The sequence below is a fragment of the Rhipicephalus sanguineus genome, chromosome 2, assembly GCF_013339695.2.
Source record: "Rhipicephalus sanguineus isolate Rsan-2018 chromosome 2, BIME_Rsan_1.4, whole genome shotgun sequence".
In the NCBI taxonomy this organism is placed as follows: domain Eukaryota; kingdom Metazoa; phylum Arthropoda; class Arachnida; order Ixodida; family Ixodidae; genus Rhipicephalus; species Rhipicephalus sanguineus.
The window spans coordinates 15,824,987-15,969,165 of NC_051177.1; the positions used below are offsets into that span (position 1 = coordinate 15,824,987).

The 144,179-nt window shown below is 47.0% G+C and overlaps 1 protein-coding gene across 2 annotated transcripts; it reads right to left on the reverse strand.

Annotated features, from left to right (window-relative positions):
• Nucleotides 1-6,970: 6,970 nt before the first annotated feature.
• On the reverse strand, nt 6,971-87,589 carry LOC119382452 (chitin deacetylase 1). Of its 2 annotated transcripts, none has more exons than XM_037650159.2 (4): nt 87,352-87,589; nt 17,002-17,217; nt 13,012-13,348; nt 6,971-9,886 (listed from the first exon to the last, which is right to left on the reverse strand). In XM_037650159.2, exons 1-4 carry the CDS (start codon nt 87,440-87,442, stop codon nt 8,986-8,988), a joined length of 1,545 nt encoding a protein of 514 aa, XP_037506087.1. In that variant the 5' UTR covers nt 87,443-87,589; the 3' UTR covers nt 6,971-8,985. The 2 variants fall into 2 exon arrangements, with proteins under 2 accessions (XP_037506087.1, XP_037506089.1); XM_037650161.2 differs by having other exon boundaries at nt 17,002-17,214; nt 87,355-87,565.
• Nucleotides 87,590-144,179: the final 56,590 nt, after the last annotated feature.

Below are 144,179 nucleotides of genomic sequence, written 5' to 3' on the forward strand. Positions count from 1 at the left end.
GCATGCTGACGCCGACGCCCTCTCGCGCTCTCCCTTGCCTGACGACAATGCCCCCTGCTCAGTATCTCACATAACTGTTGCTTCAATCAGCGTTCACACCATCGCTACCGAACAGCGCAAGGATAAATGGATCGCCTCGCTGATCGACTTGCTCACTGATCCGACGGCAACACCATCCACTCGCGCGTTGCGTCGTCAAGCCCACCATTTCGCCGTTCGTGACGACCTCCTGCACCGACGCAATTACAACGCCGACGGCCGCCAGTGGCTACTAGTGATACCCCGCAGTCTGCGTTCTGATATATGCGAGGCCTTCCACTCTGACCCGCAATGCGCGCACTCTGGGGTATCCAAAACTTACCACCGCATCCGACAACGATACTTCTGGCGTGGGATGTACCGCTACGTGCAGAAGTTCGTTCGCTCCTGCCTCGATTGCCAACGCCGAAAACCTGCAACGCACGTGTCGCCAGCAGGTCTACAACCATTACCTTGCCCTAACCGTCCGTTCGGGCGCGTGGGCATCGATTTGTATGGACCACTTCCTCTGACTTCGGCTGGTAACCGCTGGGCCATCGTCGCTGTTGACCATCTAACGCGCTACGCCGAAACCGCCGCCCTCCCAGCGGCTACAGCGCGCGATGTTGCCTCCTTCCTACTACACCGATTCATACTGCGTCACGGTCCACCCCAAGAGCTTCTCAGCGATCGAGGCCGTGTCTTCTTATCGGAAGTCGTGGAAGCCATTCTGAAAGAGTGTCATGCTGTTCACCGCAAAACTGCTGCTTACCACCCGCAGACGAATGGCCTAACCGAACGCTTTAACCGCACGCTCGGCGACATGCTGTCAATGTACGTCGCCGCCGATCACACCAATTGGGATGCCATTCTGCCCTTCGTCACCTACGCCTATAACACCGCCCCTCAGAGCACTACTGGTTTTTCACCGTTCTTCTTACTGTACGGAAGGCACCCGTCGCACACCATCGACACGATACTTCCATACAAGCCGGATTCATCTGAGTGTGCGCCTATTTCTGACACAGCCAGGCTCGCTGAAGAGTGTCGCGAGCTTGCAAAGACATTTACGACGCAGGAACAAGAGCTGCAGAAGAGCATTCGCGATGGCACCACCACTTCTGAACCCACGTTCCTCCCTGAAGCGCTCGTATGGCTCTCGGTCCCTACCACTGCAAGTGGCCTTTCTTCAAAACTGCTGCCGAAATACGAAGGCCCATACCGGATCGTCGAGCGCACATCCCCGGTCAACTATTTGATCGAACCCACCGAACCAGCTTCGGACATGCGCCGTCGAGGGCGCGACATTGTCAACGTGGAGCGCCTCAAGGCCTACTATGACCCACTCATAGTGACGAGCTGTTAGGTCGCCGGACGGCTCCCTTTTCGTACCCGGGGTAATTGTAGAGAAGCCTTGGGACATGGTAATGGGTTACCCTCTCCAGCGCCTTCTAGTGGGTCGTCCTCTTTGGTTGCTTGAAAAAGAACGCCGCTCGCGCAGGGAATTCGTGCCTTGCCGTGACTGTCGCCATTACTCATTGTCGTTGAGTACTGTCTATTAAACACCTTAACAAAGGCAATATTCAATAGGGGAGCATGCTGCGTCAATTACAAGAAGAGAAGGAGCGAACTTGCCCGCTCATTGCAGTCCATGCTTGGGATGCGAGCCAGTATTAAAAAATGTAAAAATTCTAGGCAGGAGCAAGGACAGAGTAGGGCGTGAGATGTTAGAAGCTTTTTATATAAAGAAATGGGCGATGACTGGGTGGCAGGCCTGTTGCTCTGTATAGCGCCGAAAGCAATTTTCTGCGCAGCTTTCGTTGATGTGAGGTAGGCTTGACGTGTATATCCTCCTTCTTTCTATTTCTCTGGGACGTATGTATGAACATATCCCTTACAAAAATATTTGGTAACATTAAGTTGACGGTCTAAAGACAATTGTTACTAGAACCTACCAACAATCAAAAGAGTGTCTACCAACTGTCTTTAGACGTCTGTACCAACAATCAATCAAGGCTCTGGCTGCAATTGGCCACCAACTTTAAACAGACTCATGTTCATAGGTTGTCTGGTGACCTCGTAGTAACGCCCTATCAACAATGTTCAACAGACACCCTACCACTGTGAGCAAAAAAAAGCCGAGATGGGAGTAAATGGACTCGTCCTCTAGCGCACGCCCCTATGGGGGTTTTATATACTCCGTCAAGGGGAGTAAAAAATTTACCCCCTTTAAGGACGGAGGTTTTGGATGGACTGAGGGGAGTATTTCTTTGCATCCATAGGGGAGCTTTTCGCTGTCGCACCATGCGCCAGAGAATCTTTAATTAAATTAGCATCGAAACACGCAAACTCGATCACACGTACACAAACATGCACACAACATTCGCAAAGTAATACAATACTCACACTGACAACCGCTCGCCACCCGCTCTTCACAAACAAACTTTGGTCACCGAGTATATATAGGCACCACATCTTGACCTCCAATGTAGCTCAGATGGGACACTTCTTTTCCGTGTAATTAAGCAACAAACATTCATGGCGTACGTGTAAATTTGCGGTGGGCTTATAGATACCACTCAGGCACACCTATCTTTTACTAAAAATCCACCTAACATTCAACGACTTTTTTTAATTAGCGAATTTTGCGGGAGCCTTTCTCATATAAAGCCGCTGCATGCGTACATGCAGGTCCTCGTCGGCACGTGCACAATTATATGTGAAGACATACGCGTTTTGGGGATGGGAAAGTGCGGAGAGGTTTAATGTTCGATGACTTTGCATCCCTAGCTAAAGCTAAACCATCTTTTGAAGGTACATATAAAATAGTACTTATAAATGAGGCCTTCAGGGGGTGTATTTAGAATTGTCTTTATACGTCAGTGAGAAGGAGGCGTTCAGACGGTCTACATAAAATAGTCTTTATACAAAAGTAAGAAGGAGGTCTTTAGACGGTCTACATAAAATGGTCTTTACACAAAAGTAAGAAGCAGGCCTTCAGACGGTCTACATAAAATAGTCTTTATACAAAAGTAAGAAGGAGGTCTTTAGACGGTCTACATAAAATAGTCTTTATACAAAAGTAAGAAGCAGGCCTTCAGACGGTCTACATAAAATAGTCTTTATACAAAAGTAAGAAGGAGGTCTTTAGACGGTCTACATAAAATAGTCTTTATACAAAAGTAAGAAGCAGGTCTTTAGACGGTCTACATAAAATAGTCTTTATACAAAAGTAAGAAGGAGGTCTTTAGACGGTCGATTGACAAATGTTACTAGATCGCAAATGTTACTAGACGGTCACCAATGTCAATAGATGGTTACTAGGCGGTCTACTCAATGTTACTAGCCATTTTTGTAAGGGATGCACGAACTCGCCCAGCAAGAAGTTCTTCTAAAATACTTTCTCACCATAGACAATGTTCAATAATCAATCATAGGTATCAATACAAACAAGTGAGAAGAAAAAGAGGCTGGCTTTCGCCTTCGGAGAATCTATAAAAAGGGCCGCGTGAATTTTTATCATTGAGGCATGGGCGTCAGCAAGGGGTTGCGAAAAGGCACTTGCCCTCCTCACCCCTAGCAACAGCAGCTCCTGCATCTCAAGCCCCACCACCAGGGGCGTAGCCACGTTAGGGCACACCGGGCCCGTGCCCCCCCCCCCCCGAAATTTTTTTTTTTTTTGCCATAGTATACAGAGCAGAAAACGACACTCGACCACATCTGCCTGCTCGTCCCCACTACAGATCAAGGAGGTGCCCCCCCCCCCCCGAAAAAATTTCTGCCTACGCCCCTGCCCACCCCCCCCTCCCCCATCCGAATACAATGTACTGCCGACGCCGATGTGTAATAATATCTAGGGTTTAACGTCGTAGTGGAGGGCTCCGGAAATTGCGGCCACCTGTTGTTCTTTAACGTGCACCTAAATCTAAGTACACGGGCCTCAAACATTTTCGCCTCCATCGAAAATGCAGCCACCGCGGCCGGGATTCGATCCCGCGACCTTCGGGTCAGCAATCGAACGCCATAACCACTAGACCACCGTGGCGGGGCGCCGACGCCCATGCATTGAGTCACTGTTGTATGCCGCGGCTTTTGTGTGTCACTTCTGCTGATTTAAATTGCAGCATCTTATTAGCACAAAGACTATAAATATGTGGCAGGAGCCCTGCACTTTAACACTTTCGGGACCGCGGAAAAATCGGTTGTTTTTGGCTAGTCAAGGAAATATTTTTTTCCTGCCACAGAATACAGTTGATGCTCAAGTGTAGGGCATCGAATGATAGGGGTAGAATTGGTCTTTCCAACAGTATTAATTCCAAACAACGGATTTATTTCGAATATAATAAAAAATTAACAAAGAAAGAAAAATGCATCAAAAAGAAAGAAAGATTCACAAAAACACGAATGCTAATCTGCAAAGGTTAAACATTAAAAAAAAATCGAAATATACGTTTTGAACGCAAAGCCCTCGTAGAATATTAGTGGAAATATAGGCTCTGTAAGTACAAAGATTACTTACATAAATACAAGAATATAGGCACTAGTGCCTATCATGCCACCGCACGTTGCAGGATCTCGACGCGGTGCAACAAAGGCTGGCTGCGCATGTATCGGGAAAAAAAAAGTTTTTTTCTGTTCACCTTTCCTAGCATAGTTTGCAGTTCTGGTATTTATCAATTTTCCTGTGTATTTGTTGAAATGAACAGTGTAGCCTGTTCCAAATCTGCAAAAATCCGTAATTGTACCCTCATTTGACCTCTTTCTCGCTCATATACTGCCGAATACCATACCGACCTTCACATTTCACCACTTTCTCATCGACTGAAAGGTTCCGACGGGGTTAAAAGATAGCGTAGAAAAATCGTTCATGTGTTGCAATAGAGAAGACACGTGGTGAAGATTCTCATGGGATGTGACGGTCGTCTTCTTCAGATCAGAGACACTCAAGAAGCGTTCAACCTTTTCCGTGGCATCACTACGGTGGACGAAGGCCTGGAAATATGTGTCGTCGACAACAACACCAATGCAAGCGCGGGACATCAGCGATTACCATGTGCACATGGAGTGAGATGAACTTTCTCATCTTCTCTTCAGTAAACTCCCTCCATGGATCCGTCCCTCTCATTGTATGTCGGCGTTTCGAAAGTATGCATCCACGCATACTTATCTGTGTGGTTGCATATCTCTCTGACGACTTCTGCGGTAAAAAACAACACGAAGACGCCGCCGCGCAGCACACCGGAACGTTGGGTCAAAGTCCGCTCCGCGCCGTCTTCGCGAAGAGAACTGCGCTCTTTCTGAAGCCGGCGCCAAATACTCCCGCCCGAATGAAGTTAACACCTTGCAGATAAGAGCTGTTATTTTTAGAACACACCGGATACGTTTACATCGACGCGCGGCAGCGATAAAACGACCCGAGGAGAAGACGAAACTTACCGGCGGATGTTCCGGAGAGGTTTGACGCACTTTCGCCGTCCGTACTGAAACCTGGCGAATCGAAGTCGTCTTCCGTGTCTGTGGTGCTACCATCATCCAGAGATTCCCGCTCACATTAATCGGAATCCGTCGAAATTCGCCGTTTCTGTGGAGCACCCGCGAGCGGCGTCGACGCGAAGTCTGAAACAACGAGCGCTCACCTACCCGACTGCGAACGAGCTTTAAAAATCTCCCCGCGGTGGAAAAAACAAACTCGCAAGCAAAACTGATAAAAAAACATGTTATTTTATGCTTTCTATTGCGTTAGCTGTCCAGAACCGCTCAGAGAGTGCCAAAACTTGATCTTGAAGTCATCGATAACATACTATCGATGGGTATAGGTGCGGTCACGAAAGTGTTAATGACTACATAGTTGAGTTGAGCGTTATTTCATAATATACAACCAGTACTCTGTGTTTCTGCACAAGCAGTACTCTGCTTGTGTAGAAAAATATAGCTGAGGAGGTTATTCCGCACCATCCAATTACACGACGACCTTATTTCCGCATAATGGAGTGAAATGAGGAGTGCTCCTGAGAGCATTTCCTCCATGAGATTTGCAAAGAATCGAGATATTTATGTAGCTCACCACAAGAGTTCATTCATAAGGATTGTTCAGTTGTCTGAATGTATTATAAGTGCAACTTGCTTCTGCAATGTACTCCAGAATACGAAATTACCGGCTACAGGGTGCTTCCAGGTGCAAAATCACTTGCTCCAAAGTTCTGTGAAATGGAAATTGTCGCTGCTCCAGAAAATCGCTAAATCATAAGTGCTCGGTAGCAGCTCTGAGCTATTTCACAGGGGTTTGTTTATTTCCGCTTCTTTCACTTTTCGGTCACTTTTCGCGTTTGATTAATAATATCTGGGGTTTTACGTACCGAAACCACGATATGATTATGAGGCACGCCGTAGTGGAGGTCTCCGGAAATTTCGACCATCTGGTGTTCTTTAACGAGCACTGACATCGCGCAGTACACGGGCCTCTAGCATTTCAGCTCCAAACAAATGCCCTTGGCTTGAAGACACATCAACACCCCAGCACATCACATATACGAATGCCAGAGGCGCGCAGCGAACGCCTTCTCGCTGCTAATCACGGACTCACTCGCAAACTGGTCGTGAGAGGCGCGATTCCCTGAACTGGACTTGGGAAGCCAGCTGGCAACCCTCGATCAGGACCGGCGAGCCGCCGGGCCTGGTCGGAATAGGGGCTCCACCCGTATGCACGACTCGCCATGTATTCATTATTAAACTTGTTGTTCGCCTCCATCGCAATGCGACTGCCGACGCGACCGGGGTCGAACCCTCGGCCTTCGGGTAAGCAGCCGAGCACCGCGACTACTGTACCACCGCGGTGTCCCCCCCCCCCCCCGCCCTTTTTTTTTCTCTGTGCGCTACACTTCTTTTAGACGACTGAAATAGTTCACATGCCGCAGTTTGCAGTGGAGATTCAGAGACAGTAATGTTCCAAACGTAAATACAAAAAAATTTATTCGTATGACAAGAGCGATGTATACAAATGAAGCTCGTTGCGCCATAAGAAGTTATGGCGATGTTTCATGTATTTAGGAATAACCCTGCTATTCGTTTATGAAAAAGTATATCTATATATATGTAAGGGATGCAGTAATCCAGAAACCTGAGAAAAAAATCTCATTGAACAAGATTGAACAAGTGCGAACTATAAGAAAACAGCATTTCTCGCGAATAAACGAACACTGGCTGTAAGAAGACAGTATTGCGTAAACCGGGAAGGCATCAAAAGTTTTATGAATGAAATCGTTATCAGGGAGTTGCACGCAGCTAGCGCGTAAACCAATGCGAAGTCGTTTTGTAGTTTCGCGCTGCTCTCGAGTGGACATTATTATTATTACAAATTATGTGTTGTATTGGGACCTTTAGAAATGTTTGCATGGCGGTCGCTATGGATGGGGCGCTGTTAAGCGATGTGTATAGCCCAGCGGCGACTTGATACGCACAAGGAATGGGTCAGTTTCATTGAAACTTTGTGGACAGCTCGTTTCAAACGGTATAACATGTGAGCAGAAGGTTTTACACAGCACTGACGCACGCATAAAAGTAATGCTTCAATGGATAGTGAGCGTAATGAAAAAACGAAAACTATGCGCGTGGACATGAGCGAAGTGTGCACACATTCTCAAACATGATAAGTTATGATTATGGTTCTGCAAAACAGAATACACAAACAACAACGAAATGTATACGCAGTGAGGGAAAGAGGGCACGGCGCATTCCTTGGTCTCGGATCTCGAAGTTCTAGCAAAGTCGTCACGGTCATTGTCTAACTTGTACCGCTGCCAATGAAAATTCTGATGCGGTTGCAGGACCGAGACTTGAAACTACACATTGAACGCGTGATACGGCTGCTTGTCGGCACTCGAATGTGGCATTTGTGTGCTAAACTTCTGGCTTCTTCACTTTCAAATGCAAATTCCGCATTTGAAAAAAAAAAACTTTATTTTTGTGACGCCAAGGTATGCATGCCCTCGGAGATTCTACAACGAATTGTTAGTAGTGAACGTAACTCTCGCTGTTTGAAAAGGCACGAGTAGCTCGAGTGAGTATTGTGCCGTGCGGAGTAACAAAAATGGGGCCTGTCACTTAATGAAGGAGTTCACACGTTGCGCTCCTTCAAGTAATGCTAAGTTCTGCGCGAGCGGTTGTTACTTCAACGGCTGGCATTCTTCTTGCCATGTTTTCCCCCACTTAAGCTCCAGTGCTGGGAAATGAAGAGAAAAGCTGCGGTTGATTCTTTCTGGCATCGTTACAAATAATGGGCTTACCTTTTCTTCATTTGCGCGTGTTTATGGTATGCGGTGGAGAGCATTTGCTGGGAGTCGCAATTTTATGTGTTTTTGTTGCACCGCGGACACGCTTCCACTCTCATCTCAAGATGAGATGATAGTGGAAGCGTGTTCGGGTCTGAGTTAATTTTGATCGTAGCCCTAACACACTGCGTATTTCACGATGCTTAGTTTCTCACGTGCTCACAACAGATCAGCTACTTGTCCTTTTCAGTGCGACTGTTATTAGCAAAACATTAGTCATCACTTCGCGCGCAGCGATATGATGTTAACTGTTTTTCTGATAAATTACTCCCAGCTGTCCATTTATGTACAACCCGACATCAAACATCCGTCCATTACCGCACGTGTCCGGTCGAGGCGCACTTTGGCTTTCTGTCGGGGGCACAAGCTGGTCAGGCTGTAATGATGTTTTGAATAGATCTGACAAAATGCAATGCCCGATTTTTCTCAAGTTTAAGATGTAGTGAAGCTCCTATCAGCAACCCACAGCTGTCACAATTTGTGAGGTCACTAACTGTCGGAATTTTCGCTAGCCTTTGTCTACTCTGGCATTTTACAGCACTGCTCTTGGTGAGAGAAAAACTAGCCTGCCTCGAGTTCAATGTCCCTTCGATCAGTTGTCACACACGTCCTCGGAGGTGGCGCGCATGAGACGAGACCACTAGACAGCAGCGCTGGTGACATTGTAGTCTTCATCGCTGCCGGAGCCTTCGGCAGCCGACTGTTGGTTCTGCTCGGCCACTTGATCCATGATCATCTTGCCGACCTGCTGGCCACCGTAGTTGCCGATCCACGGGTAGCGCGCTGGGCACGCCGAGCACGTTTCCATGTAACGCAGGTCACCGTACGAGTGTTCGTCCGCGAAGGGCAGCGCGCACGTGGTTGGCAGGTTACAGGCAGGCTCACGCTTGGGGCAAGCCCACGCCTCGAAGTCGCGCAGCTCGGCGACGCGTCGTGGCGAGCGCATCCACAGCAGCGCCTGTTGCATGGTGACGAACCAGGCGTTGTCATAGTTGTTCAGTATGTGGTCCACGAACCGGTGCAGCGCCTTGGTCTTAACCTTGTCGGTGAACCAGTTGACGTGGAAGTACAGTCCCAACGGCGCCCGGTTGGTGCGGTAGTGGCGCAGGAAGTTCTCGAGCAGGAACTCGAACACGGTGTCTTCGTCGTCAGGGAAGACGCACTGGTCGGCGAGCACGCACTGACCGCCACTGCCGTCCTCACTGTACAGCGTGTTCAGCGGTATCTCCCACACGCCCGGGTAAGAGTGTGTAGGACAACCCTTGTTTACGCAATGGTGCGGGATGCGGTAGTCGAGCGTATACGGCCACAGTGGGGTCTTGCTGGGCGGCGCGGCGAACGACGAGTCGTAGGCGAAGGCGAAGTCGTAGATCATGTTGAGCATGGCGTTGCCGCCTGGTTTCAAGTAGGGAGCGCGCATGCCGAGAACGTTCTCCTTGGAGATGTTCCCGAAGCGGGACAGGATCTCGCGCATGCCCACCATCTCTTCGGTCCAGTTCTCGTACTTGGCCTTAGACCACCAGCTCTCAGGACCACGGTGCCTGCACAGTGATTAATGCACGCCTGTTTACCACCCAAAAACAGCACAGTGCACCTCGTCTTAACGATCAAGGTTGCTGTAAATTACTGGAAACAGGGACCAGATGGATGGCACTCCATGGGTGCGCTTACGTGCAAGAGTTGTGTGTACCTCCTCTACATAACCCTCACCTTTCTCGAGTGCGCAGCATACAGTACGTAGTACACAGGGCTGACCAGGGCTGGGCAGATATACCTTGAAACTGTATCGCCATACGATTCAACATGTTCGGGCGACAAGTATTTGAGATAACTCGTTAATGCATTTAGCATGACTTGACGAATCCATAATTTCCATCTAGCGGTCGTGCCATAATACTAGCGAACACATGCTACACAGACTGACACTATGCGACAGTACGCCTGAGTTCAGTGCTTTGCGGCGTATTTCGCTTTGTTTTTGACAGCGGGCGTCATGTAATTGCTCTCGAAACGCCCACTGTTACGCTTGTATTGTCTTGCAAATGCAGCGGGGGAAAAAATGGCACCGGATTTCCCTCAAGGGAACGCCTGAGTTAAGGGGTGAAGGGCAGGGAAATGAGGTCAATATTGGCGAATAGTTAACTGCCACTAGCCAACATTTCTAGTGATGGGGAGTAATATACGGTAGGCTGCAGGCAGCATACATATAGTGTACATCGTGTTGTGCAATGGTCGTCGCTCTTGTTGGTTCGCTATTTCGACAAGATGCGGCTCTTGCGCGAAGCAGTGATTGTTGTCCCACCATTTCAAGAGAGAATGCTATCCCCTTCGTAATGAATATATTCGATTTAAAACGACAGAAAGTTCAGCTAGTTCGTCAGGATTTATCGTAAAAGACGGCGCCGACTACCAGTTATTCACTTGATAGCTGGCAATTGTGTAGTCTTGTTCTCTTGTGTCTGTGTTTGCACACCTCATTTTCTTTTATGGTGTATATATTCGTTTATTCATGCAACAAGCTACTCACGTTCGCTATTGCTGACAGTATACTTCTTACGCTCGGTTCGCGTGCATATGCGTCGAATACTTAAGTCCTCTTCGGTGCTATACATGTTGCTAGAAATCTTATATTAAAGTTCGTGTTAATTTCAAGGGCTCGTTTTCTTTTGTTATACACAATATTAATGAGCACTAACAGACAATAATCCCAAGGAAAGTATAGGGGATGTTTTTACTAGTAAATGTAAGGTAAATGTGAAGAAAGAAAAGTGGACGAAAAGATAGCTCGCCGCGGGCAGGGACCGAACCTGCGACCTTCGAATAACGCGTCCGATGCTCTACCAACTGAGCTACCGCGGCTTTTTTTTTTTATTTATTGACTGAGCTACCGCGGCGGCCATCCCCCCGTCCACTTTATAGGGTATATATGTACATTTAAACGTGGGAGCGTCAGTCAGCGCCGCCAGTAGCCATGACGGCGAGTGTGGAACACTCTTTTTTTTGCCTGTTGGCGTCACGTAGCACGTGAACTTATTACGAGCTGGCAGCTGACCAATAATCCCTCGCATACTACCTGAAAGCATCAAGTCTGCCAGAACGAGACCCTCGCTATGAATGAAGGAAAGACGTGTTAATTTCAAGGGCTCGTTTTCTTTTGTTATACATTCATTGTTATACCACTTTTCTTTCTTCACATTTAGCTTACATTTACTAGTAAAAACATCCCCTATACTTTCCTTGGCATTATTGTCTGTTAGTGCTCATTAATATTGTGTATAACAAAAGAAAACGAGCCCTTGAAATTAACACTTCTTTCCTTCAATCATAGCGATGGTCTCGTTCCGGCAGACTTGATGCTTTCAGGTAGTATGCGAGGGATTATTGGTCAGCTGCCAGCTCGCAATAAGTTCACGTGCTACGTGACGCCAACAGGCAAAAAAAAAGAGTGTTCCACACTCGCCGTCATGGCTACTGGCGGCGCTGACTGACGCTCCCACGTTTAAATGTACATATATACCCTATAAAGTTGACGGGGGGATGGCCGCCGCGGTAGCTCAGTTGGTAGAGCATCGGACGCGTTATGCGAAGGTCGCAGGTTCGGTCCCTGCCCGCGGCGAGCTATCTTTTCGTCCACTTTTCTTTCTTCACATTTACCTTACATTTACTAGTAAAAACATCCCCTATACTTTCCTTGGCATTATTGTCTGTTAGTGCTCATTAATATTGTATATTAAAGTTCGCAACAATAACTTGGGATTCGGCGGCTTGGAACTGTCGCTACTTGGAATACGTCGTTTGCAATTTCTTTCTCTAAATTCCAGGTTGGAATTCTTTTCCACAAATCTTGGCCTGCCAAGTTGGGGTGTGGCCCTTACACGAGTCGCATCGACTATACTTTCGTTCGACAGGTTTTATGTCCTACTTTACATCACTATAATTTATTTTCTAGCTGGGAAAATTGTGTTTTTGACGATGACCGAAAAATTGGGTCTGAAGAAATTTCGGTATGAAATGCTTCGCAATAACAACTTCGCGGCAATGACAAACCGCAAGATACAAGCTGGGCGCAGACGCAGTGGTGCCATTTTTCACAGCTCACTGAACGCAGCGGGCGCCGGTTCGGGTTCCGGTCGCACCTTGCCGCGATTTCGCTGGACTCGGCACCTATTGAGCGGATAACTCGTGTGTGAGCGGGGCACAACGCGCGGTGCACGGCTTTTCTCAAACGCAGGCCGCCGAGCTCGGCATTTTCTCACTTCGCGACGATTGCGACCGCCTCGCGCTGCTATGGTTTTCGTGAACCCGTTGCAGCTCTTCTCGCTTCCCTAGTGAGACTGACGAACGCAAAAGTGGACTTGATTTACCCTGATTCCTCGAAATAACATTCCCAGCTGTGGATATAATTTCGTGGTTCTATTTTTCGACAGTGATAAGAGGTGCAGAACGAGCAGTGGACTACGATAAATTAAGGGATATTTCATTGTCACATATCTACTTGCGCAGCGAACTTCTGAGTTAAAGAAATATCTGCAGATGCTCTCAAAAAACGTCGCAGTGTAGTCCGATAGGTCAAGCATCTTGTTATTGATAAATGTAAGGAAACGTTAATAGCATTTGTAACCATTCTGTTACATCATCAGGCCAAACAGGCAACCCTGGGACTCACGTGACGCTCAGCGATCCCAACTCGTGTCCGTCGGCGAACATCCTCTGCGCGTAGAAGTAGCTGGTGTATTCGTGCGAGATAAAGAAGGTGGCTCGTATGGGGCATCCGTTCGGGTTCTTGCGGTGCTCCTTGTTCAGCAGGGACCGGTGGTGCGGGAAGTTCATGTTGTTCAGGGCGCCGTCGAAGGACATGAGCACCATCTGGGGCACGTCCTTGGGCTCCAGGCCTCCCGGGATCAGCGTCCCGTCGGCGCTGCAGTAGCACTCCGGCAGCTGGCACAGGGTCGGGTCGCACTTGGGAGCCGTGTCCGGATCGGGCTTCGGCCGCTCCGTCGTCGCTATTGGGAGAGAAATCCATCGGTCAGGTCACTGAAAACCCGGCCACGCAATCGAAACGTTCGGCGGCATTGCGTAAGAAAAAAGAAATAAATAATTACGCGCTATCCTCAGCGTGCTTGAGTAGCGTTGTACCAGGGTTCAAACTTTTGTAATAATTCGTTTCGTTGTCCCATCTCATTGTCCTGCACGTCGTTGGCACGAACTCCGCCTTTATCATCGTGATCGGCGAAACAGGTTACAAGAGAGAGATAGAAAAGAGGCATGTAGGTCAAGCAGAACATTCGGTTTGCTATTCTACACTAGGGGGACGGGGAAAGCTGAAGAAAGAAGGAAAGAAGAGCGGATGTAAGAACAGGTGCGCGAAAACAAAGAAGCAAAAACTTGGAGGACGCTTCATGCTTGAACTTCGCCTTCAAGAGTAGAACGCGATAGCGTAATCGGGCCCCGTGCGCATCGCCTTCTCAATTGCTAGCCTAGCTTTGGTTCTCGGTGCATGCCTCAACCGTGCCGTAATGAAACGAACGACTGTGCGCGTAACATTGGCAGTTTCAAACTATCCTAGAATGCCTACTGCAAGTACAGTTGTTAAGTGCCCACTACGCCATAATTCTCCCTTTTGCGAATCAGCGAAGGGCCCACTACGCGTCCGTAAGGCAACACACGAAACTACGCAGCTGCTCACTTTGTTGATGCTTTTGCAGCTTGATGATTAAATATGTCTGAGCGCTTTGTAATGGCTGGGCTTTTAAAACACCCACTCGTTGAGCAATTCACATGTTTTGACGCCATGCGCGATTCTACGCTTCTGCCACGCAATTTTACATGCGTTAAGCAGACTCCTTTCACTACATGACATTCATATGGTGTTTTTTTAACGCAGTTTCAAGAAATAGCGTGGATCTGTGGTAGAACACCTGCTTGCCACTTTTCACTCGAACCTAAGATCTTTATTATTTATTTTATTTACATCTTTGTCGTTTTTTCGGTCACGGACAAGATGATTTTTCGCTCACAACCAACGACGCCGACACCGACGCCGACGCCGGAATTTCTGCGAAACGAGCTCTTGAACGCTAAAGCTATCGCGCTAAGAAAGAAGGTGTGGAGCGAGAGTACTATAGCCCCGTGCGCATAGGCCACTGCCACGCAAAAACTTCAGTAAGGCCCTAATAGACTTCGGTGCGACGACAGTTCGGGTCGACATTCTAGTACTGACTGTTCCGACAGGGGCCTGTCGTCAAGGCGGGCCAAAACAGCCACAAGCGGCAGACTGTGCGCGCTGTCTCGAGGTTACAAGGAGAATAATAATAGTTACTGGGGTTTTATACGTTACAAAATTACGCTATGATTACGAGAGACGCCGTCGTGGGGGGACCCCAGATTAATTCCGACCGCCTGGGTTTCTTTAACGTGCTCCTAAATCTAAGCTCACGGGTGTTCTTTTCATTTCGACTCCATCAAAATGCGACCGCCGTGGTCGGGGGCCGAACTCGCGCCCTCGAGCTAGCCGCGCGACCCCGGCGGGTGACAAAAAAAGGAGAATGAAAAATGAAATCACTTGTTGCGAAGTACTCGAGGTCGCGCACATTGCCGCTTGGACATGGTCGCGAGTACGTGAATAATTTTCTAAGGCATTTTTTTTTAACGCATGAATAACTTTTTTTAAAGCACAGTGTTAAAGGGCGTATTACGAAGCGAACGTACAAATAAACATCTTAAAGGGGCCCTGCAGCACTTTTCCAAGTAGCCGTGGAACGTCTTCACTAAAAGAGCTTATTGCCTCGCGAATAGGCCGCCGCAAAAATTTTTAGAATCCGTCCAGTACGAGCGGAGTTACAAAGGTTTGTCGCACAAGGTAATTGCTTTCTCTCTTCTCTCGTCCCGCCGAAAGCGCTGGAACCTGAGCAGGGAGGCGTGGCACAGGGGAGGAGCGTACGTCACGTGCGCCTCGTTACTTTGAGCACATTTTTTTTCTTCGAACGCACGACTTACAGTGCGATCGCGCGCGGGCACGTGGCGGCCTCCCGCGGCGGCCACAGTAACTACCGAGCCCGTCATGCTCAAATCAGCCAGTGGCGTGGAAATGGGTCAACGGTTATGGTGCTCGACTGCTGACCCGAAGATCGCCGCGGGATCGAATCCCAGCCGCGGCGGCCCCCGTGTACTTTGATTTAGGTGCAAGGAACACCAGATGGTCAAAGCTTCAGGAGCCCTCTACGGCGTCCCTCATAATCACATCGTGGTTTTGGGACGTAAAACTACAACAGTTATTACGACTCGCGCGTCTCCTATACTGCGCTGCTGCTCACGCGAACTGCGCAAATACGAAGTGGATGAAGTACACTCGCGGCTGGCACGCTCACATCCTTTTTTTTTTTTTGGAGCATATTTCTCGGACCACGACCTTGACACATAGACATATTCGCCTTGAAAAAATCAACACGGAAGCGCTTACGTAATTTTCAGGGAGCTGCCATAAGTGCCTTCTGGTTCGACGTCATGGGTGACCTTCCACGATACAACGAGGAGCAACCATTTCGGTGCAGGAAACCATTGCAGATACAGTTAAAACTCCATCTAATGAAACTCGATTTTACAAATTTCCCGATCTAACGATGGCATTTCCATTGCCCGGCAAATACCCATAGGCTTTTGTTGTCGTGAACTGGAATTATCGAAGCTATCGTAGCACTAAACCCGATTTAACCAAGTTTTTCAGGAAATAAATGAGTAAGAAATGCAGTGATTTCTTTCTAATTTTGACACAGATGGGTTTTTCCTCGGGCGTGCGCTGTAACGCTGTCGCGTTAAAACACCTGGCCGCCCTAGTCACGACGTTAGCTTTATTTTAACGAGGTCTGCACGCCGCCCCCATGCACAGAACAACGACCTTAGTCGGTAGCACTTTTGTGTACCAAATGGTGCTAGGGGCGGTGGTTGTTTGTGGTCCCTGTAAATGCTCCCACAGGAACACGGTAGTTGTTTTCGTTATTTAATGGTTTATTATGCAACTGATGGTGCAGGTCTCCTTGCAACTTTCTTGCTCTGCCTGCTCGCACAATCACTGTATTCGTTCTCCCAGTCTCTGCATATCGGCAACTTGTCACAGCTTCACGTGACAGCCTATCTCACACGTATCACCCGAACATAGCAAGCTCCATGTCTGGGCTGCCTTTGCGAACTTTTCATATGCGCAGGCTTGTGTTAGTGGCAAATAAAATGCCGCGGTAACTTTCGGGTGTCGCTACGTCACAATTTTAAATTTGGAAGGACCGAAAAATACCTTACTCAATTTTTAAGGACTTCCGGTTTTAACGAAGCAATTCCAGCGTGTTCATCACTTCGTTAAATCGAGTTTCAACTGTATAGCCCTGTCAGTCGTCTTATTAAGAGTTGTGGCGTTTTATGAGACAACGCCAAGCAAAAAGCGTGGAGGTCAGGGGAATTGCCAGGCATAGATCAGGGGCATGGGTGACGTAGAGAAGGTAACCTCTTGAGAGAGAACGATAACTAATAAAGGCCAAAATGTTATTATAGCCACAATAACATCATCATGAGAAAAGTGGTGTGAATAGGCTGACAACGGACTCTGCAACGGCAATCTTCAGTATGTAGATAGAAGACGTAAATAGGATGTATATCGGGCACTCACTGCTCTCAACGGGTCCGCAGGTGAGCTCCTTGTTCTTGAAGGTGCAGAATTTCTTGACGTCGTCGAAGTAGAGCGAGGGCGGACATGTCTGGCTGAAGGGTGTGCCGCCCGAGCAGATGTAGAAGCGGCGGCAGGTCTCCGGGTCGGCGAACAGCCCATCGGGGAACGGGCACTCGAAGTCCTCGGACTGCGAGGCACGTCGCTCGCGTCCAGCTCCTGCAAAGAAGATGAGACACCGTCAGAAAGCTTGTTTCAATCACCCCGTTCCTCTTGTCGTCCGAGGAACCAGCAGGCCACGTGCATCCGGTTTTATATTTCGTACAAATTGACTGCAGTAGAGGATCTAAACCTGAGCTGGATTCACAAATTTCGCAACTACAGACAGCAGAAAATGTTGCCATGTTTCGGAATATGACAGTTGGCCACTGCTGTAATTGGTGAAGTCATCAGGAAAATGCAGGTAACTAGGATGAGCCCAATTTGCTACCCTGCATTGGGGAAGGGGAAATGAAAGATCAGAAGGAGGTCACACTTTGCCCCTACACACGCGCACAAACAAGCGTTCATCGTCCAGTTCTTCAAAAGCAGTCATAGGCTGGTGCGCTTCAAGAATCACGCTGCTCCAACACAAAGGAGGACGCACGAAACGAACAAACAAGTATACACAGGATGAGTGCGAACTAACTGTCAGAGTTGTGACTTATTTATGTGTTAGCAACGCGCTCCTTTCGCAATAGCGGCCGCTGCAGTGAGCGAAGTTACCTTCGTGCTCTCTTAGACGCAATATTAATGAGAACTAACAGACAATAACGTCAAGGAGAGTATAAGGGGTGTTATCTGTCATATAAATGTGAAGAAAGTAAAGTGGATGAAAAGATAACTTGCCGCCGGCAGGGACTGTGACGTCAACAGGCGGAAAAAAGAGTGTCCCACACTCGCCGCCATGGCAGCGATTGGCGCCGCCATAACACTCCTATAGGTTTAAATGCACACACACATATATATATATACATATATATATATATATATATATATATATATATATATATATATATATATATATATATATATATATATATATATATATATATATATATATATATATATATATATATATATATCTTCACATTTATATTCTAGTTACTACAGATAACACCCCCTATACTTTTCTTGGCGTTTTTGCCTGTTAGCTCTCATTAATATTGTGTCTAACAAAGCAAAACGAGCCCTTAAGAAACATCTCTTTTCCTTCGTGCTCTCTGTAACTTCAACGCAAACTTGCAGTGAGAACACAAGCCGTATAGAAACCACCACCCATCACAAGATAAGCGCGCGCGCACGAGCGACCACTCCCTGTGGACGCGCGCGCCCGACGCAACGCTCAGGGCGACGACCTTTAAAGCGTGCCCATAGACTTAATATACCGACTCTAGAGGAAAAGCTCCCCGTAGGGCCCATGCGTTGAAATCTATAACCGCATGGGTTCCACCGTGATGGAACAAAACGAACGTTGCCAGACGCTGAGACGCTTGCTATATTTGACGGTAGTAATCGGTTTTAATCTACCAACCTAAGCCAGCTACACGCTGTTGGCGGTATGTCAGGGAACATGAGCTGTGTTTTGAACTTTTGATGCGTGAAGCCGTGTGTTAATGTAGCGTTGTCTGTGCACTGGCCCGATTGATAACAGTTAAAATTTCCACTTGTTTGTGCATGGTTTTTACAGGCACGCCCTCAATAATGCATAACGAATAAAGTTTCTCCGTTCGCTGGCTCAAGGGTCACTCGAAAGATTCGCAGCTCGAAGCAAAGTGCGTAGGCCGTGGTCGCGCGGTGCTTCGACTTGCAATTACGAGACACCTGTATCCACGTTATTTTTCAGCTCATCGCTGCAGTACTTTAGAACAAAGAGCCATAAAGCAGAGAAATGTCAATTGCAGCATGCAGCGGCGAATGTGAGTGAGACGTCACCAGAAAGCTTCAATCAAAGCTAATGATACACGGCACACGAATTTTATCGCCGTTAAAAAGACTAAAAAAAAAAAACTTCGGTTGCGCCTAGTTGGTACATAACTTTCAGCGCTAGTCTCATCTCTTTGCCGTCCGTCCTGGTTTGCACTGAAGTTTTCATCTTGAAAGATTCACATGAAGTCGAGTGGCACGGGGCGACAGAAAACGCACACAACGGGACACTATTATAACTACGAGATACACGACGTAAACTACGTTTCAGGGGCTTTAACATGGCGCGCAAACCGGTGCAATCGGCCGCGAGCGCACTCTCGAGCGTTGATGTTGATATGGTGGTGCCATCTAGTAAACTGGCCTGCAAACGCTCCTTTCCGCGCACAGTAAATTGCATAAATAGCCGTTGTATTCTTTCGTAAAAGTATTCAAAATAAACATAGAACAATATCCGCGCGTTTTTAATTGTGCAAATGCTTCTTAAGGATTGATATGGCGAGTATTGCAGCTTGTTCTTTTTGTTGTTGTTGTTTTGTGCATTTAGCTCGTTATTTAGCTCGCTTTCGTTATTTTGTATACTCTCGTCTTGCAATGTATAAACGTACTTAGCTTTGATGCATGTGTCTGTTCCCCTATGTAATACTCCTTCGGGGGCCTTTAGGGGTATTATATAATAAATAAAATAAAAAAAATATTGTGAGCGTTCTATAACGCTAATTTTAGCTCATCTTTATAAACTAATGTTATGGCAAGAATGACATCGTTCCAAAGATGTCAGCGTTCTTGTGGTTATCGGTCTCGCGGCCCAGCTTTTCCTCTAGAGTCAGTATATTAACTCTATGAGCGCGCCTTTATTACGCCCTTCGCGCCATCTCGCTAGTGATAACAAAAACGCGCTGAAGTGCCACCGATCTCTGAGTACTGCCAACGGTAAATGGTGCATAGCTCGCCGTTAGTATCCTGAAGAACGTGATGTCTGTGGCCGAGTCTATTATTGTATTAAGTGTCTGCTGTTGATCCCTGTGCCGTGTTATGAAACCGGTAATAAAGAAAAAAGAAAGATATCTGTGGCCGAGTCGGTTCGCGCTGCGGAGCTAAGGGTCGTAGGTTCGATTCCCGGCGACAGAACTTTGTCTTCTAGTTTTTTTACCACGTGTTAGCGTATATTTTTCAACGTGGTGGACCCCTGCATACAACACCTGCGTGTTAAAAAAGAAAACTAAATTCTGCAAGCTCCGTCTCATCGCTCCGTTGCTTTTGGAAAGTGAGCTTCCAATGTGAGGTCTTCTATAGGACCAGCTATTTGCAACTCTGCAGTATTTTACGCAAGAAGCAGAAAAGGATGAATGTGTAGTTTTGGTGGTTTTCTAGACAAATTTTGTGATCAGAGCCACTAGCCTTTGCCGCCTGCCCTCTGAACATTCTGTTAATGCGTCGAATTTAGTTTAACGGTGCCAAATAAACAGAAAGCCCACTTGAACCTCTATATTGTAATATTGTTGTGGCAGCGAAGGACAGGGCAGTGGAAGGGGTAGATGTTAACAGCTGTCGTGGTCTAACGTCCCAAAACAACGACATGATTATTAGAGACGCCGTTATGGAGGGTTCTGAAGATTAAGACCACCTGGGGTTCATTAACGCGCACCTTAACTAAGCACACTGGCTTCATAGCCTTTTGACTTCATGGAAATGCGGCCACAGCGGCCGGCTTTGCTCCCGCGAGCTTCGGGTCAGCAGTCATGCACCATAACCAGTTGGCACCGCAGCGGGTAAAGAGGCAGATAAAGAATAAAACTTTTTTGGGCAAAGAGACGTCTCGAAAAGAACGAGCGATGAACACCAGTGTCGAAATCTGGTATTGGGTAAAACGCGTGAGCTTTTTCTTCATGACCATAGCAGGGGGCATGACTCTTCATTATTTGTAGCGTAGTCGCTCATAGGTTCTACACCACACACCGCTGCCAGCGTTGCGGCTGCAATCTGAATAAAAGAAAATATTAACCGCTAGGGAATCGGCGAAATTGCAAAACGTTCCGATGCACGAAGGCGCGTCTTTCACCTATCCAAATACACATCCAACTCCTTGACCGTCAGTCTGAAACATCGCCCCATCATCGCGTGATTCATGTGCTAGTACAGTCAAAGTACCACTTCAGAAGAGGCGGAATGGCGTTCCGCTGTCGCCGCGAAGAAACAAATCGGACAGAGCGAGAGTGCTCGTATCCCGGTTTTCCGCCCGCCGCGACAAAGCGTGCGGATTTCTGGTAAATTTTGCCGCTTTCGGTCCATTCAAGACCGAATGTGAATGCGCCTTTAGAGATTTGTTTCTGGTCGATCAGAGCCAAATCTGAAGCAATAATCATAACGTCACAACTTATATATCAAACAAAGCGAAGTCGCAGATTTTCAGTAGGCCAAATATAGCCACATAGCCAACTCGCCCAAGTCGACGCCAAACATTTCTTTCGGTAGCCCAATTCGGCTATATATGGCCAAATCTGGCAACACTGCGTCCATTTCGGCAGTTACTCGAAAAAGCGGTGAGCCGTGATGTCACCACGCTCTTGACCACGTCGACGCACCGAAACCGCTGCACATTCCCAGCGTAAGAAGAAAGCGGACGAAATGTACAGGAAAAGGAACTTGTGAAGTCTGAACTTGCATATGAATGTATCCCAGATGTTTGAGAACAATGCAGGGAATGCGTGCCGACCTTCACAGGTGCGTTAGACCGGCGGCCGCATTAAACCTAAATGGAGGGCTAATGCGATGAGAGTTCATGCACATCCTCCGAGATGTGCGCCCAAAAGCCGATCTCTGGGGGCTGCGTTTGTTGCGTAGAAGCGCATTCCGTCCCTCTGACTTGAATTGTGAGCGCTTTGTGACGTCAAAATGACGTTGCGGAACAAGAACCGGAAACAGGGGAAGCACTGCTCGCCGAGCTCCCGCCAATCGACGGCGGTTGAAACGGACAGTCCATTACATGGATACATCGAGAAGAGCTCACCCAGTGAAGTGATGTATTTATGTCCAGATTCCCTCTTCGGGTTAAGAGGCAAAACTAACACTTATTGCGCGGCGGCGCAATAAGTGCACAGGGAACGGTTTGTGCTGACGCCACATGATGACGTCATCACATGGCATCGTCACTAGGTCAAAGATGGTATGCGGTGAAACACCGCGTGGGTTGGGGTAGGAAGAATGAAATCAACTGAGGACGCCAGGATAATTGAATGCATGTCTGCTGTTCGTTATGTATGACGCTGAGCCGTGCCTAGGCCTACTGCAGAAATAGCGTCCTTTCCTCTCCTCCTCCTCGTTATGTCTTGCAAGAAGCGTGTTCCCTAAGTCACGATTGCATAACTTAAATAATTTACCAAGTGTGCAGTAGTCTTTCGCCTGCAAATGTTACAGAGAGTGTAACATGCTGCCGAATATTTTATAATTATGTACCCAGGGTTTGCGTTCCTCGGTTACGCACGCTATTTTCGAAAAGTAGCGCGTGTAACCAAGATGTTAGCGTATGATGCATGCGTAGTGGCAACAAACGCAAGCGACTGCGCATGCAAAGCTTCGGGTACCCTGTTTTAAAACTGCCTAGGGAGACCAACGACCTAATGTTCTTACAGTCGTTTGCGAAGGGCATCAGCCGTCAGCGAATTTAACTATTGTGACGAGCTCTGTCCACAGAGCTTAATCGAATCTCATCGTTTTCTAAATTTGTGCTAATTTCTCGCGTCTCACGGACATCCCCTGTAGAAGACAGCCGACGTTCAGATGCACACGGACGTCAACGCATGTCTGAGTATTGTCGCTCCCATATTTAGCCCGTGTCGTTGTGGCGGTCGTCAGCGCGCTCGTCGTTGCCACCGGAGACGATGGCGCGTGTATTGTGCGTCCTCATTCGGAGCACAGCTGCCCTCCCCTTTCAGCTGCCGGAATGGGGCTAATCACTCGCGCGCATTCATCGTCCGCGCCCATCACGCGCAGCAGCGTTCATGTCGCCTCGACAGACGAGAAAAAAAAAAAAAACTTTAGCTGCTCTGGCTGGGTTTACTTCCTATGATGGCAACTCTTTGTGGAAGGTACAAAAGGCGCGTTTATATCGAATTTGGAAATTTGGTGTGGTCGAATAATTTGATTCGGCCTTTGACAGCGACCGGCTAGCGTAAGCGATGACCCTTTGTCGACCTTCCGTCCGTTGTATCAGTACGGCGCCAAGTCCTACACAACTTGCGTCGGCATGCATTTCTGTATCCGCGGTTTCGTCCAAGTGTGCCAGGATCGGTGGCGACATGCGAGCGTCATGTCAGTTCTCGGAGTGTCTCTTCCTGCGGCGTTTCCCACTTAAATTCGACGTCGGTCTTGGTCATCTTAGTAAGTGGCTCAGCGATACGGGCGATGTTTTTGACAAACCGCCTGTAATAGGTACACAGGTCGAAAAATCGACGCACGGCTTTCTTGTCGGTGGGTGGCGGGACTGTATAGATGGCAGCTGTCCTCTGCGGGTCGGGGTGGACTTGGAGTTGCTGATGACGTGTCCGAGGAAGAGGAGCTCCTCGTACGCGAATCGGCACTTTTACGGTTTGAGTGTTAGGCCGGATGCCCTGATTACAAGGCGTTGGAGGTGTTCGTCAAAGCTGGGAGCCAAGACGACGACGTTATCCAGGTAGGCAAGACAAGTCTGCCACTTTAATCCAGCCAGCACTGCGTCCATAACACGCTAGAACGACGCAGGCGCCGAGCAAAGACCAAATGGCATGACCTTGAACTCAAACGGGCCGTCCGGTGTTATAAAGGCCGGCCTTTATACCGCGAGAAGACGGCCGTCTTCTCGCGGTCTCTCTCGTCGACTTCAATTTGCGAATAGCCCGTCTTGAGGTACATCGAAGAAAAGTACTTTGCGTTACAGAGTCGATCAAAGGCGCCTTCTATCCGTGGGAGTGGATATACGTCCTTCTTCGTGATCTTGTTCAGGTGACGGTAGTCGACACAGAAACGCAGAGTGCCATCCTTCTTCTCCACCAATACTACTGGTGAGGCCTACGGACTCTTCGAAGGCTGTAGTATTATGTCATCCGGCAGCATTTCGTCTACTTGTCGCTTTACAGCTTCTCGTTCTCGCGTCGAAACCCGGTAGGGGCTCTGACGGAGTGGTCGAGCATTTTCTTTCGCTATGATGCAGCGCTTAGCAAGTGGCGTTTGTCGAACCCTCGATGTCGACGAGAAACAATCCTTGTATTGCTGCAGAAGGCATCGAAGCTCTTGCTGTTGGCGAGCGGGAGGACTTTGACGTCGAAGGATAGTTAAGGTATTTGGGTCATCGTTGCAGTTTCGTCAGAATCCGAAAAGGCAAACTCACCGCGGACGGCCACGATTTCTTCGATGTATGCAATCGTCGTACCCCTCCTGCTCAGGTGTCTGCATTCTTGGCTAAAGTTCGTTAGCACTACGCTTCCTTTTCCTTCATGCAACCGAGCAATGCCTCTTGCGACGCAAATGCCACGGTCTAGTATCAAACGCTGATCGCTCTCGATGAAGCCTTCGATCTTCAGATTTTTCAGTGACGACGGGAAGTATGACGCTGGAGCGATCGAGGCAGAATGGTGACTTGATCCTCCATCACATTAAATGTATGGTGGCTGATTTTCCAATCCGGCGGTATGGCACTGTCCGGGGAAAGCGCTATCTACTGGGATAGCGTTTTTTTTTTTTAGTCTGTCAAGAATGATGTCCCTCGTGTGTGCCAAGAATGACGTCCCTCGAACAATGCTCTATGACTTAATGTCTGGCCCTAAATCGTGATACTCGCCCTGCAGAGTCCAATCGGCGCTCAGCTGTCCGGACTTCAGGCCCTTCCCAGGTGGTCTTGACTAGGAAGCCTTCATGTGCGCGCCTCCGTGCCAGGCAAAGGCACGGAGGCGCGCACATGAGGGCTCCCTAGTCTTGACTTTCTTCAACTTCGTGGTGAATGGCCCACTGATGGCAGAGTATAGTCGGCTCCAGTGACAACCAGAGCGACGACGTTGAGGCCATCAATAAGCACGTCGAGGTCGATAGTTGGTCGTCTGGCGTTTCGGTTAGGTCGCGGCGTCGGATCAGTCTTCTTTCGTCGGCGAAGAATTGGCCTGAATTGGCCTGAATTGGCCTCTGTTCGGCCGGCGGTGTGTTGATTCGTCGCAGCGTCAGCGGCGGCGGCGGAGGATACTCGGTGTTGCGACGAACAGCAACCACACCTACATCGGTTGCTGCTTTTAGTTTTCCGGGTGCGGGCTAAGTAATCAGACCCGGTTTGGGCCTGTGTATGATCGACGCCCGGGAGAAAGGTAGCGTCCTGGCGATGGTGAGCGCAACGCAGGACGAGGTCCCTACTGAGATGCTGCGGGGTAGTCGGCGATGTCGTGTGGCCTCTCACCGCGCTGTGGACCAGGCGCGTTGACGGCAAAACCACGTAGTCCCATCTCGCTGTATACTGGCAGCGGCGGTAGGTGTGGCCTGCTTCCCGCAGTGGTAGCAGAGCGGGTGGTGGTCAGGGGCGCGCCAAACGTCTATCTCCCTCGGAGCTTAGCGCTGGCCGACAGGAGGGCGGTGGTGGGGGTTTCTGGCGGCGAAACTGCGGTGGTGGGGCGTCTTGACGTGATCGAGTAGGGGTAGGGTGATGGTGAACTGCACACAGCTTGCGGCCCGAGGAACCCCCAGTGACTGCTTGATTTCTTCACGAACCATGTCGGCTATTGAATACACCTGAGGTTGCGATCCGGGGAACATCTACCGCAGCTCCTCACGCACGACCGCTCTGATCGTCCCATGCAAGTCGTTGGTTCCCAGCGCTTAAACATCCCCGTAGCTCGTCGTGGGCATGCGGCGGTTCTGTTGCCTGGTCCTGATGTCTAGCGCCTTTTTCGATTGTTGTCGCCTCCGAAACGAATTCCGAGACCGTCTTCGGCGGGTTGCGCACAAGTCCGGCGAAAAGTTCTTCCTTCCGCAGTTCTTGCTCTAGCAGTTCTCTCTCACCCGCCACGGTGGTCTAGTGGTTATGGTGCTCGACTGTTGACCCGAAGGTCGCGGGACCGAATCTCGGCCGCGTTTCCGATGGAGACGAAAATGCTTGAGGCCCGTGTGCTTAGATTTAGACGCATGTTAAAGAACCCCAGGTAGTCGAAATTTCTGGAGCCCTCCACTACGGCGTCTCTCACAATCATATCGTAGTTTTGGGGCGTTAAACCCCAACAATTATTATTATCTAGCAGTTCTTGCGCTCTGCGCCTTCTGTAGTGCCTGAGCGACTGCAGCGCCGCCGCTATACGGTTGACGCGGAAGCAAAGTTGGATGTAACCAATTAAGATAGGCGGATCTGCCCAGTCAGTATGGCCGGCTTCACCGAGGCCTCACAGAGTGTGACGTCGGGGCCTCTACTAGAGTGTGCTATCGAGTGGCGCGACCGCGCCTCGCCGCCTGATGCCTTCCGAATCTAAAAACGTTGGTTACATTTGAACAGTCAGCGCCCTCTAATTTCTAGGTGGCGTTAGAACAATGAAGTAGAAGGCACGTGTCTCCCTCTGGCTCGAAAATCACGCCGCGGTGATCCGAAACCAACGGAACGGAACTCGTCACGCTGGGCCACCGCGAAGTCATTTCGTCCGAGTATTCTGCTCTTCTGTTGAAGGTTATGATGAACATTGTAAGTTATGCAGTAAGATGTTGCTTTTATTAGTTTGTGTGGAAATAGAGATGCTTTATCGGACCAGCCGAATTACTGTTCCGACAACCAAGTGCCTATACGGTTTGTATAGCTCATTTAAAATGCTTTTGTTCGATGCTGCTACTTTGTTGCCATCTCTTTGGGCTTTCAGTCAGACTGCGAGCTTGACGCGACGATGCGAAGAAATCCGCGCATTTCACTGCAATAAAGAATGCTCGGCACACGTACTTGGCACAGCAGTTTACGAGCAAAACCACGTATTGGGGCTTGAGGAATCATTGTAACTTGCTGAATAATTCTTGGCGGCCACGCACCGTGGAAGTGTGGCAGCGCGCCGATGAGGAGGCCCGCAGAAAAGAACGCAGGTCTATTGATGATAGGCTGACCTGTGGTGTCATGGTGTTATACGGCTTTTATTCACGTAGCTGTACATAAAACACGATCGGCCGTGCGCCGGCTTCCATGGTCGGAATGCGTCTCTCTCGCGCGGCGCCCGGTCACCGTGCCTGTGTTCTGCGCAAAAACGCACCGAAGTAAGCCAAAACAAGCTCTTATTTCTACGGTCTTCCTTATTCAAGCTAGATTATTTCTTGTTCAATAATAAAAACGACACTCATAGTACCGCTTCTGTTCTATTCGGCTACAAGGTTGGCGATGAAATTAAATGACGCAGCTAATTTGGCACTTTTAGCTTGAGTTCTGGCTTCTTTTCAAATCCGCCCAACGGCAACCCTACTTCTAGCCGCAAAGTTGTTCGGCCGGGAATTATACGCATGACGTGCCACCGCTGATGGCAAGGAGTAGTAACAGAACGATACGTTCACAATACGGCATACATAAACGGAGCAGAACATCACGATGGCATGGCGTTACAACCACACATAGCTGCGTCAGCGCGTGGTCATTTACGTATAAACACGAGAATGCTTTAACAGCGCGCAATATGTACCGAGCTGCAACAGGTGACCTCCCCTCGTGATGGCTCATGCTCGGAGTGCACCGCTTGCCACGCCTCCTCGCCGCCATTAGCGTGGGAGGCACGCGGCGTGATTCAGCGCTCCTGAAGGCACGCGATGCGGAGGCCTCGCCAGCGGTGCTGTCTGCCTAATTGCCGCACGATCATAGCGGGCCGAGCACGCCACGGCTCTGACGGGGCTCTGCGGAGATGGGGCGCTTATATACGACCCGTGCCTCGGGCTGGCGCGTGCTCCCTTGTTTCGAGAAGGCTCCGTTGACTCGTCAACCTGTCTGTACTCATCCTCTCTCTGACGAGCAGCTTTCTTCGGGAAGTGAGGACACAAACGCGTACACTTGTCCTTTGATTACGCACCCGGTTGACTCCAAAGCCTACACAGGAGACAAAGAGTGCATTATGTGCATTTAAATTTCGCTTCTCATCTTAGAGGAGTTAAAAAGAAAAATCGCCTAGAAGCATCTTTCTGAAGTGTGGTAGTGAAATGCTGACTTGACTGCGTCGACACACGCGTATAGGCTACGCGTGCACACCGACTGCTCCGTCCTGCAACAGCTGTTATCATCCCAACAATGCTCACCACCGTGAGGTACTACAGTATATATCTCACTCGAAAACATCGACCACATCGGAAAGTGTAGCCCTTCTTGCACGGCGCTTTATCGTTGACGAAAAGTTACGCAAATCGTCGATCGTATGCGTCTCGCGAAGGCGGCACCGCTTGCTGCAAGCCGCAGTCCGCATGAACAGCTGCAGCGTTTCACATAAAAAGACGGCGACCGAGAATGGGCACCTATATAGTTTTCCAGTGAACGTGCAGAGGAAACTTGGCCTTTAGAGAACACCACCATCTATCACTCCCGCTTTCCATCGTACGGCGTCCACCTAGTCGATAATCAGTGCACCCTATCTGAGTGTAATGGACTGGACTTGAGATGTGCCCGACTATGTTTTCTGCATCTTACCTTAAGCTTTAGATTTCTATTAAAACTGATCCTAAGTGAAGCGACGTCGTGGTGTTGGCCGTGAATTAGCGGGGCGTCATCCAGTGTCTACTCATACCGCGTGAGAACGGCTTGTGGGGACAATAAAACCATAAACCATATTCCCAACGTGGGAGCGGCCCGCTTCGGGCTAGGAAACTAGCACGACCTATTGGACCTCAATAAAGTTCTTTCATCCATCCATCCATATTCTGCGGCCGCAATACGGTGTCATGACACCCTCACATTTCTTTGCGCTCGACGAGTTGAACGGCTCCGTCAGAAAGAATTTTACAGCACCGACGAAACTCATGATCACATATCGATGACTGCCTGCAGTGGTGATGCCACGCCTCGTTTCCTGCTTTATATATGTATATTTTTTTATTTCTTCATCTTCGATCCTTTTCCCAATCTCAGCGCAGAGTAGGAAGCCGGTCAATCTCCTTACATGTTTAGTGAGCTTATTGTTAAGACGCAACAACGAGGTAGACACAATATAAGCGTGAAATCTTTTAACCGTCTAAAGTGCATGCATGCTAAACCTGCTGGTATGAACCAGCTAGCTCAGCATTATGTCCACGCAGGTTAACATCCAAGCTTTTTCTTTCTTCACATTGAGTGAGCATCAGTGAACATCTCGGGCTTCGTATAAGCGCACACACGGAGCGGTGATCAGATCAGTGGCTATGGCAGATAGGACAAGATGGCATCGTTTGTGTTCACTGAATACTTTATCGTTTTTCTACACCAAGACAAGAAAATAGGCGGTCACCGATTTTCATGGAAGGCACCTTTGGTGAGCATCTCGTCTGTGAAACCAATCATCATTCACTGGTCACATCGAATGCTAGTATTCCGATGTTTATACATAAAATTACAGAGACTATGTAACTATTTGTTTTTGCGCAGTAACTAGCTAATTTTGTGACGCTAACGTAGGGCTATTGGTTTGCGTACGTGATGTACAGATACAGACGGCCTTTCGCGCTGCCGTTTGAGATGACGTGAAGTCACTGAACTGCGACGCCAACTTCCGGACGACCAGAGACGGGTGTGCCGAGACAGCGCGCATCTCGCCTCGCCGTTTACGCTGTCTCGCACAATGGGCCGCTTTCGAGTTGCCCGGGAAACGGAGTCGTATTTACGAGCAAAGCTGGCCGCCGCGGTCGGGGTTAACCCGCTCGGCCCTTTGTCGTCGCATCGACCCGCCGCGTGAGAGCTGCGCAGCCGTGGGCACGCTTCCTCCTCCGCTCTTTGCGAGAAGTTCCGCAACACATTCAACTCGAGGCACACGCCCTTGGAAAAAAAAGGGAGTCCACCGCCTCTTCTGACTCCATTAAGGCGAGTCCGCGATGAATCTCGGACGATTTCTCCTCTCTCTCTTTCTCTGTCGTGTCCCGGGAACCGCACGCTGCGCAATCTCATGCCGGCTGAAACTTGTCGTGGAGCTCTTGGCGTTTCTCCCACATTGCCGGTTGCAAGGCGCAGCCTAAAATAGGCGCCGGCTTGCTGCGTGAAGTTCAAGAATCACGGGAAGAACTGTCGACGTGCTAAAAAAATCACAGCATATCCACGGGGTGAATGATGATGAGTTGGGCGAAGCTCCGGAAGAAATCATCGGTAAACCGTGAAACTCTTCCGTGAAATTCGCCCATGTACATCATATAAAGAGTGTGAAACACCATGTATATATTAAACATCAAACTTTTATTGTACTGTTGGTTTACGTGGTCCCTTCATTATCACCGCTTTGTGATCGGTGAAATGCAGGGAAAGTGTCCGCTCCCGAGCGAAAGAGAAAGCGCGAAGAGCGACCGCGTTCCCCGCTCGCCCTGTGAGAATTAACGGCAAGGCTAGAGGGAAGACACGACGCGCGTAGCGTTCCTCTTCGCGTTCCACGACGCGAGGTCGGTAGCATGCCCAACGAAAGCCAACGGAACGCGATCGTGCAAGTGCTCCGGCTTCGCGAACAATGCACGGCGTTTACTGCACATAAAGCGTCCCAAAACCAAACATCTTGCTCAAGGCCTGCTTTGCGTTTTTCGTAGAAATAATTTCTTTATCATGTACAGTGCCGTCCACTGTTAGGGTGAACGCGGCTCAGCATGGCTGCACTCCGCAGAGCGCCAGTGCAGCTGACGCGGCCGCGCATCGAAACGAAGCGGCGCACTCTTGCTGTACTACAGCCAAGCAAGACCGGCGCCTGGCTACTACAGAGCGGCGCGCTCGAGTGATAAAGCAGACGATGCAAGGTATCTCCCGTGCGTCCGTGTGCGCATGCGCCGCTGCGCTTCGATGCGCGGCCGCGTCGACGGCACTGGCGCTCTGCGAAGCGCAGCCGCACGCTGAGCCGCGTTCACCACGGCACTGTACATTAAGACGAAAAGTTGAAAGCTCACTAGAGTATATCGCCCGCAAAGTATGTCTTTTAGTGGGATTAAATCAAGGAACACTACGAGATTGTCTTGTAAATTATGATATCTAGTGAATCGCTCATCTAGTGAGCAATTCATTAAACTAGAGCTGGCTACATACTACTAGAGAGGAGGGAACGACCCACACCCTAAGGAGCTTCGCCCCTAAAAAAAGTCACGTAGATGCACACACAACTGTTCAAAGGCTTGATCGGCTTGTAGAGGTGAAAATAAAGTTTTATGCGATTCCATCAAGTTGATCTCGATTTTGGTAGCGTCGATGTCTTGAAGCAGCATATTCGAGAGTTTACAGCTACTACGTGATGTATGTAGGTTAATGGACGTTCGGCGTCCACTGCAATGGAGCCATCATGATTGATGCTGATGGATGGAACTTTATTGAAACTATTATATTTAAATGCTGACTCCAGGGTGAGGTCAAGAGAACGCGTGTACGTACGTAGTGAGTGGAAATTAGTGCATGCCATATATCGCTGTATCTCGGTTGGCCGCACGGCCATTTTCCCCCTCCTCCAGTGTAGGGAAGCGAACCAGGTGCAAACCTGTTAACCATTTCCTTTTGCTTTCTCTCTACCTTGGCTCCCACCCGGTGCAAGTTGCCTTTCACACTTCTTTTTAATTTGGCGTTTCTGTGCCAAAATAAAGTATGGCCAACTGAATTATACAGTTGCCATCTACATAATGCGATCATTTCATAACGTGAATCTGAGCAGTACCAGATGCCGACGCGATTCGAGCTGGTGGGGCTCATACGTGCGAAAGTGCCAAGCGTCTCAGCGTTCCCTGGCCACCTTAGTTTGGCGCCATTATGTGATACTGCCTCCGGGGTGGGCCCACTTTGCTATCACACTGTCTGCAGGATCGGCGCGTCGAGGGAGCTGATCGTGGAGAAGCCCCGGTGAAGGGGATATATTATTTGTTAAAGTAACTGTGGTGTTAATGACGTATATTTTGCACACTGAGGATGTAAAGGCACTACTTGTTTAACTGTGTAGTTGTGCCGAGAACACAGTCAGCAAACAGCGTCTTTGTGGATATAGCTCAGATTGGAATATACATACAAACAATGGTAGTACGCCGCTTAATGAACGTAGGTTTTCGTGTGCTGTTCTTTATTTATTTTTTTTTTGTCGGCCAGCAGTTATACACATGACTACCGAAAACCTTGCGAAGTAGCCCAATAAGTGTTTCGCGTTTAATGCTATTACTTTATTCCCATTTGAAGGTTACGTCACCATCAGACCTGTGCCGCTCCACCTGATTCCAAGGTGTTATTCTTGTTCATTATTATTAAACGGCGCCAAGATCACCGAGGAACATACGCGTGTTCCTCCTCTGTGATTTTGTCGTACTTCGCGGTGCCGTTTCGTAATTATGAATTCGTACCAACTCGCCCAGTTGTCAGTCCTGCTCATTGTTATTCTTGCAAACATTTCGATTCCACCAGACCACCTAGCTCCCTCAACTGCGTTTCCGTTCTCTCGACACCCAATCCGTTACTCTCAGTAAACTACCAGCTATCTGCCCTACGCATTACATGACCTGCCCAACGGCTTAGACTGTCTAGGATGAGGCAATCTATGGAGGCTTCTTCTCCTTTATTTCTTCTTGGCCAGAGTGTAGCACTTAAGCAACCACTTAGTTGTCTTCAGACACAAAACTGAGGGTTGCACGAAGATATGCCCTCGCGCTGTACTGTCCTGCTTTCTTTTTGCACCAGGTGCATTGTGTATTTACTTCTTGCGCTAATTGCACTGTTCATAAATTTCCTATGCAAGTAAACCTATAGAAAACTTACGAAATAAAGGAAATGACTACGCAATTTACTCGAATAACGACACTACGGTGTAATCATCTGCTAGATGGACATCATTTGCAGTAAAAACCAACGCCATCTATTCACTTATTTGGCTAAACACATTAATTTTTTTTTACTTACTAACGTCACAGCTCATGTTTGTAATGAAAACTTGAAAGTGAATTGTCATAGAAGTGTACTTCTGTGCTTTTGAATTTCCAAAATGGCCGTGTAGACCAACTTACCGTTCACGCACGTACGCACGCCGTTTCAGGTCATGTAGAGTGTAGAAAATGCGAATTTATCTCGACCAATGACGCCAACAATGCGGAGGCTGAACCTACAGATGTGCTTTATATAAATGCTTCCGTCGTCGCCTTCATCAGATTGTACCGTACAGTATGTATACTGCTGACGCACTAATCGGCCAAAACCGAGTTCTTACAGGTTGTGACGCGTGTTTTCTCTTACAAGCGTCTCATTCGATCTTCTTTTTTTCTTTTTTTTTCTCCCTTGTGATCATCGTCCTCTATTATGTCCACTGCAGAACACTGCGAATGTGCTGTGCGAGCTGACTCCATTTAGTGGCTGCAATTCTCTTAATTTCATCACCTAACCCTTTTGTCACGCGCGCACCGAAGGACCTCAATAAAGTTATCCATCCATCCATCACCTAACCCTTTGTCGTCTTGGCTACGAGTGCCATTCCGTCGTTCTCACTGACCGTCGATACGTGACACTTGCCCATTTCGGCTGCCCTGTTTGTTCTGTGATACACTGTTCCGATCTTTTTATGTGGCGCCCACCGTTTCTCATTCCATCGCACACTGTGTGGTTCTTCTCGAGTTTCGTTGTCATACTGCCGCATGTGTTAGTACCGGCAAAATGCCGTGGTCGTGCTCTTTCCGCTTTAGTCATGAGCTGAGAATGCTTACCGAATACGCAGCAGGCCATGCTTATTGTTTGGAGAACTTGAGTAGGCTCCTGTGTTAGTAATTGACCTAGATATGCACACTGATGACGCAAAACGTGGCTATGACAAAGAATGGTGTTTTCCACCAAGCTATTCGCGACGTCGAAATGGATGGTCCTGTGCTTCTTTGGAGCAAGGACGTCGTATCGACTCGACGTTTCACCAGGCCGGGTGCGTCGGAATGTGAGCCTCTCACTGGCCAGCCTCTGTGTACCGAGGTCATTTAAGCTCTTAATGCAGTCAATGACATTATTTCAATACGCGCGATGTGTCTAGAAGCGCGAACGTAAGTTTAGATGCTCGCGACGATAACATCTACTTCAGTTCCCGGAAGTGGGACGCATGGGCGTTTTGCACCGCCGGTTGGCAGTGACCTATCATCAAAGGAAAAAGTAGTCTCGCACTAGACGGTGTATGCACGAGACCGGCGGCAAACCGTTAACGTTGTCGCCAGCAAAGCGCTTGCTTGAACGCGGGACACTCATCTATACTGCCTGGTGAGGCACGTGCGAAGGAGCTTAACACCGTAATGCCATTGTCAAAAATTGTGATGTGAATATGAACGCCAATAAAGAGTTATTTCTGCAAATCTGTTAGCGCAATGATCCAGGTGCACAAAACCCAAAAACCAACGCCAGGATAGGATAGAAAGGCCGATGCACGTGCTTGATTTTTTATTGCTTCTCAGCGTATGTTTCGCTAATATGCCTGTGTACTATATGTTTGAATGGGATAGAGGCAACAAAGAAAAAAAAGCGCCTATGGCGTACTGGTTAGAGCCTTCGGTATTAGAAGCCCGCATCTCAAATACACGCGTCAGAACGTATAGTTATTAATTAATTAATTTTCAATAACCGATTGACTGCAGCCGCCTTTTTCGTCCAGCCCCATTCGCAGTTGTGCACAAGCCACCGGCTTCAGATCGACTTGGCGCACAATTTTTTCTGAGCTCATGGACGGTCCTAATGCTAACGCAATAATACCACAAAATTTTAATTATTACAATTATCTCGAAAGACGTACTTCTCGCAGTGTTTGAAATGGCAGTGGCATTATGCAGAAAAGAATATCAGAAGCTGCAGTTTTGATGACTGCTCTGGAGGCTGGAATGCGAGTGTTCTTTTGTCTTTTCTTTTTTTCGCCGACGCTGCCGCACCAGCCGTCGCATCAATGGCGTAAGCAGGTAAGCCTTCTGTCCTCCCCCAATGCGCCGCTTGGCTGCAGCCGAGTCTTTCCTTCGAGCAGCGCTTTGTCATCGGTGTTGCGCAACTAGCCACCAGTCCAATGCTTCTCGTGGTATTGTGCGCCCGTCGCATTAGCCACTTACGTTCATTTGGCGTGTCCATTTACCTAAAGAGATTTCGTTACGAAACAACTCGGCGCGGTTGTGTGGAGCTTCGCGGCGAGCTTTCTAGTATATTTCTTTTCTCTCTTTTTGCAATTGGCCGCGCTCTATGAGAATTGCACAGAAAATCGCGGGAATACTGCGAAGAACATGAAGTTTCTAACTGGCCCTGCAGCGCTATGCCAGCAGAGTACCTAGTCACACAGAATGCTAGAAAGCATTGTGACAAAAAATAAAGAAAGTTATTTTTAAGTTATGTGACAAAAGCGCCGTCGCTGATTGCACTGCGTGGCGCTGCCACCAATAACCAATAGAAAATTTGCATAATGAATAATTAATGGTGGCAGGAGTACTGTTCGCTTTTGTTGTAGGAAAAGCACATTGGTGAAGCTGATGAACGCTCATTGGTCGATTCACGGACGCGGTCACGAAGACGAAGTGTCCCAAAGAGTATAATTTGGGGATAAATTACCGACGTTAACCGTTTCCAAACGTCCGATAGTGTTCCAAGACAAGCAAAAACACTAAATTGTTAAATGGTGACTCAAAAAAAAAAGAAAAGAAAAGCAGCAAATACTCCGATAGGAGTTTGAACGATATGCGAAGCATCGTGATGTTACCACTATTTGTTAAATCAAGCGAAGTTATACGAGTGGCTTACACTCACTACATGCCCAGAAGGTAGAAAGTTTGGATCCGTGTGTAAGAAAGTCGAGGATTCGAGTGAATGCACATGCTCTCAAGATCGGGGGTTCGATACCGTGCATGTTTAGATGGTCACAGGTTCGCGTCCACACACACTCCGAAGGTCGAAGGTTCGAGTTTAATCATGACGCTGATGTTCGCAGTTCGCTGCCCTACACGATTATCTAGTCTATGCTCCGATACGCGATCCGCTCAATAGGACGAAATGTGGGCAAGCGAGACTTGGCGCGTGCGTGCCTGACCGACTATTTTTTAGAGCGAAGCTGTTTAGCAAATCGTTCCTTGCGAGTCGATCGCAGAAACCTATCATCGTCTTAACGGCTATACGTGCCACTGTGCGGCTGCATGAGAACGAGTACAGAGAGAGAAACAGAGAGACCGAAATCGAGATATAAAGAAAGAGAAAAATTCTTGCCGAAAAAAAAAATTTTTGACGAGGCGGAATTTGAACCCACATACCCTCGATCTGAAGGCGAACGTCCTATCCACTCGGATATACAGGTTTTTTTTTTCTTTCATGGTATTTATTCAACATAGACATGACACTTGAAAGGAAGGAAGGAAGGAAGAAACAAGCGGAAAGACAGGGAGGTTAGAAAGCAATTCAATACAGACAAAGAACTAATATGTTGATTCTGCTCTGATCGCGACACAGTGACGAACAGACGGCACTATAGAATTCGCAATAATCTCTATAGCGAATAGATCAAGTAACGGCCTTTTCCTATTATACGCTAGAACGGCGGTAAGGATAAGCACCTCACCAGTACGCTAGAAGAGCATAGCATAGCCTTCTATAGTGTAGGGTAGCAAGGGATGGGAAAGGGAAGTGAGCATGAGGAGGAGAGATTTGATGGTTGGGAGGAGGGAAACGAAGAGGGGAGAGAGTAAAGCGTAGCACCGAAAGAATGAGAAAGATAGAAAGAAATGCAGAAAAAAAAGGTGGGACAGAGAGAACATCAACGAAAGAGAGAGAAAGACTTAGAGAGAGAAAAAAAAAAGATATAAAGAAAGAGGAAGCAAGCATTGCGTCGTCTAGCGACCAGATACCGCAAAACTTGGCCAAGCCGCGCATGCGCAGAAGCTAAGCCACTCCCACCGACGGAAACATCGCGCGCAGCCTCCGCTGAGGAGGAAGCCGCACATCTCGAAGCTAGACGCGTCGGTCGACGGGGAGTACGAGCGGCGACGGGTCCGTGCTTTGCTGTGCCAAGCTTTGCGCGACTTAGTGCAAACTGCCCGCATTTTTTCTTTCTTTCTTTCTTTCTTTCTTTCTTTCTTTCTTTCTTTCTTTCTTTCTTTCTTTCTTTCTTTCTTTCTTTCTTTCTTTCTTTCTTTCTTTCTTTCTTTCTTTCTTTCTTTCTTTCTTTCGATTGCGCTGCGCAATGCTCCCTCTTAACTTTTCCCTTCCTCCATGCCGGGAATTGCACCTTGTCTCACGTGCTTAGCAGCGCTACACTACTGTTGCTGCAGGCAACAATGACGGACATGAGTGAAACAATGAGATGCAACAATGAAATGTGGCAACGTGAAATGACCTCGATAAAAGATCAGATTGCCATACCAGAAATGGCTGATCGCCGGCAAGCCCATAATTGAGAGAGCATCGATTATTGGAAAACAATGCACACAAATGCGCATGTGACGGGCACTAGTACAAGGGCCTCACTTGTACACACCCGCACTTCCGTACTCTCGCCGGCGCCGGGACTTTCGCGAACTATGCCGTCTACGAACTATGCTGGTCTCCGCGGACGGAGTCTACGGATATTACAGCTGAGGGTTTGCCGTGTGTCGTATATAAAAAATTATCATCATCAACCGGCACGCGCGCCCTTCGTCCTCTTCTTCCTCTTCTGCTTCGCTCCCAGAACAGGTCCGCCGATTTGTCCGGCGTGGAATGCAATTACTCTGACGTGCGAGAGAACGAGTACAGAGCGAGAGAAAGAAAGAGTGAGAGATAGATATATAGAAAGAGAGAGAAAGAGAAATCATTGGCGAAAAAATTCTTGGCAAGTCGATATTCGAACCCCCGTAACCACGATCCGAAGGCGAGTGTGGTAAACGCTCGGCTATCCAGGTACGCTAGCAGAGCATCATATAGCCTTGTATAGTATATTGTGGCACGGGGGTGGGAAAGGGAATTGAAGGTGAGAAGGAGAGATGTGGGGAGGGGAGAACGAGTACAGAGTGGAAGAAAGAGAGCAAAAGATACAAAGACAGGAAAAGAAATAGACAGAGAGAGAAAGCAACAAACACAAACAACATTTAAAAACTACCAGTTCTGTGTACGAATACAACCGATGAGCGAAGCTCCTTAGAAATGGGACGCAACCGACTACGCGCCTGATCTCGCTGCTGGCTTTCATGAAGGCGGTAGGGTGGATAGCGGGTGGGGAGAGCGTCTGCTGCGCTCGGAGACAGGAACGACTGAGCGAGTGAGTGTGCAGCGCGCGCAGCGCAGAGAGAGGGAGACAGGTGGGAGAGGGTTGCGAGCGGTGATGCGGCGGGGACCTTCGACGGCGGCGACGAAACGCCGCGTGCGGCGTTTGGCGCGCGCAGCGTTTCGTTGTATTTTTGTGAGTGCTGGCGCCCGGTGGGGAGACCGTCTGCTACTGCCTTCGACAAAGCGCCCGTAGTGCGCTAGAATGATGGATGTCATTTCACAATCCACGATAAAGGTGGTGAAAGGGAAGACGACCATTATAACCAGTTGTGCACAGAGCTTATTTCTTTTAACCTCGAATTTCTGGTGCGCTAGAACCAAACCACTCAAGGCCTAAACATTTCCTCTCAAATCACCGGCCACTGCAGCCTAAAGCGATGCTTAAGCGAAGGGAGCTTCGATGGCGCGGAGGAGTGCGGGCCTAAGGAGCTTAGCTCCGAGAAAATCAGCAGTTGTTCAGTGTACGAATACAACCGATGAGCGAAGCTCCTTGGAAATGGGACGCAAAAGACTATGTGTGTTTTGAAACTGTTTGTTGCGGCGCGCGCCTTGTTTTTCTTTTTTTGTGGGGCGGGGGGGGGGGGACGTGTTTTTTTTGCGCCGGCGCCGCATCTATGTTTCAGGGAGCTTCGACGGCGACGGCAGGGTGTAGGCCTAAGGAGCTTCGCTCCTAAAAAACCATTCCGGACCGTTGGCGCTATAATGGAACAGCTCCACTAACGTGCAATCTGTGGCGGGGCGAAGCATGCAGTGTCCGCCGGTGTTTCCCACAGCAAAATCTCTGCTAATGGGCAACGAGAGACAGAAGAAAGATTAGACACAGAGACCCACAGTCCGCTTTTAGTTAACGTGCATGCTGCGAATCTTTATTGTTCAACTACGCACAAGAGAAATTTGCCACCGGCATTACATTGCAGGTCAAGATCCAGTGCCTATAATACGCGGTGGCAAGTGAACGGTTGTGCAGCGCGAGCAGTCGGTTTTTTTTAATCAAGAAACTCGCTAGCAGACGCTGCCTGCGTCGGCGTTGTCTCTCGCGGGCGAGGGCATCGTTCCTTGCGAGCTGGTAGTTCAGCGTTCATCGCAGACAGAGCGTTTTCATAGTCAACGTGCGCCGTTCGCTCTCTCTCGCCACACGGCGAGCGCTGAGGCGGTGGTGCCCTCTCTTGCGCTCAAGCAAATGGACAGGACACGACGATGCCCGCCGACACGCCGAAACCCTAAGGACCTTCGCCCCTATAAGAGCAAGCATAGCCATGTGTAGTACAGGATAGTATAGTATAGCAAGGGATGGGAAAGAGAGAGGTGAGAGTGTATTGTAGAGAGGGGTGACTGTATTTCTCAGGCTATCAGGGCGGGGCGATAGTCCAAGTGCTTCTCTCAGTCGCGAGAGGTCGTCTGTCGGGTACGTTCAGCCGACTGCGCAGTTGAAAACGCCGTTATGTTCTCTGTATAGTTAATATTGTCGTCCTATCCACAGTTCTTACCCCCCAAGCTCCTCCCTCTACCAGCGCTTCGCGCGCTACGCTAGTTCATTTAGGTATAGGCGCGGCTCTTGTTCCAACGGTGACATTGTCGTATAGTCTATTCGACGTCCATATAGGAAGTGCTATTGAGGTATAAGCTTGAGCCATACATATTACAGGGATTTCGAGTCATCGTGGCGTCACTTGCGACGACTTCGCTGTCATACGAAGACACTGAGATGGCGAGCGTATTGATATTCGAACTTGTATGTGGAAAAAACTGTAATGACGCAAGGAAGACGGGGACGAAGCGAAGACACGAACAGACAGACACGGGCGCCCGTGTCCGTCTATTCGTGTCTTCACTTCGTCCCCGTCTTCTTTGCGTCATTACAGTTTTTTCCTCAAGTTATGAACCAACTAGCTCAGCAACAAGCCCTATGAATTTGTATGACATCTTGTGAGACGTGCACGATGAGCGTCGTGGCACACACGCGCGCGCGCGCGCGCGCACACGCACACACACACACACACACACACACACACACACACACACACACACACACACACACACACACACACACACACACACACACACACACACACACACACACACACACACACACACACACACCGACATGCTCGTTGTAAAACATTCAGTGTGTTCGCAATGCTGTACCGCTGTATTCGGTGCGCCCGCGTGTTCTGTGCTAACCGAGCGCAAAGGGCCGTGACGGCGCGTAAAAGCGCTGGGTGACCAGCGCCACGTATTTCTTCTTAAGTGCCTTTCTGTTTTGCTCTCTTTCCGTTTGGGTTCGTGTTGACCGAAGGCGTCGAGGAGGAGTCGACCCGACGCTCAATGAGGCGTCGTGCTCAGCGCCATAGACTCGTAAAAATGGCAGATGCGTGCCTCTTTTCGAACGATGGTTGCGCGGCTCGAGGGCGCCATGTGCGAGTCTCGTACAAACGCACCGTACATGGAATCGAGTCGCAACATTTCGTCCAGTCGGCGTGCGATCGATCGTTTATGACGTCCGACAGTGATGTACTGTTAACACTGCGTGGTTCTCGGCAGACTGTTTGCTTTGACAAATATTGGGGCTGGTTTTTTCAATGAGGGCCGGTAGACCAGCGCACTCGAAGCCGTATTTCGATTGCATTGCTCTAATTAGTGAGGAGCTGAGGTCTGAGCTACTCTTTTCGAAGGATAACGTTTCCTGAAGGAGGACCGCTCAAAGCCGGCGAAAGGACCGAGTCTGGCAGTGAGACTTACGAGCCCTTATCGAGATTTCGTGGCCCAGGTTACTCCCCTTAAATATTGCCTTCCTCGTGTAAAGCAGAAAACGAGTGCGTCTGTTTCATTCAACGAAACATGACAGAATTCTCAATGTACCCTACACGTCATCATGGAGTTTTCAAGATTTTTCAACGGGTTTTTAGATCCTTTTGTATCAGTCATTAATTTTTTCGGACTCATTTCTACGAAAAAGATCTTCCGCCATTCTGATATAACATTGTGCTACCGAGCAGAAGAGCGAGGTCTCCGTTGACGGCTGCAGCAGCAGTGTTTTTATTGTTAAAGATTGTAATGTACGCTTGTATGCCGTGCCTGAGGTAATGCAGAGCTAAAAACTAAGGGGACCATTACGGCAAACCTTTGGGGCGTGAAATCCTACTAGAAGACATAACATGCGCTTACCCAATTTCTTCGTAGCAGTTTTGTATGAGCAGATGTCAAAAGTCTCTTAATAGGACCTCTCTGCAGGGATGTCCTTGTTGCAGCACAAATTCCAAATGTCGCGCACTGTTTGACTGCATCTTCTGTCACAATTGATGCTCAGGAGAAGATTGGTCCCGGACACGTTAGAAATCGTTCATTAATTGATTGATTGTTAATAACCAAGTATCAATGCAACGGGCTCGTTACATTGTTTCTCTTGAGTGCGAGCGAGTATAGGGGTGAAGGTCATCTTGATATGTTTCAAGAGCTGGAATCCGTCGCAATCGCAAATTATTCGATCCCATTTCTGTTCCCCAGCACTGAGTAAAATAAATTGTCAGCAGAAGCCACATGGGTACCCATGGTGATCGATCAACGTGTGTCTGCTTTGAAGTCGCTTCGCACAAACAAGGGCGTTTGTCTAATTGACACAGACACTGGCGCCACCACAACGAAGAGATCCTTCGTTTTATGAAATCTGCTACGTGGTGTCGATTGCAGCCTAGTAGCTGCGAAGCATAATTTGTTTCGTTTTTCTTTACGAAACAAGCTCGACCCTTGCCCTCTCCTCGCCTAATGCTTAAGACATTTCAGTGGCACGTGCAATTAGCGGGGGTCTTAATTAGCAGAGATAGCGATATTGTTCCCGACGCCCATCCTTTGTCTCCGTGCGCTGGCAACGAGGGATCTCGCTGTTACGAGTGAACCAGGAGCAGGAAAAGATACGTGTCCGTCATTACCGAGACTGCAGCTCGGCTGTCTTTTACTTTTTGCCTGGTCATTCTGTTTAATTGAAGGAGACGTCGCGTCTAGTTCACAGAAGGAAGATAGAACGCTGTCTTAGTAACATCTCGGTCATATTTTCACCTGGCCTCTTTAGGAAGGGAGATTTCTTTAATCTCGTTACCAAGAAGCCGTGCTTCAATGGACATAAGAACCGCACTTTTTTGCCTTGATTAGAAATATGAATGGCGGTACACATTGAGGCCACATGTGAAAGAACTTGAGCGAGATACGACACTGACAACGATGCTGAAGTTACAGTGCATTTCTTGCTCCGATTATTACGCGTGTTCACTCGTGCCAAACAACGTTTGAATGGCGCTCCGACATATTGGTCAAAACACGGACGCGCAGAAGGTTCGTATTCACATCGGTCGGCTGCGTCCATGAGCCAGCGTAATGATTCCGACGGATGCGTTTCGAGACGTGTAGAAATAATTGATGGCGCCGAGTTCAGTTTTTGTGCTAACGCGGAGGAATCTGTATGATTTGAAATGGCCTCGTTGAAGGCCCGGGCGCGGTATCATGGGCCATCCGTAAAATTTCCTTGCTTAAAAGAGCAAGGCAGGCGAAGTAAGTGTAGTTTCTCTATCGGCTTTTGAAACATGCGTTCGCTGCACCCTGCTATGAATACATCCATTCCCATGCTGTCATATAACGTTAAAACCTAAGAACTGAGCGGAAGCGACTGTGTCCAGTATGTAAATGAATAAATAAAGAAAAGTAAGAAACTTGGTGGAACGAAGCGACGACGCAAACGTCAGGTTTTACGTCCCTCATGCACCTAACCAACTTGTGCAAGTGATTTCTGCGGAATATCGCAAGGTAGCGAAAGAGTTAAGAAAGGGAAATGGACAACCACCCGTTACAAGGAAACCCATACGTCCTGGTATAGGGATCGAACCCAGGTTCGATCTCTGGACCAGGACGAGTTTTTCGGCAACTAAGAAGCTTTCCTTCTGAGCAGTCCGTATGGGTTTCCTCGTGCTACGAATGGGTGGTTGTCACTTTCCCTTTCTTAACCAACCTTTCTATTATTCTGTGAGCTGAACGCACGCTCAGTGCTGTTTTACGGGCACCGTACAGGAAGTAGGGCACACATATCGGCTACCTTACGCGGCGGGTCGGAATCATAGGCCAATTATAGGGAGTGATGACAAATTATGTACGCGCACGAGCGCGTTCATGTTTCCTACTGCATTTTATTCGCACAGTGCAAGGGAACATTTCTGAAGAGCCCGTCTTTTTCGAAATATTGTTGTAGATCTGTCGACATCGCAAATCTCGCGGACTTGATTGAAGAGCGAGCATAACTGATGGCTAGCATGTCGGGTCGCGCGAGCGCTGTACGGAAAAAAAAAAGATGAATATTTCGAGCGATTGGACCTGGTCGAATAAAACTATGTAATATTGTGACAGTAGGTTAGCCACATGCCTACTTAAAAATATTTCCACGAAAGTAATGTATTCGTTTAACAGTATACATTCAAGATAACGAATATAAACGGCGATCGTAAAGTATATATTTATGATGATTGCTTGCACAGATAAGTGCAGTTACAAGCATGCCCAAAGGTTCTGCTAGGAAAGGTTTTCTGTTTTTTTACTTTTTTTTTGGTCGTCGCCTCGATGTTCTAAAGCCTTTCTTTGAAATTGTTGCACGGTCTGAATGTCAGACTTCGCTGTTCAAGTTCATTCACCGCAACGTTCACCCTCATAACGAGCTCCATTTACGTACCATTTCTCTTTCCCTTTAAGAGCTTTGGTTCAGGCCATCTTCTCCATCATAACAAATTTATTTCTCTCCGTTTACGAGACTTCTCGCGGATTTTGAAGCTTCGTGTGGGCTCGTCTCAACAACAAGTGCAAACGTTGGGCTCGTGCTCGACAACGCATCGGCGTTTCAACCAGCCGACGCTTCCCTACAAGAATTGTGAGCCAGGAACACTGTATCACAGGTGCCTGCTGCAAGTCAGCAGTGAAGCGTCGGACTGATCACGTGACTTCGTGCGCGCTACTTGCGCTGCAGCTGAAGAAATGGGGCCCTCGTGGTCCGGCACAAAGCTTACCAAAGGGAAGGGCCTCAATTGCAAATAGGCAGTCCCCCGGTGCGCGCCGTGGAGATCGTGACGCGGAGGCCCCGATCAGAGGTCAGTCCGTCCTCCTGGTTCGAACGCCTCTCGTTGAGCTGCTATCCCTTGTGCGAGATTGGCATGCTTAAACGAGGATGCGCACGATCTACTCCTAAAGCGCTCAAAATACAAATCAGCACGGAGCATATCGAGAGCTAATTTGTTGCTTTTATAGATAGGAGACCATCTACTATAAAAAATTAAAATACTTGGTCTGTAGCAAACTGCGGGCCTTCAGCAAAAAGAAAAGAAAAGGAAAACGTTTGTCGCTTTTAGAAAATAATGTAGGAAATGCGAACATCTTACGGAAATGCTCAATTTGAGTGTTTCCTGAAAGCTACCGTATTTACTCGAATCTAGGCCGGTCCCGACTCTAAGCCGACCCCCGAAATTCGCAAGGCCAGGAAAAAAAAAAAAAGCTTAATCACTATCGCACATCGATTTTTTTTTTCGAAAAAAAAACATCGGCTTAAATTCAAATAAATACGGTATTTGATCGCTGTAAACTTATGCTTTCAATAAATTGTTTTATGTCATGGTGGCATGCTTTAAGTTCAGTGTTCTGTGTTTCTTGTGCATTGTGGGTGATTCTAGATATTCGTTTTGATATATGCACGTACTGGTGTACTGGTTTATCTTGTCGGAGATTCATGTACAAAAATTCTTGTTTCATGTTTACAGTCTTTATGTATTGTGTTGACAACTGGGGTCAGACTGTGTGTCATATCATGTGTCATTTTTTTCTTTCTTGTTTCGTTTGCCAAGTGACTAGGAGTAGGTGGCGCAGCCCCTCACGTTTCTCGTTTCAGTTTCGAAAAATGGCTAGCGAATCTGACCCAGGACGTGCATAGTTAATATATACGCACGAAGGTATGGGCGCTATTCCCTTTTTGTGCATTGTGCGTAGAATGTTTAGGAAATGCTTTGATTGCCCCTAAGCGTGGCGCTTATTCGGCCTATAGCACGTTCGCCGGGATTCTCCTGGGAGTGCCTCTTTGCCGGTCTCGTTCATCCCGTGCTCGGCGAAGATTTCGGAGTCGCGCTTCACGCGTGCAGCCGCTTGCGTTGCTGCTCTGTCCTCCTCGCTCAGTTTCTCGATCGCGAGACGAAGCCGGCACATCCAAGGCGCAAGTGCCAGAGGGGGCCAACCCAGTGCCGCGCTAAAATAGATGGAGGGGCGCGCAAGCCCTTTCCTCGCCGCCTCGGACATAATCTCACCGATGTCACAGACGCTTGCGCGCAAGAAAGTTGACACGGTCGTATAAATGCACACTCTAGAGTGCAATTGTGCCTGTCTTGCAAAAAAAAAAGGGAAGAAAACTAAAGTAAGGAAACCATCTTTCTGTGTATTACCAGGTCAATTTATTAGCTATGTGTTCATACTGCAGCCTGTTATACAAGGAACAGATGAAAAGATGTGGGCAGCTTGGGGTGCAAGACTGGACCAACAGTGGCCGACCTAGACTATTAGCAAGGTCTTAATTAGCAACGTCCTCTTTCTTTCTCCCCTTCTGTGCTTCTCGTTTGTTCTCTTCAAAAAACACATGCATCGAAGAAACGCCTATGTACATTGCACATCCATCGTGTCAAACTCAATGGGTGTGCTGGCCACAGGCCTTATTATCCGCCAAGTTACTAGGCGATACAAAAAAAGTGTGCTATCCTCATTTCTCGAATGTACGTCGCCAAGAGCAAACTGTCCTTATTTATATCCTAAGATAGGACGAAGAGAGCACGCGGCGGCCTTGCGTTGCACTGGCCAGGCGCAGCAGAGTTTTCTGTTCACGCGAAGCTTAAACAGGTCCTCTGTTAAAGATGTTTCGTGCATGGCTGGTTTGTTTTCGCTCAAATTACGCTACACCACGTGTGCAGTACAACTTGGTGCGCACGTTATATATAGGCGTTTGGTTTGTTTAAAATTATGGGAAAGATTACGTACACATGGATAACTGTTGTTCTTTGAACGTTGTCTCCGTCACGTACACGCGGGCGCATATGCACATACGCATATTCACACACGCAGCACGCACATTCACACTGTTCTGGTGTGTTCTTTTATACGCGGGTTGCTTCATGTGGGGTAGCTAGCAACTAGGCTACTCCAATTATTTTCGTCTTATACAAAGCCAAGAAGAACAAAAAATAATGCTAATAATTATATGACAAACGGTACGAATGAACAAATAGAATAAATAACTGGCAATAAAGCTGATAAGATATAACAGCGCCGCAACAGGTTTCAGTAACGTTTGTCCATGCCGCTAACGGAATAATATATACACTTTTTCTTCCTCACCTATTTGCGCAGAATCCTCCATGTGCTGAGTGGATGGAAGCCAGATCACACATAACTGCACCGGCCTATTTAACAAAAACGCTGAGTGTATGCACTAACTATTTTAAGAATATCTTTTGCTGCAGATCACCGCGGCCCAAACACGGCAAAAGGGAGCCGCTTAAACGTGCTAGATTTTCGTTCCATCGACGGCATGTTCGGGCAACTTGAGAATATTATGGCAGAATAGTTGTGTTCTTGAACGGGAGAATATGCGAGGGCTTAGCGCCTTGTGGCGGTAACGTACTTAGCAGCGACGTTTATGTAAGGCAAGTAGTCAATACGCTCACAAACTGAAACACAAAACAACGAATAAACAGACAGAAAATCTATGCGCTACCGCTATCACGCGCAGTTGCGTTACACCGCACTGAGTACCCGCAAGCCTCCTTCGGACCTTGTTACAGGATGAAACCCCGCACTTTAATTAAAAAAAAAATGCCCTCAGTGCTGTATTGGTTGCACAAGCGTCGCTTGTGTAATCTTGCTGCGAAACCACTGGAAATCGCCGCGGTTGTGCAACACCATGGCATGTAAGGCTGTACCCGAACAGCGCGCACGTCTCGATTCAGAAACGTGGCAACAGCTTTTTGTTTGCGATGTATCTCATAAAAGAAGAGAAGCGGTCAGAGGCTGAGTAATAGAAATCGGCGTATCGACGTTGTACAGTTTGCGACGGCCAATGACGAAAGTGTCGTAATGCCCTATAAATTTCACGCAGTCCCCTATTGTGTGTAACATGGAGCCTTTAATCATGACCATCTCTCGTGTGCTGCCCGTCGTGTGTTCCGAAACCATGTTCGGGAGACACTGAGAGTTGGGTCTATAGGGCCTCCAGGACTTCGCCGAGGTGACGCTACCCTTTTGTGTAGGTTATGGCTGGGTGTCGCCTTTACGCACGCGTACGCGTGCCTAAACGCGACACCGACGCCGACTCCGCAGCCTGTGACCACTGCGGCAGTGATGAAACGATTCAACATATTCTGTGCGACTGCCCACAGTACTGTTCACAAAGGCAGTCGCTTTGCGACACGCTCGATAAGCTGGACGACCGAACTGTTTCGGACGAAAGAATCCTGCGCCATCGACAGGACCTAACGCCGCAAAAGAAGGCTGTGCTTCTGCGTTCAACCGGTCTCTCAGAACGGCTCTAATTGGAACGTACTGCCTGTGTGTTTTTCTTTCACTTTTATTTTATTTCTCTGCCCTCTTTCCGACACCCACCCCTGTGCAGGGTAGCAAACCGGTCAGGTTAACCTCCCTGCGTCTCCTTCTCTCTCTCGGGATGTTGTATACATCGTATTCAAAACAATACTCAATTTCTTTCTGCGTCTCATTCGGGTCTGTGCAAGAGAAAGTATGCGCAGATTCTATCTTTTTTTTACGTTTATCTGCGCTGCCGACATGAAAATTCAGAAACAATGTCTCTGTATTCTCTTTCACAAAGGGAAGCAGGAATACGGTAAGCTTATCAAGAGGGGATGCAATCGGTAGCTCCGCGCTCTTGGAAAGGTATACGATCGCAGCGGCCGGCTATACGCAGCGGAAACGCGGACAAAGGGGCCGTCCCGGGGACCCGTCATATCCGAATGGCTGCGTTGCACTCGCGACTCCCCGCCGAGACTCAACCGAGAGGGGCACACGACGCGGCGTATCGCTTCACTATGCACAGGGAACCGATGCCTGCATTCTCTTTGAGAGGGACGCATGCGCACTTTCCCTTATGGCTCGACGCAGCCTGTATTTATCTGGCCTGCACCACGCAATACAATATACGGCCGGCTACAACTTGCCTGGGATGATTGCACCAAAGGATCACTTCGGAGTGACCGGCATCTCGGCTGTCGCATCCATGGCTGAGCGAGGGCTTCCGAACGTGTGCCGACAGTTATGCGAATTGAGGCCCACGATTCTAGAGGCAGGGATGAGTCGGAGCTAGTCCTTCCTTTGCGGGAGCGCATTCTGCGCTGTCTTTGAGCAGCACCAATTTACGCGAGTCGTCAGCTGCACTCCCACGCAGCTCTTTTTAACTGAGCATATCGACAGCATCGCGTTTGCCCGAAGTTGCATCGATGGCTATTGTTCCGACTTGCTCTTGCCTGCTTGCCTGGGAGGAGGACAGCCGAGAGAGAAGCGAGTGACGTCACCTTGAAGGACTATATATATATATATATTGTACCGCTTTGTCCGACAGTACGTACGCTCGTGCTCCAAGTGTCAACGCCGGAAGAGCCCAGCGCACACAGTCACTGGACCACTACAGCCGTTGCCTTGTCCCTCCCGGCTCTTTGATCGCATCGGCATAGACCTGTATGGCCCCCTTCCCTACACACCTGACGGGAACCGCTGGGTGATTGTCGCTATTGATCACCTGACACGCTATGCTGAAACTGCAGCGCTGCCAGAGGCCACATCACGTGAAGTCGGCTTATTCATTCTTCAAAAACTCGTTCTTCGCCACGGCGCACCTCGCGAGCTACTCAGCGACCGCGGACGTACGTTCCTTTCTGAAGCCGTGCAAGCCCTCCTTCGTGAATGCAACGTTGTGCATCGGACAACCAGCGCGTACCATCCGCGTACTTGATGGTATGTGTTTAACGTTGAGGCAGTAACGCGTTTATTAGAAGATTGCAGCAGCTGAAGCGATCAGCGGTCCAAGCCGAGCAAGCGCGAGCACCAACAACAACCGTCCTCCTCTTCTTCTTTCGCTGGCGTTCTTGTCTGCGCCCTACCATGTTACAATATATATATATATATATATATATATATATATATATATATATATATATATATATATATATATATATATATATATATATATATATATATATATATGTAGAGTGTTTTTTTTAGTCAATACAGATTTGTTATAAAAATCCTCTGACGGTAAGGCTCTTGTCGTTTTTGCACACGCACTCCATGTCAAGGCGGAAAAGCTTTGCCGCAGTTAAAATGACACTGTTACCACTAATTAACAACTCGGTAATTAATTTTTTAATTATTGACCTGAGGGCAGGTGTTTATATTAGAAAGTTGTAGTGCGTACACGTTTATGGCTCACTTATCTTTTACAAATCACGAAAGTTGCACGTAGTTCGAGATATTCTTCATCAAATGTAAAGGGCGAAATCGAAACTGATCGCGCAAAGCGCGCACGAAGCGCGACCGTTCAACTACGTCAGACCGGAACTACCAGTCACATGGGAGCGAATAAATTTTCGTGAAAAGCTGCAAGTCATCTCACTTGTGCCCGCACATCGCCTTTTTTTCGCGCGTAGTGTTTGGTGCTTATCCGTTTCTTTCGAACTGTGCACAATAAAACCGTGATACCAACATTTCCTTTGTCTGGTAAGCATAAAATTCAGGGGCTGCCACTTCGGCGCTTCTTCTTGCTGACACGCGAAATAATTATTCGCGCTTGTTTAAAGTTTAAGAAAGAATCACATAAGCACCACCCATCGCACACAGACATTAAGCTGTCTACTTGTGCATTTCAGAATGCTTGCCGATTTTTCTGGCCAGATTCTGCTTCTGCGCGCCTTCATTCGAATTTCGTCACTTCCCTGTCACATGTGGTCCCGGTGTTCCGCTGCACTCCGTGCTCGCCGGGCGCGACCAGTTTCGATTTCGCCCTTGAAATTTGATGATGAATATCTCGAACTACGTGCAACTTTCGGGATTTTTAAAAAATGGGTGTGCCATAAGTTGGCACGCACTACAACTTTCTAATATGAACACCAGCCCTCAAGCCAATAATTAAAAAGTTGATTAACGAGGTTTTGTTAATTAGTGGCAACAGTGTAATTTTAACTGCGGCAAAGTTTTTCCGCCTGGACGCAGAGTTCATGTGCGAAAACGACAAGAGGCTTACTGTCAGGATTTTTATAAAAAATCGGAATTGTCTCAAAAAAAGCCCTATATATATATATATATATATATATATATATATATATATATATATATATATATATATATATATATATATATATATATAGATTTGGTAGGATCCCGGTCCCGTAGCCAATGAATTGAATAAAGGCGCGTAGATAAGTCTGCAGCTGCTGCCTGCAGAGCGACGCTCGGGACGGCGCGTATTCGCTCGTGCGCCGAGACCATTCATCTGGCGCTCGCTGGGTTAGCAAGGTTCAGGGACTCGGATCGAGGAAGGTCTTGCAACGATGCCGTCCGGCCTTGCGGGTTCGGCTGCCTCGGCGCCGCAACATGAGCTCTTTCGAGAAAGTCGAACTGAGCGCGCTACTCGCTTTCGTTTTGGGTCAGCCGTCGGAGCACTGCCGGAGAGCTCTGGAGAGATGCGCAGGACCGGCAGCGTTTGCCGAGAAGTGCGGCGTCTCGCGCGCGAGCGTGACCCCGTAAAAATGAAATGTGCAAGCTCCTGCGACCTTGTTTGAGCATTAATCTCGGAGTTGGTTTGAGAGGCACAGAGGGAGCATTAATTCCCAACTTTTTTGTACACATTTGCTACTCACTGCCTTCCTGTAGGAAAGCACTATCGAAATTTCTACAGCGTGCCAGTCTTCATTGGCGCATGAAAGAAACGTGTAAAAGCACAATTCTTGGTAAACAGATTCCACCTAGAATGGCCGAAAACACGTAATCATGCTCGCGAACTGTGCATAGACGGTGACGCGTTACGTGGCACTTATTATATCCGGCATACGCCCCGAGTTTAGTAGCGAAAGGCCACGAAGGTCACATAGATGACGTAAAGAAAATAATATCGAGTCATCGCGCGCACTCAAGACAAGCCGGTCGCGTCTATGACGACATCGACGACTGTCATCGAACTTGACGCCGCAGAAGGAAGACATCAGGGTCATCACGTATCCAGGACACTGCCCGGTTGCTGTGGGCGAACGAGTTTTGGAATAAACATTCGAGGCGAACTGAGAAGCCGGAATGCGTGTAGTGGTGGCGATGTTGCTTCGTCCGTCAGGGCCATTACGCGTCGAACAGTCGTCGCAGCCGACTCAACGACACTCGCTGGCTTCTTTGACACGAGCAATCCCCCTCTGAAATGGCTAGCGCTGCGCTGTCGTTGTGCGCTGGCCTATCAACAAAATATAATCCACGAATGATGTCAACACCCACAAGCTCGTTATTACACCTCGCAGGAAGTATACCCAACGCACACACGACGGGAAACGGCCAAGAAGAGCCTTCAAATACGCTCATTTCTTCAGCGCACAAGTGTTTGAGCCAGGGCCTCAACAAAACGCGACGTTTCCAGGAAGCGTAAAGGAATCGCACGGCAGCTTGTCTGAGTCGGTCCGATTAAGAGAACACAACCCCCACTCGCTCAGTGGGCATAAAAGTCAATCGTGCTTCAAGAAATGAACGAGAAATAAGAGCCCGGTTATTGTTCGGTTTGTTGTCGTGATTTAGGAAACATTTTCCTTTTGCAATCCCTATTGCAAAAGGTAATGCATTGCCCTATTATGGTTGCACTAGAATGGCGCGATTTATAGGAAGACGCTATGTACTGGTGCCCGAAGCTGCTTAGAGCGGTAAAGACATGATGCCTGCCGACAGTAAATTGTGGGGTAAAGAGAGCCAGAAAGCAATTTTCAGTCATTGGTGGCGTCGTCACCTCCAAGCACAGTGATAAAAACGTTGCATAAACGTCGCAAATGTAACGCTGGTATAAGTGCATTAACGTTCACAAATGTAAACATACACTGCTGGTGTGCAAAGTCCTTGTTGACGGTGCGCACATAAAAAAAAAAAAACACTCTGGAAGGGACCTTATCTGCGTATGCTACCTTAGATCGATAACAAAACTGTCGGCACATCCAAAAGGGAAACGCGAGAAACGAACCTTATTTTGAGCGTAATGTATGCTTGCGCAAACAGCGCAGCAGCTCATACATCTTTATTTCGAGCTGTAAAATACATTTGTGACCTCCGAAAAGTAGCGTTATTTAGGACAAGTGACTAGCGCCTCTCGATAACATCGAATCGATCATTTGAAATTCAAGGACGCTGACTCTTTCCGCTCCACATAATAGTAGAACCAGTGCGGCACAAGCGCAGCCCGCGCAAGTTCCGCGCCAGCAAACTCATCTCCAGCCTTTTGCAGGACCTCCCACTTCACCCCGGCGTCATAGCAGCGATGCCAGCGCGTGACCCTATTTCACGGCGGAGGATTCCTCCCAGTTTGTTAGTGGTGGCTCCGAATTTAAAAAAAAAACTGCAGCTATGAAAGCCTCTCAGTTTAATAAAAATGAAGATATGGAATAACGTTTCGTTTTTGATGAAGTATCTGCTTTGTCCTGCAAACTAAGCTGCATGCGCTTAGGGCAGTTGACTCACCTTTCTGCGATGAGGAACGCTCTACAACCTAAACAACGTGTTCATCCTACAGGTTTCCTTCATGATGTCAACCATTTAAAATGAAGCATGACTTTCTTGATACTTTCTTATTAATTAAATCTGCCGCAAGCGCCAACTGCTATAGCGCAGAGTACATAAACTGTTTCGCCCTGAATATATTTCAACGAGCACTTATGAACCTTCCGCACACACGCCTTGCTTCGCTCGCTTTATTTAGTGCGATCGACTCTCTTTTCTATCATCACCTGGTGCAGTCAGTGGCGCAATGAAGCAGTAAACTACTTGAATGTCTTGGCACTTTGGTGCTGCAAACTTGCCTAGTAGCCTCGCAAGACATTCAATGCAACATATCCTGCAAACTTGTTTAGCAGAAGGAAGCAATGATCACGTAAAAAAAGACCGGTGTTTCTCCTGGTATGGTGATGCAAGTTTGTCCAATTACCGAGGACGCGAGGCGTTAAGACGCGTCTGCTTCATCCAGTCGCGCAGTTACACGAACTTGATGGATGCAGCATGCGCGTGGAGGTCAAGCTGAACCGATCGCGTGTACATTCTTCATGCCAATTGGGTTGAGCAAACTTCGTGGGCCTTATCCGCTGGCCTTTACATGAAACCGGCGACAAGCTAATAAGCCAACTGTGCTCGTCTTTATTGGGTTCATGTAGCCGTAAATTGAGAAGCATGCATATAAGGTGTGTTGTGCTGTTCCCAACTTGCATTTTTCATTTCCCGTCTATTCTCGCTGTTCCAGGCAGTTAACGCTCGCAAGATCGCACCCAAGTTTTTGCCACGTAGGCTGAATTTCGGTCGTGCGCTTTCTAGTTGCGCGGTATGGGCGCGAGGCGCGCGCGCAGAGGCGGCGCACACGCAAAAGCCGCTCGTGTCAGCCCATTGTGTGCGCCTTTGATTCGCGGAGCCGGTCGGTGCGGTCGCGCTGCCGCATTCCGGCCCTGTCGTTGTTTGGCGTGGAATCCGATGATCGCTAAGTGCGCTCGCGCAGGCTCGCCTTCGAGAAGCCAGTTGCGCGCAGCCTTGAACAACCGTGGCTGCTGTTCCCTCTTCACTCGCATGCCTCGGCCCCCTTTGTTTTCTTCCTCATCGCCTGGTGCGGATCGCGCCATCACCGAACTCACGACTGTCGCACAACTGATGACACAATTGCGAAAGGGAAGGATTGACGCGATGAGGCGTCACAGCACCGAGGCAAGTAATAAGCAAACTCTTTCAACCGACAAAAGACTTGATTAAGAATTGACAACGGATGAAAGTTACCGCTTCGATGAATAAAAACTGGTGAGCTATCAGATTTGATCAACCATAAGAAATTTGTTGACATACGCGATTATAACGCGAAATAGATTGAGGCAGCAGTGAAAAAAAAAAGGCAGCATCAAAGCAGATAACAGGAAACTGGGTATACTCAAAGAAAAAAAATGTACGTGTTACGGCTTTCGGTGAGTCCTGACTTGCCACGTATATGACTCTCTTTAAAGGGATACGTGAACTCTCTTTTGGCTGAGAGTCGGTGCTCTCTAGAAGTACCGTGACTCTCTTAGGCAAAGTACAAGGGCTCTTATCTAAACGATCACATGACCACTGTTGAGGGAGTCAGATGACTCTCGCCGGTAACTTTGCTAAGTGAAATGTCACACACTGGAGTGTCAAGTAACACACACTGGAGTGTCAAGTGACTAATGCCAGAAAGTGGAATCTTATTTTCTGATTCCACCTTCTAGAAGGAGTCAACAGGATAACTAACGAGAGACAGGGCTCAGTGACTCTCTTTTAACTCTTTGTTTTTCTTGAAGTGTAGGAGGGACCAAAATGTACGCAGTAAATGATAGGCAAGGCAGCGTTATATTAGTAATTTAACAACATAGTGAGCGCGGCAGAAGACTTGTGTTATGGATTGTACAGTTCGCAGATGGGGTCCATCAGCCGCCACGATGGTACAGTGTTTACGGTGCTCGGCTGCTGACCCATAGGTCGGCAAAAAAATTGGGGCTCACTCAGACTCACTCAGGAAATATACTTTGCTGTGAGGGCTCACTCGGTCTCAGGCTCACCAAAATTTTCCTCAACTAAGCTCACTAGGACTCAGACTCACTAAACATTTTTCCAACCGGACTCACTCGGACTCAAACACAGCAGCACATTACTCAGCCGGACTCTCTCACGGCTTGACCTGAGTCTGAGTGAGTCGACTCATGAGTCCGTTCGCGTAAAATTAGCTTTTTCTATCATGTTGCCAATGCTCTTTAACGCCAATATCTCACATAATCGGTGCTCCACGAAACGCCTTTTGATCTTGTACCTTCAAATACTAGTTATCAGTGGTTTTACTCGGGTAAGGACATTTCTGTGAAATACGCGTCTCACACGGGATATCTTTATCAAGAACTTCCTGTGAAAGAGACTGCGGGAGGAGGTCATGGCACCTCCCCCCCCCCCCTTTAACCCACGCCTCTGATCAATAATATTGAGGTGGCGCATGAATGCCCTTGTGCGCTGAGATATGTCTGAATAGACTTGAGTATAAACGCAAGCCGATATAAGGCGGAGAGTAATCCTGAAGATGAGTAGATATGACCATAGGTGGGCAATAAAAGGTGGAGCTCACTCAGACTATATATATGTTTCGCTTAGCTATACGGCTCATTCGTACTCAAACTCACCAATATTTTCTTCAACCGAACTCACTCGGACTCAGACTCACTAAAACTTTCCTCAACTGGAATCACTGCCGCTCAAACTCATAATATTAATATCTGGGGCTTAAAGTCCCAAAACCACAATATGATTATGAGAGACGCCGTAGTGGAGGGCTTCGGAAATTTCGACCACCTGGGGTTCTTTAACGTGCACCTAAGTCTAAGTACACAGGCCTCAAGCATTTTCGCCTCCATCGAAAATGCAGCTGCCGCGGCCGGGATTCGATCCCGCGACCTTCGGGTCAGCAGCCGAGCGCCATAATCACTAGACCACCGTGGCGGGGCGACTCAAACTCACCAAAATATTACCAACTCAGACTCATATTCTCGACCTGATGCGAGTCTGAGTGAGTGAGTTTGCCCACCTACGGCTGACCCGCAGGTCGCGGTGGTAGCCTTTCGGGGGAGGCGAAAATGTTTGAGGCCCATGTACCTAGGTTTAGGTGCGTGTTAAAGAACCCCAGGTGGTCGAAAGTTCCCGAGTCCTCCACTACGGTATGCCTCATACTCATATCCTAGTTTTGGTACGTAAAACACCAGATATTATTAAATGCGAAGCATTTCTTAGCGAACCTTTGGCACTTTGAGCGTTTCTATCTATCTATCTATCTATCTATCTATCTATCTATCTATCTATCTATCTATCTATCTATCTATCTATCTATCTATCTATCTATCTATCTATCTATCTATCTATCTATCTATCTATCTATCTATCTATCTATCTATCTATCTATCTATCTATCTATCTATCTATCTATCTATCTATCTATGTTTGGGTGCTCTCATGATCGCCTCCTTAACTCGGTGTAGACCAAAACTCGCATGGGAGGGTAAGAGGATTTGACGAATGTGACTGTCGTGTCATGCCATGAATAATGTGAAAATCCTGTCACGTACGTCGTCAAACCCTTTCCTCCAGACACGTGTGGCACATACCCGTTTACCACGGGCCGCGGTGTACGGGTATGTGCCACTGATTGACAGTTTATATTTACCCAGGAACGGTGTGAACAGACATTGGTAATTTAAATGAGAGAGCGTTAAGAAAAACCGACATCGGCAGCGTTGACCCGAAGAATGGAAAGAATAAAAATGAGGCAGGAATCGAACCCAAGCATTCTGCATGGAAATCAGGTATTCTACCACAGAACCACGCCAGGTCTACAAACTGGTTTGGAAACACAGCCTATGTAGGCGTAATGTCGGTGCAACGTCAATTGTGGTTGTGGTGCTGGCTATCCAAGTTTACAAGACAGCAGTAAACACTACATATGCACTGCTACGATACAGGCGTCATATCGGATTAACGTCTGTGGTTCCATTGTTGGCGCCGCTTTTATAGCAGTCTAATAAACATTACGTTTGTATTCCTATGATTCAGAAAGCTATTGGAAGCATTGCTCGACCCCGGAGGAATACATTAACGAATGTTACGTATGATATTCGCATGAGTGCACCATAAAGTGCACTTATAATAATATCTGGGGTTTAACGTCCCAAAACCACGATATGATTATGAAGGACGCCGTAGTGGAGGGCTCCGGAAATTTCGACCACCTGGGGCACTTTAATATGAATCTAAATCTAAGTACACGGGCCTTAAACATTTTCGCCTCCATCGAAAATGCAGCCGCCGCGGCCGGGATTCGATACCGCGACCTCGGGTCAGCAGTCGAACACCATAACCACTAGACCACCGTGGCGGGGCATAAAGTGCACTTAGTTTCGATAATCTTGACGTATGTACTGTAACATGAGGGCTGACGTTACGTCGCACCGTAAGTTGCCCTTTAAACTCCAGTGTTGTCGACGTGCCTGGTAAGCCCACGATGTGCACACAGCTACTACACTTACAAAAACACGTCGAGCCACCTCGTAACGCTTGACTCAAAGCCATAAAATACAGCCTATGGTCGCTGACTGCCTCGCATGAAACCGATTCCCACAACGCGTGGGATCTGCCGAATATTTATCAAATAAGTCCATCCTCCTCAAGCGAAATTAATGTAGAACAGGACATGGAAGTTGCATGTGTAGCTACCGATTGTATTAGAAATGCCATATGCGATATGCCCTGCGGGAAAGCGTCCGGAGAAGACGGCATAATTTATTAAAAAAAAATTACACCATCTCCCGCTAAAGGGGACCATGAGGCGATGCGAAGCCGGAGCACTTGCACGATCGCGTTCCGTTGGCGTTCGCTGGGCATGCTACCGACCTCGCGTCGTGGAACGCGAAGAGGAACACTGCGCGCGTCGTGGCTTCCCTCTAACCTGGCCGTTAATTCTCACAGGGCGTGCGGGGAACGCGGTCGACAGGCGCGCGAGAGAGAGGTAGCGTAGGGGAAGAGAGAGAGGGGGAGGGGACGCGCATGCGCTGGCCCTCATCGCGGCGTTGCGCAGGAGAGGAGACTAGAGTAGGAGAGTAGCGTATGCGCCGTGAGAGCAGAAGCGAGAACGCAGGAGAAGCGCAAGCAGGTGCTGGTAGAGAAGTGGAGAGAGTAACGCGCAGCTGTTGAAGAGAGGAAAGGAGGAGAGTCGCGCAATTCGTAGTGTGAGTGCCTACTACTACGCCGCGTGCGGATTACCACGCCGCGTTACATACCCCCGAGCAGGAGATACTTCGCATCTAAAATAGAGGGAATTTCATATTTAGGAAATTTGCTACACTCTGCACGCAATGTCGTAAAACCTCAGTGTGCCTGTGAGCTGGAAAAACGCCAGCATTATATTATGACACAATATGGAAACGTAGCCAACGACGGCACAAGGTTAGCTAGGGTGATGAAATTGAGAATTTGCAGGCATACAATGGAATCGGCTCGCGCAGAACAGGTTGAATTGGAGATCGTTGCGAGAGGCCTTCGTCCTTCAGCGGAAACAAAATCGGCTGACGATGATAAGTGCGTACAGTTATGTATATTAGATGGACGTCCGCTTGATCGAGCGGTCATGACAGATGTATCTTCCAACAAAGTGCGCTTCCGAGTGTATTAAAAATGTATCCTTGTTTCACGTTTTGCGTAAATGTCCCGCCTCACACTATTCGCTCTAATTTTGGAAAACATGCTTGATTTGTGTGCTGCGTATGGCCTTGCATGCTGAGTTGTTGTACATGAGCACAAGTATTCGTCCATAAGAAATGACCTTACCTTCTGCTTCTCTTTTGTATGAAAAGAAAATTTGTTTAATTGTTTGTTTGATTGATCGATTGATTGATTGAGCGATTCAAGAAAATGTGGCATATTGCATGATTTAGGCACGGAAATATTGCACGGAAATACGTCATGAAAGTCTTGGTGGACCCTGGCATAAAACACTTTCGTGTTAAAATGTAGCTGAACAACAAAAATCTACCCCCTGCAAGACGTATACTGCTGAATGGGCTTTTATGTCTGAATACTTTTTCTTTCTGAATATTTTTGTTAATACCAACAACGTGCGGTCATTACCACCTCTTGTATACGTCGCGAGAAAGCTCCTCGGGATTACATGGCACGATGCATTATTGCTTTCGCGAAGCTTTCTCCACCGCTGTTGACGAGCTGTTTTATGACGAGACAAGCATATTGTCGTCACCAGTAGCAGGTTCGGCTTCTTGCAATATGTTTCACTAAACCGAAAAGGGGAGCCCTGTGCATCAGCTAATTGTAAAATATTCTTTAATTTTAGAACCTGCACTGTGACGTTTCCTGTACTAAAGGAGAAAAAGCGAAGATTTACTTTGCGTTCGCTTGGTTCCACAATTCGGAAAAAACCGGATTGAGCCGGCGGGTGGCACGTCAGTTTGTAAATTGCCAAGCTGCTAAGACGCTCGCCTAAAAACTCAGCAGAAGTTTACAAAAGTAATTGAAGAAGCCTATCCAGAGCGGCGAGTGGGGCAAAGCACCCACGCGGAACATTACCAGGAAGCCACCTTGAATGTACTCAATTACAATCCCGTTTCGTTCTCTTTCCGGGCTACGTACGTAGTTGCGCCAACTGGACTTGAGCGAATAGGCCAATGTGGTGCGTGAATGGCATCCTCGAGTTTGGTTGGAACACGTGTAGTGCTGGAAACGTTTGCAAAAGGGAGTTGGCCCCAATTTTCTGGTACAGAATGTGACCCGGTTTAGATTTGTATTTCACCGTGCTCTGTGCTAATCAAATTTCCTTTGTGTGCATTCCTTTTCACTATAGGCCGCTTGAAAGTCAGTGGGCCGGAAAGAATAAAATGGCTGGAGAACACCCAGGAGGGACATCCATTCGAAAGTCATTCGACTGAAAGTTACGTAAGACGACATGTCAGGGGCCAATGTGCTCTACGATTCGGCTGGGCATATAGCGATGGACACAACGTGCGCAGAATAATTCTTCAGTGGCACGAGCATCGTGTGACACTCTTTTTTTCTCTCCCAAGCGTATCCGGTCAAGCACTTCTGGTTTTCCGAATATTCAGAAGAAATTATTCAACGCCTGCTCAATCTGAGTGAACAGCGCAGCTGGCAAGCGAACGGAGATTGAGTTCCTTCTTGATCTTTCTTCTATTTTTCAAGTTTCTCTAACCTTTTTCTTTCTTTCCTTGTCGCTTTCTATATATATTGCCCTCTCTCCTCCTTTCCCTCACATGAATCCTCCTCACCCCTTGCTATGCTGTGGGTTCCCTCCTCCTCACCCTAACTTACCTCTCCCACCTCCTTGCTAAACTAAACTCTACAAGGCTATGCCACACTTTACACTCTCCCCTCCTCCTTTCCTTATCTTCACCACCTTGCTATGCCACGCTAGGAGCTGCTTGGAAGATACCCGCTTTCTGCTGGTCACGCGAACCGGCGGAACGAAAAGCTCAAAGAGCTCTGCTGTTAAAATTCTTCCAAAGAATAGAGATCGGTGGCTCTGGTTCGAGTTAACAATTATGTAGGATACATATGACACTGGAACGTAACTTTTCTTAAGATAAGGGCAAATTAACTCGGATAATTCAATAAAATAAATCGATTGAGTTCACGGAAAGAGGGGAAATAAACTTTAATGAAACTAAATGGGAGGGGGCAGCCCCGCAGCCAGGAATTTTTTTGCGGGGGAGGCCCACTTGCTGAAAGGCTTGAGTATTTGAGAAAAACGCGTATTTTAATTGTTTATTTTCGGTAAAACACCATGTATCATAAAATTTTCGGGGGGGGGGGCTACGGGTTTGGGAGGGGGAAAGGGGGAGCCCGGCTGGGAACGTGGCGGCACCTGGCGAAGCGGATCTCGACCACGCGCTTCTTCCTGCGTCACCTCTGAGATCCGCTTCGGCAGCACGACGAAACACGAAGTTAACCCACGAGCGCGCACGAACGCCGAGGATTAGGGTCGCTTCCAGATTTCTGATAGTGAGTATGAACTTTATTGCAAAATAATGCAGGCTAGATGTAATATCAATACGCGCGGTTTACTTGCGAAAAGTGACTTTTGAATGTTGTGCGTGAATTACGCACACTCGCACGCATTCCGAACCAAAGCTAAGCTGCACTGATGGCACAACATAACTGCGCATCAGGTGCCAGTGCTAACAACAGCTTTTATTTAACGTTCTTCTCTCTGATGCTGTTCGCTCTTTTTCTCTCGCGCAGGTTAGCCAACTCGCCCGACTGAGAGCATTGCTATTGCGAAAACCAATCGGCCTCAGTGATAAATTACCACTTTAGAAGTTTGCATTTCCATGGCTCTCTTGCGTATAGGGGAAAAAATAGAGGAAGACAAAAGAAAAAAAACAAAACAAAACAAGAACACGAGTCAGAGAAATAGTACATCCTGATATGAAGGCATGCATCTTCGCTGCCGTTCACTATCACCACCCCCCGTAAATGTTGGCAGCCGCAGCAGTGGCGTGTGTGCGAATGACCGTCGTTTCTTGTGGGATGCGCAATGATCGGTGGCGGCACGGGCGCCTTCCAGGCCTTGGCACCTACGACAGTGTATTCCGACCTCCTTACCGACGTCTCGTTTCGACCGATGACGACGGTATGTGGACGGCGGCCAACGTCCTTGCTTCGGCGCGTTCCCGGCGAGGACGCAACACTCCACGCAGCTCGGTCGCCCGAACTTCCTCCAAGACAAGCATCGCTGAATTTTTAAAACATCTCGCCGCCGCTGCCTGAGTGGTAGGAAGAGCAAGACAGCGCTTTCCTGACGAGCCTAGTCGTAACCGAGAGTCTTCTCGGCGCGCCTTAGCGCTGTCACCGTACTCTCGTAGATTGCAAAATGCGAACGAGGGATCAACAAGAGCCTTGCGCTTAGCGCGATTCTCGCGAAATCTGAAGAATGCACAGTAATCGTTTACGACAAAGGCATGAGAAAGAGACGCGCACAACTGAAAAGAAAGGCTTCACAGAGATTCGCTTCGTGATCTTTTCATGAGCGTCCCTTTGAAGCGCATTCCGCGGACGGAGGCAGAATGTAATCACTCATATGCCATCAGGCATCTCCTTTCTAAAAAGGCGACTAGCTGCATTTCTGAATATAAAGACTATTTATTTCTAGACAAGAAATGGAAACAGGAAGAACGCTGTAATACAAGAAAAACGTCAAGTGGGAAAAAGGCCACGTTAGTTTGTGTCAGCAGAGCCTCTCGAATCACTGCTGCAAATAATTTTCCTGCGGAGTCTGTCGCTCTGTTAAAATACCTGTCGTTTTTTAGATCTGTCTAAATGTACCGCTCTGAAAGGTGTCCTGGCGTTTGCGACATCACAGATGTGTAAGTAGAGGTCAATGCGAAGGTAGGCGCTGATGAACACGACGGAAGCGGAACAGCAGCGCCAAGGACGACGACCCGGAGAAAGCGAACGAGTTTGTTGCTGCAAGGGGGGCTGCCTACAGGTTCATGACCCAGTGACTGCGTGGATGGCGCCTAACCAATGGAGAGGTGGGCGCTCGGCCTAAGTCGCGAATGAGCGTAAAAGAAGAGGCGGCTGGCTCTCTTGCTGTGCGGCTGCTTTGCATACGTGGTGACGCCAGCGCCGCCAACCTTTCTTTATCCTCGCTGGAAGCTTTTGGCAGGATCCACCGCATGGCGGAGGTGAAAGGGGGCGGCCGGGGTTCCCGGGACAAACTGTGCCGTTTCACTTGTGCAGATACGAGTGCGCTCCTTCGAGCGGAACCCTCAGACTGCCAGACGACCGCCGCGAACGCTCGTCGGAAGAATGAAAAAACGAAGAGCATGAGATGCCGGGAAATTCCAGGGCTTCTCGGTATCGCTCAGCTCGCCGAGAAGTCTTGACTCCTGGCAGGGGACCAAGGTGCTCGTAGATTTTAAGCAGGCGAGGGGAGACGACGTGGGACTAGCGATGCACAGGTCCGGCACGCACTAGAGTTAGAGGTGCGCGCTGTTTGTTTTCGACGGGACGGAGGCTGCGTGAATTCGGCGAGATTGCTTCGCGGTATCTCGAGGGCAGTGTTGAGTCTTCGTCGACCCGAAAAGGGTTCAAGGCTGCAAGCTGAACGCCCTGCATCCTGTAGGCCAAGTTCATGGTCGGTTCGAATCCTCCTGCGGACGCCTGCCGTGACTGTGCAAGCAATCGCTGAACCGAGTATGACAGTTGGCCCTGGAGAGTTGCCTCGTAAAGCGTCCTCTTTATTCTATCAATGCGATGACAATACGGCGTCTGTCTGTATCTGAATGAGGAGCTCGCGAGTGGCGAAAGCACGCCGAGCCTCTTACTCGTTTCCCCTTGGTTTACCTGGCACATCGTTCATCGAGGGTGCGTTCTAATAATATCCGACGATGGGTAACACGCTAGTCGAAGGATTGAATTTTTTTGTTTCTTTCAGACTGCTAACGAGTGCAGGGTAAATCACAGGGCAAATACCTACATGCACTTATAGGCAGTTCGTTCTCAAGTTGTTTCGAGATTAGTCCCTGAGGTGAACACCATGCGTTGCCCGTCGGAGAAGTTCTGATGCATTGCGGGGCTTCAAAGGCCGGCACGAGCAATTAAAGTGCGGTATCGCAAGCGAGAGGAGCGCGCGATTATAAGTTGCTCAACATGCGATTTACAGGAACCGCTCACCAAGTTGTTGCTCCCTCTTTTCTCGAGGAGAAGAAACAGCTGCAGAGTGCGCGTAATTGTGACTCATCGGAAGGTCAAGTGTACGATTTTTTCGAGGAATATGGCTTGGCCCCTGCCGTTCAGGCCTCGGTAAACGAGAAACCGTTTAGGCAGCTGGTATACACCACACTGTCCTTACAGCTTTTGTTCACGAAGCGCTCGTTTACTGCTATTTTATCGTTGTTCTTGAGCCTGAATTTTTACATAGCCCCATATAGAAGCTAACATAATTGGCAGCTGAAGCGTGCGTGCGGTGTATCTGAAGTGACCAATCCTAAATAAATATGTCTCAGAAGAAAAACTTTTGGGGCCTGCTTTACGTATTAGTATTCAGTGTGTTACTTTAGTAAGCTACATCGTTGCAGAATGCGCCTCGGCTTCCTTCGATGCATTAAGAATGCGGTTCTCAAGTTTGAACGCTTTACCAACAAGAGTACCGAGACAAACTTATTTCATTCGTAGGACATAACTGAGAAACTTTCCTTGAAACGGAATTATAATGTGACACGGCTGTCGAGCAGGTGCTCCTCGATAACTGACGCAGAAAATGCGCCGGAAACGTAACGTTTGCTGTGTTTCTTCGGTCGTGGTTAGACTACCCGAAATGCATGCTCTCGTTCTGCAGTTCCACGACGCCGACCGAAACTTCATTGATGAGCTTTCTTTTTTTTTTATCGTAAGATAGAAATAAATCGACAAAGAGATTAAAAAAGCTGCACATGGTGACATCGGCGCAAGTGACAAAGGCGCAGTGCCCTCTGGTCTGAACGATATCGCGGCAAGGAAAGAACGCAGCGTAAACGTGAACTGCATTGCCTATGCCTAAGTGTCGACCGCGCAATAACGCGTAATGTAGCGTTGTCGCATCGCTCGCCTCCTTTCTCTGAAGCCTTATTCGGTGCCACTCAGTGAGATCACCAGGTGCTCTCCCATTAAGTTCCTGTCGTTTGCCTGCCTGGACTTCCTCGTTGGACGACGGAAAAAAATATAAATGGACAAAGTGTCCACGTCTGACCTCACTCCCTTTCGTGACCTTACTCCCATGAGAGCGTAAATGGCGCAATATTTACATCATGTATGCTGTATAGGTTTATGCCATATAAACGCACCAGAACCGAGGGACGAGTGAATGCCCCAAATAAGTGGTTCATCGCCAGAACAACTCAATACATTGTGAGACTCTTGATTACGTTAGAAGAAGTAAAAATATTTTCTCTTGTTTTTCTGGAAGCGAGAATGCTCGTTCCTTTTTTTTTTCTTCCGACCCCTGCCTGTATATAAGGCACACAGTGTGATATCATGATCCGTTGTCAGCTATGCGCGTCGGTTACAGCTTTATAAGTTGACATATTAAATAAAACTTGGTTGAAAAGATGTTTCACAACCGTCACCACAGCCGTGAGTGGCGCGTGTTAACAGTTCCAGGGAGCGAATTAATACGCGTGTATGTAGTATGCAGGAAAAGTAGACGCGGTAAAGGCGGTAGCGTGATGGTGAGGCAAATCCCACGCGATGCCGAAAATGCGGTTCGGGCTCCCACTTGTGGCCCCTTTCGTGCATATACTCGCTTGCCTTTTCCATATTCTTCCTATATCTCGGTGAAACAAGACAATTGGTTTCCCTTATGCGTCTTCTGTGGGGATTCGTTCTCGATTTGCTTCTGTGGATGTAACTTACAAACACGCTCAGTTCTCGACCAATGTGTAATGGAGCTATATAATACACGGTGATAGCCGACAATATCGAATTCGAGGACGATGGCACGCAGCTCACTGTCACTAAAAGATGGACTCGGCCTGGTTTCTCCAAGTATGACTAAATGAACTGCCTGCTTGATGCTTACGAGATAGAGGGGTTGCCCGAGAGCTTAACCAGGAGCTAATTCTCAGTCTGCTACCCTCGTGGTGGTGTGGGTTGGAAAGAGGAGAGAGAAGTAAGAAAGAAACCGGAAGGCCGTTCGAGTGGGAAAACAATTGTTTCTGTGCTGCGGACACAGAACATGGCGGAAACAAGAGAAATGGCAACGCATAAGAGCAGTCACATGTCCTCGCACTGGATTGCAGCCATGTTGTTTGTTAGATAAGCACATCACTCGAAATATGTGCATGGGGCCGCACAGAAAATGTACACAATACGAAGCATCATCAGCCCGACTACACCCATTGCAGGACAAAGGCCTCTCCCTTGTCAAGCCGGTCCTGTGCTTACTTCTTAATCTCATCTGCCCACCCGACTTCCTGCCTCGCGCGCTCGCCTTCTCTTGCAATCAAGTCTGCTACGACCAGCGGTTATCTTGCCTACGCGGCACATGCCCCGTCCATGCCCATTTCTTTAAATGCGGAGCACTTTAGGGGCCCGGACTGTCGTATGCTGTCGTATGCTGTCGTCTCTTGGCGTAACGCAAGCAAAGCCACGTATAAAAATAGAAAAAAAAAGAGGGAGCAAGCGAGAAATAGAAAGAGAGAGAAAGAAACGGAGAAAAATAGGAAGAAAAATAGAAAGAGCAAGAAAGAGAAAGAAATAGAGAAGAGGAAGAAATAAATAGAAAAAAAAGTAAGAAAAAAACTGAAAAAGAGAGAAAGAAATAGAGAGAGGAGGACAGAAAGAGAAAACCGAAGAGAAACAAAGAAGGCTGCCCAGCTCCGCACTTGCTTCAGGCTTGGCGCCCCTAGTGCGAAGCCGCCTCTCTGATTTCGACTAAGATATCCTTGATCCGAAGGTCGCGGGATCGAATCCCGGCCGCGGCGGCTGCATTTTCGATGGAGGCGAAAATGTCTGAGGCCCGTGTACTTAGATTTAGGTGCACGTTAAAGAACCCCAGGTGGTCGAAATTTCCGGAGCCCTCCACTACGGCGTCTCTCATAATCATATCGTGGTTTTGGGACGTTAAACCCCAGATATTATTATGACTAAGATATCCTTAACACCCGTTTGTTCCACGACCCACTCCGATCCCTTCTTGGCCCTTGAGGTTACCCCTATCATATTCGTTTACAAAACGAAGCAGCAGGCTGTTCTTTTGACACGTGTGTCGTTTATGTTGGTAGGCAATCTGGGTAAATAACACTAGAATACAGTGTTGGCACTGGCGCCGATATACGCATGTACTACTGTACTTGAAATGCAGCAACGTGATCGACTCGGTTTTAAAATAAACTCGCACTCAATAGTGGCGCCTTCATTCCGCGGACAGGAAAAGGTCTGCGCCACGAAAGCATGCCTATACATCTCGAGCGCAAAACGTTTGGGCCAATTTCCTTCCCCGTCTTGCGACTTGGCCGCTCGGCCATTCCGCGCTGTTGGCCACGATCTCAGCGGGTCAAACGCGCGTTTTGAACGCCACCAAATAGAAAACAGGTTTGCACCGAAGGCGCGTGCGCATAAGCGCTGTTGCTGCGGGTTATTTTCGGGCAAGGTGGCCACACGTGTTGAGGGGCCGTCTTGGGCTCAACAAAAGCTTCCGCCGCAGAATCCGACTTTTGTTTCTTCTCCCAACTAGACGAGAAGGAGTGTCGAAGCGCCAATAACGGAATATCTTTCCTTTATTTAGGTGCAGTCGCGAGGAAAGCTCCCGTACGCTTCAGTATACGCTCGTCGCCTTTTTTCTTTGATTTAAACTAATCAAGTTTGTTTATTTAAAGTTATACGTGTGAGAGCAAACACTGTTGCAGAAATTTCTGGATCATGGTGGTCAGCACTTGGTACCGTAATTTTTCGGCACATTCAGCCCCGCTTTTTGTCTCGTATTCAAGTGAAGAATAAAACAGTTTTGTGGTTTTCTATAATAAAAAATATCCCCAATGTTATGATAAATGATAAATATGTCATGCGGAAATGCTAAACGCAATACATGTGTTGGTGGCTCAGAGCAAAGCTTACCCAAGGAAATGTATTGCTTGCATATCCATTTTAGCGCACATCTCCCATAATAGAACACGGAAGACTTAAATTGTCCCTTTTTTTTCTCCTTCTAAACATCGCAGAATTGGTTTAATGTAGGAGAAACGAAGCTTCATGAGGGCAGTTTAACGCTATTCCTCCAAGCAGAATCATTATGCTCCTATATATCTTGAGAAATATCTAATTAGCGCGAAGAAGAACGAAGGCGGACAGCACGCATCGCCAAATGGAAATGAACCACCACCTGTTTTGGATCCATGGGAGTAAACAGCGCAAAAATCAAGACGACGCACACAGGAAGAAAAGACACGAACAGGCACTGACTTTCAACTGAGCTTCTTTAACCATGGGAAAACATATAAACATCGCACCGCGGAAACGGTGCATGCGCAAAGAACAATTGCCTCTTCCCTCGTTCAAAAACCACACATGCCACATGTCTCATCTTACTCCAAGATATGCAAATTCCTTATCATGGAGTGTGACCGACGCCTGACTGACACATGCTTGCAACAGTTCAGAGATGTGTGCAGCCTCAACAAGTTCACGTGCTTTCTGGCTTCTATTTTTGTACAAAATTGTAGTGGAACCAAAAACGGGCGTACACTCACACTGGCGGCAATGCATTGATAAATGTGAGCTTGCCGTTTTTGGTTCCACTACAATTTTGTACAAAAACAGAAGCCAGAAAGCACGTGAACTTGTTGAGGCTGCACACATCTCTAAACTGTCGCAAGCATGTGTCAGTCAGGCGTCGGTCACACTCCATGATAAGGAATTCGCATATCTTGGAATAAGATGAGACATGTGGCATGTGTGGTTTTTGAGCGAGGGAAGAGGCAATTGTTCTTTGCGCATGCACCGTTTCCGCGGTGCGATGTTTATATGTTTTCCCATGGTTAAAGAAGCTCAGTTGAAAGTCAGTGCCTGTTCGTGTATTTTCTTCCTGTGTGCGTCGTCTTGATTTTTGCGCTGTTTACTCCCGTGGATCCATACCAACTGGCCCAACTATCTACACTGCTACAGCCTGTTTTGGAGTAGAAAGCTACCAGAAAATCTACGCGGATTTCTCAGAAAGTAAAGCTACCCAGTCTACGAAAAATCCGTCCCGGTCCGTGGATCGAACCCGGCCCCAACGCCTTCCCGAGGCGGTCGTTCTACCAGTTGAACTGACCAGCGATCGGAAGCGCGAATGGGAATTAATTGACCACTCGAAACGCATGTGCATTGAGTTGTCGAAGCACAGCTAACTACATAAACTAAGCCTCGTTGGTAGACGAGATTCTGTAATCGACTCTTGCTTCGCATTATATCAACACGGCCAGTTGAAGCACATTCGGATTCCATTTTATTGGTCCTGAGAACTTTCGGGAGATCTGTTTATACTAAGCATTTGCTTAAATGTGTACCATTTTTTTAATTGAAGATTTCATCGAAAAATGTCATATATCTACGCTTTATAGCCTGAAGTTTACATACGCCCCAGAACATAGGAGAGGCCGATGAAGCAGAGGTAGCGCATTCAACTTTGTATTGGGCTAGTATGTTTCAATGAATAATAAGAAGAAAGACAAAAAGCCACATGACAAGAGGAACAACGCTCACTGTACCGACTAATCTGATTCCTCTAATTAGAGCTTCATCCTCACACGGACATTCCATGCGGCGTGCGCTGGTATTGGCAATAATGATTAGTCTTGTCCTTGGGTTTTTTTTTTTTTTCACACGATAATTCGAACGAATGGTTTGATCTATTTTGTGAATCATGTCTGGTCAAAAGAAACAGTTTATCGCTCCTTGGCATGAACACTCACTTCCTCACGCTGCGACGTGTGCATTGCTGGCTGTCACAAATAATAGTCCGCTCTCGCTTTTGCATTGCTTAAGACAAAACTCCTTCAAGGAGTTTTCGTCTCCTTGAAGGCACTCCTTTGTCTCCTTGAAGGGCTCCTTCAAGGCACTTCCCACGAAAGAGCGGCTGGACAAGACGGCATACCAGCCGATTTGATGAGAGAGGAATAACATTTGTCTTAAGAAGCTTGCACACGACGCCTTCTAACTACAAATGTACGAGCGAGTTGGAAAAAAATGCCCAATGAAGCACAAGGAGGGAGACGTAAAAGTTTGAAGAACAGACCAATCAGCCTACTTTTAGCATTATAAAAATATTCACGAAGGTAATTTAGAAGCGATGAGATCCACACTTGACATATTGCACCTCGAGAGCAAGCTGGCATCAGGAAGAGAAAACAAAACTTTTCAAAATATCGCTGCGCGTGCACTAGTACAGTTTTGAGAAGAATCAGGATATCACAAAGATAAAGATTCACATAAACAATTATGTTCGCACTGTTAATTATCGCCAGATACTTCTGGTCACATGTTTCGCGTTTTCATGCGTTTCTCGTGTTTCATGATAGCTGTGTTTTAAGACGTCCTATTCTATACGCGTATACAACTCTAGACGGCAACTTTGACGGCGACTTTTCGCCGTCAAAGGGGTGGGCGTGCTATCACCGACTGTAATGTCGTTTGCACCTCATGGCGCACACGCTTCTCGGGATTAGCTGCACTTAGGATTGACAGCCGCCGAACGAGAGGTGGCGCTGTGATCGCTCGGTGTAAGGGGGCGCACTGGCGTCGCCCTGTCGGCGAGGATAGACCGGCGTTAAGCGCGGACGTTTCTGTGCTTGAAATGTTGTTGACGCGTGAATACGGGTGAACATTTTTTATGACATGTGACAATAGCGTTGTAAATGAGCATTTTCATGCGTCAATTTTGCATTACTTATGACTAATGACGACTTCATGATGCAAATTATTACGTAAGAGAGAGAAGTAGCCGGAGCCATACCTAGGCACAAACCTCTCCTTAACATATTGACAATAAAAAAAAGGGAACTCCACGATGCATCACCTTCATGTGATAATCAAATAGTAGTGAAGTCTGCCGAACACGCAGACGACCAGAATGACGTCATTGTTTCGGACGATGATTGCGGCGGTGTTGGTTCTTCTGCATTCGTTAACGTATACGAGCGCCGCGTGCGCGGTACAATCGCAAGCGCAGCCCGCACACACACGAAAAGAAGTGGATGCGATGCTTGGCACAACGACGTTAAACTCATTCTGGTCATCTCGGAGGAATATGGCAGTTGCTTTCGTGTTTCGGTTTCGCCGGAGTAATCGGTCGGATTTCACTGCTCTGCAAACTTACTCGCGGTCTTTCTTTTTTTAATATCAAAGCGGCAATCGGCTTCGCAGGACGGGCTCCGATTCTCCCATTTGACCGACTGCCTGCCTCAACACGAAAGAGCGGCTGGACAAGACGGCATACCAGCCGATTTGATGAGAGACGGAATACATTTTGTCTTTAAGAAGCTTGCACACGACGCCTTCTAACTACAAATGTACGAGCGAGTTGGAAAAATGCCAATGAAGCACAAGGAGGGAGACGTAAAAGTTTTGAAGAACAGACCAATCAGCCTACTTTTAGCATTATAAAAATATTCACGAAGGTAATTTAGAATGCGATGAGATCCACACTTGACATTATTGCACCTCGAGAGCAAGCTGGCATCAGGAAGAGAAAACAAAAACTTTTCAAAATATCGCTGCGCGTGCACTAGTACAGTTTTGAGAAGAATCAGGATTATCACAAAGATAAAGATTCACATAAACAATTATTGTTCGCACTGTTAATTATCGCCAGATACTTCTGGTCACATGTTTCGCGTGTTTTCATGCGTTTCTCGTGTTTCATGATAGCTGTGTTTAAGACGTCCTATTCTATACGCGTATACAACTCTAGACGGCAACTTTGACGGCGACTTTTCGCCGTCAAAGGGGTGGGCGTGCTATCACCGACTGTAATGTCGTTTGCACCTCATGGCGCACACGCTTCTCGCGGATTAGCTGCACTTAGGCTTGACAGCCGCCGAACGAGAGGTGGCGCTGTGATCGCTCGGTGTAAGGGGGCGCACTGGCGTCGCCCTGTCGGCGAGGATAGACCGGCGTTAAGCGCGGACGTTTCTTGTGCTTGAACATTGTTGTTGACGCGTGAATACGGGTGAACATTTTTTATGACATGTGACAATAGCGTTTGTAAATGAGCATTTTCATGCGTCAATTTTGCATTACTTTATGACTAATGACGACTTCATGATGCAAATTATTACGTAAGAGAAGAGAAGTAGCCGGAGCCATACCTAGGCACCAACCTCTCCTTAAACATATTTGACAATAAAAAAAAGGGAACTCCACGATGCATCACCTTCATGTGATTAATCAAATAGTAGTGAAGTCTGCCGAACACGCAGACGACCAGAATGACGTCATTGTTTCGGACGATGATTGCGGCGGTGTTGGTTCTTCTGCATTCGTTAACGTATACGAGCGCCGTGCGCGGTACAATCGCAAGCGCAGCCCGCACACACACGAAAAGAAGTGGATGCGATGCTTGGCACAACGACGTTAACTCATTCTGGTCATCTCGGAGGAATATGGCAGTTGCTCTTTCGTGTTTCGGTTTCGCCGGAGTAATCGGTCGGATTTCACTGCTCTGCAAACATTACTCGCGGTCTTTCTTTTTTTTTAATATCAAAGCGGCAATCGGCTCTTCGCAGGACGGGCTCCGATTCTCCCATTTGACCCGACTGCCTGCCTCAACTACCTAAAAGGTTAATTAATTTATTTTTGCTTATTGCCGTAATTGGTGTGCCTACTCACCTTAAGATGTCTGCCGCAACAGAAAAAAATATGAAGGCAGCGAGCAAACATCGCATTTCCATCGTTTTTTGAGGATTTTCGGACACATTTCTTGAAACACCCTCTATATGGAATAGCTTTTCTCCCAAGGCAGAAGTTCGGACTCTAATAAAGAAGTCGTGCAAGTGCAGCTTCAGTCAGTTTAATTTGTTCCGGCGAGCTGGTTCTGAGTGTGCTATATTTGGAGTGAAAAAAAAAAATGATCCTCGACGAGGACCGCACCAAGCGCTGGAAACGACTGACACGGTGCTGGCAATGTCCGTCTTGCCTGGCTGTTCTGAGGAGGAAAGCTGTTCCGATTCCCCTCGGTGCGTGGTGCTCGCGCAGCGAGTGGACGCGACTAACCGCTCGACGAGCCGTGCACGTGTGATTTCTCCACGGGACGAGGCGGAAACGCACGCGAAGGCCGATTTTCCGGTATGCAAGGCAGTCGGGACCACCACGTTCGTGACGGTCAGCGGCGCTTCTTTGTCGGCCACATTGTTTTGCTAGCAAAGCAAGCCGGCTGTACGGGAAACCTAGCCCGGATTGCGTCCTGCTGCGTGGGCACGGTGACGGAGCGACAGTCACACTTTGATGCTGCGGCGAAACTCCGTGTTATAAAAGCAATGCTTGGTGAATGCACTAAAGGCACGTTTCATAGAAGCGCTACTGTGCCGACTACGGATTGGACATACGCACCTGACCCACAATTTGCTTTCGCATAAAGAACAGCAACCGACTTGTGAGAGCTACAGAGAAATTTTAACAGTAAATCATTTCCTGATCTCTTGTTCGAAGCTAGAGCGGGAACAGTTTTTTCATCACTTATACCATCCAAGCACGCCATTTCACGCTGCAGTTTTTATCGGAGCTTACCCTGAAGTGGAGATCTCATCATATGTTTAAAAGCTACAGAAATTTTACATTTAACGCCGAATATTGGGAACATTCATGATAACTTCCGAATTTGATCAAAAACAACACCTTGTGTTTGGCGCAATGATGGAATTTGCGTTTTTGCACCAGAAAACCCGACACGACCAACCAACCAATAATTTTTATTTTCATTGCAGCACATTTGTGGAGAGTTTGGGTGAGAGTATCCAATGGGGCGCAACAAAACGGCAAGCGTCAGCAGACATTGAAAATGCAAATAATTCTCAGCGAGATGGCACACTTGTATTCAACCTCTTCCGCTGTTATACGTGTAGTTCATTGAGATTGTCTCCTTGCAATATTTCCTCACCAATGTTGCCAGGTTTTACAATCAGTCCCATCCCGAGCTCTCCTGTTCGTGTGCAAGGCGGACGTGTTTGCGAGCTCTGTCCTTATTCTCTGGCAAGGTTTGCTACGCGAGCGGACGACGCTCTTGTTGTTTGACTAAGTGTACTCATAATGGTGCACTATAACTTCCAGCAGCTTCTTCGCGCTGTCACTAGAGTACATTTAGGTACATTCTGTTGAACAGCAAATTATCAAACCCACACATATTAGCAACCAGAGCTTTACGTTTAATAGCTATAACCGTGCAATCAGAAAGCTATAGATAAATATCACAGGGACTCAAATGTTGGTAAATACCGTTCGCTATCTTAAACGAGATCTGCATGAACAAAATAAAGGACACAAGAAGCGAAGAGCGTAGCGAATGTTTTATTTTCGCGACTGATTTCATTCAAGCAAGAGCCTACGAAATCACACAGCATAATTTTCAACGTCGCAGTGCTCAATTGCCATCACGAGTAATTATTTTATGGGGCTAGACAGGCAGATTTCAGCAGCAATATACCAGAATTATGGTGCTAAATCTGCCAAGTCGTGTGTGAAGCGCAAGAGGGGACAGCATAGAAGAAAGAACGTGTAGCGATGCCTTAGAAAAAGCGAGATTTCTTTCGCTCGGTTGCAACAGGGTAACGCAATTAAAGCACGCCGCAGCTGTGCGCGCTTGGAAGTGGCATCTGCAATATCCGGAGAAAAACGAGTGAATTGTTTCAGTGGCAGCGACTAATTAACACGCCCCTCTGCTAGTTGTGCGTCTTCTTCTCAAGTTGATTTTGTCGCTCTTAGTACAGAAAACGTGGTGCTCGATGCTTGCCTATCTACGCTCGCGGTTCTGGCCCGCTCGCTTGTATAGCAGACGAATCTTTCACAGACGAAGAGGCTTTACTCGACGCACAAAGGTGCGAAAGTGGCACGAAAGCAGGAGAGTTTACAAGAAACATGACAGGGCGCGTCAGATATCCGCGAATGTCGGAGCAGGATCTTTCAGCCACCCACGAGTGAAGGTAAGCCCAAGACTCGATCGTTTATGTTTCTTAACCACCTGCCAGGCAGTCAGTATTCCTTCCTGAATGTATGAGTTAAATTAGTGCAGATCCGCCCGGTCCTGTTTCAACTGGGCCGTTATAGTTTTGGTTGATCGGAGGTACAATCAAGAAATGTGCACGGGCCTTAATTTCGCGATTGCCCCTGCCCGGGCCCGATGACTGCCGTAGGTGGATTGGGAATGGGCTGCCCGACGTGTCTGACCACAGCCCCGGTCCAGCCCGATCAACACGCCTGCATGCCACCGGCCATGAAAGAGCACAGCACATGGTAACAGTGAATGTCGACGTGCCTATGAAAAAACCTGCAGTCTTTGATGAAGATCAGCCTGTTACTAAATATTCTAAACTGCAGAGGGCCAAGCTATGCACAAATTCACTGGCAGCTACATTGATAACAGGATTGCTTAAAATTTTCTGTACTGCGAAGCACGCACGTCTGTGGTGTCGCTCGTGATGTGAAATACAGATGTCACGTGGGATGTTCGCCTCATGTTTTCTGCTCACCCGAGGCCTCAATGTGAGCGATATGCGCACGGCCCTGGAGTCGTCTGCTATATATCACCGAGTTTGCCGGCCTGATACCGTTGCTAGCTGGCACTTCCTGCTTTGTAATTTGACCCACCCTCATCACACGACTCTGAAGCGCCGGGCAAGAAGCTAACGCCTATAGACTAAAGTCAGCATTTGGGCTATCTTTCTTGCGAAAGTTGAGCGCCAGCAAGTATTTCGCGCCGTAGTCGGACGCCAACGCAAGCCCGACCAGCCCGACGAATTACGCCTGCTAGCCAGAGCTCAGCCCGGGCCCGACTAAAAAAAAAAAAATTGCCGGGATGTCGGAGACTGGTACAAGCCCAATGCAGGTTTCTGGGCCGGCCTAGGCCCGTGTACACAGCGTTACACTGTTGAAGAGAACATCGGAGCGCGTGGTGGCCGTTCGGCGCCACCGCCGGCTGCATCGAGCTTTGGGCAGGCGCACTTAGCATGTTGAATGTGATGGACAGATCTACCTTCAGAAAGAAGGGGTTCGTGTTGGGTCGTGTCTGGCGCTCATTTTAAGTGATATTTCTTTGGCCCACTATGAGAGACGCATGTATGTCAGGGCTGAAGATCACCAAGGTGCGTAGATGATTACCTTGCATTGTTTGACTCCACTCAACACGTAAGGGATGATCTTTTTACTCATTGTCTTGACAATATGGTGATAATAATAATATCTGGGGTTTAATGTCCCAAAACCACGATATGATTATGAGAGACGCAGTAGTGGAGGGCTCCGGAAATTTCGACCACCTGGGGTTCTTTAACGTGCACCTAAATCTAAGTACACGGGCCTCAAACATTTTCGCCTCCATTGAAAATGCAGCCGCCGCGGCCGGGATTCGATCCCGCGACGACAATATGGTGATAACACATGAGCTACCTGTTAATAATGTCATTCAATTTTTAACCTAAGAATTTTTTTTGTCTGAACATCACGTGTGTTTGGATTATCATCCCCGTGACTACAGAATGTTGCTTCCATATCAGTCATCCCATTCCAAGCTGGTGAAACGAGCATTAGGTAATCTTTGTTTTGACAACGCGCTTCGCAATTAATGTCCTCATAAGATATGTAGCAGCTTTTATAATCGGAAGGAACGCCTTTCGCTAGCAGGTTACCCAGGCCGTGTTCTTATTTCAGTGGCAGTAAATGCGCTAAAAATATAGAATGGAACGTGCGCGAGCAGCGCTGATGGGATGAAAAAGGTTGTCGTGCCGTACATGCGCAACGTTCATATGCTTTAAAAAAAATTGGCAGAAAGGTGAAGGTAGATGTGCCATTTTTCGCTCCGCAGAAACTAATCGGCATTTGTAAGGCCATAGACCCGTTAGCCAAGAAACTCATATGTCACGTTATATATGACGTCAGATAAGCTCGTTCTGTCCGGCAGTTATGCCGCTTCTTTTCTCTTTTCTTTTTCTTCGCGCAGGAAATGCACCGTGCTGTATTGCTACCATGAAATGTATCGTTTTAGGGGCGTAGCTCCTCTTAGTCTAACCTTGTCACGTCTCCGTTGTCCGGCGTATCTCCCGGCAGCCGGCAGTAAACGGCAGTATCTGTCCGGTGGTGGTGGTGGTGGTGTGCGGCGTGACCACCCAGGTGTGTGGAGGTGTGTGGAGTGGGTATGCATGCGCATACCCACTCCACACACCTCCTCTCCACTCCCCCTCACCATTCCTCATGTCCCTTACCCCTCTCCCCTTTCCCTCTCCACTCACCCTCTCCCCTTCCTCTCTCCACTGTCCCTCTCCCCTCCCCCTCTCCAATACACCTCTCCACTTCCCCCCCTTCCCCTCTCCCATACCCCTCTCCCCTCCTCCTTTCCACTCTTCCTCTGAAACGCGGGCTAGACATGCCGAAATTCTCTCCTGCGCAAGCCGCGATGAGCTCGAGCGCATGCGCGTCCCATGCGCGTCGCGAGCACGTTTAGCGCGAACACGGGAGCGCATGCAGCACGCTGCTATGACAACTACCAAGCCAGGCTCAGCACATGCGTAGTGCGTTAGCGGCGAGAGTATTTTTTTACTTACGAGCGCCCTGCGTCATCCGAGCGCACCTTCATCGAAGGCGCTCACTGAAAACGCGATGCGTGCGACAGACAAATAAAATATATATGCCGAAAATGCACTGCGCATGTGCAGAGCTTCGTGTTGGTACAGGTAGGCGTCGCTATAGCATCGTACGGAACGTGCTCCGGTGTTCACGCTAACCGTGCTCACGACAATACAGTAGGTGCAGATGGAGCTGAAGCATTCATCTGGGTGAAATGGGTTTCGGAAGGCTAAGCGCTCTTCCACGATTTTGTCTTCCATGACCTGTGACGTCACGATGACGCCACAGATCACGGATGAGGTCATCTGTGATCACGTGATACTTCTTGTACCGTTCGTGTTGACGTCACGGCTTCAGCAGGTCTCGCGAAGTATCGTCAGGTCTCGTCCAATCTCGCGAAGACTCCTGACTCATGAGACATACAAGTCTTTCGCCCGGATAAACTGAAGTAGTGCGCTATAGAAGTCTAAACCATCAAGAAGCAAGCTCGAGAAGCGCTGCAGTCCGGTCACGTCTGGCCTCCGTGCCCGTGGGCACCGTGTCACAGTTTATACGCATTCTAACTGTACGACATTCTACTTCTCGCTTGCTTTCCACACACACACATCTCTAAAGACGAGTTGGGTGCAGCGTGGGCCCCATCTGCTGTGACGCTATCGCTTCGCGGGCAAGGCCTGCGAGAAGCCTCGGTTCGTCCCCTGTGAAAGTGCGAAGGTCGCTGTATAAACAGAGCGTTCTCAAAAATCGTCCGTGTCGCCGTTGCTCGACGGAAAGCATCGCCCACACTGTCGCCAACATCAATGGGTGGTTGCACGTAAAAGGTTGACTGAGCGCTGCCCACGTTGGCGCCTTTTTTTTCTTCTTTTCTTTCTATCATGGAGACGCCGACGGTGGGTGGATGAAGGAGCGCGACGCAAACGTGTCTGCTCGGATCTAAAGTGGAGGCTTTGAAAAACGATAGCAAATGAAACTCCATAACAGTGAGGCGAAGCAGTCATTTCATCCAGGAGTGTGCGCGCGCACGCACACACACACACACACACACACACACACACACACACACACACACACACACACACACACACACACACACACACACACACACACACACACACACACACACACACACACACACACACACACACACACACACACGCGCGCGCGAAGACACGTCCGCTATATATCTTATATATACTATAGATAATATATGTTATTATACATGCATATATGTATAATATAGTATGTACTATGTACGAGGGGCGTTCAATAAAGATTTCCCCTGACTCACTTCTATTTATTGCAGGATGCTGAAAGTGCGCATGTGTATTGACATAGGTCACTGTAGGTCACGTGCCAAATTGCAACTCTGAACTAATAACGGTCTGTCTTTTAGAGGTGCTGAAGTAGTGTGAGGTGTGATAATGGATGCAGTGGAATACAGAGCAGCCGTCAAGTTCCTCTACTTGAAAGGCCGCACTCCAAGGGAGACGTTCGATGATATAAAAGAGGTTTATGGAGAGGATTCCCCATTATATGATGTAGTGAAGAACTGGCATTGTCAATTCAAATACGGTAGGAGGGCTACGCCACTCCGCTATCGATTAACACACCATCCAGCAAGTGGAGGCCGCCATTTTGGAAAATCGCCGCGTAACCGTTCGAGAGCTAGCCCAAAATGTCAAGATTAGTGTGGGGTCTATGGCAAAAATCATTCAGGACCATCTTCATATGCGTAAGGTATCCGCACGCTGGGTTCCCCGGCTGCTCACACCTTTCCAAAAGCAGGAATGAGTCGAATGCTCCCAGGCTCTTTTGACCACGTGCCATGGAAACCAGCAGGACTTTTTCAACAGACTGATTATACAGGATGAATGCTGTGTCCATCACTGTGATCCGGAGACTAAAGTCCAGTCGATGCAATGGAAGCACTTGGAGTCACCGCCTCCAAAGAAGACACGCACCCAGCCCTCAGCGGGCAACGTCATGCTCACAGTCCTTTAAGACCATCACGGAGTAGTCTTGATGGATTTCCTAGGAAAGGGTGCCACGATTACTGGGGCATACTATGCTTCGCTGCTGCGGAAATTGCGGGAGGCCATCAAAAGCAAGAGACGTCGCATGCTCACCAAAGGTGTCCGCCTTCTGCAAGACAATGGCCCAGTTCACAACTCACATGTTGCCCAGATGGAAGCACGCTCCTGCCGCTTTGAAATTTTACCGCATCCCGCTTATACACCCGACCTCGCACCACCGGACTTCCACCTCTTTCCAACAAAAGTCATATTTGAAGGGCAAGCATTTTCCAGATGATGAGACTCTGATTTCTGAAGTCACAACGTGGTTTTTGGAGCAACCTGTCGACTTCTACAAGCGAGGTGTTTACAGTTGCATAAAAAGAAGGGAGAAGTGTGTGTCGCTGGCTGGCACCTACGTGGAGAAGGACTAATAAATCTGTAAAGTTTCGTTGCTCTCCGTCCACAGGAAGTTGGTCAGGGGAAATCTTTATTGAACGCCCCTCGTACTATTATATATAGGCCTACTATATATAATATATGTTATATATGTTATTATAAAACATCACTTCTGAAGTTCTAATTTAATTTTTCAATGATGGTGCACCGGCATTTTGTTATGTAACCCACCACAACTGTGTTAAGCGAACGTGGTTATGCCTTGAAGTATATCGACGTTATGTTGCCTGTAAAGCTGCCTATATATGTGTACATGTGCCTCATCTTCAGTATGACTGGTAAACTAGCATGGGCGTTTTTCGGACATTAAGTGATAGACCGCTGTGGAGTGACGCCCCTTACGTGAATGACATATATGACGCTTATAGAAATTATATGCGGCCCTATATGAGTATATATGTCGGCATATGTGGCTACCATTTACCATACATGAATGTAAATAGGGCCACATATGGCGTGACTGGCCCATATCTGACGCGAAATGCAGCCACATATGGCACGGCCACACCTGGCATATCATTGGCATATGACTGAGCCTAGGTCTCATGAACAGCGTTCTTGGTTTTAAATGGTTACAGCTTGTTTAATATGTATTACTGCCACGCACTTTTGTCAATACTCTATTGATCTTTCTATTTGTCGTAGCTTTACGATATGACTGTTATCATACTGCGGCGGCAACTGGCTTAACGCACGTAGTGTGGATATCTTGCATCGTCTGCTAGCCTATATATGTTCATGTGATCGTACGTGGCGCGCATGGCCTGCGAAACCTCTTCTGCTGCACGTGTAATATGTAGGTGTGGTTACTCGTACCGATTATTTCATTCAGTGGCCGCTCGCGTTATATTTCAAGCACTCCACCAAATGAATTTGGCGTTGTTATTAACGAATGGAGCGATCGCATAGAGACGTTAATGCAGTGTTATAGCGACTTTTCGTCGTTATGTGGTGTTTATTTAGCCATCACTGTGGTTCACGACATGTGGACAAAATGGCGCGGGGATAACTCACCAGTAGAAAAAGAAAGAACCTGAACAACCCGTATTGTATTGCGGTATAAACTTCGTCTTAGGCGTTTGAGTGCATCAACCTGGCTTAGCGATTACGAGACGAGCCTGAGCTGGGATTGAGGTGTCCTTATTTATCCGGTTCTGCTTTCAGTACGCAGAAATTGTTCCGCCTTGCGAGTGAATTGCGGACGAAAAGTGGAACGGATACGCATGCGTGCGAGCTGTGAAGTAGAGTTTTCTATACTTGTTACTTTAACACTATACCTCGAGCGAGTGCAGATATTTTTTTATAACCGTTACATAACAGTACCACATTCGTTGAACTGTACAGCAGCAATATCCAATACAGCACGTAAAAGCTAGCTAAACAGGCAAAAAGAAAAAAAGCAAACAATGAAGACCGTGAAAGGGTCAAGACGCAGGCTGCAGGCCAGTGACGTGTTGAATTTCGCTCTTCTTTCATGCGGAATAGACACGTTCTGCCGTTTCGTGAAACCATTGAAAAACAATACAGTATAAAATCACAGTACGATTAATTAGCCGCTTCCACTAAACAGCCATAGCTTCAATGCACACGACAGTGCTCTACTCGACCTTCTTATTTTCCGGTTTGGCTATCGTATTCGCGCGCGTATTTATAATTTTCCAAGATTCACTGCAGCGTGGTGGTAATTTTTCTTATCGCTGCTTTAAGTGCAGGTGCACGAGAGTCCGAGTTCACAAAAATAAAGGGAGGTGGAAGAATATACGCCGAGCCTGAGCGGTACGTGTGACTGGAGCCCGACTGGGAATCGGAGACAATGGCTGGAGGAAAGCGCTGGCTTTAACGAGCGTTCACTGCTACTCGAGACGGAAGGGCGCGCACGTGTGAGATAACGTTTGAATAAAGTTCCCGAAAAGGAGCCTGCTGTGTGGCTGCGAAGAGTTATGCTTTCCATGAATACGAGTGGCTTCACTCACAACAGGCTTCGTTACTTGTCGCACTTAATGGGCGTGCCGGATAGGAGCTGGCGACGTTGTGCTACGATGATGCCCCTGAGAATAATACTGCCGTCGAGCACTTCCGATCGGCGTTTCCGGAATGCCTGCGGGAAATTCCAGGACGCTCATCGCGCTTTCCTTGCGCCGCTTCCGGGACGCGGTGTGTGCTTGACCTCGAGGTCCCTCCAGGGCGGGCTGTGCACCATTTCGCGCCGTCGGCGCTGCCGTTTCAGCGGGGTAAATATTATGCATGTTCACATGCTCGTATGGGTCAGCGACATTTGTGTCTCGGAATTATGATAGTCGGACATACATATTGCAGCATGAATATTAAAGTAATCCCAAACGTAAAGCTTAAGTACCCCAGTGAATCTATAGTGATGAACGATACGAGAGGGAACACCAATTTCGTGTTTAATGAACGATGACTTCTAATATACCGATATGAATGCGACGCTTTCAAGCCCATTTTAAAAGCAGTTTGTCCACCGTCCAAAACATCACTGCGCACTGTATTTTGATGATTAAAATAAAAACTGAACTGAACGTATTGATTTGCAAGATGTGGGTTCGAGCTAGTTGGTACTCCATGATCGACACTTCTTGCGCAAAATTTTCCCAGACAACGGACGAAGCAGACACGGACGGGCGCGTCTGTTTCGTCCGTTGTCTGAGAAAATTTTGCGCAAGAAGTGTCGATTTGCAAGAGATACGCCTCTGCTTGAGTATTTAGCGCCACGAACACCTTTGCGCTTGCCAACTGCGTTTAGCCGCCATGACCTTACCAAGGTCATTATTCCCTCTCGTATTGTTCACGGCTGTACACAATTTGCGGCAGCCGACAATACCATGACGCCTGGCACTGAACTGAAGTGTACCCCTTATACACAAAAACAACTAAAAATGTGCGCCTTCATATACGTGAAAGCTAGCTTAAAGTGTGTAAGTTACGGGCTGGCGGCATATTTTGCGCATACTTGCGGTGCCATAATGAGTAAATAAATAAATTGAAATAAGCACTGAGCCAGTTTGTTGAAGGTCGTGGTATTGTCTTGGTGGTATGCATGGTATAAAATGACGTGACTGCGCGCTCACGGACGCCAGTTCCGTCAGGACGGCCTGCAGAAGGTCGATGACACAGTGAAGTCAAAACCGATTCGGGAAGCTCAGCTAAAGTTCACTGAAGGTCGCCTTTACAATCGTCTTGCATTTACTGTTGCTCGAGTCTTGTGTTGTAGAGCGACTCAACGACACAAATATCGTGCTACTCTGTTGACAGGGTCGACGACCACTTGGATGTGCAACACATACGTACTAACACGTTGGCGGTGACACCTGAGCGCCGTGTTGTCGATACTGCTGGATTAATGAGGCCCCAAATTCACCGCAATATGCCCAGAAAACCTTTACTTGACGAGTTCAATGTCGACCACGAAGGACATTCACGTGCTTGTGGGCCAGCCAGAAAGTGAAAATGGCAAATCAAAATAGAAGGTTCGCGCTGTGTCACACTTTTTAGCGCCTTGTAGCTGCCGTAGTGTGCTGACTTTTTCTGGAAAGCCAGCTCATTGGACAGCCCATGTGCACATTAGCGATATCACCAACGCGCCATCCACGGACGTGAGCATGAGCTCGCTACAGGTATAATTCCCCCAGATGCCAGGCGCGTAGCCAGAAATTTCTTTCGGGGGGCGAGGGTCCACCTTGCCGCACTTGCCACTACGGCTACTTATAGGGATGTACACCTGCCAACCGCCAAACTGTCCCCCTGGCTACGCCACTGGTTTCCCAATAAGAAACCGAAAGTGCGGCAAGTTAGGCAGCTCGGTAAAAAGGAGCGATTTAAAGTGTTCTGCGCGCCAAGACGAGGACAGAAGAAGATGTAAATGGGGCAACTTCAAACCAGGCCGCCGCCGGAAGCCAACGGGTTCCGGTCGACGTCTAGGGGTGGCGTAGACGGTGAAAGGGGGAGCTGCGTCTCACCCCGATCACCCATGCACGGGTGAGCGCTTTCTCTCCCTCTCAAACCACGTTGTCGCTGTTTTTTTTTTTTCTTTTTTTACGAGTCTGGCACGCGCTTCATTCGTACGAAACCTTGTTATGTGGTGTCACTGTTTTCTTGATAGTACAGCGAATATGCAGTTCCTTGTTAGCGTAGTGGTTGTTCAGTACCGTATCGTTAGATGTCTTTGCGTGAAATCAATTTGATTTGCATAGTAAATATTGATGGTGGTGGTGGTGATGAAACTTTATAGCCCAAAAAGGGGTCAACAAGTAAATATTGATGCATGTTTCCGAATAATCGTGCCTCGAAATTAGCGCTTGTGGCGCTTACATCTTCTGCCATGAAATGTAATGAAGATGTTATGTAGTGCGCTGAAGACATACGTCTAGACAGTCCTCGACGTTTTGTGCAAGAATAGAAAAAGGGGGGGAAATAAGCTTTCGAGAACCCTTGACAAGAGGGAAACTACGTGAAAACAAACTCGAGCCGATGCTTGTGAATGAAGCATTCTTGGTAAGCCGAGAAAGTTCTGGGAGCAAATGAAACGCGTTGGAATAGCTCACTTAAGCTGAGTGGTAGTTAGATAGATAGATAAATAACTTTGTTGAACACCGAGGGGGGAGTGCTGGGTTTTAGCCCGGCCCCCCTACGGGCTGCTCCCACGTTGGAGCAGGCAGGGAGTACCTGCCCGTGGCATCACGGGCCCCTTGGATTGCCCGAAGCTGACGGTGACGATCCGCACTTTTGATGGCGGAATAAAAGCCTTTCCTTGGGATGCCCTGAGTTCCTTGAGTATTTGGGGGCATCATGTGCTCAAACGTACGCGCACACCCACATTCCGGGCAGTCAGGAGATATATCCATATAAATCGAAACGCTAGCTGGGCAGTAGTCTGAGCGTGATTTGTTGTCCTCAGCTGAGAGGTAGTGTACCTCGACCTTTTCTGCTTGTTGAAATGATGCAAAATACCGACGCCGTTTGCTAGCGTGTCTGCATTGTAATGTATACAGTGCTCACGGATTGAAAACCGACATCAAAATGTTTGGTATAACGACTGGTATGCGCACTCGCTCGAGATTACCGCGTTGTCTACGAATCTGGCCGCTAAAGGTAATGTTGGCGGTCGTATAAGTGTTCGAGTCGAAATTACGCCGTTATGACAAGAATCTGAAGACGATGAAAACGAAAGAACGTGCATTACTTAGCCTTAAAATGTCTCGTTTCCATCCGTGACAGTGTTCAGCAGCATACTGCAGCAAGTTTAGCGCGTTCATTATATTCACTCCGCATACACCTGTCTGCACGCTCATCTAAGGCATGCACAATACAGTTTAGTGAAATCTCTGGTATACAAAGTGCCAACAATGTATGAGTGGTTGCACAAGCCACTTGGAAAGGCGTCAATTGTTGTCAGTCTGCTTTATGGGGGTTGCAGGCTTTAAGCGTAACTCAATGCGTGGGTTATTTCTCCGCAGTGCGCAGCGTGCCTTGGTACTGTATAGGGCAATGTGAAAAGGCGTGTCGATTCTTATCTAGTGGCGGAGCTCATCCCGCAAAACAATCACGTACTCGCTACCGACTTGCAAGAACACTCTTGCAGCCAATTCTCAAGCCCGAGGTGTCTGTAGTTTTTTTAATTGCGTTTGAAAAAGCCATTTCAATAGCTTCAAACTTCAAAACATGTTTTTATGTTTCTTATACTGTGGAGCATTTTACTTCTGCATAATATCACAGCGCCAGCAAACAATAAAAAAATAAAGTATACTCGCTCTCTGAACATATTTCGATACGCCATATGTTCGATGTCACACACTCTTACGACCTATTATGACCTACTTTCTTAAAGGGGAGTAGATTAGAGCCGTTTTTGATACTGCCGCAGTTCACATGTGCGGAAACTCTTGTGCAAGTATATTGCTTCGCGATGCTATCTTCAAGAAAGCTCACTACGCTTTGCGTATTTGGGACGAATAACATCTAGAAAAAAAAAAATCTCTGGAGTTGAAAAGGTAGCGTTAAATCCGAGACCCACGGGACACGTTTGATTTCTTAAGGCAGCTCAGTTGGCACCGTTGACTCCGTGCCGCCACAGCGCCTGCTGCCTTTCTCCCGCAGAAGCGCGTTGCAAAAGCTTTGAAGGAGGCATACTTACAAATGTACAGCGTTCACTCAGCGCGTGTCGAGTGCACTTCTTGCACGTCGTCTTTTTCTGGGAGCGCTGCGCAATTCTAACCACGAGTGCATACCAACTTGCTCAGTTTTCTATCCTAAGCCAGGTAATTTCTTTGAAGGAGGCACCGTGGCGCAATTCTTCTGACGCATGCAATGCTAAGTGTGCGTCTATGATTTGAACACGGCCATCTTGGTTTCACAGCGACGGTACTGCCTCATTAAGCGTGCCAAAGCGGAAGTAGCTTAAGACTTCATATTATTTTACACTTGCATTTGCCCTTACAAGAACAGCTGGAGTTCTGTTGGAAGAGTCCGATGCAGTTTGGCTGCAAGCAATCGTCCACACATGACTTGAAATTCTTTCATATATACGTGTAGTGTTCGGATGTGGCAACGCGAAACCAGATTGATTACGAAGCTTCGACGTCTGGGACACGACAGGCAGGCTTGTCAAGGCTTTTGATTGATGCTCGGCAATGGATATTAAGCTCGCATGATCGCTTCTAACTTACTGAGAACGTTGGTGTAACGATTTCTCATACGCTATAGTTGTACGCGTCACATGCTCTGGATTTCGAATCGCTGCGAGTGGAAAAAACTACGTGTGTTAAAAGCGTGATAGCACATTGGGGAAGACTGAAACTTTGCAAAATGCTCAATGCACGTGAGCCGCCGCTGTTTTGCGCGAGTCGGCGCTCGAATGATTTGTGATAGTATATCCTCGCTCAATGCAGAACCCATGGACAATTAGTTCCGGGTGCGTGTGCTTGGCGCGCGCATACTTTGGCAAGAGGAAAGTCGGGATCGAAACAATGCCAGATAATACCTGCTTGGTGAGGTGAGGATTTGAACGACGTCTTCTATATCACGAGATACCTCAAGACCTTCAAGGCGAATATTTTATGCTCGGTGAAAACGTATGCCAGGCTGTATGCCATATGTACGCAAGGCCATCACCACACCACCACCATGCAGTTTGAATGTGAAAAGTGGACGCCAGAGGTACATTGTCAATTATTCACTGATTATCGAAAATGCTTCTGACAACGCCACTTTGTTTTAAAGCAACCTTTTGGACATCGAGAACTCGCTGAAATATAGCTGTACAATGAAGTTTGTTTTAAGTGCAACGCTGCGTAGCCCCATTTCATGTTCTCAGCCCCTACGTTCATCTGTATTTTTCTTAGTGATTTGGCTGTCGTAGACACAATGAATAAATAAAAAAAAGGTGGATTCACTCACCACTTGCAGCGTTGGCATGGCGAGCGCAGGCGACGAGAAGCGCGGCGACCAGGAAGAATGTGGCCGATTTGCCGGCCGGTAAAAACTCCATGGCTTCCCAAAGCCGAAATGTTCAGGTGACACTGGTGCGATGAGCAACGGGGAAGAACTGCGACCGTTGCGCGGATGCCGAGTGTCAGACTGGGCGGCACTGCGTCGTATGCGGCGGTTTATTCCCTTCGCGGAGTCAAGCTCGTCTGCACCGAAGGCGAAAGACAACCCGGTTTTGTACACGCGCCGCTGCACGCAGAACTCTTTCCATCGGCACGCGTTGTTGGCCCTTTCTCGTTGGCTCCTCCTCGCCCAGCATCCAGAGATGCGCTTTCTCTTTCAACCGGCTTCTTCTGTCGGACGCGAATTGCGCCCTCGACCATTCCTACACCGTCTTCAAAATCTGTTCTGTGGTCGCAACCGGCGCGAATTCAAAAATTTCGGAGCATTCCGTGTCGTCGTCATGCATGACGGGGTCACCTGGCCCGTCTGACTTTGTCCTTTCGTCGGAATAACTGCTGCTGTCCTTGTTGTTCCCAGTGTGATCCCGCTTGCACCGCCCCGCTTGCGAGTCGGACCGAGGTAACGTGTTCAGTATAAAGGGCCATTTAGCGTGACACAGGGATATCGGGGATGAACGGCGTCGTATATCCGAAAACACCTTGCTTGGCAAGGTCAACGTAATAAACTGTCAGAAAATGGAGAGTGATACATTACACGAACATGCGAACCCCTCATAGGGTCACTCAAGCCAGACAGGCATGATTTTCCAGGACTAATTGCTTTGCCATTATACACGTTGTGCGCAAGTTCGGAAGTGAATCTGAAAAGCTTGACAGTATGCTAAATAATAAAAGTTATGCGCGTGCTCACGCTCTGCGCGCACATCTGGTAGAATTTCTTTCTCGGTTTGTCATAAGGAACTATGAGCGCGCGATTATTCCAGCCTAATACAAAGAAATGGCGAAGCTTGGACTCGAGGCTTTTTTAGAAACAGCGAGACTGGATCATTCTTAAGTCTAATCTGGTTGCTTCTAGGTTGTTGCTAGGCCTTCTAGGCTAGTCACGACACGGATGTCCAAACTCCAGAACCGAGCGTTCGCGCCTCTCATAGATCTACGGGCACGTCGTCGTTGGCTTCCATCGCTTCGGGCTCTTCTTGCAGTCGCCGTTGCCTTTCCCGTTCTCCAGTATGGTAGCTTCGCACTAGTCGTGCCAAGCCTGAAGGAAGAGCGCAGCTGGGTGGCCTTGCTTGCTTTTCATTATTTTTTCTTTCTTTCTTCTCTTTCTATATCTTTCTATCTTTTTATGTCTTTATACCCATTATTCCTCCCTATTTTTTTCTCTCTCTGCCTTTTTGTAGCTTTCTCTCTCCTGGTGAACCAGTGGTGAGTAGTGGGATTTGCCCAATTTCTGTGGCCCATACCCGCTCACGATGAAGACAGTTTTCTGACAGGCTGCACAAATTACGGCCAGCTTAAACAGCTTCTCTGTTAAAAATATAACTGCACGCATAACCTGCTCGAGCTCGTGTTCGAAAATTAGCATTCGGTATTTTTGAATGCAACCAAAGGCAGCCACGCACTTTGCAACAAGCGAATGCCTGCTTGCGGTTCACCGCCTGTTAAACGAGGTAGCGAAGATCATCACAAGGGAGACAAGCAGCATGCAATGCAGAAAAAATGGCAATACGTTTGTACACTTGGTTGCACGTTTCGTGAAGGAAACCGAAGACTGCTCGTAGTTTTTGCTTGTATTATGTCATTCTGTGTTCTGGCAGTCTAACCATCTATTGGTCTCATAATTTATGCTACAGCAGCATTTACTGCATTACTGCAATTATTGGCAGTCTAGCCATCCGTTGGTCTCATAATTTACACTGCAGCCTGCTATTTGTTTCTTGCAGCTTTCGCGTGTGTCTACTGCATACGAGTCGTTTCATTTTCCCACTTATGCTCCCTTTTGGCATCCACTTAGTGTTTTCATCAAGAAAACAGCAGACACTCTTTCTTGAAAAGCGTCCTAGCAACGAGCTCTAAAGTTGCTTAGAGATTATTTGTGCGGCTTTTTTAATGAGAGTTGGCGGCAACTACAATAATGGCATCGCTGGCACGAATTATAATTCCTGCATTGTATTGCCACGGAACATTTGAATTGCTTCGAGGTATCCCGCTTGTAGTCTTCAGACGCTGTCAGCTGCTTTTATTCCGAAAGAAACATTTCAGCGTTGTTCTTTCTTTTTCCTGTTTATAAAAAAGCAACATTTAGGAGGGTTCCGTTCGCATCGACTTCTCATTCGCTCTCCACGCTTCGCCCACCTCAGTCGAGCCACGAGGACAGGAACGTCTGTTCACGTCCACATTTGCCGTTGTCCTAGGGCGAATGTGCAGTTGCGGAGTGACCAATAACTCGTAACACATCATGTGTAGCCAATTAGCGAAGTACCATCTACGCACCTGTAAGACACCCGCGCACCCATACGTATAGCCGCGCGCTCTGTTAATTCTGTGGCTGATGATGATAATTAATTATGGATGGGCCCTTTGTAACAGGTGGACAGCTTTAAACTACTTACTCGCCAGTATAGGGTATTTTTCCGAAGCAGTTTCAAGCACTGGCGTGTCTCTGTTCTATACAACCACCGCCAGTGAATTTTCGACACCTCATTTTCTGCGACGCGGGCTCTTTAACGCTATCGCGTTAGCATGCTTTGCTTGGCTAGTGTATCAGGCTCTGTTCTCTCGCCGGTATTCTCCTTATTCATTTCTCTACTTTCCGTTTTATCAGTTCGCTTAAAATATATTGTCGCAAAGAACAGTAGGTGTGAACTCACGTAGCACGAGCACTGTATACACTTCTGAGACACACCGGGCGGAGTATTCTAGAGGTTCCGTTAAAAGAAAAGTGGGCTCCAATCCACGCTGGGAAGATGGCGGGGCAGCGAAGCTGTGGGTCACCCGACGCGATTGCCTAAAGCAACGTAACCCTGAACGATTGAGCAATTCACAGGAAATGCCTGACAGAAAGAAAATGAAATGCACTGTACCGTTGTGTTGACCTTCCCAACACAACTGTGTGTGATCATCCCATAGCGCTATCACAACTCAAATAGAAATCGTAAAAGTAAAGACGCGTGCGGTTATTTGAGGGATCCGCTCACAGAACTAATGTTAAGAAGGTGTGCCCTGGGCATTATTAACAATGCTTCGAATAGAGCGAAATGTTTTGTGAGTTGATATCAGCATACTTCTCACTACTTCGGTGAATAATAACGATCAGAAACGTGAAAGGCGCATTAGCTTGTATTCCTTTACCATGTCTCGAAGCACTCTTGGCTTTCATTGGTCGCCCTCACGCTTTGGCTTACATTCCTCTTGCTTTGCTCTCGGCTCCGCAGATCAGCAAATACGACAGCCTTTTAGCTGATCTGTTCACTGGGGAGGTCTGCCGCATAATCTTTAAGCGGTCCTTCCACTACACGGAAAGCGCGTGGTCGGCCTTGACTCCCAGATTGCGCCCGGCCTTGCTTTTTCTGTGTTGATTCAATTGGTGCCTTCGGCGGTCTCCTTGTGGCGCCGGCACCGCTTTCTTCGGTTTCATTCATTCCATTGTGACCCGAGAGCACGCTGCTGCTCCTTTCTGCATTGTCTTATGCAATGGAGGGATCACGGCCGTCACCACTGGACGAAATGGATGTATCTCGCCATCTGCTGTGCATTGATTTGCTGGCGCCCCCAACAGGTTCTGTCTCGACCACGTGTTTGCACTGGGATGCCGCCGTTGTTTTGTCCCACAATCGGTCTCACAGCGAGCCACAAGCACTGTGTCCATTGTGCGCCGGGGAGCGACTGGGCGCGTAACAATTCTCGTGTGCGCATGAATGCGTTCGTCGGCGTGTCGTGGAAATGTCGATTAACGCTTAGGTCTAAGAACAGTTTGCAGTACCGTTACTCCGACACATGACATGATCCCCATCGTGTATTTGCGCTCTCTTTGACTTTTTATCCTTCTAAAAGACCGTGATTTATAAGGCGTGCAGCGATAGCTAAATCAGGCTTCTTGTTTCTTTTAGGCTAACTAACCCAATTTGTTCCCTTTCACTTCTGGCTGACTCAAATTTTCTGACAGCCACGGGAACTGAAGTTCCTTTTGCTTTAGCACAGACACGAAAAAGGATCAAAACGACAGTGCTGCCCTGATGAGCTAAGTCTGCCCCGTACTTTGTCCCGTCGTCGTTTAAAGAGCACTGCTATCATCGCCACGCACGTTTTCCGTCGTAAAGACGGCCGAAACGTTGCACTCCAAGGACGGTTCACCTTGGCTACCGAAAAGCCAGGGGCTAAAGGCGAGGAGAAGCACGCCATCGCTTCAATTTTATTTTTTTTTTGTCCATTGCGAAGCATGTTGTCTATTGGATTCGACCAACGGGGGGGAGGGGGTTCCCCCTAATGGAGAACCCTGCGATGATCACTTACACGAGGCTGTCGCAGCCCAGTTATAACATATTTCATCAAATCAGAGCCCACGAGAATCATGAGATCTAGAGGTCTGTGTGCTTTAGAGACACCCATGAGCTGACACACCCATGGTTTTACGCCACCATGGTGTAGCATTTATTTATTTATTTATTTATTTATTTATTTATTTATTTATTTATTTATTTATTTATTTATTTATTTATTTACAATGTAAGCTACTAGCCTCATCTGTAGAGGCCAGGACTTCTGGTGTCCGATAAAAAGGAAGTAAACAGCATGCCAATACAGTGTGAAGAAAAAGAATACAGAATAACGAAATAATTACGCAAGTAAATGTAATCTATTCCTGCACTACTAACCACAGTCGAGTAAATGTGTTGAAAAAATGCAAATAAAAAAATTCGGCAGATCTCACGCACTGCGGGAATCGATGTTATGCGAAGCATGCAGCGGGAAGGTGACTGCGGCGTAATTTTTTTACTGAGCTAAACGTTATGAAATGACGCTAAAGATATCTACAAATTTTATACGCACACGCATATGTTGAAGAGCCGCATACGTGTTATATAACCAGTCGTTTACAGTTGGGTAACGGTGCCACCAGCAACATGGGTATTACCAACACCAGAAGCGGTAAGCTGATATGTAATGCCTATACTTGTCCGTTATGACGGAGAAATCAAGCACGTTTCGCGAACGCGTGTGCGTGTGTGGAAGAGGTTCTTGACAGTTCTTGAACAAGGCCATCATCGCCGTTATCAGTGAGCACCAGCATCTGCACAGGACTGCGTGTTAAAGTGGAGTACCCAAGAAAGCAAAAAAATGCATGCCTGTCGGTGAAGAAAGAGAACATCATTATTTATGACGATACCAGGTAAAAAGCGACTCAAATTTATAGGGGAGCGTGCTTATAGCACTTGCTCATACGACGTCATCTTGAAGCTTTTTCCAACTTCCAGTCTGCGATAGTACTGTCTTGCTGCAATAACATTCACTCGGCATCCTGTCAGATATTTTTCTACTTCATTAATTGACAATTTCACCATTCATGCACCCCTGAAAAAGAAGTTTGTCTATAAGTCTTTGTTTGAGTGGCTAGCCCTGAAAGTTAAGAATAAGCGATAAAGTTCAGAAATGGAAGGCCGTGGGTTATATTACTTGAGAATAAAGGGACGTGCTTTTTTTTAAACGTTTTCTAATGTACTACTTTCAGACGCAGGGTCCCCCACCACGTTGGCATACTAAAGCGTAGAGCGAAGCAGACTTTTGCACTCAGTGCAAAGCCATATATGTCTATACGGCCAAGGAACCCTCAAACAGATGCACGAAACACGTGTCAGTATGTTTGTTTTGATACAGATAACTTCCGTAGTATCTGCAGAGTCTTTGTGACTGCTTGTTTGTCAGTCGTCGCGGTCTCTCACTCTTTTTCTCGCTGACTTTCTTTGTGTATAACAGTAAACGAGAGAGAGGGGATAAAATTCCAACTGACGGAACCGAATGTTTTTGCTGTCCAAGCGAGCGTCCCGCATTTCGAAAGCTCGCGCTCGCCGAATAAGACCGCTCGGGGGTCGATGGAACATTGGAAGAGACGTCTTTTCGACTGACCACTTTGCAAGCCGGGCCAGGAAGTTTTCAGCCGAGGCCTTTTAGGAATCGATTGAATGCGGAATTGAAAGCTCGCGCTGTTTTTTTGCTTGGCCGTTTCCTCCCGCTGCGCTCTTATTTCTCTTCCGCCTAGATCGCGCTAAGCTTTGCTCACATTTCGTCGAACGCCTGCGCAGCTGCTGTGTACACGGTGCGTACAGTTTGTGCCCTAACGAGGGGAGGCCTACCACAATACGAAAAATTAAGTTTATTTTCGATATTTATGTATTTTTTGCGTATGGCTTGCCCATGGTTTTCTGTACATCTCCGTATTCGCGTATGTTGTAGTCTGGTTCCAAATAGTCTGGCGCAGAGAATGAGGAACTGGTGAGAGAAATTGACTTAATTTTAAAAACTGCGCTTTTTTTTTTTGGCCATCGCTGCTGGCAGAACAACATGCGCTGCTTTGGAGCTGGGAAATTTCCTGGATGTGCCCTTCGTAAGGGCAGCGAGGGAATGCTTCGCGTAGATCGACTACTGGAATTTTAATTGTCGAGGTTCCTCGTTTGTGGGTAAAAAATTAAGGCACATAAAATAAATCAATAAATGAGTGAATAAGCGTCAACGAATATGGAAAGACAGCACCGAATAAGGGCATTAAGCCGAGCCAGTGTGATGTTTCTTGAATAAACAGTGGGTGCACAACTGGGCTCATTTGTCTGTGCGCTTCTTGATCATTGCATTCTCTGCAATCATCATACACAAGAATGAGCGAGGAATACATTTTAAGTGAATGCTGGTCGTGCTTGCTTGGCAGTACGCTTAGCATGCTGCTAGAGATAATAAGAAGCGATATGACAGTACATGCATATACTAGCCACACATACAAGCATCAGTAACCGCCATAAGAGCGGAGTCTTCTTACAGGACAGCACTATTGCTACGAGCACTATTGTCCAAGTGCAGCATAGGAAATGCCAAAGGCATTAGGAAGCTCACTGTATTCGGCACAGTTTCCACACAGACACGACACGAATAGCTAATGTCAGTTCGGTCACTGCCGGCGGCAAGTTATCTTTTCGTCCACTTTACTTTCTTCACATTTACACATTTACATCATAATTAGTACAAATAACATCCCCTATACTACTTCCCTTGGCTTTCTTGCCTGTTAGTTCTAATTGATGTTGTGTCTGGCAAAGAAAAACGAGTCCTTAAACCTTTCAGACGCCACCGATGAAGAATTGCCTGTAAAAGCGTCAAATCGATAGAACGTCATTTCAGGCAGTCGATATTCTATTGCAACAAAAATAATGTCATAATACGCTAATTTAGGTGTGTTATAGTAATTATTCCCAATTAAATTGTAATTAAGCATATATTCTGAAGTCATTCATGCCTTGTTTTTGCATAAATAGAATGAAATCTCGGACTAGAAATATAGTGCGAATTCCTTTTGGTTATGTCAATTTTGAGCAAAGAAAAATTATAGTTTAGGGGTGGCTCGGCGGGAAGCGGCAGGTCTAACGACTCGTCGAACGGGGTAGTGCCTTCAGCAAAATAATCGTATGCAATAGTACACTGCAAGATGAAGTTAAATAAAGACAAATTTATTGTGCAGGAGGTTCAGTTCATCCAAAGCTCAATGTATCTGGCTCTTTCTTAGCCTCTAGTGGATACAACTAACAAAAACAAGGGGTGTACACAATTATGTACATAGTGTGTCAAAGGGTCAAAATTCGCCTTCTTTCGTTCAATGATAGCGAGGGTCTCGTTCTAGCAGCCTGGATGCCTTCAGGTAGTATGCGAGGGATTATTGGTCAGCTGCCAGCTCCTAAAACGATCACGTGCTTCGAGACACCAGCAGGCAGGAACAGAGAGTTCCAAACTAGCCGCCATGGCTGCGATCGGCGCTGACTAACACTGCTAAGTTTAAATGCACATATATACCCAATAAAGTGGACGGGAGGATGATCGCCGCCGTAGCTCAGTGGTAGAGCATGGGACGTGTTATTCGAAGGTCGTAGGTTCGGTCCCTGCCGGTGGCAAGTTATCTTTTCGTCCACTTTACTTTCTTCACATTTACATCATAATTACTACAAATGAAATCCCCTATATTTCCCTTGGCTTTCTTGTTCGTTCTAATTAATATTCTCTGCAGGTGTCATTAACGAGAGCTGCGCATTCGACACCGTCGTGCACATGTACACCTGCCGCAAGTAAATGCCATTGCGTTCGTCCGTGAGAGATATTGTTGCCGCGGCTACACGCCAGTACGTATTTCATGCCGTAAAATGAGCCCGGTGCCCCTGAGCATGGGAGCCGTCCGAGTGACGTGACACGCTCGAACCAAAGTTGGCTCGCGAACGTCGTATAACCGCAACTTCGCCAAAAAGACGCCTGTAGCCGCCCCCGTTCAAAGCTGTTGTAAATGTGGTAACACACATATCTGTGCGTGTAGCAGATACGGTCTATTTGCGATAAACCGGCTCCCAAACAACGTGTCTACTGTAGCAAGGAAACTGAGTAATGGGTTGGGCTCTAGAGCGCCTTCTAGTGGGTCGTCCTCTTTGGCTTCTCCTGAAAGAACGCCGCTCGGGCTGAGTCCGTGCTTCTGCCTTGACTGTCGCCATTACGTGTTGCCGCTGAGTGCCGTCTAATAAACACCTTAACTAATTGGTGGAGAGTGTTGCGGTCCTCACTCGATGCCCCTGGCGCTTCGATCCCGCACCCTGCCAGCTACCATGCCTCAAGACGCCGCCCAGAAAACGCCTCCGCCTTCACCGACCTCATGTCCCGGCGACATGCTTGCTCACGACAAGGGAGTAATCTTGATGTTGCGTTCGTCCATGTTAAAGTGATCACATATATCTTCTGATTTGTTCGCTGTGAATGGGGCGTCACTGTTGCAAAGTGCATGCCGCAGAAACTGCGTCGGCGTCATTGGTTGTGAACGAAAAATCTGCATTCCGCGTGGAAGTCAGGTGTTCTACCGCACACCGGTGCTTGGAAGAACTTGTGAGGAAAACGAACACATATGTCATGTATAGTGCTCGGAGTCGCGTTAACCCTTGGAATGCTGTGTGGCAGAAGCGTAGAAGCACACAAGGCGTCACACAAGGTGGCTGCGCAACGAGTGGGTGGTTAAAAGGCACGCCAATTACAAAGCGCTTCGTCATCGTCGTCAGCCATGGCATCAACAAAGTGTGCAGTTGCGCATAGATGCGCGTATTGCGTTACCGACACGTCATGGGTACTTCGTTAATTCGCAAAACGATGAATTATGGTGTACTGGACACTCCGCAACTGTACTCGCAGTAGGCGCCCAGGAGACTATACAGCGGCAGCTGTTGAGCGCACGGACGTTCCTTTCCTCGCAGCACAGTTGAGGTGTCCACCGAGAAGCGAATGAGAAGCCGATGTGAGCGGGGCCTGACTACGCTATCGCGTTCCACTCTTGAAGGAGCCTCGTCCAACTTTTCGGTTTTTTTATACAACTATACCACTTTATATGCGTTACATATTCCAGAAGAACTTGATCTTGGGCTACTTGGTGTCCAGTTGCTTAACATGGAGTTCCTGGCGCAAAGTACGGAACACTAATCTGATTTTTTCCCCAGCTATTTTCCTTTCATGTTGCGCCACAGTCAACGCATGAGCAATTCTGTAACGTGCGTGTGCGTCGCAAGACACAGGAGCGAGTCTTTACATTGGCGAACCCGATCAGATGCGACTACATGGTCGCTGTTTCGAACCCGTTTTGAACGACTCCGGATTCATTGACCCTGGTTTTTCAGAATAGGACGCAATCTAATGGGCGGGACTGGCACTTGAAACTAATCGGGTTCCTTTTCAAGGGTCGTGACAAGGCCGAGACAAAAGCCAAACTTGCCGAGGACCAAGCGCAAGTGGAGCCATCGAAAGTGACCCGAGAGCGTGCGGTCAAGGGCGAACACGGCACGGGCCCCGCAGGAGGCCGAACCCCGCTGCTCGCCCTCCGCTGCGCATGTTAGTGGTCAGGCCTCTGTTTGACATGACAGGCCGCAGTGGCCTCCTGATCGCGGGGTAGGCATACAAATTCCTGCGGGCCGCACGCAAAAGGGACAGTACCATAGCTCTCGAGGACGGCCAGGCGAGGAACGAACGCGCCGGCTGCATATCGTTTGTTGTTTTCTTTTCGCTCGTTTCTTCTCGGACGCTGTATCTCTCAATGTTCAATATTTCCTTTCACTTCACTTCTGCAATCACAGACCCATTCCTCTCGCCATTTTTTTCTTCAAATATTCTTATTTTCTTGCCTTGCTCAACGGCGCTCTAATTACGGCATTTTAGGATTTCGCTTTTATTGTGCGGAGCCAATCTTGCCGTCAATATTCTAAATGTGGCAAGTAACTTCGCCTAGATGAACAGTTTGTGCGGTGACTAAAGGGGACGCATTCATATTCACTGGCAGGATATTATTGACAAGGAGCAACTAACTATTTGTCCGTGCGTTTATTCAGGAACTGCACTCCGCAACAAACGTGGCTCTCCCACAGTCGAGCGATTTGGCAGTCATTCCTCACTCGTGTCGGTTTCCTCTCCGGTAAATGTGCCATATGTACCGATATAAAACATTATAGGTAATCTCGAATAGAATAAAGATGAGGTATATATATATATATATATATATATATATATATATATATATATATATATATATATATATATATATATATATATATATATATATATATATATATATATATATATATATATATATATATATACCTTTCTAAAAATGTAACAAATTTTCAATATTCCCGCATCACTTATTAATTTTGGACGTTCCATCGCAGTACGGATCATTTCTGTAATGGACCGATCGCGAACATCTCTGTGGGCTCCCAAACCTCAGAAAATAAGGAAATTCTATTGGCTGAAGAAACTTCAGATTCCGACCAATCGTGACTAAATTCATTCAGTTCTCTCTCTCTCTTGCACCCATTTCAGGTCCTTGTCCCGGCCACTGTATGCATACAAAACAATAATGCGAGATAAACTTAAGTTTGCCGCAGCTACGGAGTCCTGCAGTAGTCTCTTGTCTAAAAGTTTTTGTGCTTAGTAATACTGCGTACGGAGGATACCAACTACCTTGAACCTTACGTTTTTATTCAAGTGATTGTAACTCCTTTTGAAACTCTCTCTGAGATATGCATGAAACCACGTTTTAACGAATCAATTTTATCTTGTCAGTCGATGTAACGAACTAAATCATACTCTGGAAGTGACCCTGTAGGGGCCACAGCCTGTAGGACCAAGTTGGCACATCGATATTCACTTAGCGGAGCAGTGGTCAGTAAATCAGCGAGAAAGCCGGTTTGTGTACCACGGGCTATTCGCTCACGAACATTTTGTAATTTGTTTTTGCTCTTTCCTCAACGTGTTAACTGTCCTCTATGACCGTGCCGCCATGTCGTCAGTTTTGCGTCAGTATGAACGAGCAGAGCGCAAAACAGAAGCGAACTACGATAGCATTAGAACACTCGGTAGCTATTGTAAAGGCTCTCGCGGCAGATGCTAAAATGTCGCGCGGTGCCCACACCGAAGAATAGTTCATTGTTTCAGTTAAATTTAATCGCTATATGGCTGTATGGCATTACCGCTTGTCGCAGCACCGCCTTCTTTATTAGGTATACCTTGCAGTAATGGAAAATATTATATATAACGAAATATTGGTTATAACAACGCGCATCTCCCCGTTCAACTTTGTTGTAACGATGTGGAACTGTAAAGCTGCTTCGTTGTACGCTCAGAGCGAGAAATTATACATGACCTGCTTTGCAAGAGGCCCGGCTGCCACCTCAGATGAGATTGGCAATACAAGAAATGACTCACCAGCGCACAGGCAGTGCATACTTGCACATAACATGCGCGCGTGACAGGCGCACAGAAGTTTCGCATGCTATACGAGATGAGGGCCTTCGTTTCAAGGCTCTTTTCTGGCTCGTGACACGCGTGCCTGTCGCCCATTTTAACAGCGAGGCTCTCAAGGGTGGCCTGCGGGTATGCGCCGTGCGGCCTACGCGAAAACTAGCACCATCATCAACGGGTATGCGCCGATCCCACTACTCACCACTGGTCCACTAAAAAGGAAGAAGAGAACTATCGTCCTCAAACGGGCATGCGGGTGTCGTCATAATGAACGGGTACGTGCCCCAAAAATTGGGTAAATCCCACTCCTCCCCACCATAGGTCGGCAAACTCATTCATGAGTCGACTCATTCAGACTCAGATCGGGCCGTGAGTCTGAGTCTGGGAGAGTTCGGGGAGTAATATTTTAGGGAGTTTGAGTCCGAGTGAGTCCGATTGAGGAAAACTTTGCTGAATCTAAGCCCGGGTGAGTCCGGTTGAGAAAAACATTGTTAAGTCTGAGTGCGAATGAGCCCTAAGCGCAAAATATATTTGTTGAGTGAGTCTGTGTGAGCTCCACCTCTTATTGCCGAACTCTATCAGCCTTATATCGGCTTACGTTTATACATAAGTCTATTCACACATACCCCAACGCACTAGTGTTCATGCGCCACTTGGACATTTATTGATCAGAGGCGTGAGTTAGGGGGATTGGGCGTGCCATGACCTCCACCACAACTCTTTCACGGGAAGTTCTTGATGAAAAACTCTCGTGTGAGTTGCGTATTTCATAAAAATGTCCGCTTTGAAACCACTGATAAGTCGTATTCGAAGGTGCAAGATCAAAAGGCTATCGTGGAGCACCGATTATGGAAGATATCGGCGTTAAATACTTTGACACCATGATCGAAAAAACTAATTTTACGCAAACGGACCCATGAGTCAACTCACTCCGGCTCACTCAGCCGGCGTCTGAGTCTGATTCAAGCCTTGAGTTTGAGTCTGAGTGAGTCCGGTTGAGTGATATGTTGGTGAGTTTGATCCGAGTGAGTCCGGTTGAGAAAAAGTTTAGTTAGTCTGAGTTCGAGTGAGTCCGGTTGAAGAATATTTTGTTGTCTTAGTCAGAGTGAGCCCTCAGAGAAAAATATATTTCTTGAGTGAATTTGAGTGAGCGCCAAGTTTTTTGCCAACCTGCTCCCACTGGTGCACTAAAAATGAAGAAGAAAGCTGTCGTCATTAAAGGGTACGCGGAAAGAAGCCAAGAAAAAGAGTGACCTCGACAAGCTGCCGGCCCACTCTACCGACGACCTAGCTAGTTCTGCCTAGCTGCAACTATAATAAGCAGCTTGTAGATCTACGAGAGGTACGAATGCTAAGTTTCAGCGCGAGGTTCTGTCTCTGAAGTTTGGACATCCGGCCGTGTCGGATCTGTGACTGTCTGTGAACCTCTAAGCGCTGAGAATCAGCGTAGGATTAACCTAGCTAAAGCCTAGCAACGACGTATAAGCAAGCTAGAAACAACCTGCATCACCTAGCTAAGGCCCCGAAACAACCTAGAAGCAACCAGATTAGTCTTCAAATTTCGTCCAGTTTCGCTGTAATTTTTTTCCTGCGCATTCATCTGCGTTAGTGGCACCCCATGACGTCACACTTCTCGCTCACTATGTCGAATCTTCGTGGAAGTTAGTGAAAATGCACAGTGAAAGTCTTTGAAGAGGTTGAACGTCTCAATTAATTACAGTTGTTATATATGAGACGCCATATTTGTGGGCTCTGGTGTCATTTTGACCGCCTGAGGTTTCTTGGTCGTGCACATGATGCTCGATTAGAGAACACAGTTCTACCGTAGTAAGGTAGAACCCGCGATTCGTACGCATAAAAAACCAATTGTGCAGATGCATGCGTTAAGCGGCTGTAGCAGTTTTTCAAGGGTTCCGAAAGAGCGCGCTTTTTTTTTTTATCACAATGAAATTGCATACAATAACAAGAATAAGCTTCTATAACGAAGAACCGCTTTTATATGCAAATAGCAATTTCAGGGTGAGTGAACCTTTCTGCAAATGACGGAGTCAGCCGTAGGCGAAGAGCGATGGCTTTGGATACTTGCACAAGCCCGATAGCCCTGTCACTTGCACGCGCAGTGAATGAGTGATGACACCGTTTCGCGGAACAACCGCATGTCACGTACAGTTCTAGGGATAAAAGAATACAAAGCAGCAACAACAACAATAATGGCCGCTGTGCGCTGGCTGGCTGCGCGACTCGAAAAGGCTGCCCGAGAAGGATTTGTTTGCGTAATATGTTGTGCTATAATTATTGCAGTTCTTGTCGCTCAGGGTTTTCATCTTTTTCCGAATAAATGGGTATGGAAGGAGGCCACGATGTTATGGAATAACTTTTAACTTCTAGAGGGCATTGTTGCGGGATAAATGTTAAGTTTCTCGAGAGAGCATATGCGAAGTTCGCAATTAGAGGTGGCGTCTTAATTTATATGTGGAACCGGCGTGCTAGCCAACGCCTTCGTAGCAAGCGGTTGCAAAGGCAGGGAAAGCCAATATGGTTTATGGCGGCATGAGTGTTGTGTGCTGTAGCACATGCTAATAATATTAGATGTCGCTTTATCTTTGTTTTTAGACGCGCCGAAGCAGGAGATGCAAGGGAAACATTCCTTTACGTTTGCCTGCGCTGTTCATCTTGCCAACGTTGTGACAGGCAGTATTTGCGATCGTCAAATGACACCTATTCATGTTTGGACATATGCATGCGTGACACCGTTCTCATCGACTTAAATAGTGAGCATATTTTTACTGCTATATACGTATACGAATAATAGACTTATAAACCTAATCTGCCGCGGTGGTACAGTGGCTGTGCTCGGCTGCTGACCCGAAACACGCGGGTTCGATCCCGGCCGCGACGGTCGCATTTCGATGGAGGCGAAATGCTATAGGCCCGTGTACTGTGCAATTTCAGTGGACGTTAAAGAATCCCAGGTGGACGAACTCATCCGAAGTCCCGCACTACGGCATTTCTAATAGCCCGAGTTGCTTTGGGGCGCTAAACCCCGTAAGAACGACTCATACTTTCGTGTGCTTGTAGATACATAGCTGTCGATGTTTCGCCTATCTAGTGTTTCTATGCGAATATTTTTAACCACAGCGCTGGGCACCCGCTTCTTATTTTGGCCACTGATTATTTAATAGTTCAGTTCGCTTAGAATATAAGTAATTTTCGAAGGAACACGTTCGCTACAGTTCATGTATTGTAACACCATTACTAGAGGCCGGAGTTTTATGCATTAAAGAAGCGCATTTTAGGCGCCAGGAACAAGCAGGCAAAACAACATTGTAGGCCTCCTACATCGTAAATATAAGCACAATCAATTTTTACAAAAATGCAAATAATTTCAAGACGTGCGCGGCTTGTACCTACGACAGGTAAACAGGAAATGTCATTGTTTATGATGGCACAAAGGCGCCAACAGTAAAACATAGCCGTGCAATTGTTCCACAAGACTGTTGGACTAATGACGATAAATTGGCTTTCGACAAGCACACTGCTCAAATTCATGTTCAATGGCCACAGTCGCTCACCCGAACGTCGCACATAGTGAAACAGACGTGAAAATGAATACTTGAATGCTGATTTGAAAAGCGCTGCTTTATATCTGACTGGCGCAATTAAATTAAGACATAATAATAACAGACGTACAATAAATGACAACGGTATATTAAGAAATTAAGGACTGCTAGGTGCAACTCTGGCTGTCTTCATATATGCAGTGACATCACGCGGATCGAGCAGACGAATCGTGGGTGGAAGTGCGCATGTTTGAAGAAATCTGTTTGTATAGCACATAGAACGTAGCCTAACAGTCACTGCGCAAACTGTGGAAACAATAGCGAACTATCACCATCTCCAGATTCAATCTGGAGATGGTGATAGTTCGCTATTGTTTCCACAGTTCCCCATTGATGGCAACGGGAAACTTGAACGAGGAAGCTGCCGTATGGCCAAATCGGAAGATAGCCATCAATGGAAAATTCAAAAATTATTTTCTTCCTTAAAACAAAAATTGTAACGATAAAACTTGCCATATAATCATAACTATTGATTTGCTTTCGATTGAGGTATAAAGCTGATTTTTAATTGGAGCACCACGTGGTGTAAATTGCCTCTCAGTGTGGACCAAAATGATCATTTTCTCGAATTCGTAATTTTTTCTTGTAAAATTTAGAAACATCAGTGGTCTGTAAATATATTTACCGCAAAATCTACCTTCCGTAGAGTAAGTATTGATTACTCAGGTATTAATACATAGAGCGAAATTACAAGGGAAAAATGCAAACTAGAACATTTTGGGGAAATTTCTGGAGGTGTACATAACAGAAAAACTGCAGTAATATTATTGAGCTTTGAAAACCTTACACAAACGCATTTGCTTAATATCTAAACCAAATTTTGTATTAGAGCAAGTAATGATACTCTTAGAATAATTTTTCTGACAAACCACACTCAGCCGACATTGTGCGAAATTCGGAAGGCTCCCATGTGACCAAATTTTTTTTTCTCTCCGAAATATTCTAGCAATTCACTGTTTTCAATGCACGAAATGAGCACAATTTCTTTCGCGTACATTTGAGATGGTCGCCGAAATGGCTGGGACGTTTGGCGTGGAATGACCCACGTGCCTTTTCGGCCACCGGTTCTTCAGGAACGGCGGCGATTCTTTGTTGTGCATGAAGGATTAGCGCAATGTTCGCAATCAGAGTATGTGACGAACGTTCATGTTTTTTATAGTGATTTCGAGGAACGTGAAGTTGGCGCGCAAGTATGGCAGGTTTCCTTAGAGGCTATCCACAGAGTGGACAGCTTGAGACTTCCTGACCATGGGACTCTCGTCACCTGGAAAGCCGTTATTCCCGGCCTTGATGTCCGAAAGGTAGCAGTTGTAGTACTCAACAGCTTCTAGCCATGTTCGCCAACGTGTGACGACGGGCTCTGGCGGATGGGTGCGTAAGGCAACTTCTCCTTCAACGAGCGCACACGAGAGGGCGCGTTCAGGAACAGAGCCTTGGCTTTTGTTTTCTGGGAGTTGGTTGAAGAGGAGCAGGTTGAACCCCATAAAGTACCGAACAGTCAATGCTGCCCGGTAACATGAATAACGGTCCCGAACAGCACTGGAAAGCGAAACTTCAGGCTAAATATAGTTTATGTAGGCGCCAATCTTGATATAGGCATTTATAGGCATTTACGTGCATTTAGGCACAAACGCCCAAAATAGGCATTTATAGGCACTATAAAAACGCTGTAAAAGCCCTCCTTAAGCTCTGATTCATGCTCATATATGAAAGTGGCGCGATAGGAGCGCAAGGAACAAAATACGCATTTGCCTAAAATCCGATCTTAGTCATAACAGAGCAAGGCTTGCGGCAATACACACCAAGCGTTGAGGTCGTCACGCTTTGGCGGACGGACAGTTACACCACGCTGCAAACAATTCGAGTACAGTGCAGCACAAGGTGCTGGATAGTCTCTTCCTCCTGTCCGCACACCCGGCATAAAACCCTCGTGTCTTCGAGCAGCAGATTGGCAGCGCCATCTTCCTGCGCTCTTTGGAAACTGGCGTGCTCTAGAAAATAACGGCGCGTACGTAGAGATGAGCGGCTGAATATACGACTCTGATTTCCCTACCATGAAATCACTAATATTTACAGATTTTCTTTTTTCCCAGCGCTACACTTGAATGGGACACACAAGCACTACCGTTCTTCGCAGTAATGATTGATTAGAAAGGATTAATTACCTTTTGCCACACATTCAGAATAGATATCTCTTCTTCTAACAGCGGATCTGTTTAAGCTTGGCAAAACTCCGGGATTGTCCACGCAAAACTGGGCAGCTATGCGCAGCAGAAAGCGGGTATATGCAGCTCCTATCATAACGTAGCCTTGTATAATATAGTATAGCGGAGGGGTGGGAAAGGGAAGCGAGGCTGAGGAGGAGGGGGAGGCCACCAGCTGCGCTGTGTCCACAGTCTTCGGTGCGTAGCGGCGCCAATGTTTAACAGCGAAGCCCTTCTAGCTCGTCGTAAAATTTCTGTTGGGACCCGAAACGGTCGTCATCATGAACCGGCACGCGCTCTGTGTTTGTTTGTTTGTTTCCTCAAAAATATGGCACTTACCCAGTCTGGGGGATTGGCCAAGACTGCGTGTCGTAACTTCTCTCTGATACCTTCAAGCATGCATATTAATAATAATAATTATAAAAAAAAGACTAAATTAAAGAAAAAAAGTGAAAAAAAAGGAAATCACATCAAATGTATCAAAAATTGTGCACTTTTGAGCAGACTAGACAGCCGTGTTCCTATGACCCGAACAAATTGGAATTGATTTCAATTTAGACTGTTAGATTTGAACACATTTTTAATTACTGTAAGAATATTTATTAAAGTAGAGATTAAAATGGGATACGTTTTGTAGCTTGAATAAAATTACACACTGCATCGAATACATCCCTGTGGCAATGTCCCAAAACTAAGGCACCGAAGCTTAGTACTATTTCTACAGATAAATTTAAATCTATTTTCGAAAATGGAATAACTAGAAGTCGTTGTCTAAGTAATGAATACCTGCGACACGGCAAAAAAAAAATAATCTTCAATAGTTTCTAATTCTTGACAGAAATGACAAAGATGCGATATCGCCGGGCCAGCCCTGTGTAAATATAAGTTTAATGGGGGGACACGGCATCGAAGTGTGGTCATCATACTACATCCTCTTCTGCTTCGCTCCGAGAACACGTGCGGCGATTTCTCCCGCGTGGTCTGTAATAACACTGGTGGGTGAGAGAACTAGTGCCGAGAGTGAGAAAGAAGGAGATACAAAGAAAGACAAAGAGAGAAATTCTTGCCGAAAAAAAGTTCTTCACTAGGCGGTATTCGAACCCGCGCACCCTCCATCCGAACGCGAGCGTCCGAACCACTTCGCTATCCAAGCACGCTAGCAGGGCATAGAATAGCCTTGTATTGTATAGTGTAGCGAACGGGTGAGAATGGAAAGTGAGCGTGAGGAGGAGAGAAGTGATGGTGAGGAGGAGGGGGGAGAGTAAGGCACAGCATAGAAAGGAGAAAGGGAGAAATAGAGGGGAAGAAAGAGAGAATCAAAGAGAAAGAAAGAAATAGAGTGAGAGATAGAGAGAGCAAAGGACAGAAAGGAGGAGGACGCAAGCTTGAAATCTTGCTGCCCCTAGTCTGTCCAGTCAAACAAGGCGCGACGACATCTTTTTCTCACGGGTGACCGGCAAAGGCGACGAAGGTTGTCGTACCCGGCAGCGCCGCACACAGCGCTTCGCCGAGAAGCCCGCTACATTACGACGCCAGCCGGGATGAGAGAGAGAGAATTAGCGCTGTAAATGCAATTAGCAGTGGCACCACCGCCTCGGCTTTGAACGTGTGTATACCAAGCTGCACTGTGGTACCGGTCGAACAAATGGCGCAGGAGGGGGGGTGTCTTCTCGCGGTGGCGCCGACGTGGTGCTGTTTTTCGGCGCGCAGGCGTGAATGCGGGCCAGGCTTCCCGTTCAGCGCTAGTGTGAGCACGCGCGCGCGAGCGTATGTGTGCATAGCCACTGAGTGAGCACACCTCGTGGCCCTATAGCACACGAGGCGCCCAAGGCAAGAGAATTAGGCCCGTGCATCAGGTGAAGCGGCGCGCATTCATGGCGGCCGAGAACGCAAGCGTTTCGCGTTTTACCCTCGGGCGTTGTTGAAAGTCGAGGCTGTTTTTTTTTCTTTATTTCGAGGCGCATTTTTTGCTGCATGCATTTTCTTTGCCTCTTCGCTCGATGCCTAGATTTCATTGAAATCGTGTGGAGTGTCAGTGACGCCGCGGTGGTTCCGGCGTGCTTTACACAGCGGAGCTATTTAAGGCGGCCGTGAGCTGCGAACAGAAATGATTTTCATCACCGTGGACCGGCTCTCTTCGACCTCTTCTTCATCGTCGTCTTCTGCTTCGCTCCCAGAACACGAGCGCCGATCTCTCCGGCGCGGGATGCACGGATGGGCGATACAAAGAGTAGAGAGAGACAGAAAGAAAGTTAAACAAAGAGAAAAGTTCTAAGGGGAAATGTTTCTTCGCTAGTCGAGATTCGAACACGCGTACCCACGATCCGAAGGCTGGCGTCTTAACCACTCGGCTATCCAAGCAAGCCAGTAGAGCATAGCATAGTCTTGTATAGTATAGTATAGCAAGGGGGGTGGCAAAGGGAAGTAAGGATGAGGAACGCAGATGTGAGGGTGAGGAGGAAGGAAGAGAGTAAAGCATCTTATACAAAGAAAGAGAACGAGAGAGAGAGAGAGAATCAAAGAAATACGCAGAAAGAAATAGAGAGCGGGAGAGAGAGATAGAAAGAAGCGAGAAATAGAGAGTCAAAGAAAGGGAAGAAAGAGGAAGGAAAGTAGAAAGACTGAGAAAGACAAAGAAACAAATTTCGTTTATTAGTACCTCAAGGGTCCCGAGGGACATTACATGAGGGGTGGAAAGAAAAAACATGATAGATAAAAAGAAAGCAAGAGAGCAAAAACAGCACCAACAATAACAAAAAAAAAAGAAAAACAGCAGTAGATCACATTTACAAGGATAAAATATGGCTTTTTACTGCAGTTTTAAATTGGGCAAACTGAGATGACATTGCGATGTGGGCAGGAAGGTCATTCCAGTCTTGCGCAGTCTGCAGGAAAAATGACTTCTGCAATGTCTTTGTTTTAGAACGTACGGGATAGACGGCGTTGGGGTGAGAATGGCGCGATGTCCGATGTGCAGGTCTGATGAATGCATTGCCTGGCGGCAAGGAATGGAAGAACTTATGATACAGGCACAAACGTGAAACTTTACGGCGAGTGGCAAGATGAGGAAGGGTAAGTTGAGATTTGACTGCTGACACACTTATGTTAGTCGAGTAATTCGAGATAATGAATCTGGAAGCACAGTTCTGGATGGATTCGAGCATAGTAGAAAGGTTAGCTTTATGAGGATCAAAAATGGCATTAGCATACTCAAGTTTAGGCCTTACGAGTGTTTTATAAGCTATTAGTTTAATAGAAGAAGGTGCCGAGGCAAGGTTGCGACGAAGGTATCCGAGAACTCGATTAGCAGAGTTAGTAATGCCTATGATGTGTCGTGACCATGTTAAATCAGATGAGATATGAACACCTAAGTATTTGGTAGTGTTAGCAGCGGCTACGGGGTAATTGTGTAGAGTGTAAGTGTTAGCGATGTAGTCTTTACGTTGAGGAAAAGTCATTACAAAAGTTTTGTTAATATCTAGGGACATTAACCAGTCTTTACACCATTCCTGTATAGTGTTAAGATCTGTCTGTAAAACGGAAGAATGTAAGATATTAGTTACAGGGTGATACAGCACGCAATCATCAGCGAATAATGTAATGTTAGAGTTGATGTTACATGGCAAGTCGTTAATGTAAACTGAAAAGAGGACTGGACCTAGTACCGTACCTTGTGGAACGCCAGAGTGAACACGAGAGAGGGGAGATTTGCAGGAGTTAGCAACAACAAACTGTCTGCGATGGGTTAGGAATTCGCGAATCCAGTTGAGCACGGAGGGGTCTAAGTTCAGGCATGAAAGTTTAAGCAGTAGGTGACTTATCAAATGCTTTTTCGAAATCAAGAAATATGGCATCAACGGGGATATTATCAAGGTGCGAGTGAATTTCATTCAGGAAGAGGGCTAGTTGAGTTTCACAAGAATGACCGGGACGAAAACCATGCTGATTGGGATGGAAAAAATTGTTAGCAGACAAAAAACGCGCTACTTCAGAGTACACGATATGCTCCATTATTTTGCAACAGACAGTGGTGATGGATATGGGACGGTAATTGTTAGGAGACGACCGACTACCTTTCTTGAAGACAGGGACGACCTTCCCGATCCGCCAGTTCTCTGGTACAGAACCTTTATCTAGTGATTGCTGAAATATTAGCGATAATATAACACTGGTTACATGTTTAGTGTTTTTGAGCACCTTGGTATTGATACCGTCAGTTCCAGCAGCTGACGAATTTTAAATGCGAAGCATTTCTTAGCGAACCTGTGGCACTTTGAGCGTTTCTATCTACGTATCTATCTATCTATCTATCTATCTATCTATCTATCTAGCCGCCTACGTCTGGGTGCTCTCATGATCACCTCCTTAACCTTGTGTAGACCAAAATTGGCAAGAGAGGGTAAGCGTATTTGACGAATACGATTCTCGGGTCATGACATGAATAACGTGAAAATCCTGTCACGTACGTCGTCAAACCGTTTCCATTAGACACGGTTTGACGTACACTGCGGCCACGTACACTGCGGCCACGTACACGTGGCCGCAGTGTACGCATACCCGTACACTGCGGCCACGGGCCGCAGTGTACGGGTATGCGCCACAGGTGATTGACAGTTTATATCTACCCAGGAACGGCGAGAACAGACATTGGTAACCTAAATGCGAGAGTGTTAAGAAAAACCAAGATTGGCAGCGTTGACTCAACGAATGGAAAGAATAAAAATTACGATCCCAGCACGAATCGAACCCAAGCATTCTACGTGGCAATCATGCATTCTACCACTGAGCCATGCCAGGTCTATAAGCTGGTTTGGAAAAACAGCCTACGCAGGCGTAATAACGGTGCAACGTCAGTTGTGGTTGTGGTGCTTGCTATCTAATTTTACAAGAAAGCAATGAGCACTATTTGATACTCTTACGATGTGTACTCCTACGATACAGGCGTTATATCAGATTAACGTCTGCTTTTTCCAGTGTTGGCTCCGCTTTTATAGCAGTCTAATAAACATTACATTTGTATTCCTATGATTCAGCAAGCTATATTGAAGCATTGCTCGACCTCGGAGGAATACATTAACGAAAGTTACAAATGATATCCACATCACCGCACCGTCAAGTGCACTTCGTCCGCCAGAATGACGCAGTGTCCTCTTCATTTCTTACGAGGCTGGGCGATGGCCTCATGTTGACCGAGGATGATGCCAGACTGGTTGACAGCCGCTTTGCAGACTAGGCAACGTAGGCCACATACGCCCAGGTAGTCTAAGAATACGACAAGTGCCATCCACTGATGTTGGTCTACGTAGCACTATCCAGGCCTACCAGCCTCGGCGGCCCATTCCTTACCAACACGAAGGGTGGCTTCAGGTTCCGACATGTCGCCGGCTCTATCGACTCACAGTTTGTCGACGAAATGGCCGAGGCATCCACGAATTCCAACAGCTCTACTATACCACATACTACACTACACATGGACCCCTCGTCACCGTGATCACGACCGGATCCTGTAAGCCATGACCACCTGCTGGTGCTGACTGATCACGGTGATAATGACCTTGTTCAAGAACTGTCAAGAGCTTCTTCCACACATGCACACGGGTTCGTGAAACGTGCGTGCGTTCTCCATCATAAGGGACAAGTATAAGCACTGCATATCTGCTTACCACTTCTGGTGTTGGTAATACCCACGTTGCGGTTGGCAGCGTTACCCAACCGCAAACAACTGGTTATATAACACATATGCGGCTCTTCAACATAATGTGTGCGTATGAAATTTATACAAATCTTTAGCGTCATTTTGTGACGTGTCGCTCAGTAAAGAAAAATTACGCCACAGTCACCTTCCCGCCGCATGCTTCGCATAACATGGACTCCCACGGTACATGGGATCTGCTGAATTTTCTTTTTAAAGTTGTCGATGACATGAACAATGTTGGGCTGAAGGTAATACAATTCATGAGCGAATGCGCGTAGGACGGAAATGAAGGAAGGTTCTGAGTGGTTTCAGGAGTGAAAACTGAGCAAAAGGTATTGTTTAGTACAATAACGACATCCTCTTTGGCAATTGGATAACCATTAGGATCGATTAGTGAAATGCCATCCGTCTCTCCAGGTTTTATCGTTTTCCAGAACCGTATGGGATTGTTGCGCAGCAAAGAATGTAGCGTGGTTCCGTAAAAGGGACTTTTGGCTTGCGTGATTGAAGTTGCATAATCCTCAGCTACAGTGAAGTATCTCGCCCAAGCAGTGTTAGAATTGGAACGCTTAGCAGATCTGAATAATCTTTTTTTCTTATTGTTGAACTTGTTTAGTTTACCGTTAAACCACGGGGAGTGTGCTCGCTCTTTAACAGTAATGGTGGGGACATATTTTGCGGTTAGACGTAACATCTCATTTTTAAACATTGACCATGCAGTTAGTTTCAATGGAGCGCGAGTGATAATGATTTTCGAATTCATCACAAAAGACAGCTAGCTCATCAGCCATAGAAGCGTAGTCACCTCTGTCGTACAGTGTCAGAGTTTTTAAAGTTTTCTCGCTTTTCTTTATATAACTGGACAAGGTACCATGAACAATACAGTGATCACTTAGCGGTGGAAGATAAGTCAGTGAGGAACAGATGTCGGCGTGTGTTGTAAATAGTAGGTCGAGAATGTTTGAAGAATGATTTGAAATGCGTGTTGGCTCAGTGACTAGTTGAGATAGGCCGAATGTAAGACATGTGTTCAGGAAATCACTTTCGACGCTATTTCTTGACAGCGTGACTGCAGGGTTCTACATACCATTAGGATCGATTGTGTGATAGAGAAAGAAAGAAATAGTGGAAGAAAGAAAGAGAAAAGTTGCAAAACTTTGCAAAACAGCAAGAGCCAAGACTACCTAGGCGCCCATCAACTCTGCTGTCTCTTTAGCCTCCAGTGCAAGCTACGCTGATTTTTAAATGCGAAGCATTTCTTAGCGAACCTCAGGCACTTTGGGCGTTTCTATCTACGTATCTATCTATCTATAGCCGCCTACGTCTGGGCGCTCTCCTGGTCGTCTCTATAACTTCTAATACACCGAAATTGGTAGAGCAGGGGATCAGTGTATGGTGAACGCGATTCACTTGTCATGACATGAATAACGCAAAATACCTGTCGCGTACGTCATGAAACCCTTTCTCTCAGTCACGTGTGGCACATACCCGCATACCAGAGTTTAAGTTATGCGGGTATGTGCCACAGGTGATACAAAGTCTCAACCAACACAGTAAACGCGAACACACATGGACACGCAAGGAAAGTGATAATAATAATTGTTGTGGCTTTAATTTTGACCATCTGGTATTCTTTAAAGTGCCCGAGATCGCACAGTACACGGGCATCTAGCATTTTGCATTCATCGCAATGCGACCGCTGCGGCCGGGATTGAACCCGCGACCTTCGAGTCAGCAGCCGAGCACCGTAACCGCTACACCACCGTGGCGGATACAAGGAAAGTGAAGAAGCTGAAGACAGAACAACCCTTGAAGACGCTCAACTACTATGCACTCGTTCACGTGGTCCACAACGTGGACCACGTCGATTACGCAAGAACCGGGTTCAATGCTTCCTACAATAAATCTACCGAGAGAATCAAGCCTCTCGTCATTACCGGTGGCGCTTCAACATTGACTTATCAAGACCCAACAAGGCCTGGTCTTTACACTGTGTGAAAGACGGCTTGTATGTGGACAGGGCATCAAAAGACCTCGCTGCCACGTGCAGGACAGGAGGCGTCAAGGATCATTTCATCGTAAGAAGCATCCAGGATTTCCACCAGCTGTGCTATACCTCGCACTTCACTACACTTAGACCTCTCGTAGCCGCGATCACGAACGTATCCGATTAGCAAGTCCGGTCCAGCTGCTGGTGCTCACTGATTACGGTGATAATGGCCATGATCAAGAACTGTCAAGAACCCCTTCTACACATGCACATGGGTTCGTGAAACGTGCGTCTGTTCCCATCATAACAGTTAAGTATAAGCATAACAACTCTAGCGCAACTGCAACAACTGCAACTGTGACTGTACCGTACGTGCAGTGCGCCTGCGTGTGCCACTCGTCTGTGTGTATATCCAGGGAAATTTTGCTGAATGAAGCTTAGTTGCGAGTAACGCCTGTTCTGTGCATTTGTGTTTCTTCTTTGTGCTGTTCGGATTCGCGCTATCCAGTAATGAAGAATATAAGCACTACATATCAGCTTACCGCGTCTGGTGATGGTAACACCCATGTTGCTGTTGGCATCATTACGCAACTGGTTATATAAAACATATGCGACTCTTCAACATATGAGTGTGTCTATACCACTTCCACATTTCTCTTGCGTCATTCCGTAACGTTTCGCTCAACATGAAAAGTTACGCCACAGTCACCATCCCGCGCATGCTTCGCATAACATCGATTCCCACGGTACGTGGGATCTGCCGAATGTTTCTTTTGTTTATTCTTAAACGAAAGCGTTCAAGGCCAAAAAAGTGTAGAAAAGCACTTCAGTGATTCCAATGACAAGCATCTCAAGACTCCGCCCTAGGAGATGGCGTCTGTATTTAGAGCTGAGTACGAATGTTACGCTTGCTGAAGCGGTGCCGCCAGAAGCGACGTACGCACGAAGCCGCATTGTAGTGGTGGTGTTCAAGAGAGATCACCGATGGTGTGTGTGGAGATGGGAAGTGGCCCGATGATCAAACTTTCCCATACCTGCGGGAACGAGTGTACATTTGATATTAAGTGCTTGGCACCGTGTATCCACGGTAGACATTGATCAGCTATTTTGATTGCACTGGCACTGGAAGCTGCGTGTATAGAAACTAAAATTAAATGCTTCAATGACCTTTCCTGTTGGGTAATAGCCAAACAGTTCGCTAATTCATTGCTGCAATACCAGCATCCACGGGGACTACTTTTCAATATACACATATACATATATGTATCCTCTTCTCAGTGAAAGCTCTCAAGTAAAAGAAGTGTGACGTAATAGAGGAGGCGTACATGTCGTACTACACGGTGGTGGTTGAAGTACAGAAAATGATGTTCACCATAAAGAAGTTCTTGTGATTCCTCATTGAGCTCCACTTCAGCAACAATGTTTGCTCTCACCTCCATGGTGACGGTTCTTAATTACAATATTTTGTTTAGGAGATTATCGCGCTTTTATGTAGCGCCGACTACTCCTTTTTACAGGAAATATAATTAGCGAGAATCGCGGACATAAAGCTTGGAGGACGCCGCTTTCAAGAGTAGAACGCGATAACGTAATCGGACTGTGTTCGTCTTGTCTTCTGAATCACTAGCCTGGCTTCGCTTCTCACTCGGACACCTAAGCTGAGCCGCAAGGAAAGCCAGAGTGCGGATGCGCGCCGGCTCCTATATCCATGCATGCGGTGCGACAGAACACGGAAAGCGCGCCTGGTGGGCGAGGAGCACGCCGATGCTCGTTGCCCTACAGGACGTGGTCGCCTTCGTGCGCTTATCTCAAGGAAAGAAGGGGGGCGGGCGCGGGGTAGAGCGGGGGGTTGTATGTCTTGTGCTTTCCCCGCGATGTCCGCGCTGAAGTCACAGAGCGTACGAAGGTCACTTCGCTCGCAACAGCGGCCGCGTTTGCGAAAGGAGCGCGCTGTTCAAACAGAAATAAGTAACAACTGCGACGTTTAGTTCGCGCTCGTTCTGTGTGTACCTGTTCGTTCGTTTCGTGCGTTCTGCTTTATGTTTCAGCAGTGCGCTTCAAGTATCGAGCTGTGACGCATGATAGTTCGCGCTCGTCCTGTGTGCGTTATTTTCGTTCGTCCTTTGGGCTCGAGCGACGCGCTGACAATTTCGAGCTGCTTTCCGTTCTTCGCGTTACATTCCAATTTGTTGCTATCGCATTCATTGCTTCGCCTTTGCGGCGAAACTGTGACTTTTTTATCAGAAACTCAAATGATGTGTTTTTGACGAAACAGTAGGCGTGGAGTGAGCTAGAAACTGCAAGTATTTGCTTTTTGGTCTCTCAAAGGCAGTGCATTTTTGGTTGGCTGTAGTGTGAAGATTATGAATGTTTGTGCAGTTGGCAACAACACACTACTGAACTGAACTTCTCTGTATGTGTCACACACACACACACACACACACACACACACACACACACACACACCACACACACACACACACACACACACACACACACACACACGCACGCACGCACGCGCGCACACACACACACACACGCACACGCACGCACGCACGCACACACACACACGCACACGCACGCACGCACGCACACACACACACGCACACACACTATAAATTCTTACAACACCCGCTTTATATACGATATACAACAACACAACACTCGAGTCAAACACAATAAGTACAGATGTATTATCTAAACACTTAAAAGTTAGTTCGAAAGACAAGGGAAAAGTCTATGTGTGCACATAACCGTTAGCACGTCGCTGTCGGAACCAGGAGCGTCCCAGAAGCGACGCTTTGAAGTCGTCGGCTCGGTGCTAGAAGTTCCACTCGGAGTTAGGTGGCCAGACGGTGTGTTGCGAACGCGTGTCGTCAGCACTCCGCAGGGTCATTGACGTTTAGGTGCACTGTTGGGCTGCCCACGAAGTGGCGCCAACCGTTTGCAGCAATAAGCTCGAGGTCTTGAGCATCGGCAGGAGCGAGGATTTTCTTCTCCCCGTGGGCCTGCTTCTTCCGCCGTTCTTTTTTCTCTTCTCGCGCGCCCCTGCTCTTTTCTTCTTTTTTCTTTTTCTCTCCAGATACTCGTGCCACGAGGGTTTCTAGCATCACTCCTCTCATTTTCTTTTGTTCCCGTGGTTTATATTCCTGTGTTACATCAGCTTTCTTATTTCGTTGCTGTCGTTCATCAATTTTTTTCCCGTTCCTACACGCACCACATGGCACGCATGCAACGCTATGCAGCTGTGGACACCAGCAGCTTTATAAGAACTCATGAATGTCCTCTCGATGCTTCACAGAGCCTGGCTTGGTAGCAGAAATCTCGTTAGGAGAGTGTGATCACATAGAATGCAATTCTGAATTGTGCAATGGATACCAGTGCGTAATTAAGCAAGTCATTGATACATTGGAAACATTGAGAGTACCACTATTTTGAGTCCAATTTCATGGTAGCTCTTATCTCAGTCATCCGATACAGTTTGCAGAATCTGCACCTACACTCTGTCACACCTATAACGCTATATTGAATTTACAGTGGAGTGCCTCGATACTAGGCACCTATAGCATGAAATTGACTTTAATGCGAGGGATTCGTAGTGTTCCTGGCGAAATGGTCAGTACTTATATAATAGCAGTGCTAAGAAGACAAGGACAAGAAAGTGCAGAACACGAGCGCTTACTCAAAACTGAAAGCTTTATTGCTTCAACAGAAAATATATACCTAAGCCCCATCCTCGCCTATTACCCGCCAACTAGCTTGCCTTTCCTTTTTGCTTCAAACGGTCAGTATTGTGATGCATTGCCTTTACAATGAAGTGGCATGTACATCGAAGTACTTTGAAGCTCCCCAGCGCATCGCTATTATTGTGTTTAACTTTGTTTTTTTTTGTGTTCGGTAGTTGGAAAACCGTTCACAAATTTGCGACACCAATATTAGTCCTGTTGTGACTGCTTGAAATGAGGCTTTAGCCCTTAACTACGAAACTGGTGTACGCTTTAATTCACGGTGGCAGATATTTTTGGCTATCGCGCTTATTCGAAACCTTGTCTTAAGAAATTCAATTTGAAAGGTAATGCATTGCCTGCATGCTCTTGATTTCTACCTTGAAATCACGAGGTTGTTCACCTCGTGATTTCCAACTTGTTTCCACCTCGCGATTTCCAACCACCAACTTGTTGCAAGTTTCTGACTTTCCTTATAAGTGAATGTGCTGAACAGAGGTGAAGAGTACAAAGGATGGGCTGCATGCACCTCGTGATTTAAGTTATCACTGTTAGGAAAGTTTTTACATTCATTTACACTTTATAGTTATATTAATTGCATGTCTAGTTTTTGTTGGCTAGGGGACATTTAAAATAGTAGGAAGCAGTAAATAGCATAGGAAATTTTCAGTGCGCACGCATTTCATAGGTGGCAGAAGCAGGGTGGTGCAGTGCTCATAGGCAGGTGCTATGTACGCCGTTGGTTTAGTCAGATAAAAGTGCAGTGAGAAGGACAACGTCTACATGCTGCTCTGGCATTAGCAGAGTTTTATGTTTAAATGTAAATGAAAGAATTGAGGCTGTCCACTGTGGCATGCCTCATAAGTATATATCTATATTTTGTCCTGTCTAGCCTAAGATTTTAAATAATTTATTTGGAATATTTTGCAGTACGTTTTGAGGATAAATTAATTATTTTTCTAATAGGAGTTGCCTCCACGAAACAACGAGCAACACTGAGCACTAGCTGTTATACCTTGTTATTTTGCTACGTTTAGAAAAACATGGACAAGCCATTGAGCCCTGTCTTTCTGTACCATAATGCTACATCTTTCTAGATATTACAGGAATAAAAGTGGGCTGCACACTCATTGCATATCTCACAAGAAAATACTTGGCAGCTTCTCAATTTTGTATTTTGATGTTTTCTTGGAAAGGTCTGCAGTAAAAGAAGTCAAGTTAGTATTTTGTATGGATGCAGAAGGCTTAAGGGACTTCTTTACTTGATGTCTTTTTTAGGAAGACTGAACACTTTTGGCAAAGCAGCAACAGTTTTGGCCCACCTGTTTGTCTACAAGACGGTGTCTTCTGCGAACACTCCTGTGCCTTACAGTATACTATATTGATACTGTACATCTCTCAGAATTTACGGTTGTCAGCACTTGGACTGCTGCATTTGTTATGCACGGTGGACGAGAGGATGACCGCCGCCGTAGCTCAGTGGTATAGCATCGGACGCGTTATTCGAAGGTCGCAGGCGCGGTCCCTGCCGGCGGCAAGTTATCTCTTCGTCCATTTTACTTTCTTCAGATTTATATCCTAACTGCTACAAATAACACCCCCTATACTTTACTTGGCATTATTGTCTGTTAGTTCTCAATAATATTGTGTCTAAAAAAGAAAAACGAGCCTTTAAAAACCATCTTCTTTCCTACAAGAAAGTCATTGCATACCTGCCCACAGGCGAACACAGAAAGTTCTCCTCACCCCATCCATGCTTGCGAGTCGCACTTCACAAGCGTGAGTGCTGACGAGCAGTGCGGCCCAGCGTTCCGTGCCCGAGCGGTGCACTGTTCCAACTAATGCCAGCAAATCTAGAGGGCTTTGTTCCCCATTAACCGAATCTTAGTTTTCTCCATATTCACGACCGCTCCAGACGCGGGGCCAAACTGCGTAGTCTTCTTGAGCACTACTTTTGTCAGCATAAAAATACGCTATGTCATCATTTTAGCATTAACACATTTAAGCTTAAACAATATTAAAACATCACCATTCGTTCAAACATGGTGACCATGCAAATACAGCGGGAGAACGGGCAGCGGGAGAACTGCCCCTATGGGAATTAGTAGGGTGGTTGTACTGCACGACATATGTCACCAAGCTACTATCCCTCGACCTGGGTAACGTGTTCTGCGTACTTTTGCAGTTCTTAATGCATTTGATGACATCAGCTTTATAGGGCGTTCATTCTTAACTCGATAAAACTATCAAGATGCCTTTCCTACGTTGAGGAATTACAGGAACGGAATTGAACTGCCCGCCCATTCCTGGAATGGGAATGGGCTCAGTTTTTTCATTCCGAGGAATTGAAAGGAATGGCATTGCGGCAAGTTCTAATTCCCCGGAATGGAACTGGAATGGAATGGAGGCGTCCATTGCGCAACACTGGTTGCGAGCGCTCTACGTGTTTTGGTTGTGTGGGCTTGTGCGAGTATGAATGTGTCATTTTTTTGCGTTCGATTAATTTCTTTCCAAAGCTGTTTCAATGTGATAGTTTTACTCCCGCGAAGGAGTGCTTTCACTCTACCGCAGGAGTAGCACTGTGCTCCATGAGGAGGCGTTGGATCGCTCTCTGTTTAGAGAGAGTTGTTTCCCCCCGGGAAAAGGAGTGCCCAGCGGGACAAGCGAAAACTCTCGCAAAGGGCGTCGGGGCACTCCCTTTGTTCTAAGAGTGTGCCTGGCCGTGTGCATACCGGTTGGCGCGTACCGCGATGACGATTTCTCGCGTAAATGTTAACTGCGCCCCTGAACTAGTGATATGGCCGACGCCACAATGTCCCGCAAAAGGCCTTTCATCTTTTGGGAAAGTGCAGAGAAAGGCCCACGGATAACTGGCTTCAGCGCCATTGCATGCGGCGATGCCGTTACAGGAGAACGCTTGAAAGCACAAAAAGTGAGGTGACGGCCACCTATGAACGCGTCAGTACGGCACAACCCTATCGCCATAAGAAACTGAAGCTATCTGCTCGTGTGCCGGAGCGCTGTTGCACGCGTGCTGCGCGGCTTTAATAAGTGACGATCGAAACGCCCCTCGCCATCATTCGCTGTTCCCTTCTTTCCTTGTGACTCGTGAGGAACCGCGAAGTGCGCGTCGGTTGCAGAATCCCATGCAGTTTGCCCTCGCCGCGTCGACCCAACAAGATGCTATCTAAATCCGACAGACAGGAGGAGCGGGTGCGAAGAACATTCCTACGGTGAGCGCGACCACGGTACAGCACTGCCCCGGCAGTGACGGCGTGAAGAGGCGGCCTGCTACACGGAACTAGAGAATCGGCTTCATGCGGCAGCAGGTACCACCTTTAAACGGCGTCAATTTTCGCAGATTGCTGTGCAGAAGCGCGTAACACGCACATCGGAGTTAGCAAGGTGAGTCGTCCGTCTGCTTTGCCGCCATCTGAGTGCTTAGAGTGTTTCCTGTCATAGTTGCGAAATGTCCCTTAGCATCGCTATCGGACGGTAGTACGAGAGAGCAATAATTTATTTTGCACAGTAGTAAACTGAAAGGAAAAAATTCGGCAGATCCCACGCCTTGTGGGAATCGGTTTCATGCGAAGCAGTCAGCGAGTACTTCTATGCTGTTTTTTATGGCTTTGAGCCAAGCTTTACGAGGTGGATCGACGTGTTTTTGTAAGTGTAGCAGCTGTGTGCACATCGAGGGCTTACCAGGCACGTCGACAACACTGGCGTTTAAAGGGTAACTTATGGTTGGACGTAGCGTCAGCACTCACGTTAGTGCAGAGACGCCAGTTTTATCGAAATGGAGTGCAGGTATACGGTGAGATGATGCGAATGTCCCGCGTTAGCGTATTCCTCCGGGGTCGAGGAATGCTTGAATATAGCTTGCTGAATCATAGGAATACATATGTAATGTTTATTAGACTGCTTTAAAAGTGGAGCCAGCAACTGAGACACAACTGACGTTTAGCCTGACATGACGCCTGTATCATGCGAGCACATGTGTAATGTTTATTGCCTTGTTATAAAATTAGATTGCCAGCACCGCAACCACGATTGACGTTGCACCGACATTACGCCTGCATAGGGTCTTTTTCCAGAGCAGCTTCGAGACCTGGCGTGGCTATGTGGTAGAATATACCTGACTGCCCCGCAGAATGCTTGGGTCCGATTCCTGCTGGAATCCTGGATTTTTATTCTTTGCATTCGTCTGGTCAACAGTGCCGAAGTTGGTTTTTCTTAACGCTCCCGCATTTATATTACCAATGTCTGTTTTCGCCGTTCCTGGATAGATATAAACTGTCAATCTCTTGCGGCGCCTACCCTCATATCGCGGCCCGTGGTAAACGGGTATGTGCCACACGTGTCTAGACGAAAGGGTTCGACGACGTACGCGCGACAGGTTTTTCATGTTATTCATGTCATTACCAGACAGTCATATTCGTGAACACCTCTTACCCTCCAACGCCACTTTTGGTGTAGACCAAAGGTTGCGTGGGAGGGTAAGAGGTTAAGGAGGCGATCACGAGAGCACTCAGACGTAGGCGGCTAGATAGATAGATAGATAGATAGATAGATAGATAGATAGATAGATAGATAGATAGATAGATAGATAGATAGATAGATAGATAGATAGATAGATAGATAGATAGATAGATAGATAGATAGATAGACACAGGGGCGTAGCCAGAAATTTTTTTCGGGGGGGGGGTTCAACCATACTTTATGTATGTTCGTGCGTGCGTTTGTATGTGCGCGTGTATATATACGCAAGCAAAACTGAAAAATTTCGGGGGGGGGGGGGGTTGAACCCCCCCCCCACACCCCCCCCTGGCTACACCCCTGGACAGATAGATAGATAGATAGATAGATAGATAGATAGATAGATAGATAGATAGATAGATAGATAGATAGATAGATAGATAGATAGATAGATAGATAGATAGATAGATAGAAACGCTCAAAGTGCCTGTGGTTCGCTAAAAAATTCTTCGCATTTGAAAAGAAAACGCCTGTAAACTGCCATTAACGAGCTCTTATTGTGGCATCCCAGTTATTCAGCGGCGCACATAAATAAATTGCAAATTGCACTTCGCGATTACTGCATACTACCGTTCAGCGCATAGTGTTGCTGCGTTCCCAGCAATTGCGCTGTTTTACTGGAATCATAGGCGTGCGCACGGGGGCGGGGGGGAGGTGGTAGTCACCTAGGAGGAGGGGGGGGGCGCAATGTCTGCCCCATACTTTGACTTAATAGGCGCTGCGGTTAACCCCCCTCCCCCCCTCCCACGCGACAGGGAACCCTGCGCATGCCTATGACTGCAATCACTGATAGATGCAGATGACACGTGCATTATTTTCGTGCTCCGTGCCAGCCTTAACTCCCACACGCAAATGCGACAGTCGCGATTTTCGTAGCTCTCTTATACAACATGCGTTTTCTTTTCGCATTTTGTAGACAGATACAATAACATGACCGTCAAGAGTGTTGCCTAAACAATATGTAAATCCCGAGAAAAAGAAATGGCTATGTGCGAGCATCACATTGCATTCTGCCGCCTCAATCCGCCTCTTTCATTTTCCTGTGCTGCCCTCTGCCCTTTTGGTAGGGCCTCAGAGATGGAGAGACGTTTCGCGACTTTTCCGCTCGGGAAGGGCGCATGCGCCGGAGCATAGTCAAAAATGCGCATTACGCGGGAAAACGTCTTTTTCACTTTCAGGTGCGCTTTTAAAGCACGTAGATAGTGCTCACCTTGTGAACATATCTAGCAGTTAATTTTTCCGCATAATATTTTGTGATGATTAGATTACCAAAAGCATATCTAGCAGTTAATTTTTCCGCATAATATTTTGTGATGATTAGATTACCAAAAGCATCTTCAATGGTCCTGCAGCGTAAAGACATGTATTATCTTTGTTCTAAGAGCTATTGTTATTTTTAATTTTGTAAGTTTTTGCAATGCACACATATTTGACTCGACATTCGAAAAAAAGTTTTTCATTTATTCGTATACACAAATTTAGATATCCGCACACTGCAAGACAGCGAATTCTGCACTTATCCACTTTCAGCAACCAGAAGACCTTTTCACTGTTGGCAACCGCAAGCAATCGCGTGAATGTCCTTATTGAAGCGGTCTCTATTGGGCGCGAGGACATACCATGGCGTCACCATGCGGAAGCACCCCTGTGTCCGCCGCGGTGGTATAGCGGTTACGGTGCTCGGCTGCTGACCCGAAGGTCGCGGGTTCGATCCCGGCCGCGGCGGCCGCATTTCGATGGAGGCGAAATGTTTGAGGCCCCTGTACTTAGATTTAGGTGCACGTTAAAGAACACCAGATGGTCGAAATTTCCGGAGCCCTCCACTACGGCGTCTCTCATAATCATATCGTGGTTTTGGGACGTTAAACCTCAGATATTATTATTATTTAAGCACCCCTGTGACGTGCAAGGTTGGATTGCTCCGCCCACCGCCACTTTCGTGTCTCCTTCTTCATTATTCTCGTTGCACTTCACTTCGATGAAATCAGTAAAACTGCGGCGGCTTCGTCACTGACTGTACTAAATGCTAAATAACTGCTCCGAAAAAAACGTTAAGCTCCTCATAACGCCTTAGACAACGCCCTGACTGCCGGCGTCGTCTGCTATACGGAAGCCACGGCGGCCGAACGCGCTGCTTTTGTAAAAGGTAACGAACTACTCTGTGTCGAAATAAAGCAGCAAATGTGCTTTAGCGCGTGCTTGCGGCAAATACACATATTTTTGCCCGAAGAAATGCGTGCAACCTCATTCATTGTAGGTTTGCATCTGAAAATGGGCCGCGGTTGACACGACAAGCATGCGCAAATTTACATTCCTGTTTAGCACACATATCTCTATGAAGCACGACGCTAGCGGATTCTCCGTTTTGTGGGAAGCAACGACGCATGCTGAGAGCTGTATGCAGCCGGAACCTTTCTGATATGATTGGAGGCAAATGCGAGAGAGCCATACGCACGCGCGGGCCTTACTCGGAGTTGTAGCTAAATATCAATTCACATGAGCACCGATTTCTCTACGGCACGATCTTAATATTTACCTGTTGCTCTTTATTGCGCTCCAAATTTTCAACGGTTGTCACACGGTGCACTTTCGATCATCATCGAGCCACATAGGGATGAAAATTTTCGATGATTGACTCAGTTCTCCAGGTTCTACAAAGGGGTCAATCGCGATCAAAAATTTGGTCCCGATCGGGCTCCATTGCGATAGCAAATGTGCCGTGTGCCAGCCGGCTGTATTACTTTGCGCACTTGAATGAGATCGCTGCAAGGTGTGACTCACCGCGGTCTAAATGGCAATTTTATGTTTCAGTAAAATTACCGGCGTCCAGCATTTACAGCTTCATTGATAAGCAGTATGACACTTCGCTGTTGCCGTTAGAAGGTGAATCGGTGTTTGAAGCTGGCCACGTTTTCGCCTGTAGCGTAAAACATCATAGAGAAGAACGAGTGGCACTGGCTATGGGCTCATTATGGAGACATAATATGTAAGCAAGGGACCTCATGGGTTGAAGTCGGGTGTCGGACAGAAACATGTGCGGTCGGGAAACCATGCGAACGATTAATATGGACACCGCGGAAGGGGGAGAGGGCGCTGACTGTGGTGGAAGCCCCGTCGGCGAGACAGGTAACTTTCAGCAGACTCAAGCAGCACATGTATGATGTAAGAAAGAAGGTTTCATCGAACGCACTGGTCGGGCACGCAGAAGCAACTGGCAGTGTACGAAATACACTACGATAGGGCGAAAATAGCGAAAGGGAAAATAACTGGACTGCTCGGCTTTATCTTGAATCTCTGACAATCCAGACAACGGCGCACACGCTTAAACGTAGTGACGACAACTTCTCACACGTGTACGCATGTTGCTACGTCATATTTTAAAACGTACATAAACGGACTGCTTGCACATTAATTTTTCGTTGTGAACAAGGCTCCCGTGCGGGAGCCGAAACGTCTTGCTTTTATGTGAACATTCCTGGTTGGTGCCCATTTTAACCCCGTGGGATTGAAATAACGATGAAAGAAAGACAGGTGACAGCGACGTCATGCTCTTGCAAAGCAGGGTAGGGGTAAAAGTGAAAGCTAGACGTAGAGAACAAAAGAAGATGCACTAAGAAGCGCAGGCAGAGTTTTGTTGAGTGCTGTGACGATGTTGTGTACAAGATTCCCCTTTCTTGCGGGCGTTGGTCAAAGGGTGCGGTGCGCTAATGACCGCATGCGCGAGCATTCTATCAAGGTTCAAAAGCGAGCTAGGAATAGTCAATTATCTCTTCATTGTAACAATTGCGGTTGCCAGCAATATTTCAAAGATATGACTTTCCTGTCAAAACACCATGACGAACGCGCCCGTGTCTTTTCAGGAGCTTATCATATCCAGAGTATCGGCGAGGCATGTGTAAGCCTCCCCTCGATTTTCCTACTTCCGAAGGAGCTAGAATTCCTGCCTCTGCGCAGGCTGTCTATTTTTCTGTTGCTTCGTTGTGATAGTGGTGTAATATATATATGCTGACTGCAGGAATAAACACATTTGGTTGTTGACCGGGCTTGTCTGCCAACACGAAATCGTGCTCATCGCTACTCATCCTCTAGTCGGAAAATGCTACGAAGCTTTCAGGAATGGCATGATACATTTGAGAAACCAGATATTGATCGTGGAAGATTTATAAGCGACAGACACCTAACGTCGGCGCAAACATACAAGTCACCACACACAACTCCGGCACCCTACCAAAACTTTTCCAGCGGCACGGGGGCATGAAAAAGGCGCATGAGCGAATGCACACATAGCGAGAGCCGTAGCTTGCTGCAGAGAAAGCGTCCTCTGTGTTTCCCGCATCGTTTCATTTTCAAAGTGGTACTGATATTCGCTTTTCAATGTTGGCTTTTCCTGTAAAATGCAGGTGCACATCTCCTAATGGCGTAAGATAAAACGAACCAGGGTCTTTTCATACAATTGCGGCTATGCGCAAAAGCTAATTTGTAAGGATTTTTTCATAGTCGAAGGAATATTCTAGGAGAATGGCCTAATTGGGTTTTTATTTTTTTATTGTGGTTGAATAGTCATTTTGTTTATTTTTCCACATGTTACCTTTTCGGCTGGCTTTAGGGCGCACGCCTCGGCACTATGCCGTGCTTGGTTCGATAGTTGCAAGCGAACGGACGACAGAAAAGTAAACGCAGGACCTATCCACATTTTCCACTTTCTCTTTAGCCATCACTAGTGACACTAATTAGAACCGGTAATTTGAGTCCCCTTTTAATTATGAAGTCTAAATGGTCGTCGTTCGCGTTCCTGAGTACCGCTTCATGCTTGAGGCCGGTCCGCTCGTCCTCCTTTGAACAACATAAAAAAAAACAAAATTTTATATAAGGTAGGAAAGAGGAAACAGTAACACGAGCATGTACAGATTATCTACGCCTAGAAAAAAAGCCAATTGCGCTACGGTCGTGTATACAATCTCGAAAAAGAAGGAAGTCTCATACGCCTTCAGCGGGCGAAATGCGTGCCATTTTTATATAAATCTCCCTTTGAAATTCTTTTATTAGGCACCCTTCTTGTTTTTTCTTTCATCAGAGCGATTGGGCGTAGTAATTAGCACCGTCATCTCGGCTACATTGAAAGTACGCTCGCACATATTCAGATAAACTGCAGGCGTTGGTTTATAACGCCTATCCGGGCTACATCTCCGCTGAAAAATTTATATCACATCAAGCTACGGACGCTGTTAAGTAGCAATACGAATTTCACGAATACGTTATATTAGTAAGGCTAATGTGATTTACTCTTAACACGCATGACTGCTCCAACTGTACTAAAATATGCTCCAGAAAAGAACCAACAAAAATCTGAGACAACCGAACTTGCACATATAATTTACAGGAGTACTGATACAAAAGTTCGAAGGTGAGATAACTTGTGAGATAGATTTCTGTGGACACACGCATCTACAAAACGTCGACAGCTAATATAATCTTGCACATATTTGCAGGGACGTGCGAATAGTGAACTTTAGAACCGAATCGAATATGCATAAAATAATATTCGAATAGTTTTCGATTAGTAAGGCAACCATATTCTAAGCAACCCTAGAATCACAATGTAACCATGTTCAAAACCACCCAAGCATCCCACAAGCAAATATTCACTAGCTTTAACAAAGGAACATCGTTATTACTTTTAACTGATAAAAATACCACACAACAGCAACGAGAGCCTTAGAAATATTTTGGAACTGCAGGTTGCAAGACAGCAGCGACAAGTGTTCAAGGCGGCACTTCGTCAACAGCTTTTAAACGAAACTGATATATGGGTCATTCTACGGCAAACGTCCCAGCCGTTTCGGCGACCGTCTCAAAGGTATTCGGAAAAATGGGGCTGATTTACTGCGTTGAAAACATTGAAATGCTAGAATATTTGGGAGAGAAAAAACATTTTGGTCACGTGGGAGCCTTCCAAATTTCCCACAATGTCGTCTGATTGTTGTATGCCAGACAAATTATTCTGAGAGGAGTGTTTCTTGTTTCAATGCCAAATTTTGGTTACAAATTATGCAAAAGCGTTTGTGCAATGTATTTGAAGCTAATAATATTACTGCAATTTTTCTGCCATATACGCCTCCAAACTCTACGGCAAAATCTTCTTGTTTGCATTTCTTTCTCTTTAACGTTGCGCTATGCATGAATATCTGAGTAGTAAATACTTAATCTACGGAAGGTATGTGTTGCGTTAAAATTATCTCCAGACCACTAAAGATTGTAAATATTAAGAGAAGAAATCGCAGAATGGGAGAAAATCTTCATTTTGGTGCACATTGAGACGCCATTTACGCCGCGTGGTGCTGCAATTAAAAATAAACTTTATCGCCCAATCGAAAGCAAATAAATAATTCTTCTTATATGGCAAGTGTTACCATTACATTTTTTTGCTTTAATGATGAAAATAATTTTTGAAATTCCACATTGACGGCAATGGGGAACTTCAGTGAGGAAGCTGCTGTATGAACAAATGGGAAGATGGATGTCAATGGGGAACTTATTTCTCCTTTAAAACAAGAAATGCAATAAGACTTTCCATGTACAGTAAGAACAACTATTTACTTGCTTTCGAGTGAGGTATAAAGCTGATTTTTAACACCGAAGATGTTTAAGCTATCGCTAACTTGTGCTCCGTCGTGCAAAACTCCTCAGGTATGGGTATGCGCCACAGGAATCGGGTAGGCCCCGCTACCGTGTACAGCAGGTGCGAATGTCAAACGGAAACGAACACGTGGAAAAGAGAGAGGAAGAAAGAGAGAGAGAGAAAATAGAGAGAAATAAAGACATAAAAAGATAAAATACAGAAAAGGATAGATAGAGAGAGAAAGGAAGCGATAGGAAGAAAGAGGAAGAGAAAAATATTGAGAAATAAAGGGAATAAAGACGCAAAAAGATAGAAAGACAGAAAAACATAGGAAGAGCGAGAAAGAGATAGAAAGAAACAGACACGAAAAAGAGATAGAATAATAAGCGTGAATGAAAAAAAAAACCTAGAAGGAACGAATCGTTGGAGCAGAGAGGGGCAGAAAGCGAAAGAAATAGGGACATAAAGAGAAACAAAGAAAGAAAGAGAAAGAAAGGAAAAAAAGAGAAGTAAAAGTAGAAGGAGCGAGAAAGTGAAACAAGTAGAAGAGAGAGAGAGAAAGAAGGAAATAGAAACCGATACAAAAAAAAGAGATACGAGAAACAGATAGAAAGAGAAGAAAGAAAGAAAGAAAGAAAGAAAGAAAGAAAGAAAGAAAGAAAGAAAGAAAGAAAGAAAGAAAGAAAGAAAGAAAGAAAGAAAGAAAGAAAGAAAGAAAGAATAAAGAGAAACGAGGAAGGCTGCGCTCTTCCTTCGGGCTTGGTACCACTAGAGCGAGACTGCTATAATTTAAATTCGAGCAGCACGTTGCGTAAATTGCGTCTCATGTGGACCAAAATGATGATTTTTCAAATTTGTGACTTCTCATAACATTTACAATCCGCAGTGGCATGAAAATATTTTTAACGCAACATATACTTTTGTTAGAGTAAGTATTCATCACTCAGATATTCATACGTAACGCAATATTTCAAGAGAAAAACACAGAAAATTTTGGCATGGTTTCTGGAGACGTATATGGCAGAAAAATTGCAGTAATATTATTGAGCTTCAAACACCTTAATAAAGTGGCTCACTGGGCTAGTTGGTTGTGCATACTTGAGGTTGACAGCGCGAAAAAAAAACACACGGCGCACAGGATATTCCCGTGCTTTTCCTGTCCGCCGTGTGTTTTTTTTCGCGCTGTCAACCTTAAGTATTCAAACACCTTGCACAAAAGCCTTTGCACAATTTGTAACCCAAATTTGCATTCAAAAAAGAAACGCTCCTCTCAGGACAAATTTTCTTGCAGACATCACTCAGACGACATTTTGAGAAATTCAGAAGGCTCCCACGCGACCAAACATGTTTTCTCTCCGAAATTTTCTAGCAATTCACTGTTTTCAAAGCAGTAAATCAGCATGTATTTTTTCAAATACATTTGAGAGGGTCGCCAAAATTGCTGGGACGTTTGGCATGTAATGACCAATATACGAGTAAATATTAAACAATATTTATGAGTCAACAGGCTCATGAATGTCATGATGAAGATAGCGAACTGATGACTGAGTCGCTTCAGCGACACGTGAGTTTTAAGCAAAAACTCATTCTTCCTTCGATCAATGTAGCGTAGATAGTCGCGTAAAAGCTTGGGCTGGATGCATCATGGTAAGTCGATTACTGAAACAAGAAACCTTACCCCTCTCTGCTCCAACGCCTCGTTCCTTCTAGGCTTTTTTTCATTCATGCTTATTATTCTAAAGATGTTCGAAAAATATTCGATATTTCTAATATACACAATTTGATTCGAGTACCGAATCGAATTGAACGCTATTCGATTGGTTATTTGAAATTTTCGACTATTCGCACACCCCTACATGTTTGAAATTGTTTTTATCATGTATGTCACGTTGACGTAACCGAGTGCCAAACGAAGCACCTCGCGATATCGACATCAATTTGAGTTTAACATAAACAACAAACAACCATTTACATCACGATCTTGTGTTCGCTGTCATGTTCCGTCGGGCGCACCACTGTTTTCTGCGGTCACGTGGCCAGTTCTTTGTTAGCAACATAACATCCCTGGTAACACCTTTCTCGGTGCTCTGTGAAACTGAAACTGTGACTGGGGACTATGAGAACGTCTCGTCGCGCGCTCTAGCAAGCGAGGTTTCCAGCCGTGATAAGTGGGCGATTAGCTGCTCATTGCAACAGAAGAAACATGGAGCACAAATTTTGTGTAAATATTTTTTCTCCAGCATGTCGTTGCTTTCGCACGCAAAAAAGGAAGAAGAAAAAAAAAGACCAGAACAGAAAACAGCCGCCTTCAATATTTATACGCGTTCCAAGTCCAAAGTACCTAATTATTATTTCACTGCTTTAGCCAGCGTAACAGTTCCGCGTTTGACATCACAGTCGCTGTACCAGTCCGGTATACTTGAGAAAACGCAGCAGCGCTTTCCTTGCCTTTCGGAACTGTGATGAGCAGCCCCATCAGGGGCGTAGCCAAGGGGGGGGGTTGGGGGGGTCCAAACCCTCCCCCCCCCGAAATTTTTCAGTTTTGCTTGCGTATATAGGCACGCGCACATACAAACGCACGCACGAACATACATAAAGTATGGTTGAACCCCCCCCCCCCCGAAAAAAATTTCTGGCTACGCCCCTGAGCCCCATGGTCCCAATATATTCTCGACAGTGAAAGCGCTTCCGTCCAGGTCATTTAGAGCAGTACGGAGGTGAAGCTTCTCGTTTGCTTAAATGGAGCAGTAACACAAAATGTGCTCAATAGTTTCATATACGGCAGAGTCGTTGCACTCGGCTTTGTCGGCCATCTCAATATTAAATGAGTCGGCGTTGGTCAATGCTACATCCAGACGCAGATGGATGACCAGCTAGTAGCCGCAGTCGTAGAGATGAGTCGAGGAAATACAATCGATGGTGTGTGAACTGGGATGTTTGCCAGTTCTGCAGTGTCATGTTCTGCACCAGCTTACTTAAGTGTCGAGCCGCGTAAATCCTTGATAAATGTATAGAAACAAGGTTTCTTCTGCGTGTGCTTTTCTGGCAGCTTCACCGGCGAGGTCGTTGCTGGAGACACCGAAATGAATTGGTAACTACTGAAACACAACGTTGCGTCTTTTTTCAATCGCATAGTGCATCATTTCTCATATCTGCCACACTAGTTCTTCGTAGCATCGGCGACAAAGTGCCGACGAAAGATATTGTAGAGCCACCTTTGAGTCACAGAATACTGGCCACCGATTAGCCGGTTGTTGCTTGATATAGTTGACGGAACCACGCAGGGTAACAAGCTCCGAGCCAGTCGATGCGCTCAAGTGACAAAGCTTTTAAGTGAGGTTGATGTGTCCTGATGGAATGAGGGAGCGGATCTGGGTGGTATAGAGCCATCCGTGTATACGCGAATTCTGTCAGCGTGGAAAGTGTGCAGACAGGTCAGAGCTGCTCGCTAAATGCAAAATAGAAAGTATTTTCTTGTTTCTTATTCCTGGGACGGAAAGGCGCACTTAGAATTGATGTAAGCGCAACAAGGCTGAGGGCGAACGCACCGAGGTTGTGAAGCCCGATGGCAGCAAAGCGCGGTGAGTGCTGACGACGTTGTAGAACGACGCTTGTGGTCGTTGTCCTGGCTTGGACACCATCCATGAAATATGTCCAATATGCGCCCTCAGCGCGTCGGTTGTGACGTAGGTCGTGACTGAATGGTCCCGATTCAATCTGACTGTTCCGGCTGTTGAGGTGCTTCGTGGTAGGGCGAGGTAAACGCGCAGTGCCTATGCTCGCACGCACTGAAGTGCTCGGATATTTGACATGCAAGTTTTAGAAAGCACAGGATAGCTATAGCGCAGTAATCCAATACAAGATGCTTGGTATATCTGTAGCCTGGAACTCAATGATGGATCCCATCTTTTTCCGGCAATGAATTTCAGGACGTCGACAATAGAGACGAGTTTCGCTTTCAAGTGAGAAACGTCAGGGCTGCAGGAGAGGTCTCAGTCCACAATGACACATGAAAAACGATGACTTCGCTTGTAAGAGAAAGGCGGGCCATTAATGCCTATTGGGTAACTGGTCGTCGCTTTTCACGTGAAGTCCAGCAGTGCACATTTTTCTGTTGAGATTGCTAGGCCTTGCGTGCGAAGATAGATGCTTGTGACGCTGCCTTCTGTAGCCTTGCGCAAACTTGCAAGCGTGTCACTGGTGATGCCTAGACGCAGATGTCATCAGCGTATATCGAGACACTCTTTCCGGGAGCGCTTCCGCTAGGCCAAGCCGGGCAAGGTTGAATAGAACCGGGCTTAAAACACCGCCTTGCGGGACGCCACGGCGCTTGTAGTGGTCGGAAGTCGGACCATGTTCAGTATCTACAAAAACTGACCTTCTGTCAGGTAACTTCGGATCCGTCGAAATACTCGCCCTCCAAGTTCAATTAGTAGACGCGTGTCTAAGCTTGATGGGGAAAGCTGTCATAAGCACATTTCACATCAACAAAGAGCGCAACTGCTAGTCGTTTCCTGCATTTCTGCTGCTCTGCTGATGACACCAGATCAATGACGTTGTCAGCTGAACAACGGCCTCGTCGAAATCCCGCCATGGAGTCAGGGTAAACGTTGTGAAGTTCAAGGAACCATTCCAGACGCGTGAGAATCACTCGCTCCATGAGTTTCCCAACACAGCGGGCGAGAGTTATATAGACCGGTATGATGTTAGCACCAGTGGTGATTTTCCTGCTTTTAGCAGCGCCACCAGACGGCTGAGTTTTCATTCTTGAGAAACGACGCCATCTTCACATGACCGATTAAATAGGCTTAACAGTTGTCGTCATGCTGCTTGGCCTAGGTGACGCAGAGCCCTACACGTTATTCCATCGGGCCCTGGTAAAGAGGAACACCTACAGAGGGTCATGGCGGCTTCTAGCTCTTCCACACAGAATGGAACATCCATACGTCCTGGAAATAATGACGACTCCCTCCCCTATAGCACAAACACATTGTAGCTGAGGAGGAGGAATAAACATTTGAGTAAACCTACGAACTTCGCGTGTGTTCAGTCCAGCCTAAAGAAACCATGGTTGTACTATGACAAAGCGAAGGCATATATGAAGATTTGGATGAGACGGATTATAGATCAAAGAAAGTAATTTGCGATAGAGTGTAGTAATCTTTACGCAAACAAGAATAAAAATATATAACTTAGAATGGCCGTAACACCTTAAGGATAACTGGAATTCAGAACGAAATTCATCATTACAGTTAGTAACTTAATGTACGTTATAACCGCCTAGCTTACTTTGATGTCAATGTTGGACAAATTATTGTCCGGCATTGCCCACCATCCGACCACTCATTCCGAAATGCACGTGAAAGCATCAATGACTTGATTAAATTTTCGTAGAGAACGCCTTCCTTCTATAAGGTGAGATGTCTGATTTCAGAAGAAAAATATAGCCCGATCCCGAATGTCTCACAGAACGTTGATGCCACGTGGCTTCAACTACAGTATTTACTTCCACATTGCCAGCACTCGTTAGCAATGACTGACGTTCGCTGGTGTTGACTAAATTGTAGATAATGTTGGCTAAATGGTCACTAATATTGAAGGCCTATCCGCTGTTATAGTGTTCATTCAATCTATAACCAATGAAACGAGTCCAAGTAATTTTGCCGCTCACCAGTAAAATAGGGATGTAGTGAAGAGCTTTGCATGCGCTATAACATCTTACTGAAATTTCGGGGCATGTATGTTCTGGCGTACCGTACGACAGCGAAGTTAAAGGGAAGCAACCATTTTGCCTCTTCAAACAAGAGAAAAGCCGTCTAAAGGATGCTGCTGGGCTTTCACAAAGAGAGTCCTCTCATTCGTCTATTTGTGCGAGGCACTGTAACCGAGAGTGAAAGAGGGTTGTAGCCCTGAGTTTCATTAGAGCTCAGCAACGCGCGTAGCAGAAAAGTAATCATGCCGGCGACCCAACATCTAATCTTCTCCGGCAGAACCGTCGAACGTTGCCTGTCTCGGCCGTGTAACGCGCGCTTTCATACAACCCGATCTGCAGATGCTGTGCCCTCTTTCTTTCGTTTGTTTGCGCGCTACTCTTGTTTACTCGTTCATGCTGCCGCTATTGCTCTATCTGTACAGCCGGTGGCGCCATTGTCTACCTGCACTGAGCTTTTATTACGCTCTCCTGCCCTTGAATGTTGGCGAACATTGTGAGCCATGTGGCTCTGGCTGAAGACACGATCGATGCCTTCCTTTTCTATGTTCACGGCTGCGCTGGTTTACCATTACTCCGGCATCTCACTGGGTCAAACGAGGCGGACTTTACTCTTTTCTATTTTAATCGCACATTTGTGGCGGTCACTCGAAGCCGATTTATGGGCTTCTTTCGCGAACTGTTTGCCGGTGGTTTCATGTTACGAGAACGACAACATCACGGCCTCAGTGCAGTGGCGGCGCTCCCATGGAGCTCGAAAGGAAACATGCGATGCTTATGCAGGTCCATATTGCATTGCCTGCGTTTCGCGGTCAGGTCGGTAATTCAGTCGCCTGCACAGCCTTCGTATCGTTCTTTCTTTCTTTCTGATGTTCGTACCTTTCTGCTGCCTTCTTGAATGTCTTGATAGCCCTCTTTGGTAACGTCTGTTACTACACTGCCTCTTTCTGGTACCAGCCCTGCAGTCGTTCAATTGATGTTCCTGGAAAGTATATACGAACTGAGTCTTGTAGCTGTTGTTGTTGCGTTTCAGAATATAATACAGTCCTATCTACATCCACCGACACCACGCGTGATTCTGCGTGCAATTACATGAATCCCGCATACGTGTAACTGGGGGCGTGACAAAATAACCTAAACGACATGAACTAGAGCAGTATTGCCGAGTGAATATCTGTCAACAACATAGACGAATAAATTTGTTCGTTCGTGTACGTATAACTTGTCTGCTTCTGTAAAAAAAAGACATCAGACCATTTTCCTAAACGCATATTGCAAGCAGAGGTTTAGTGCACTGTTTAGTAGTGTATAACTGTTCTAGTACATTATAATAGCTTTATTTTTCGCCACTCCGTGATTTATTAGTTTCGCCATGCTCACAGAAAAAGAAGCAAGTTGATGCTCGGTGAAGTATGCCATTCGTTACCTCTTGGGAGCGGGTTCGAATCCCGGCCGCATTTTTGATGGAGGCGAAAATGCTTGAGGCCCGTGTACTTAGATTTAGGTGCACCTTAAAGAACCCCAGGCGGTCGATATTTCCTGAGCCCTCCACTACGGCGTCCCTCATAATCATATCGTGGTTTTGGCACGTAAAACCCCAGATATTATTATTATTATTATTATTATTATTATTATTATTATTATTATTATTATTATTATTATTATTATTATTATTATTATTATTATTATTACCTTTTGGGAATCCTGAGCATTGTTTTATTGAGGCTTCATTTGTACTCTTCCTGCATCTTCCATATTATTCCGTTTTGGGTGCATTGATGAGCGGCAGTGGAAACCCACCAGCTGCGTGTGCAAAGTTTAATGCATTTCCTTCACCTTGGATAATGATGGTGTTCCGCTGTCCAGATGTCACGTTTTACTGTACGATATCAAGATATTTAAAGAAAATAACATGTGCATTCGCAAGTCCCACGTGCATTAAATATTATTTGAAAAGCAGTGAGAGCGCACGGCTCATCTATCCATAAAGCGAAAACCATGTCCTTCACGCGTGAAGCGAGCGACCAGTATTTTTAAAAGATGTGGCTCGTGTAACGTTTACAGTGCTGTTGCTGTCGCTAAGAGAACGTCGTCATGCAACGTTGCTGCATGCTTTCGTTCCCGGCCTTTCGAGAAAGTGTTTTATGCCGGCCGGGGTCCACCAAGTACATCCGTCACGGATATGACGTTGATAAAATGGACGCCAACGGGTAAAAAAAAAAATCCAAGAAAAAGATACCGCGCTGGGAATCGAACCCACGACGTTGCGGCCGCGACGCCAAGCGCCCGACGGCCTACCGACTATGCTAACTCGGTAGTTGCTAGACACGGCGCGAATGCGCCTTATATCTTTCGCACATTCTCTTTCGCGGCGGGCGGAGCGGGGCGGTGCCGCCGTCTGTTAGATGTGAAAAGAAGTAATGCTTCACGATCGACACTTACTAGCGCTTACTCCGAGATTGCACGCGATATCGGAGGCAGGGAGCCAAGGAGGGGGGGGGGGGTTGGGGGGGTTCAAACCCCCCCGAAATTTTTCAGTTTTGCTTGCGTATATATACACGCACACATACAAACACACGCACGAACCTATATAAAGTATGGTTGAACCCCCCCCCCCCCCCCGAAAAAAATTTCTGGCTACGCCCCTGATCGGAGGTCATGGTTAAAGCGTCTCGATACCAGAGGGGTAGAATGGCCGCGCTGGCGTCGCCGAGGCACCCTTGACGCAGTTACGTTCTTTGCCTTTGGCTTCGTGTTAGCGTGCGTCGGCTCATCGGAGTAGTGCGGCCTCCACGTGCACCAACGGGATTTCTCCGCCGCCGACTGCTTCAATTGAGAGAGCACCGACTAACAAAACTGCTGCAATATGCGTTGCAGAAAGGACGCGATTTCGACGGCCGAATGTCGTGCCTTGGTGGAGCGAGAACAGCGCCTGCGAGACAGAGGTCAGCGGGACGCACGCGTTTGAGACTCAGGCTACGAACCTCTACCTCCGGTGTTGCTGAAGCGCAGTGTGTGTTATGTATGCATGAGCACATACGTCGGCTACCCATTACTAGAAAGCGCACGCCGTGCCGTTTCTCTTCTTAATTGACGACGCTTTGAAGAAGTGCATATCGTTTACAAGTGTTGATTATGAGCTTGTTGATATCATCCTTACGCGGGATTCACGATTCGCTGTGTCCAAATATGTATTCACACCGTCAGCTACCACAACGATTCAATTTCAAAGTCAAATTAAAATATTTTATACGTGTGCTCCGACTCCAGTGTGTGGACAGTGTTGACACTGCATACCAACGAAGCAAAAAATGTCCCTTTTGCGATGTCTCAAAATCGTGTCACTACTCCTTTAATTATTGCAAAGAAGTCAAAATTTCGCAGTTACCGACGTAGACATAAATGCTTTGAAGGAACGTTTAACGGCCGAAAGATCAGTGACTGTCAGTGAGACGGACTACTTGTGCTACGCGTGCTTTTGCTACCACTGCAATGAAAGATCTTCGCGGAACTCACAGTTTAACGATGACATTCTTATGCCCCCTTAAAAAGAAATCGACGTCATTAACCAGATCACTGCCACTACCGGTGCCCGTGCGTTCAAGTCACCCGAGAGGTGTTGCTGTTTCGAACTCAATCGGTCTGAGGACGCGAAAACGAGCTCTCACTGCGCCGTTTCTTACAACGAGCATCTCGGGTGCGCGCGCGCCTGCTCGATAGCCCCGCGCTCGTGGCCGCTGCAGCGACCAAATAATTTCAAAATTAACGTCTTCAGTGCGGGCGACACATTTTAAATGCGAAGCATTTCTTAGCGAACTTCTGCGACTTTGAGCGTATCTATCTATCTATCTATCTATCTATCTATCTATCTATCTATCTATCTATCTATCTATCTATCTATCTATCTATCTATCTATCTATCTATCTATCTATCTATCTATCTATCTATCTATCTATCTATCTATCTATCTATCTATCTATCTATCTATCTATCTATCTATCTATCCAGCCGCCTACGACTTTGTGCTCTCCTGGTCGCTTGGTTAATCGAATGTACACCAAAATTGGTATGGCGTAACATGACTATATGACGAACATAAATGATAAGTCATAACATGAAAATCATGACACCCATGTCATGTACAGCATGATTTACATGCCACGCTCATGGTGCGCTGGCGGCCGTTTCGCTAGCTTGATATACACCAAAATTGGTATCTTGCGACATGACTGTGTGACGAACATAAATAACACACGAGTTAACATGAAAATCATGACACGCATGTCATGTACAGCATGACTTACGTGCCACGCTTATGGGGCGCTAGCGGCCGTTTCGCTAGCTTGATCTACCCCGAAATTGGTATTGCGCGACGTGACTGTTTGACGAACATAAATAACAGGAGTTAACATGAAAATCCTGACACACTTGTCATGTACAGCATGACTTGCGTGCCACGCTCATGGGGCGCTGGCGGCCGTTTTGCTAGCTTGATCTATCCCGAAATTGGTATTGCGCGACGTGACTGTGTGACGAACATAAATGACAGGAGTTAACATGAAAATCATGATGAGCTTGTCATGTACATCATGACTTACGTGCCACGCTCATGGGGCGCTGGCGGCCGTTTCGCTAGCTTGATCTACCCCGAAATTGGTATTGCGCGACGTGACTGTGTGACGAACATAAATAACAGGAGTTAACATGAAAATCATGACACGCATGTCATGTACAGCATGACTTACGTGCCACGCTCATGGGGCGCTGGCGGCCGTTTCGCTAGCTTGATCTATCCCGAAATTGGTATTGCGTGACGTGACTGTGTTACGAACATAAATAACAGGAGTTAACATGAAAATCATGACACGCTTGTCATGTACAGCATGACTTACGTGCCACGCTCATGGGGCGCTGGCGGCCGTTTCGCTAGCTTGATCTACCCCGAAATTGGTATTGCGCGACGTGACTGTGTGACGAACATAAATAACAGGAGTTAACATGAAAATCATGACGAGCTTGTCATGTACATCATGACTTACGTGTCACGCTCATGGGGCGCTGGCGGCCGTTTCGCTAGCTTGATCTACCCCGAAATTGGTATTGCGCGACGTGACTGTGTGACGAACATAAATAACAGGAGTTAACATAAAAATCATGACACGCATGTCATGTACAGCATGACTTACGTGCCACGCTCATGGGGCGCTGGCGGCCGTTTCGCTAGCTTGATCTATCCCGAAATTTTTATTGCGCGACGTGACTGTGTTACGAACATAAATAACAGGAGTTAACATGAAAATCATGACACGCTTGTCATGTACAGCATGACTTACGTGCCACGCTCATGGGGCGCTGGCAGCCGTTTCGCTAGCTTGATCTACCCCGAAATTGGTATTGCGCGACGTGACTGTGTGACGAACATAAATAACAGGAGTTAACATGAAAATCATGACACGCATGTCATGTACAGCATGACTTACGTGCCACGCTCATGGGACCCTGGCGGCCGTTTCGCTAGCTTGATCTATCCCGAAGTTGGTATTGCGTGACGTGACTGTGTGACGAACATAAATAACAGGAGTTAACATGAAAATCATGACACGCTTGTCATGTACAGCATAACTTACGTGCCACGCTCATGGGACCCTGGCGGCCGTTTCGCTAGCTTGATCTATCCCGAAGTTGGTATTGCGTGACGTGACTGTGTGACGAACATAAATAACAGGAGTTAACATGAAAATCATGACACGCATGTCATGTACAGCATGACTTACGTGCCACGCTCATGTGGCGCTGGCGGCCGTTTCGCTAGCTTGATATACACCAAAATTGGTATCTTGCGACGTGACTGTGTGACAAACATAAATAACACGATTTATCATGAAAATCGTGACACGCATGTCATGTACAGCATGACTTACGTGCCACGCTCATGGTGCGCTGGCGGCCGTTTCACTAGCTTGATATACACCAAAATTGGTATCTTGCGACGTGACTGTGTCGAACATAAATAACACGAGTTAACATGAAAACCATGACACGCATTTTCCTTAGTGACATACAAGACGATGTATGCAGCTCCTTGCTGGCTGCTTCGCGTTACATCGATCCCCACAATGCGTGGGATCTGCCGGCTTTTTTTCGGTATCTGCTGGCCTTTTAATAAAAAGAAATTCAATCCGGCCTGCATTTTATGCACTTGCTGGGCAAGAAGTCGGAATTGCCAATCCTTGCCTAAGGGTCTCATTGGAGGGGCCGTAACTATTAGTGCAACAACATTATGCAACATGTTTTCAATGATTGTGAAAGCTGATGTGGAGGAGAATAAGTGGACAAATTTTAAGAAATATAAAAAATGTTTTTTTTAATTGTCGTCAGAAATTTGCATTGTTCGGTGTTTCCTTGAAATTAGCCCGATCATATCTCTTGACTGAAACGTTATATAATTATAAGATTCGGCAATTTGGTAGTATGCGAAGTATGTTTGGAGTATGCGAAGAACGTAATGCGGAATTTTTGTCGCTCTGGTGCAAGGTTTTTTTGAGATAAGGGCGTTCAAAGTAAAGAAAATAACGTTCCCTGGGCCAATTTTGAGGTTTTTTATAAAAACATCTACGCTACGTATAAAAACTAAAAATACTGAGCAGAAGCAAAAACATGCATATATTTAGGTAAAGACATTTCAGCTACCTAACTTTAATATGTTTTGTGCACTTCATAACGAAAATTTGCCAAAACAGCAGAGCGGATGAGCGCTCCACTCCACCTCTTCGTCATCATTGATTTCCTATCCTTCGAAAAAATTTTTGGCGGCAAAAAAAATTGCGGATCTCTTCTTTCCACTCATCAGACAATAATATATAAAATTTTGAAATAAATTTGAGAGGTCGACCAGCCATCGTTTGTTCGATCTTACGTGGAATCACCCTACATTGTCACAATGAATGCGTGCACCATGCTGAGCAGGCTACCACATGCGACAAAAGCACCCAGGTCGACAGCCATTCGACCTCTACTTTGCTCACTACCGAAAAGGCTAAATGGAAGAGAAAAGGAGAGCTGAGGAGCCAGATACAGGCTACAACAATCCGTCGACAAAGACAAGGACTAGCTCGGGCAAATGACAACAGGCCGCATCGTTCACGCCTATTACATTGGCTCAAATTTGAGAGTCGGCACTACGACTTTAGACTCGAACGACAGCGTCTGTTCACACACATCTGCCAGTGCTGCAGGAAGCGCGCGGCATACGCAGCTGTTTTTTGTTTGTTTTTCGTATCACCACGATTTAACTGGTTTAAGCTCTGAAATGGTGGAATCACCTGGCATAGTTCATTTTCGGGAATCAGCTGTTGCTTTCTCTCGGTGGCAACAAATGAAATTCTCAAAAGCTTTACCAAGGGTACGGGTGATCACGTATATCCCTGGAAGCAGTCTAGTTACATTTCGTGAAGCACATAAACTCCAGGCTTGCGTATAGCGTGATACACGAGCCGATGGTAGCACGCATCGGGGAACTTTAAGCACTTAAGATTTCAGTATTAGCTGCTGGCAAATGCTGTTTTAAAAAATCGACTTTCAGACAGTCGAAAACTGACTCTCAAGCAAGAGGTACATAACGGTAACAAAACAATCTTCCGCGCATCACTCGCGTGTGCTCGCTGCTATCGGCCTAGCAGACGACGCGCGAGCGTCTCGGTCAAATAGACGCGAATGACACATGCCTTTGAAATGGGCTTGTTGCCCGGAACGACAAGTGCTTCATGATTCCCGTTTACAATTTTTCATTATAATTTAAACAACGCGAATACAACCGAAAACTCAACCATATTCGCCGCGAGATCGGGCTACAGGTGGCAGCACCGTCGCCGCGCTAGTGTGGATAGGCGGTTGTCGGCGCGTATACAGAAAAGCGCTTCGTTATGAGCGATTTGACCCGATTTCCGGCAAACAAAAATGCGTTGACTGTAGCTTTCTGGTAATATGTGCGCTCTTCATTCCCGAATTAATGCACGAAGCGCCGAACGTTACTATTACTTGTGAGAGAAACGCATTCTGCCAACGAACGGGTTACTCGACTTCGGCAACACTCGGCGTTTTCGCAATGGATGACGTTTTCTTGCTTTATTTGTACATGTTTACCTTGTGTTCCACCTACTACACACTGCTGTAGCGCGACTGAATTATTTACTTATTGTTCATCTGGATACCCCCAACAAAAAGAAAGCCCGTATTCCTGCACGATGAGTTCAAATAGTACTTTGTGCACTGTGTGCTCAAATATTCATCCGCATTTCTTATTCAGTTCTCCATGAAATGTATGACAGTTGATAGGTTTCTTGAGGAAAGCTACGTGGCTGACAGCGCTTTAGCGCTACGGAGACGTTGAACACGCACACGCTTGTTTTTATTCAGTAACAATACACAAAGTTAACAGTGCTGCACGGAACTTCTTCGATAGATTACTTGCCGACAGTATAATGAAACAAAGGCCCGGTTATTTCACGGACCAAAGTACGTTTTTCATGCGAATAATGTCCGCTGCCTTCCGTCAATCCATAACAACGCAACACAAACGCTCAAGATAATGTAAAGAAAAAAAGATGTGGCCTCGTGCGAAATTACTACGACAGAAATGTAAAGTACGCCGTTTGGATTAATTTTGACCATCAGGGCTCGTTAACGCGTACCTTAATCTAAGTACACGGGTGTTTTTCTATAAATTTCGCCACAAGTTAAAATTGCGCAAGGCAATTCAGATTTGCGATTTCCGTGTCATTCCATTTTCTGTTCTTTTTAGGGGACAATTTAAGTACCGAAGTATCAGACGCGACTTGACAGAAATATTTCTCTGTAGTGGGACCAGGACCGTACACAACTAAAGCTAACCACGACACGCAAGTGCATGAGAGCCTTCTTTTTTTTTTTTGCCACCGAGCAGCTAAAAGGCTATATTCACATGAGATTTAATACTTTTCATCTTTAAGACAACGCCAAGTGCAATTTGCAATGCGCTTGGACCACAGAGCGGCACCTACACTGATATGACTCTCGTGAACTCAGGGTACGACGACCACACACAGCACTCTCGATAGAAGGTGAGAGAACGAGTACAGAGAGAGAGAGAAAGACAGAGAGGAACAGAGAAGTAGCCAGAAAGAGAAGGAAAAAAGAGAGAAAAAGATGGAATAACAGAGAAAGAAATAGACAGAGAGAAAGGGGGAAAGAAAGGGCAGAAAAAGAGAAAAGATAGAAGATGAGAGAACAAGTACAGAGAGAGAGAAAGTTACAGAGAGAAAGAGAAAGAAAGAAATAGAAAGAAAACAAAGAAAAGAAAGACAGACAAAAGTTAGAATGACAGAGAGAGAGATACAAAGAAGCATGAACACAAAGATAGAAAAAAGAGAGACAGCAAGCATAGCATATAACAAGGGGTGGGCGAGCAAAGTGAGGGTGAGGATGAGGTTAAAGAGGAGGTGAGAGGGTAGAATATAGCACAGTCTTGTATACTATAGTATAGCAAGTGGTGGGAAGGCAAAGTGAGGGTGAGGAAAAGGTTAAAGAGGAGGTGAGAAGGTAGAATATAGCACAGGCTTGTATACTATTGTCTAACAAGGGGAGGGAAAGCGAGGGTGAGGTGAGTTGGTGAAGTATAGCACAGTCTTGTATAGTATAGTATAGGAAGAGGTTAGGAAGCGAAGTGAGGGCGAGGAGGAAGGAAAAGAGGAGGCAACAACACCAATTCCACCGCTTCTTTAGTCTTCGCACCACTAGTGCGTAGCTGCCCCATTTTTTTCACAACACTTTTGTAACTTTGCGACAGACATTGCCACACCGGCCACTTCTTAGGAAAGGCGCTTGACGTAATAAGGACCAGCAAAGCTACGTTTTGTATTGCTCCGGTTTGGGGACATGTCGACGAGGGAATGTGGTCCTTATAAAACTGCCTATAAATCCGGCGCTATCCACCTCATAAAATACGGGGCTTACGTAAAAGTGACACTGTCCGACTTGATGATGTTGCGCCTCAGATATGCGTAATATTTACTTTTTGATCGACAATGTTCACAACTATGAACAGCCGTACCAGTTCAAGATGGGTTGGCGGTAAGCAAGTGGTTCAACTTTGGCCGGTTGGCTGAATCGGGTGACAGACAGACAGACAGACAGACAGACAGACAGACAGACAGACAGACAGACAGACAGACAGACAGACAGACAGACAGACAGACGACAGGACAGACAGACGACAGACAGACAGACAGACAGACAGACAGACAGACAGACAGACAGACAGACAGACAGACAGACAGACAGACAGACAGACAGACAGACAGACAGACAGACAGACAGACAGACAGACAGACAGACAGACAGACAGACAGACAGACAGACAGACAGACAGACAGACGGACGGACGGACGGACGGACGGACCAACCGACCAAGATTTCTGCGTTTAAGTTCCCCAAGAAAGACTATCGTCTTTAAAAAAACGGTATTGGCCGTGCATCGCCGCTCGCGTGCTCGGGCTGGCTCGGGCTCGTCATGCGCACGTGACCATGCATGCGCATGACGTGTTCATGCGTATGTGTCAAGTGAAGAGGGCAGGGAAGATATTTGGCTTGCGAAGGCTATACGGGGCAAGGGTTTGAAACTCGCCTCCTCGCGTCATGGTTTTGCGCCGCTATATATTATTGTTTTTCTCAGCTCGTAATGAAC

Excerpts from the sequence above, each read along its gene's own strand:
- LOC119382452 (XM_037650159.2), bottom strand. The coding sequence starts at position 87,442 with ATGGAGTTTTTACCGGCCGGCAAATCGGCCACATTCTTCCTGGTCGCC. Across the intron at positions 17,218-87,351 it reads CCATGCCAACGCTGCAAGTG|GAGCTGGACGCGAGCGACGT; the intron begins GTGAGTGAATCC and ends TCTTCTTTGCAG. Across the intron at positions 13,349-17,001 it reads CTGCGGACCCGTTGAGAGCA|CGACGACGGAGCGGCCGAAG; the intron begins GTGAGTGCCCGA and ends CTCTCCCAATAG.